Below are 121164 nucleotides of genomic sequence, written 5' to 3' on the forward strand. Positions count from 1 at the left end.
TGGGGAGGCCAAGGCAGGAGAATCACTTGAGCCCAGGAGTTGGAGACCAGTCTAGGCAACATTGCGAAACCTCATCTCTACAAAAAATACAAAAGTTAGCCAGGCATGGTGGCAGGCACCTGTAGTCCCAGCTACTCAGGAGGCTGAAGTGGGAGGGTGCTTTGAGCCCAGGAAGCAGAGGTTGCAGTGAGCCGAGATCTCGCCACTGCACTCCAACCTGGGCAAGAGAGCCAGACTTCATCTCAAAAATAAATGAATACATACTAAAATAAATAAAATGTATTTTTAAAATGCCTAGAACATTCTGTTCTTCTTTTTTTTTTTTTTTTTTGAGATGGAGTCTTGCTCCGTCGCCCAGGCTGGAGTGCAGTGGTGCAATCTCAGCTCACTGCAAGCTCTGCCTCCCAGGTTCAAGCGATACTCCTGCCTCAGCCTCCTGAGTAGCTGGGATTACAGGCGCCTGCCACCATGCCCAGCTGATTTTTGTATTTTTAGTGGAGCTAGGGTTTCACCATGTTGATCAGGCTGGTCTCAAACTCCTGACCTCGTGATCCACCCGCCTCGGACTTCCAAAGTGCTGGGATTACAGGCGTTGCGCCACCGCACCTGGCCGGGTTTTGTTTTCTCATTTCTGTCGTGTTTGTTTTGTTTTGTTTTTTTCGAGATAGAGTCTCACTCTACTGCCCAGGCTGGAGTCAGTGGTTCAATCTCAGCTCACTGCAACCTCCAACTCCCGGGTTCAAGCAATTCTCCTGCCTCAGCCTCCCGAGTAGCTGAGATTACAGTCGCTCACTACCATGCCCTGCTAATTTTTGTATTTTTAGTACAGACAGGGTTTCACGATGTTGACCAGGCTGGTCTCAAATTTCTGACCTCAGGCGATCCACCTGCCTCTGCCTCCCGAAGTGCTGTAATTACAGGCATGAGCCACTGTGCCTGGTCTGTTTTTGTTTGTTTGTTTGTCTTTTGAGACAGAGTCTAGTTGCCCAGGCTGGAGTGCAATGGCGTGATCTCGGCTCACTGCAACCTATGCTTCCCCGGTTCAAGAGATTCTTCTACCTCAGCCCCTTAAGTAGCTGGGATTACTGGTGCATGCCACAACACCCAGCTAATTTTTTTTTTGTATTTTTAGTAGAGATGGAGTTTTCACCATGTTGGCCAGGCTGGTCTCAAGCTCCTGACCTCAAGTGATCTGCCTGTCTTGGCCTCCCAAAGTCCTTGGATTACAGGCATGAGCCATCATGCCTGGCCAGCAGGCAAGACATAGGGCTTATTAAGGGGACTTACAGGGTAGTCCAGACATGGCAGGTGGAACAGGAGAATCACACCTGCTTACAAAAAGCATGCAGTTGGGCCGGGCGCGGTGGCTTATGCCTGTAATCCCAGCACTTTGGGAGGCCAAGGTGGGCGGATCACAAGGTCAGATTGAGACCATCCTGGCTAACATGGTGAAACCCCGTCGTCTCTACTAAAAATACAAAAAATTAGCCAGGTGTGGTGGGAGGTGCCTGTAGTCCCAGCTACTCGGGAGGCTGAGGCAGGAGAATGGCGTGAACCCAGGCGGCAGAGCTTGCAGTGAGCCGAGATTGCGCCACTGCACTCCAGCCTGGGCGACAGAGCAAGACTCTGTCTCAAAAAAAAAAAAAAAGCATGCAGTTTATAGAGCATTTCCACTTAGCACCCTCCCCCTAGCACCCTCCCTCTGGCAACCTTCACTGAACCCCAAACAAAGGCCACCATCCCCTAGATGGTCCAGGGGTTCAGATGTTCCTCACAGATAAGAAATGAATCTCCGGGTTGGCCACTCCTGGATTCCTTAGCTTAGAATTTTCAACACATACTCTTCTTAAGACCATGGGGTCATTTTCAAGGTATGCTGATGTTACTGTTGTCAGGTGTGTTTGCCATGCATCATAGCTAACCATTAGGAAGTTCTATAAGTGAGGCAAGGCCTTAAGAACATACTCTGAGCTAGAAGTGTCAAGTTGGAGGCCCTCGACATTAGAAGCCAGAGACTGGGTACACCCCACATAGTGAGAGAAGGTGAGGGCTGTGGGGATGTGTCAGCTATATCCATTGCTACCCAGCAAACCATTCCAAGTCTTAGTGGAGAAAAATAATTTTTTTTTTTTTTTTTTGTCAGAGGCAGGTTCTCACTCTGTCACCCAGGCTGGAGTACAATGGTGCAAACACGGCTCACTGCAGCCTCAACCTCCTGGGCTCAAGTGATCCCCCCCACCTCAGCCTCCCAAGTAGCTGCAACTACAGGCATGCATCACCATGCCCCGGTAATTTTTGTATTTTTTTTGTAGAGAAGGGGTTTTGCCATGTTGCCCAGTCTGGTCTTGAAGTCCTGACCTCAAGGTCTCCACCTGCCTTGGCCTCCCAAAATGCTGGGATAGGCATGGGCCATCACACCCAGCCTGATGTTACTACTATAACTGTTTTGGGGTACCATGAACCATGCCCATATAAGATGGCAAACTTAACAAATGTTGTCTGTGTTCTGACTACCCTACCAACAAGAGTTTCCCTGTCTCTGTCTCTCTCCTCAGGCCTCCCTATTCATTCCTTGAGACATAAAAATATTGTAATTAGGTCAATTAATAACCCTCTTAAGTATCCAAATGAAAGGAAGAGTCACATGTTTCTCATTTTAAATCAAAAGCTAGAAATGATTAAGCTTAGAGGCCAGACGTGGTGGCTCATACCTATAATCTCAGCACTTTAGGTGGCCGAGGTGGCAAATCACTTGAGGTCAGTTTGAGACCAGCCTGGCCAACATGGCGAAACCCTGTCTCTACTAAAAACAGAAAATTAGCCGGGCGCGGTGGCAGGCACCTATAATCCCAGCTACTCAGGAGGCTGAGGCAGGAGAATCGCTTCAACCTGGGAGGCGGAGGTTGCAGTGAGCCGAGATCACGCCATTGCACTCTAGCCTGGGCAACAAAGTGAGACACTGTCTCAAAAAGACAAAAAAAAAAAAAAAAAAAGAAATGATTAAGCTTAGTTGAAAGCCAAGACAGGCCAATCAATAGCTAGGCCTCTTGTGCCAAACAGCCAAGTTGTGAATGCAAAAGAAAAATTCTTGAAAGAAATTAAAAACGCTACTCCAGTGAACACACAAAGGGTAAGAAAGTTAAACAGTCTTATTGCTGATATAGAGACAGTTTTAGTAGTCGGAACAGAAGATCAAACCAGCCACAACATTCCCTTCAGCCAAAGCCCAATCCAGATCAATATCCTAGCTGTCTTCCATTCTATGAAGGCTGAGCAAAGTAAGGAAGCCACAGAAGAAAAGTTTGAAGCTAGAAGTTAGTTCATGAGGTTTAAGGAAAGAAGCCCTCTCCATAACATAAAAGTACAAGGTGAAGCAGCAAATACTGATAGAGAAGCAACAAGTTATCAAGAAAATCTAGCTAAGATCATTGATGAAGGTGGCTACACTAAACAATGGATTTTCAGTGTGGACTAAACTGCCTTATATTGGAAAATGCCATCTAGGACTTTCACAGCTATTGAGGAGAAGTCAATGCCTGGCTTCAAAGCATCAAAGGACAGCCTGACTCCTTGTTAGGGGCTAATGCAGTTGGTGACATTACGTTGAAGCCAATACTCATTTACCATTTTAAAAATCCTAAGGCTCTTAAGAATTATGCTAAATCTACTCTGCCTATGCTCTATAAATGAAACAACAAAGCCTAATGATATCACATCTGTTCACAGCATGGTTTCCTGAATATTTTAAGCACATGGGTGAGACCTACTGCTCAGAAAACAAGATTCCTTTCAAAATATTACTGCTCAGTGACAAGGCACCTGGTCACCCACGAGCTCTGGTGAGGATGTACAAGGAGATCCATGTTGCTTTTTTCATACCCACTAACACAACATCCATTTTGCAGCCCATGGAACAAGGAGTAATTTCAACTTTCAAGTCTTATTATTTCAGAAATACATTTCATAAGGCTATAGCTGCCACAGTGGTTTCTCTGATGATTTGGGCAAAGTCCATCTAAAACCTCCTGGGGTTAGGCATGGTGGCTCATGCCTACAATCCCAACTTTTTGGGAGGCTGAGGTGGGAGGACTGATTAAGCCCAGGAGTTCAAGACTAGCCTGGGCAGCATAGTGAGACCCTGCCTCTACAGAAACAAAACAAAAACTAGCCAGGTGTGGTATGCAATCTGTAGTCCCAGATACTTGGGAGGATAAGGCAGGAACATCACTCAAGCACAGGAGGTTGAGGCTGCGGTGAGCCATGACTGCACCAGTGCATTCCGGTCTAGGAAAGAGAGCGAGACCCTGTCTTCAAAACAAAATACAAAAACCAGAAAAAGCCAACCCCCATCTGGGAAGGATTCTCCATTTCATTTCATTTCATTTCATTTCATCATTCCATTTCATTTCATTTCTTCCTTTCTTCTTTTCTTTTCTCTTCTTTTCTTTTTGAGATGGAGTCTTGCTCTGTAGCGCAGGCTAGAGTGTAGTGGTGTGATCTTGGCTCACGGCAACCTCTGCCTCCTGGGTTCAAGCAATTCTCCTGCTTCAGCCTCCCAAGTAGCTGGGATTACAAGCATGCACCACCACACCTGGCTACTTTTTGTATTTTTAGTAGAGATGGGTTTTTGCCATGTTGGTCAAGCTGGTCTCAAACTCCTGACCTCACGTGATCCACCTACCTCAGCCTCCCAAAGTGCTGGGATTACAGGTTTGAGCCACTGTGCCTGGCTGGGATTCACCATTTTAAATGCCATAAAGAACATTTGTGGTTCATGGGAGGAGGTCGAAATATCAACATTAACAAGACTTAAGTTGATTCTAACCCTCACGGATGACTTTGAGAGGTTTAAGACTTCAGTAGAGGAAGTAACTACAGATGCAGTGGAAACGGCAAGAGAACTAGAAGTAGAAACTGAAGATGTGGCTGAATTGCTGCAACTTCATGACCTTGAACAAATAAGGAATTGCTTCTTATGGATGAGCAAGGAAAGTGGTTTCCTCAAATGGAATCTATTCCTGGTGAAGAGGTTGTGAATATTGTTGAAATGACAACAAATGATTCAGACTATGACCTAAACTTAGCGGATAAAGCAGCACCAGGGCTTGAGAGAACTGACTCTTGTTTTGAAAGAATTTCTATTATGGGTAAAATGTCATCAAACAGCATTTCATGTTACAGAGAAATCTTTTGTAAAAGGAAGAGTCAACAGATGCAGCAAACTTCACTGTTGTCTTATTTTAAGAAATTGCTACAGCCACCCTAACCTTCAGCAACCACTACCCTGATTAGTCAGCAGCCATCAACATGGAAGCAAGACCCTCTATCAACAAAAAGCTGTAACTCGCTAAAGGTTCAGATTGCCATTAGCATTTTTTAGCAATAAAATATTTTTAAATTAAGGTACATACATGTTTTTTAGACAATAGTCTTGCACACTTAAGAGACTACAGTGTAAACATTACTTTCATATGCACTGAGAAATAAAAATTTTGATTTTTTGACTGTGTGACTCACTGTACTTCAATATTCACTTTATTGTGGTGATCTGGAATTGAACCTGCAAGATCTTCCAGGTATGATGCCCGTATATGTTTCTAACAATTTGGAAAACAAATTTTTAGTAAGTGCAGTTTGTTTAATAGTAGTGGAACCAGCAAAAATAAGAAGAAAGGAATTAGATCAGTGGTTCTCAACTGAGGCTAATTCTGTTCCCCAGGGGAGATTTAGCAGTGTCTAAAGATTTTTTTGGCTGCCAGAACTTGGTGGGGGAGCAGGGTATACTGGTATCTATCTAGTAGATAAAGGCCAGAGATGCTGCTAAACATCCCACCACGGCAGGACAGCCCCGCAATGTCCATAGTGCCATTGTTGAAAAATCCTGGATCACATGAACAATAGACACCAAAGAACCAGAATTATAAGGAGAAAGGGAACATTCTTTAAGACAACAGACCCCACCTCTTCAATTATGTAAGAACAACATATCATTTTTGACAAGACATACTTAAGTCTTTACGGCTGAAGTACCCATATGTCCACATTTTACAGTAACATAGCAAAAACAGGTGAAGCAAATATGTAAAATATTTGGGAAAGGGAGACTGAGAAAAGGCTACTGGCTTTAGGAATTAGGAAGTCATTGGTTTGGAAAGAACAGTTTCAAAGAAAAATGGGAAAATAAGCTAGGTAGCAAAAAGGATTCAGTTAGTTGGACATTAAGGAAGTAAGGAAATACTACCCTAAAAGGAAGGATGGAAAAAAAGAGTAATTCACAGAGGAGCAGAGTCAAATAAAGATTCAAGAGCCTATATACATTTATAAGTGGAGAGAAGAAAATAGTGGGGAGGAAGAAATTAAGGATAAAATGGGGGAATTATAATGATAATTGACTAAGCAAGAGCCCAGAGAAGCCAAAAAAAAAAAGAAAGAATAAGAAAAATAAAAGAAAGATTCGCACTGTGTACATAATTTAAAATCCAGGATAGATTAATACACATAAGCTTTTAAGATCAAACTGACAATTAAAAATAACAGAGAATGAGAGAAGTAGAAAGTTTCCTTCTCTAATGATTTAGAATGGAAGAGACCTTTTGTGAGGGCTAGAGAAATAGCCAAATGATATGGTCAGACATGGTGAGTCCTGCCAACCTCATAGGAGGGGTCTCAGACACTAACAGAAAGTAAGGAGAAAAACAGTAGTGTTACTCTTATGACAGACCCAGCTGATTAAAGATTTCATCAGTGTCAAAGATTTTGCTATGGCTTATGCCCTCCAGTGGTCATCTTTAAGTTTAAAAGGAAACAAAACTACTATGTGCCAAGTGAGGCAATTTACTCATCATCTCATTTATTCTTCACAAAAAGGTGAGATTATCCCTTTCTTTAAAGAAAAGAAAACTGAAGAGAGGTTACATAAGGCTATGGAGCTAGTGACTAAATGGAACAGAATTTAAAGCCAGGAGTTCACTGGAAGGCCTGTGCTCTTTCCATTCCTTGAAAATTTGGCCTCCCTTGTCAATGGTTGGCTTTTAGTACTCCTGCAGTCACTTGCACACTGCACACTTGACGAGTAGGTCAAAACTTAATTCCTTGCATGACAGGCAGGTACAGCACTTAAACTCTTCTGACAATAAGTGCTGACAAAGAAAAACTGAGCAAAAGTGGAATTCGAGAGAACTCTAAATTACACATTATTTGTTGAGCCCACAACCCAGAAAAAAGGTGAGCATGCAATGACCCCTTATAGGATGGGTCTATGAAACTATTGCCAGACTCTGTTATTCATGATCTTGAAAGACTGCCCAGGGCCTGATAAGGGGGTCTGTGGCAGAATTGGGTGCAAGTTGGGAAAAAGGGAAGGAAGAAGCAGGGAATACTCCTCACCTCTTTGTGTTTCTCCAACAGGCTCTCCAGCTGCTCAGGTGCCCTCTGCCCTGGCCCCTTGTTTCTTTCAGCCTCATACTGACGCTGATTGCTATCTTGGTGCAGACTCAGTTGGAGGGCAACTCTTACCAGGGAGGTCATCAGTTTCATAGCTTTGAGTAAGGAAAAAGAGATAAAGAAATCATTATTGAGGTCAGAGGAGAGAGGATGAGTAGAAGGAAAAAATAGAAGGAAAGAAGGGCAATAAAAATGAGAAGCCAGAGGTGGGTGACCCTAAAATCCTAAGACTGCCTGTCCTGGAGTGGACTGTTTCCCTCTAACCCTTGTGGTCTTCTTTTAACCATCAGCATACCCCTAGTGGTGAGCTCTGACAAAAATACTAAGCCTTGAAATTGTTGCTGTGATCTACCCCTTCTCAAAACTCCACCAGTGAGAAACTGGATTGAAGTTTAGGATAAAAGAGGCATGGCCTTGAAGTGAAGAGCCAAGACGCAGGTAGGAAAGAAGACCCTGAATCAGAGAACAGAGGAAAGTCCTATAAATCCCCAGGAGAATGTCCAGAATGAAAATGAATGCTCACCAGCCAGGGTGCTAGTGTGACAGAAGGCGCGGACTTGTGAGTCTGAGAGGCCAGTGAGCAGGGAGATGAGGTTGTCCACAGGGAAGTCATCATGGAGGAGGCTGTACTGGCACCGACAGACCAATGTCCCCACAAACTCACAGAAGCTGCCCTGGAACTTCTTCCAGGATAGACCTGGAGCTGTCAGAGGATAGTCCCCCGAGTCCTACAAAAGGATGTATGAAAAGGATGGGAAAGTTATGACCAGGTCCATGAAGTCATAGGGGCTTGGATGTCAAAACCCAACAGTCTAGTAAAAATATCTCTGTTATGCTTCATTTCCTGGCTGTCTCCCCAGTTTGAGAGGCATATTCAGATCTCTTTTACCCCCAAGAGACTGAACTCCACCTTCTAAAAGCTACCCTATTTCACAGAATCAAAAAGAAGGGGATAATAGGCATTGTGTTTTGAAATAAGAGGGGTAAGAGGATCCTGGTCATCTTCTTCCACCTCATTAAACGCTCTGTTAGGTGCTGGATGATCTCTGAGTTGGACATCTTCTTGAACATCTCAGGGCTCACAGTGCCTAAAGAATGAAGGATATGAGGTGCTTACAAGGAAAATAACAGGATGCTGTGATCATTTACAGATATACCTGAATATGAGCAAGGAAACACTGTGCAAAGAGCTTAGGTGGGGAATCAGAAGACCCCCTGGTCAACGGTCTGCCAACATCCAACTGTGTATCTGCTATAAGGCAATCTCTCTAAAAACCCAAAGGAAGGGAGCCATAGGTTATGGTGTAGACACGGCCAAATCCAGAAACCACACCTCACACAACCAGGCTGAAAATTACACAGAAGTGGCATCAAGAAACCCCAATCACAAAGATACAACTCTCTTAAGGGGATGGACCCCAAGTTCCTGAGGAATATGTACTTTGCCAAGAAGCACAACAAGAAGGGCCTAAAGAAGATGCAGGCTGGCCGGGCGCAGTCGGTCAAGCCTGTAATCCCAGCACTTTGGGAGGCCGAGGCAGGCGAATCACAAGGTCAGGAATTCTAGACCAGCCTGGCCAACATGATGAAACCCAGTTCTCTACTAAAAATGGAAAAAATGAGCTGGGCGTAGTGGCGGGTGCCTGTAATCCCAGCTACTTGGGAGGCTGAGGCAGGAGAATTGCTTCAACCCGGGAGGCAGAGGTTGCAGTGAGCTGAGATCGCACTACTGCACTCCAGCCTGGGCAACAAGTGAGACTCTGTCTCAAAACAAAAAAAGCAAAACAAACAAAAAAAGAAGATGCAGGGCAACAATGCCAGGGTCATGGGTGTACATGCCAAGGCTATCAAGCCCCTCGTAAAGCCCAAGGACGTTAAGCCCACTTGCCTACACTGCCCACCCCAAGCTTGAGAAGCATGCTTGTGCCCACAATGCCAAAGGGCTCAGACTGTACCAGCCAAAGGCCAATGATCAAATGAAGGCCCAGGCTGCAGCTCCAGCTTCAGTTCCAGCTCAGGCTCCCAAAAGTGCCCAGGCCTGTACAAAGGCTTCAGAGTAGAGATCTCTGTTTGCCAACGTGAGGACAGAAGGACTGGTGTCCTCCTGCACTATTTGTACAAATAAACCTGAGGCAGGATTTGTTTTAAAAAAAAAAGGAATCAAGCAGTGAAAAACTGTGCCCAAAAATAAACAACAACAAAACAACAACAACAACAACAAAACAGGCCAGGCGCGATGGCTAACGCCTGTAATCCCAACACTTTGGGAGGCCGAGGCAGGTGAATCACCTGAGGTCAGGAGTACAAGACCAGCCTGGCGAAACCCCATCTCTACTAAAAATACAAAAATTAGCCACGTAGGCCGGGCACAGTGGCTCAAGCCTGTAATCCCAGCACTTTGGGAGGGTGAGATTGGCGGATCACGAGGTCAGGAGTTCAAGACCAGCCTGGCCAATATGGTGAAACCCTGTCTCTACTAAAAATACAAAACTTAGCTAGGCATGGTGGTGCGCACCTGTAGTCCCAGCTACTCAGGAGGCTGAGGCAGAAGAATCACTTGAACCTGGGATGCGGAGGTTGCGGTGAGCCGAGATTGTGCCACTGGACTCCAGCCTGGGCGACAGAGCCAGACTCCGTCTCAAAGAAAAAAAAAAAAAAATTAGCCACATATGGTGGCACATGCTTGTAATCCCAGCCACTTGGGAGGTTGAGGCATGAGAATCACTTAAACCCAGGATGTAGAGGTTGCAGTGAGCCCAGATCGTGCCACTGCACTCCAGCCTGGACAATCGAGTGAGATTCTGTCTCAAAAACAAAACAAAAACAAAACAAAACAAAACAAAAGAGAGTAATAAAACTAAGCCAGACGCTGATTTCTTATATAATACAACCTGACTGAGACCATCTGTCCCAATAAATTAAGCCATGGCAGTAAGAGTTCTGGGGGTACCACAGCTACAGAGGAGAAATATGGGCAAAGTAGCTGGGAAATAAGCAGTAAGAAAATAACAGATTATTGCATCTAGAAAGACTAAAGGGTGTCCTCAAATTTGTGCCATAACATAAGCATGATTACTTCTTTTTCCCCAAAGTTTCTTGTCTCTAAACCAACATGGTTCCCTACTAGATCACTTCCCATATTTATCAACAAAAAATTTAGTTAAAGAAGTGAAACTTTTCTCTCCTTTTTTTTTTTTTTGAAGACAGTCTGGCTCTGTCGCCCAGGTTGGAGTGCAGTGGCGCTATCCAGGCTCACTATAACCTCCACCTCCTGGGTTCAAGCAATTCTACAGGCATGAGCCACATACCCAGATAATTTTTTGTATTTTAGTAGGGGTTTCACCATGTTGCCCAGGCTGGTCTTCAACTCCTGACCTCAAGTGATCCACCCGCCTCAGCTTCCCAAAGTGCTGGGATTACAGGTGTGAGTCACAGTGCCCGGCCTAAATAAGTAAAATTTTTCTAATGCTTTACTATCTTCCTTTATTTAGGAAATATCTAATCCTACTTATCTAAATGGAGAAAGAATTCATAACATAGGAACAAAAGGCTGGGAATTAGAAAGGGGGAGCAGTTTCCTCACCTTTACATCCACAAGATCAGATGAAAAAGTTAACAAGCTCCAGAAATCCTGCATCCTGGTCTTGCTTGTAGCTATCCAGCCACTCATCTACCAAAGACTAGTAAAAAAAAAAAATACAGATGACTTCTACTTCTGGCAATATAACAGAACAGAAATCCTATATGATCTTCCCAGTTGAACCATCTAAACTTCTGTAAAACATTTAAAACATCTTTCACAATGTACTGGTGAACTAGAATGAAAGGTAAAATTTCATATAGTCCAAAAATGAGGTGTAGTAGCAACCCTGGGAGGTAAGCAAACTGACTTTTGCCCTAAAGGTTTCATTAATCCCTGGGGACCCTGACTTTGTATCCAGATGGCTGCATGGAGTGCAGAGCACAGGAGGTAGAGTCTAAGCTTCTTCCAAGACGAGTAGTCCAAGAGGAGGCACCTAAATAAAGCTGGGTCCTGCAAAGAGTCACATCCTCAAGGAAGTGAGATTGAACACTAAACCTATAGGGCAGATGGCGACAGCAAGAAAACTAGCTTGTTATGACCTGAGGGTGCAGTGGAGGGAAAAAAAATAACTCCTCCTTGAGAATTCATAACCATAGTGAGCCCTCAGATCTGGATTTGCAGTCAAGATTCATACCACATACATAATCAGAATAATCTTTTTTATCTTTTCCTTTTGTTTTTTTTTTTTTGAGACAGTCTCACTCTGTAGCCCAAGCTAGAGAGCAATGGAGAGATCTCAGCTCACTACAACCTCCACCTCCCAGGTTCAAGCATTCTCCTGCTTCAGCCTCCCGAGTAGGTGGGATTACAGGTATGTGCCACCATGCCTGGCTAATGGCTAATTTTTGTATTTTTAGTAGACACAGGGTTTCACCATATTGGCCAGGCTGGTCTCGAACTCCTGACCTCAAGTGAGGCCCACCTTAGCCTCCCAAAGTGCTTGGATTATAGGCATGAGCCACCACACCCAGCCCAGAATAATCATTCAGATAATTAAAAGTGATTCAGGCTGGGAGCAGTAACCCAAGTAAAGTGAAACTCATGTTGCCCAGGCTGGTCTACCAAAAACAGAATAATTAGTCAGGCATGGTGGCACATGCCTATAGTCCCAGCTATGCGAGAGGCTGAGGTGGGAGGGTCACCACCTCGCCACTGAGGGAGGTCAAATCAGCAGGGAGCCGTGATAGCACCACTGCACTCCAGCCTAGAAAGAATGAGAACCTGTCTCAAAAAAAAAAAAAAAGAAAAGAAAAGAAAAGTGATTCTGGAGTGCCCCCAGGCAACTGTCAAAGCAACAGCAGGTTCCTCTCTTAAAAACCCACCTTTGGGGCCAGGCGCGGTGGCTCACACCTGTAATCCCAGCACTTTGGGAGGCCGAGGCAGGCGGATCATGAGGTCAGGAGATCGAGACCATCCTGGCTAACATGGTGAAACCCCGTCTCTACTAAAAATACAAAAATTTAGCCAACATGGTTGCAGGTGCCTGTAGTCCCAGCTATTCGGGAGGCTGAGGCAGGAGAATGGCCTGAACCTGGGAGGCGGAGCTTGCAGTGAGCAGAGATCACGCCACTGCACTCCAGCCTGGGTGACAGAGCGAGACTCCGTCTCAAAAAAAAAAAAAAAAAAAAAAAAACAACCCACCTTTGACCTAGGCCCCAAAGAATTCCAGCACATAAGAACTCCAGGTAAAATGAGTGGCTCACAATAAACCTAGTAAAACATATAAAGAAACAAGGCACTGACAAAATTATTTCACAAACACTTTAGATAATCATCTATCATAGATTATAAAATGACTATGTTTAATAAAATTTTAAAAATAAAAGAGGGAGAGAATGGGCTCAAAAAAAGAAATAAAAGGCCAGGCATGGTGGCTCGTACCTGTAATCCCAGCACTTTGGAAGGCCGAGGAGGGTGGATCATGAGGTCAAGAGATCAAGACCATCCTGGCCAAAATGGTGAAACCCCGTCTCTGCTAAAAATACAAAAATTAGTTGGGTGTGGTGGCGTGCACCTGTAATCCAAGCTACTCAGGAGGCTGAGATGGGAGAACTGCTTGAACCCGGGAGGCAGAGGTTGCAGTGAGCCGAGATCACACCACTGCACTCCAGCCTGGGTGACACAGTGAAACTCTGTCTGAAAAAAACAAACAAAAAAAAAACAAATAAAAACCCAGACTATATTGTTTAGGGATACTTAGTTGACAAAATAATAGACACAAATAGGACATAATTACCATAAAAATCAGGACCTTGGGGGGATTGGGGGGAAGGTTTAAGTGGAAAGAATGGAGCGGTGACAATGTGTGTCAACCTGGGAGGTGGTGACCCTGGAGTTCGCTTTGTAATTCCTCAAAATGAGCATTTATGTGCTATTCACTTTTCACAGGGCAGAATCTCTAAACTAACATGTTTAAGCAGCCATATGAAAAAAAAAAATTATTCTCAAAATGTCTCAAAAAAACAAAAATATGTTATATATATACGTATAAAAGAAATATATACACATACGTATATATCTATATATATACGTGTGTATATATCTGTATATATACATACACGTGTACATATATATATATATATATATATATATTTTTTTTTTTTTTTTTCCTCGTCGGGCGCGGTGGTTCACGCCTGGTATCTCAGCGCTTTGGGAGACCGAGGCGGGAGGATTGCTTGAGCCCTGAGAGTCTGAGACCAGCGTGAGCAACACAGTGAGACCCTTGTCTCTATTTTTTTTTTTTTGAGTCGGAGTCTAGCTCTGTCGCCCAGGCTCGAGTGCAATGGCTCGATCTCAGCTCACTGCAAACTCCGCCTCCAGGGTTCAAACGATTCTCCTGCCTCAGCCTCCCGAGTGGCTGGGATTACAGGCGCCCGCCACACGCCCGGCTGATTTTTGTATTTTTAGTAGAGATGAGGCTTCAACATGTTGATCAGGTTGGTCTCGAACTCCTGACCTCAGGTAACCTGCCTGCTTGGGCCTCCCAAAGTGCTGGGATTACAGGCGTGAGCCACGGCGCCCGGCCTGAATAAATCTTTTAAAACATAAAGGTTTGGGTGAGTCCCTGGCCGGCCGGCACAAATGCCGGGGTGGGACCGCGAACCGGGTGGGACCGCAAACCGGGTGGGACACACTCGTTCCGGCCCGGGGGGACTCGGGCCAGCAGCCGGCCGCTGCGCGTGCGCACTTGGCGCGGGGTGGGGGGGGAAGGAGGGGCCCGCGCTCCTACCTGTAGGTGGCCAACGCCGGGCGCTGGGCCGCCGCTCCTGCCTTGCACGTTAGAGAGCCGGTACATGCAGGTGGGAAGCTCCACATGGAGAGGCGCGCCGCGCCCGTGATAAGGCTTTACCTGGTACATCGGCATGGCGGAACCAAAGCAAGAGAGGGTGGCGCGTGCCAAACACCAAAGCTCAGAAACCGTCCGAGGCTACGACTGGGGGCGGACATCTCCCTTGTGACCCTGCGGCGGTCCTTCGGAAAAAACGCAGTCCGGTGTGCTCTGATTGGCCCATGCTCTTTGACGTCACGGACTCGACCTTTGACGGAGCTAATAGGCGAAAAGGAGAGACGGGAAGTATTTTTTCCGCCCCGCCCAGAAAGGGTGGAGCACAACGTCAAAAGCAGACAATGGGAGCCCAGGAGGCGGGGCGCCTGTGGGAGTCGTGGAGGGAACTTTCCCAGGCCCCGAGGCGGATCGGGTGTTGAGTCCATGGAGCGAGCTGAGAGCTAGAGGTGAGCTGGGCTCGCGGTCTCCCTTCTCGCGCGTCCTCCTTGAGAACCACGGCATTCCAACCTCCCTGGAAATGGGGGGAACATGGCCGAGGGGCGTGGCGAGGCGTGGAGGCCCCAGAGCGGCGTCCTCAGCGCCCCAGCCATCCAGTGCTCCTTGGTTGCGCCTTGAGGCCGAGGCAGGCTCCTTCGGTGTCCTTGGCTGCGGGCAAAGGATTCGGCCCTGTAAGGAGCTGGGTTCGGCCTGTCCCAGACAGGCCCTGCCCACATCCCATCACAGGGCCGTGAACTTGAAGCCCTAGCGTGAAATCCCCATAGACTGAATGCATTTCCTTTTTACCTGTTCTCTCTCCCCTTTTATTTTTATTTTTATATTATTTAATTTTTAATTTTTTATTTTTGTAGAGACGGGGATTTCGCTAATGTTGCTGAGGCTGATCTCGAACTCCTGAGCTCAAGCAATCCGCCCGCCTCGGCCCCCCAAGGTGCTGGAATTACAGGCCTGATGCACGCTGCCTGGCCTTTTTAAAAAATTGAGGTTATTTTGGGGAAGGTAGAGCGTCCAGACACATCCTAATTTGCATAGCTGCGCAGTTTTACAAAATGCAATGCATTTCTACCTGTTAGGATATGTGATTTCTGGCTGGTAAGCTACACCGAATCTTGGCTAGCACAGTTGCATTCCATGTCAGATATGTAAACACAAATTCGCTCTCTGCATTTAAATATATTAGATAGATTTAAGTAACTACATTTAAATGTATTCACATTTAAATACATTTTCGGTCTGTATCTAAATGCGCTCCCTCCTGAAAATAAATATCTGAAGTGGGCCGGGCGCGGTGGCTCACACCTATAATCCCAGCACTCTGGGAGGCCAAGGCGGGTGGATCATGAGGTCAGGAGTTCATGCCTAGCCTGGCCAACATGGTGAAATCCAGTTTCTACTAAAAATACAAAAATTAACTGGGCATGGTGGCGGGCGCCTGTAATCCCAGCTACTTGGGAGGCTGAGGCAGGAGAATCGCTGGAACCCAGGAGGCGGAGGTTGCAGTGAGCTGAGATCGAGCCACTGCAGTCTGGCCTGGGTGACACAGCAAGACTCTGTCTCAAAAAAAAAAAAAAAAAAAAATCAGAAGTGGACTGTAGCCTATAGTGTGTTGCCTAATAAATTTATTTTTAGAGATACTTCTTTCAATTTTCTGTGAGGTCATCTGCAGTTTCACATGGTAGACAGACTTAGGTGAGATTCTTAGCAAGGTGGAATGAAGAGTAAAGAGGTTTGTTTATTTCACAAGGGTTGATTGAAGGCCTACGATGTGTTAAATGCTGTAGGAAATACCCAGTGATTTCTCTTTCATGGAGGTTTCCTGCCTTCTCTTAAGAAGTTATCAATTAAACGGTTTACTGGAAATTGCTAAGTTAATGAACACACGGGATACATTCTTTGGATGAGTAGACATTGGTTGGGCAGAGGAGGAAGAGGAGAGCGGTTTAGAGAGAGACCTGCTTATACACTGTAGTGTCTAAAAGAGCTTGTGATGTTCAGGAAACAATTGTTCACTGCGCTACAATATAGGGGACGGCCGGTTGCAGTGGCTCACACCTGTAATCCTAGCGCTTTGGGAGGCCAAGGAGGGCAGATCACCTGAGGTCAGGAGTTCAAGACAAGCCTGCCCAACATGGTGAAACCCCATCTCTACTAAAAACACAAAAATTAGCTGGGTGTGATGGTGGGTGCCTGTAATCCCAGCTACTTGGGAGGCTGAGACAGGAGAATCACTTGAACCTGGGAGGCGGAGGCTGCAGTGAGCTGAGATCATGCCATTGCACTCTAGCCTGGGCGACGGGGTGAGCACTCTCAAATAATAATAATAATAATAAATAATAATAATGGTGATGATGTAGGGGACTTGATGAAAGGAAAGAATTAGAGAGATTCTGAAAAGAAGGTAGTTTTGGGCCCAGTGATGACTAGATTTTAAATTTCATGTAGTAGGAAGTGGGGCACTAGTAAATTTTTAAGCAGAAAAATTATTTGACCAGATCTGTGATTTCAAAAATAGCTCTGGTGATAGAGTGGAGGATGGCTTGGAGCAGGGAATAAGGGCAGATAAAACTGTTATAAAACTCTTAAAGTTAGTACAGCAAGAACTTTGAGGGTCTTTGCTAAGACAGCAGCTGGCAGCTTCAGTTTGGAGTAGGGTATCAAAGGCAACTGTGTATAAGGAATAGTTATGTAACTGGTACCCAATTTCTGAGATGATTTTCACTTAAACATTGTGTATTTTCCAGCATACTGTTGGTATTTCTAATTATGTGGGAAATTATGTTGCTTTCACTTTTTTTTTTTTTTTTTGCTCCTTACCCAGGCTGGAGTGCAATGCTGCAATCTTAGCTCACTGCAACCTCTGCCTTCTGGGTTTAAGTGATTCTCCTGCCTCAGCCTCCCGAGTAGCTGGGTTTATAGGTGCCCACCGTGATGCCTGCCTAATTTTTTGTATTTTTAGTAGAGACAGGGTTTCACCATGTTGGCCAGGATGGTCTCCAACTCCTGACCAAGTGATCCGCCTGCCTCTGCCTCCCAAAGTGCTGGGATTACAGGCATGAGCCACCCCACCAGGCCATGCTTTCAGTTTTCAAGAAAGACACCATTGTTGCCAAAGATTTTGGTAATTTGAGAGATAGAATGTATGTTTTCTCCATGTGGATCCTAGTATAATTAGATAGTAAGGATCTGTTGAATTTGAAGTATCTATCCAGAAGTATTTTGGGTACATGTTTAAGGATTGTAAAACAGTGTTTCTATTTCTGGATATAATAAATGTATTTGTTAATATAATAAATGAATAGATTAGACCCATAAACTATTTACAGTGTTGAGTCATTTCCCACAGTTAAAATCAGGATGAAAATATATAGCCGAATACTTGCTTTGTTTCTTGTAACATTTCTTTAGTACAGAACCTGCTAAGGCCATCAAACCTATCGATCAGAAGTCAGTCCATCAGATTTGCTCTGGGCCGGTGGTACTGAGTCTAAGCACTGTGGTGAAGGAGTTAGTAGAAAACAGTTTGGATGCTGGTGCCACCAATATTGGTAAGTTTGGGAGAGTTTTAAGCCACAAGAAACGATCAGTGTATGTTGTTGTAGTCAAGAAACATTTGTTATTGAAATAAGACTATCAAGTGTTGATGTAGTAATAAATTATTATTTTTAAGTTAAAGTTAGCACCTATTATGTGCCTAGTACTTAGCTAGGTAGTAATAATAATAACAGCTTTTATTGTGTTCTTATGGAGTGCCAGGCAGGTGTTATGCTAAGAATCGCACAGAAATATCTCATTTAATTTGCAGAATAGTTGGCCGTGGTGTTTCACGCCTGTAATCCTAGCCCTTTGAGAGGCCAAGGTGGGGGGATTGCTTGAAGCCAGAGTTCAAGACCAACCTGGCCAATTGGTGAGACCTCGTCTCTATTAAAAAAATAAAGTAGGCCGGGTGTGGTGGCTCACACCTGTAATCCCAGCACTTTGGGAGACCAAGGTGGGTGGATACCTGAGGTCAGCAGTTTGAGACCAGCCTGTCCAAAATGGTGAAACTCTGTCTCTACTAAAAATATAAAAATTAGCCGGACCTGGTGGCAGAAGCCTGTAATCCCAGCTACTTGGGAGGCTGAGGCATGAGAATTGCTTGAACCCGGGAGGCAGAGGTTGCAGTGAGCCGAGATCGTGCCACTGCACACCAGCCTGGGACAGAGCAAGACTCCATCTCAATAAAATAAAATAAAATAGGCGTGGAGTAGTGGCTCACATCTATAATCCCAGCACTTTGGGAGGCAGAGCAGGGCTGATCATTTGAGGTCAGGAGTTCAAGACCAGCCTAACCAACATGGTAAAACCCTGTCTCTACTAAAAATACAAAAATTAGCCAGATGTGATGGTGCATGGCTGTAATCTCAGCTCCTCGGGAGGCTGAGGGAGGAGAATTGCTTGAACCTCGGAGGTGGAGGTTGCAGTGAGCCAAGATCAGATCATGCCACTCCATTCCAGCCTGGGTGACAAGAGCAAAACTCCATCTCAAAAAAAAAACAAGAAAAAAAAGAGAAAATAACACAATAAAATAAACCTAAAAAATTATTAATCAGCTGAGTAACTTTATGAGATAGAACTTGTTATCTTCATTTTACAGATGAGGAAATTAAGGAACAGGAAATTTCCTTTTTTTGAGATTATAAAGCTAATAAAATAGGATCCAGGAAGTCTGATTCCAGAACCAGTTGTCTTTTTTTTTTGTTTTTTTTTGAGATGGAGTTTCGTTCTTGTTGCCCAGGCTATAGTGCAATGGCACGATCTCGGCTCACTGCAACCTCCGCCTCCCGGGTTCAAGCAATTCTGCCTCAGGCTTACGAGCAGCTGGGATTACAGGCATGCACCACCACACCTGGCTAATTTTGTATTTTTAGTAGAGACAGGGTTTCTCCACGTTGGTCAGGCTAGTCTGGAACTCCTGACCTCAGGTGATCTGCTCACTTTGGCCTCCCAAAGTGCTGGGATTACAGGCATGAACAACCGCGCCTGCCCCCCTTTCTCCTTACTGGGTATGTTAAAATTATTTCTTTCAAAAGAAAAGGCTGGTCAAAGTGCAACGGTGTTAACCACTAATTGATCACAACCAGTTACAGATTTTTTTGTTCCTTCTCCACTCCAACTGCTTCATTTGACTAGCCTATGGACAAAAAAAAAAAAAAAAAAGAGGAAAGAAAAAGCTAAACTATTTAATCTGGGCTAGTAAATGGCCAGAAAGGGCTTTATAAAGATGAAATATACAAAATGATACTTGTACATTTAACTAAAGGTATAGTTATGACTCTTCAATTTGCATATGTTATAAATAATATCAATATAAAAGCTTATAGCATGGGTCCATTTTTTTTTTTTTTCTTTTTGAGACGGAGTCTCACTGTCTCCCAGGCTGGAGTGCAGTGGCGCGATCTCGGCTCACTGCAAGCTCCGCCCCCCGGGTTCATGCCATTCTAGCATGGGTCCATTTTTAATAAATACATAAATATTTAAACTTTCTAGATCTAAAGCTTAAGGACTATGGAGTGGATCTCATTGAAGTTTCAGACAATGGATGTGGGGTAGAAGAAGAAAACTTTGAAGGCTTAAGTAAGTTGACTTTTTCTAATCCTATTATAAAATAATTGGGCCACATGTCTCAGAATTTTGAGTAACACTGTCTTGGGAAACGCAAAAACAGTTTTTTTAGCCAGTTACTAGATATCATGTATATCCGTTGTTTTAGCACTTGAGGTATCTTAGTCCTTACTTTACAGTCTCTTTCAGCTCTGAAACATCACACATGTAAGATTCAAGAGTTTGCCGACCTAACTGAGGTTGAAACTTTTGGCTTTCATGGGGAAGCTCTGAGCTCACTGTGTGCACTGAGGTGATACAATGTTTTTATTCATTCACTTGACCCCTTAGAAAAACCTCTCAGAAAGTTAATTGGAATCGTTATTATTTACAATTTTCTATCTCGGTATCTCAGCTTCTAGCTTCTGAATTCTGTTTTGTCTCACTGCCGATCTAAGTCCTAGTACTTAATTATATTTAAATATATATATACATATAGATGTGTGTGTATATATATACACATATATATGTGTGTGTGTGTATATATATATATATATATATATATATATTTTTTTTTTTTTTTTTTTTAGACAGAGTCTCACTCTGTCACCCAGGCTGGAGTGCAGTGGCACAGTCTCAGCTCACTGCAATCTCTGCCTCCCAGGTTCAAGTGATTCTCATGCCTCAGCCTCCTGAAGAGCTGGGACTATAGCGTGCATCACCACTCCTGGCTAATTTTTGTATTTTTAGTAGAGATGGAGTTTTGCCGTGTTGCCCAGGCTGGTCTGGAACTCCAGGCCTCAAGTGATCTGCGCTCCTCGGCCTCCCAAAGTGCTGGAATTACAGGCATGAGCCACCGCACCCTGCCCTACATATACATTTTAATTATAATATCTCTTGGATCCTTTAAAAATTTAAAAACATTTTTTTAATTCTTTAAAAAATTCTTTAAAACAATTTTATTTGAAGAGTAATAACAAAACAAATCTCTATTTGTGAATAAATAAACCTTGAGATCATTTATGGTTTGGCAATTCAACCTGAAAAATGAAATCAAAGCTTTTATCAAAACAAAGCATGTTTAGTGCTTTCTGTCTCGCTGTCTTTTAGATGCCAAACCTTAGATTTTATGATGACTCCTCAACCGTTTAGATCTTGGTTATCTCAGAGGGATCATCAGCTTTTTAAGAAAGTTTTGAGAGAAAAGCAAGTGAAGAAAAGCGTAGTCAATGCTCAACATCACGGGTCTCTCACTGAACACACCACGCCTGGTATTCTCTCACAGCGATGTCACCATTTCTACCTGCCACGCATCGGCGAAGGTTGGGACTCGACTGCTGTTTGATCACGATGGGAAAATCATCCAGAAAACCCCCTACCCCCACCCCAGAGGGACCACAGTCAGCGTGAAGCAGTTATTTTCTACACTACCTGTGCGCCATAAGGAATTTCAAAGGAATATTAAGAAGGTACAGTAAATTAATCCTGGTTTTCAAGAGTATTGGTTAATGCACATGAGCAAAAGATTTACTAAAGATGTTTATTCTTCAGTTGATTCTCTTGCCATAATCTATTGAGAAATGCTTTATTTGCATTTCTCGTTAAAGACTTAACATTAAAGACTTAACTTTAGGGTGATTTACTTTTTTCTTTTCATCACATAGTGTTTATTAGGACTGGGCAACATAGTGAGACTCTGTTTCTATGAAAAATTAAAAAAAAAAAATTGACTGGGCATGGTGGCATCCACCTGTAGTTCCAGCTACTTGGGAAGCTGAAGTGGGAGATTCACTTGAGCCCAGGAACTTGAGGCTGCAGTGAGCTATGATTACGCCACTGTATTTCAGACTGGGAGACAGAGTAAGACCCTGTCTGGAAAAATATATATACATATATATTTTTTATTTTTATTTTTAATTTTTATCTTTTTTTGAGATGGAGTCTCACTTTGGCGCCCTGGCTGGAGTGCAGTGGCACGATCTCGATTCACTGCAACCTCCACCTCCCGAGTTTAAGCGATTCACCTGCCTCAGCCTTCTGAATAGCTGGGATTACAGGCGCGCACCACCACACCTGGCTCATTTTTGTACTTTTAGTAGAGACGGGGTTTCATCATGTTGTCCAGGCTGGCCAGGCTGGTCTCGAATTCCTGACCTCAGGTGATCCACCCACCTCGGCCTCTCAAAGTGCTGGGATTATAGGCGTGAGCCACCATTCCTGCCTTATGTACTTATATTTTAATGAGACTATTTCTCTCAGTTTTCTGATGAATGAGTTACTGGAACCCTTATGAATCTGAATGCAAAAGAAACAGCTAAATGTTATGTAATTGTTGTGTTTAAAAACCAGATTATAAAACTATCTGTATTATATGATTACGGTTTTATAAAAACAAAACAACGGCCTAAATGTGTATAGTATAAAGGCTGGAAGAGTCAGCACTTTCATGTTCTCAGCGGTTATCCTTGGATGTGAGATCTCATGCACTTTTTGCTCTCTTCTTTGTGCCTTTCCATTTTGTATGTGTATTTTTTACAATCTAAAAAGTTACTTAAACATATGCAGCTAAAAACTTTTTTTACTCGTAAAGCATTTGGTGCTAATTTTAACTGTTCTTTTTTTAGACAGAGTCTTCTCACTCTGTCGCCCGGGCTGGAGTGCAGTGGTGTGATCTTGGCTCACTGCAACCTCTACCTCCTGGGTTCAAGTGATTCTCCTGCCTCAGTCTCCCAAGTAGCTGGGATTATAGGTATGTCTCACAATGACCAGCTAATTTTTGTATTTTTAGTAGAGATAGGGTTTCACCATGTTGGCCAGGCTGGTCTTGCACCCCTGACCTCAAGTGATCTGCCTGCCTCAGCCTCCCAAAGTGCTAGGATTACAGGCATGAGCCACCACGTGTGGCCTTTTTTTAAAAGCTTTTTTGTAAGTCAGCTAGCAAGAACACAGGAAGAAATACTCAAATCTCCCTTACCCAGCTGGGGGCTATGTCAGGTTTTATAAGCATAGGGTAATGAGTTGTGATTTGATTGGATCTTGCAATAAAGTAATGCTGGGAGGTGTGATCTGACTGGATCCTGCCATGGGGTGACAGCAAAACTCAATCTGATTGGATCCTGGCTCCTGCCATGGAGTGTCCAGTTCTTAAATCAGTCTCAGCTCTTCAGGCCGAGCTTTTAGTTTCCACTCCGTGGTTGCATGCTTGGTTAACCTGGGCATGCACAGGGTACATGCCCTTCAACCTGTGGGTCCATGGCAATTGAAAAACAACTGACAACCTCATTACATAAAAGTTGAACTGAGCCGGGTGCAGTGACTCACGCCTGTAATCCCAGCACTTTGGGAGGCCAAGGCAGGTGGAGGTCAGGACTTCAAGACCAGCCTGGCCAAAATGGTAAAACCCCATCTCTACTAAAAATATAAATATTAGCCAGGTGTGGTGGTGCACCCTTATAATCCCAGCTATCTGGAGGCTGAGGCAGCAGAATCACTTGAACCTAGGAGGTGGAGGTTGCAGTGAGCTGAGTTCATACCATTGCACTCCAGCCTGGGTGACAAGAGTGAAACTCCATCAAAAAAAAAAAAAAAAAGTTGAACCAGATTTGGTCTGATGCAGTTACAGATCTACAAACCTCACCGCCACCCTCCTGCCAACACCTTCCACTCCTCATTCTTGAGGGATTAGGGATGGAGGTCATGCTTCTGCTTCGACTTCATGCTGAGCAGGGCACTGAGTCCCCTAAAGTGAAAGGAATGAAACTCTTGGGCTTCTGAGTTCAAATGAGTTCTGGGGTCACCCGTAGTAGCTTGAAAGGCTGGTATTGTTGTAATACAAGCTGAAGGTGGAAGTGTTGGAGCCTGGAGGACAAACAGCTCACCATCCATTTAAATAAATAGGACCAAAAAGTAACAGAACAGTGGCCACGAGGGGCCCCAACAGAGGAAGAAACCAGGTGAGGTGCGGTATAGTGGACTCGACTGCCTTCTAAATCTCAGTTGTTGGCCGGGTGCAGTGGCTCACGCCTGTAATTCCAGCAAAAGAAAAGCCGAGGCAGGGTGATCACGAGGTCAGGTGTTCAAGACCAGCCTGGCAAACATGGTGAAGCCCTGTCTCTACTAAAAATACAAAAATTAGCTAGGCATGGTGGCATGTGCTGTAGTCCCAGCTACTCGGGAGGCTGAGGCAGGAGAATCGCTTGAACCTGGGAGGCGGAGGTTGCAGTGAGCCGAGATTGTGCCACTGCACTCCAGCCTAGGTAACAGAGCAGGACTCCATCTCAGTCAATCAATCAATCAATCAATCTCAGCGGTTGAACTACCCTTGACATGGTTCAGCTCTGTATCCACACCGAAATCTCATGTCAAATTGTAATTCCCAGTGTTGTGGGAGGGACCTGGTGGGAGGTGATTGGTTCATGGGGGCCGACTTCCCCCTTGCTGTTCTCGTGATATTGAGTGAGCGCTTGTAGGATCTGGTTGTTTAAAAGCGTGCAGCCCTCCCACTTCAATCTCTCTGTCTCTCCTGCTCCAACATGGCCAGACGTGCCTGCTTCCCCTTCGCCTTCTGCCGTGATTGTCAGTTTCCTGAGGCCTCCCCAGCCATGCTTCCTGTACAGCCTGCAGAACTGTGAGTCAATTAAACCTCTTTTCTTCATAAATTACCCAGTTTCTCATAGTTTTTATAGCAGTGTGAAAACAGATTAATGGCCCTTCTGGTTGAAGGAATGCAGCCATTCTGCTTGTTTGACTATGTCCTTTCTATTCATCTGTATTTCCTGGGAGGTGTTTATCCAAGTGCAATAGGAGGTATTGGTGACCGCACAGTCCCCTCAGTCTTCTGCTAGTAAATAGTTGAAGGTTGATCATTGATCTCCTGCGTTTTCAGTCTGGCATGGAAAAGCCCCCGTGCAACTGGTAAAGATATCAATAAGCACCAGGAGGTATCTAAATCCACCAGGAGCCATAGGCATCACGTTGACGTCCATTTACCAGTCTTCCCTGGCAAGATTCTTCTGAATTGTGCTGCCTTGACCAAAAGAGGTATGGGAGGGGCTGGGCACAGTGGCTTGTGCCTGTAATCCCAACATTTTGGGAAACCAATTCAGGTGGATCATTAGAGGTCAGGGGTTCAAGACCATCCTGGCCAACATGGTGACATCCCATCTCTACTAAAAATACAATAAGTTAGCTGGGTTTGGTGTTGGGTGCCTGTAATCCCAGCTACTCGAGAGGCTGAGGCAGGATAATCGCGTGAACCTGGGAGGAGGAGGTGGCAGTGAGCTGAGATCGTGCCATTGCACTCCAGCGTGGGCAACAAGAGTGAAACGTCATCTCAAAAAATAAAAAAAAAGTCCGGGCGTGATGGCTCACACCTGTAATCCCAGCACTTTGGGAGGCCAAGACGGGTGGATCACGAGGTCAGGAGTTCAAGACCAGCCTGGCCTAGATGGTGAAACCCTGTCTCTACTAAAAATACAAATGTTAGCTGGGCATGGTGGCATGCACCTGTAATCTCAGCTACTCAGAAGTCTGATGCAGGAGAATTGCTAAAACCCAGGAGGGAGAGGTTACATTGAGCTGAGATTGCACCACTGCACTCTAGCCTGGGCGACAGAGCAAGACTCCGTCTCGAAAGAAAGAGAAAGGAAATTCCCCAGGGAAGTACCTCGGCTTATTTCATAAACAGGTACTGAAGGAAGCAGAGGCATGTGGAGGACTTCCCCACCTCATGCAGCTATTTGGGCCATGGCATCTGAAATTTATTATTTCAGAGTCACCCCTTTGATGACCTTACCAGTGAACTGCAGTCATCTGTTTAGGCCTCTCCATGGCCCACGTCAATGCCGGTATTTCTGTCTGTTGCACATTTGATTTCCTTGTTGTTGGCATTTAGAAGGCCCCCCGTTTCCCAGATCACACCACGGGCGTGGACCACAGCGATTGCATCTTGTGAGTCTGTAGAAATGGTCAAGGCCTTGTCCTCTCTTAGGTCCAGAGGTCAGGTTAATGCAGATTTTCCCGGCCATCTGTGCTGAAGTCCCTGTGGGGAGGCTCCTGGCTGGTTTCCTGTAGGTAGACAGCTACACGTCCTGCCCTTCATTGGCTTCTTTTCATAAAGCTCCTGCCATCTACAAAACATGTCTCCCTTCTTGAATCACATCTCTGTTATCGAAACTCTAGAAGTCGACCGGGCATGGTGGCTATGCCTATAATCCCAGCATTTGGGGATTGCAAGGCGGGTGGATCACCTGAGGTCAGGAGTTCAAGACCAGCCTGGCCAACATGGCGAAACCCCGTCTCTAATACAAATACAAAAATTAGCCAAGCATGGTGGCCACTGTACTCCAGCCTGGGCGACAGAGCAAGACTCTGTCTCAAAAAAAAAAAAAAGAAAAAAAAAGAGAAAGAAAGTGTCATGCTTTTCTGCATTCTGTGAGTTGTTTTAGTGAGTTATCGAACTTGAGGGCATGGTGGGAACCTCCAAATTTGCAGCCAGTTGGTGAGAAGTACAACTGGTGTCTGAGGACACCCAAGCCTGCAGGTGTGTCTAAAGCAAGGGCAGCCTGGTGGGGGCTGGTGGCCTTAACCTGTGGCATTTGAGGTAACATCAGGGAGTTGACATCAGAATTGCATCACATAGGCTGGGCGCGGTGGCTCATGCCTGTAATCCTAGCACTTTGGGAGGCCAAGGTGGGCAGATCACAAGGTCAGGAGAGCGAGACCATCCTGGCTAACACAGTGAAACCCCGTCTCTACTAAAAATACAAAAAATTAGCCAGGCATGGTGGTGGGTGCCTGTAGTCCCAGCTACTCAGGAGGCTGAGGCAGGAGAATGGCGTGAACCCAGGAGGCGGAGCTTGCATTGAGCCAAGATCACGCCACCGCACTCCAGCCTGGGTGACAGAGCGAGACTCCATCCCCCCCCACAAAAAAAAGACAAAAAAACAGAATTGTGTCACACAGGCCAGATGCAGTGGCTCATGCTTATAATCCCAGCAATTTGAAAGGCAAGGTAACAGGATCGCTTGAGCTTGAGTCTGAGGCCGCAGTGAGCTATGACCACACCACTGCACCCCAGTCTGGGTGACAGCGCAAGACCCCAACTCCAAAAAGAAAAAAGAAAAATCACAAAGAATTGCATGGCAGAGTGCCTGTCTTTCACAGCTTTAACTGCTGAAGGAACTTTTTTTTTTTTTTGAGAGGGGGTGAGGAGACACAATCTCTGCTAGTGATTCTCTTGCCTCAGCCTCCCAAATAGCTGGGATTATAGGCGTGCACCACCACGCCTGCCTAATTTTTGTATTTTTAGTAGAGACAGGGTTTCACCATGTTGGCCAGGCTGGTCTCAAACTCCTGCTGGGATCATGGGCGTGAGCCACCACGCCCGGCAACCTTTAGAGTTTTTTTACCACCTGGTTTTCCTCTCTCAATATCTTTCTCTCATTTCCTGCCTTAAAACTCTAGCTTGGCATCTGGGCGCAGTAGCTCATGCCTGTAATCCCAGCACTTTGGGAGGCCGAGGTGGGTGGATCACTTGAAGTCAGGAGTTCGAGACCAGCCTGGCCAACATGGTGAAACCTTGTCTCTACTATTTTTACAAAAGTTAGTCGGACGTACAGACGGGTGCCTGTAGTCCCAGCTGCTTGGGAGGCTGAGGCAGGAGAATTTGTTTGAACCCAGAACTGAAAGTTGCAGGGAGCCAAGGTTGTGCCACTGCACTCCAGGATGGGAGACAGAGCAAGACTCTGTCTCCAAAACAAACAAACAAACAAAAAAACCCTGTAGCTTGAGCCTTCTCTTCTATTGTTTTTCTTTAAAAAATAAAAATTAAAAATAGATGTAGATGCTATGTTGCTGAGGCTGGCCTCAAACTCCTGGCCTCAGGTGAACCTCCCGCCATGACCTCCAAAACTGCAGGGATTGTAGGTGTGAGCACTGCACCCAGCCTTATGTTCTTTTCTACATAAAAAACAGCACAGAATTATCTTCCAGAGCTAATAAATATGTTCAAATAACCACAACCCCATTAAGGAAAAATATCACTGGGCAGCAAATAATCAATCCAGAGCAATATAATCACAATTGCTGTGAAGGTGAGAAAAGTTCATTTTTATTATGTTTCCCCAAGAGATGCACTCTATTGTTCTCTTGAAAACACACAGCTCATGTCCTCCTTTAGAACACACATCCTCTTTAAAGTAACATACAAACATGCCAAAACAAGGTAAAAAATTACATCTGAATTCTCACATTTCAAACATATATGAAATATCAAATAAAAATTTATTTTTACAAGAATTTAGGGGAACTACTACATAGCTATAAATGTAATATATATGTTAGCTAAGTATCATAGATAAAAACCATGCTCCCTTCAGCAGCATGTGTAATAATAGATACAAAGATTGAAAGGTAAAAGATTTAGGATGAAAAGAATCCTCTCTTAAAAAGGAAAACAAAATTATATGTATGTGTATACAACAGTTATAACACCCATCACACAGCTTTATAGAAACAGCATCTATTCAAAAATACCAGTATTTCCAAAATATTTAAAATAATATTGAAAGTAATAATAATATTTAAATAAATAAATATATTTAATAAATATTTCAATAAATAAAATATTTAAATAATTCTATACCCATGTTTTTCAAAATAAACCAATAAAATAGATAGTATATATTAGACATGTTAGTATATATATCTGAGACATGTTAAAAATCACAACTGAATTCTCACAATTCAGTCACAAACCTAAACAGCAAATAAAAATTTCTATCACCGGAATTATGTTTTTTTCTGGTGGGGAGCTACCAATAGCTATAAATAGAAGAGATTATTATGGAAGTATCATAGATAAAAAGAGTGCTCGCTTCAGGAGCACATATAATAATACAGAAACAAATTTAAAGATAATAAAATATTTAGGATAAAAAGAATCATCTCTTAAAAATGAAAAGAAAATTATGTATATATAACAACTATAACTCTCATCAAAAAACTACAGGAACAGCATGTTTTCAAAAGTACAACAATTTCCAAACTATTTGAAATAAATCTATGAATAATTCAATGGCCAACATTTTCCAAACCAACCAATAAAATGCAGAGTGTGCATGAAGCTATCTGTTACAATCTGTGGCACTGATATTTCACAAAAGAATTCTGTGCCAATCTGAGCCCCTGCATTGTGCCTTCAAATGCTCCTGGACTGTGGCAATCAAGTCCGTAAGAAACAGGACCTCCAGGTTCCGTCCCAGGGAGGTTGGAATTCAGCAATATAAAAAGGGTGGTGGTGCCGCAGGAAAGGGTGGAACTGGAAACACTCCCGGTTTCTTAGTTTTCTCCAAGGACTCCTAGAAGGACCCCACCCCCCTCCCCCCACCCCTGCTCCTAGGAGGACAACGTGATCACTGTATTGAGCTCCATCAAGAATGGTCCACGTTCTTCTAGATGATGTGCACAAATGGTTCCTCTCCTCCTTCCTGGTGTCTGCCATTAGCATTGGAATAAAGTTCCTGCTGAAAATCCACATCTCCCCTGGATCCGGTGTTCTGGAAGTGAGAGAGACAATGTCACACTTCAAGGAGGCAGCTCTCTAGACAGGAAGGTTATTCACGTCCCATGTCAAGTCTAGAGTTCAGAGCAATTGAGAAATGCAATTTTATCTGCTGCCTTTCATTCTATACCCTGCTTCTGAACCATCGTGTTCAACTGTGAAACTCACACTTTGGTGACCACGACTCCAAAACTCACTTAATACACCCAAGGTCAGCCCCAGTGATCTGCTTCATAGCAAAGACTTTGGGTGGGTCTGCCCAGGGAGTAGGACACCCTCAGAGAATGTGGCTTTGGACTTCATCACAGCTGGGGCCTTTTGTGTCACTTAAGATCTAAACTTGTAACCATGCTAGATGTGTTTCTAATGTGACAACATCACGAACCACGAGTCCAGAAGCCTAATCCTTAATCCTACCTCCTCATGATGAAGTCTCATGCTCTGTGCTCAACATGGTTAGCTGCACAAGATGTAAACCAAAGCTTCACTGAACCCTCGACCCAAATCGGTAACTCAAGTGCGTCAATCATAATGAACCTCCCCAAACTCAGTATTTATGATTATTTTTGAGGCAGGGTCTCACTCTGTCACCCAGACTGGAGTGCAGTGGCAGGATCAGGGCTCTGTGCAGCCCCGACCTTCCAGGCTCCAGCGATCCTCCCGCCTCAGCCTCCTGAGTAGTTGGGAGTAGAGATGTGTCCCACATCGCCTGGCTAATTTTTGTATTTTTGTGGAGAGGGGATCTTGCCACGTTGCCCAGGCTTGAAGCCGGATCAAGCAATTGGGTTCCTCGGATTTCCAAAATAGACCCCAATATTCTGCCTTTACCCCAGAGGATGTAGATGTACCTTCTCTCAGGCCGATGACCTCAGGCCTCCACGGTCCCTGGAGCTCTAGGAAAGGTGAGCGCGATCTCGTGCCCACACCCAGTGCTCTGGGTCATAAGCCTGGATCTGGAAAAACAAACGCCCTTTGAGAAGACGGGGACTCGCCAGGTTACCCCTCTCTCCCCTCGTCCAGCCTCCAGCCCACCTGATTCCTCCCCACCTCCTCCACCTCCCCAGGCCCCACTCACCTCCTCCAACTCCTCCGGGGAAACCCAAGCCCTGCCGCTCATGGAACAGAAGAACTGGAACCGAAGTTTCTGGAACAGGGCTATCTGAGAGCGGTTCTTCCTGGCCCTCGGGTTCATGGAACGGCATAACTGGAACCGACGCTTACGGAGCAAGGGTATGCGAGAGCGGGTCTTCCCATACAGGAAGTAGAAGATGTTTTGTTTGGAGTCCTCGTCATCCTCCTCCATGTCATTGGCCAGGTAGCTGAGGACAGAAATCAGGTTGCTGCTCAGGGGCACCACCAGGAGAGACCTCCGGCTGAGGTCAGCTTCCCAGAGAGGAAGGTAAGGGACCGTCCCTAGCTCAGGACTGGCACCCACCCTGCGGAGAGCCATGCCTTCCTCAGGAGGGCTCTGCTGGACAGAGACCTGATCAAGGGCATCTCCCACTCCTTCAGGATGGAGACAAAAACCCAACTGGTGGCCGAGAGTGGTGGCTTACGCCTGGAATCCCAGCATATTGGGAGGCCAAAGCAGGAGGATCACTTGAGGCCAGGAGTTTGAGATGGGCCTGGGCAACATAGCAAGACCCTCGTCTCTATTAAAAATATAAGAAATATGCCAGACGCGGTGGCTCATGCCTGTAATCCCAGCACTTTAGAAGGCTGAAGCAGGTGGATCGCTTGAGACCAGGAGTTGGAGACCAGCCTGGTCAACATGGAGAAACCCCATCTCTACTAGAAATACAAAAATCAGCCTGGTGCAGTGGCACACCCGTTAGGCCTAGCTACTCAGGAGGCTGAAGCATAAGAACTGTGTGAACCCAGGAGGCAGAGGTTGCAGTGAGTCGAGATTGGGCCACTCCATTCCAGCCTGAGAGGCAGAGCAAGACTCTGTCTCAATAAACAGACAAACAAACAAACTGTCCAGGTGTGGTGGCACAGCCCTGTAGTCGGAGCTAATAAAGAAGCTGAGGTGGGAGGATCGCTTGAGCCCAGGATATGGAGGCTGCGGTGAGCTATGATCTCACCACTGCACTCCAGCTTGGGGGACAGGGCAAGTCTGTCTCAAAAAAATAAAAGAAATTGAATACATTGATATTTTGCCAGGACCCTGCCTTCTACAGGCATCTAGTCTAATGGGACTGGGAGTAATCAAGGCAGATGACCTAATCCCAGTGTCCAGGATGTAACTAGAGAGCTACGGGCATGCAGAAGTTGGAAGATGAGGGAAGGCATCACAGAGGCTGTGGGGTGAACTGACTTCAAGGAATGGGTCCTTCCCTTCAGAGCCACATGTGTGCGGGACACCCAGACAGAAAACACAAACACAAAGTCGAGTGGAGAGCATTTCGAAGGAGCAGTGAAGCCGAGCCAGGAAATACCAAGATGGCGAGCCAGTGTGCTTGTAGAGATTGTAGAGAGGGTAGAATTGACACTGTGGACCCTGGCCTCGATAGAGAAAGGCATCAGCTAAGGAAGTTGTTCAGGTGGGCAGTGAGGTTGTCGTGCTTTGGAAAGATGTTCAGGCTGCACTAGGAAGCCCCCTGGCTTGGGGAGAGACTCCAGGAGACCCCAGCGGGGAGCATTTGACAGTGGATTTGAGTGATGCGAGGGGGACCTGAACTGTGGCCTCTGTCATGGGAACCCAGAGGAGGTCGATGGCGTTTGTGGTTGATGTGGGAAGGAGAGAGAGAGAAGAACCAGAAACGTCTGCTTGCTGGAGGAAGCGGCATGTCCGCTCCTCCACTCCTTTTCTTTTCCCCTTAGGAGCGGTTTATGGTTCCTTTTGTTTTATTCTTTTATTTGTACACTGGCATTGGAGTTTGTTTTTTTGGCTTTTTTTTTTTTTGAGAAAAAGTCTCACTGTGTCACCCAGGCTGGAGTGCAGTGACTCGACCTTAGCTTACTGCAACCTCCACCTCCTGGGTTCAAAGGGTTCTCTTGCCTCAGCCTCCCGAGTAGCTGGGAATACAGATGCACACCACCACGCCCAGCTAATTTTTCTATTTTTAGTAGAGACGGGGTTTGGCCATGTTGGCCAGGCTGGTCTCGAACTGCTGACCTCAGGTGATCCGCCTGCCTCGGCCTCCCGAAGTGCTGGGATTACAGGCGTATGCCACTGTGCCCAGCCTGAGTTTCTGTTTAGAAACAACAGTCTATGATAGTATAATCCTCTCTTTTTTGTACACAGAGTAAAGAGGACAAATAGGTGAAAGAATAAATGAAAGGCTGGAATCCCACTTCCCCCGCTGTCCCAGGGCATTGGATATTGATGGATAGGAGTCAGCAAACCACTCACAGAGCCAGGAAGAAATGAATGCGTTGGTATTGCCAGGAGGGGAGGCCGGCCCGGCTGAAATACGCTATGACCATAGCCAGGAGATACTGATGGAGAGAAAGGAACACAGGGAGAGGTCACATCTTGGAAGAGGAAGATTGTGGAGAGGGGGAATGAGGGTGTGGGGAGGGGCTGCCCATCAGAGAAGGGACCTCAGTGTTGGGGTGACTGTACTCATTTGGAAATTGCGGGATGGAGGGGTATTCGAAGGTTGGATGCAAATCCGAGAAGCCAGAGGAAGGGTTTTGGGTGATGCTCCCAGGATGGTGGGCTCCGTTGGGATCTTTGGAGGGGGTGTGTCTAGGTCGGCTGGTGTCAGGAGGGTCTTTTGTGTGCCAGGCAGAGAACTGTCCCGAAGAGCTGAGAGTAGAGGGGCCAGGAGCTTCAGGGCTGCGGCCAGACTGTGGCCCAGAGCTCAGATCCCAAAGGACCCATAGGAGAGGCAGGGGCCACTCATTCACTCTGCAAGAGACCAGCAGAATCCTGAGGGAGATGCTGACAAATCATAAAAAGACCAAGAATAGCCGGGAGTGGCGGCTCAAGCCTGTGATCCCAGTACTTTTTGAGAGGTGGAGACAGGAGGATCATGTGAGCCCAACAGTTGGAGAACAACCTGGGCAACATAGTGAGACCCTGTTTCTACAAACATTTCAAAAATTAGGTGAGCATGGTGGCATGTGCCTAGTCCCAGCTCCTCAGGAGGCTGAGGAAAGAAGATTGCTTGAGCCCAGGAATTAGAGGCTGCAATGAGCTATGATCATGCCACTGCACTCCATCCTGGGGAGCAGAGCTAGACTCTGTCTCACAAAAAAAAAAATTTGTGGGTGCCAAGACTCAAGACTGTGGGAGCTGGTCGGGCACAGTGGCTGACGTCTATAATCTCAGCACTTTGGGAGGCCAAGGCGGGTGGATCGCCTGAGGTCAGGTGTTCAGGACCAACCTGGCTAACATGGCAAAACCCCGTTTCTACTAAAAACACAAAAATTAGCCAGGCGTGGTGGTTCATGTCTGTAATCCCAGCTGCTTGGAGGCTGAGGCAGGAGAATCGCTTGAACCCGGGAGGCATCGGCTGCAGTGAGTCAAGATCGAGACACTGCCCTCCAGCCTGGGCAACAGAGCAAGACTATGTCTCACAAAAAAAAAAAAAAGAAAGAAAGACTGTAGGAGCATCTGGTGGGAGGTGGTGGAGGGAGAACTGTGGGTTTGGAAGCTGTGCCCTCCCCCCAGCCATGCATTGGAACAGGAACAGTTACATGGAGAACAACCTTACCTTGTCCGACACCCTCAGATCTTTGTCCCAGGCCAGGAATCTTTTAATGACAGGATCCTCTGTGATTAGAGAGCAGATGTCAGTGTGAGAAGCAGGACAGGGTTTCCGTGGGAGCAGCAGGGCAGCGAGGAGAAGTGTGCCTCCCGGGGGCAAGTCTCAGGATTGTGGCCGCGGGTGAGGTGGATGGGAGAGGGGAGAATGACTTTCACTGGGCAAGGGAGAGAGGCTCCTGCTCTGAGACTCCCCTGAGAAGAGGCCGAAGGAGGCCCTGGGTGTGAGAATCTACAGGATGTAGAGCTGGGAATCAGCCAGGACCCCCTCCAGCAGACACGGAGGGACCACTGCAGAGTCATAAAGGAATTCCCATCATTTCCTCATGAGACAGTCACATCAGGGTGTGACCATGGCCTTGGTATCCCCCACTATGGATGGAGACACTTAGGTTTAGAAAAGTCAGTAAGAGACATTAAGTTTCAGAGGGCACAGCTGAAACCACTTTCTTTGTTTATTGATTTTGTTTTTCTTTATTTGATTTTTATTTTTATTTATTTATTAATTTATTTTGAGACAGAGTCTTGCTCTGTGGGCCAGGCTGGAATGCAGTGGCCTGATCTTGGCTCACTGCAACCTCTGCCTCCCGGGTTTAAGCGATTCTCCTGTCTCAGCCTCCCGAGTAGCTGGGATTACATGCATGAGCTACTGTGCCCAGCCTTGGTTTTTCTTTTGAGACAGGGTTTTGCTCTGTCACCCAGGCTGGAGTGCAGTGGTGTAATCATAGCTCACTGCAGCGGTGTAATCATAGCTCACTGCAGCCTCAAAGTCCTGAGTTCAAGCAATCGTCTTGCCTCAGCCTCCCAACATGCTGGGATATCAGGTGGGAGCCACTGCACCTGGCCCAAAACCAAGCTTTCTTATCCCAAGCGCTGACCTTTATCAAATTGACCTAATCCTTTATCATCTCCTAAGTGTCCCTCATGAGTGATCACTTCACATTCCTCCCACATGGAGAGCTCACCCACTGGGGCATATTTTTCCCATTGGAAAAGTGTGGTTATTGGAAGTTTCCTGTTTTTGGAAAGAACAGGATTGGAGGTGCTCTCTGGGGTGTCTTCCTACCAAGCAGCCTGTTGAAGGCCTCGTGGTGCTCAGGGAGCACGAGCGACACTCGCCGTCGCTTCAGCTTCATCTTGAGGCCACACAGCATCTCCGCCACCCAGATCTCCTCAGGCTCAGGGGCGAGCACCTTCCGTAGCTCCTCCTCCGACTCCTCAGATTCGTCCCACCACTCCATCTTCCTTTTCCAGCAAAAGGACCTATGCGGGGGGCTGGGATCTACCCCAAGGGCTGAGTAAAGAAACCAGGCCACGGTGTAATGCTTCTGCAGTTGATCACACTAGAGCCCGACCCAAAACCCCAAACCACTCTCCATCCTCCCCAGCCTCGCAGACTGCTGGCTTCTCCAAGCCATCTTTCCTTCTGTCTGTCTCCTCTGCTGAGCTCCATGTGCCGCTCCTTCTCCTCCCCATTCTCCCGTTTCTCTGTCCTCAGAACACTTCCTCATATCCTTCCCTGGTCCCTGGCTGAGTCCCTTTTTTTTTTTTTTTTTTTTTGTTGTTGTTGTTGTTGTTGAGAAACAGTCTTCCTTTGTGGCCTAGGCTGGAGTGTAGTGGTGCGATCTTGGCTCACTGCAACCTCTGCCTCCTGGGTTCCAGTGATTCTCCTGCCTAAGCCTCCCAAGTAGCTGGGATTACAGGTGCCCACCAGAACACCCAGCTCATTTTTGTGCTTCTAGAAGAGACAGGGTTTCACCATGTTGGCCAGGCTGGTCTCCAACTCCTGGCCTCAAGTGATCTGCCTGCCTGGCCTCCCAAAGTGCTGGGATTACAGGTGTGAGCCACTGCACCCTGCCTCAGTACCTCCATTCTTCCCACACACCCTCCTCACGTGCTCCTTCCTGACTTCTGGGCCCTTCCTTCCTTCTTTTTTTTTTTTTTTTTTGAGACAGCGTCTCACTCTCTCACCCAGAATGGAATGCAGTGGCGCTATCTTGGCTCAAAGCAACCTCTTCCATCTGGGTTCAAGCGATTATCCTGTCTCAGCCTCCCAAGTAGCTGGGATAACAGGCATGCCTGGCTAATTTTTGTATTGTTAGTATAAATGAGGTTTCGCTATATTGGTCTGGTTGGTCTCGAACAACTGACCTCAAGTGATCCACCCATCTCAGCCTCCCAAAGTAATGGGATTACGGGCATGAGCTACGACACCCCGCCTTCGTTTTTCTTTTGACACAGGGTTTTGCTCTGTCACCCAGGCTGGAGTGCAGTGGTGCAGTCATAGCTCACTGCAGCCTCAAAGTCCTGAGTTCAAGCAATCCTCTTGCCTCAGCCTCCCAACGTGCTAGGATCTCAGGCGTGAGCCACTGCACCTGGCCCGAAACCAAGCTTTCTCATCCCAAGCGCCAACCTTTATCAAGTCTAGCCTAGTCCTCTATCGTCTCCTAAGTGTCCCTCATGAGTGATCACTTCTGAGTCCTCCTGCGTGGAGAGCTCACCCACTGGGGGCGTATCTTTCCCATTGGAAAAGTGTGGTTATTGGAAGTTTCCTCTTTTTAGAAAGAACAGCATTGGAGGTGCTCTCTGGGGTGTCCTCCTACCAAGCTGACTGTTGAAGTCCTTGTGGTGCTCAGGGAGGATGGGTGACACTCGCTGTTGCTTCAGCTTCATCTTGAGCCCACACAGCGTCTCCACTACCCAGGTCTCCTCAGGCTCAGGGGCGAGCTCCTTCTCCGGCTCCTCCTCAGATTCATCTGACCACTCCTTCTTCCTTTTCCAGCCAAGGGACCTACATGGGGGGCTGGGATCTACCCCAGGGGCTGAGTAAAGAAACCAGGCCACCGTGTAATGCTTCTGCATCTGATCACCTTAGACCCCGACCCAAAACCCCAAACCACTCTCCATCCTCCCCAGACTCGCAGACTGCTGGCTTCTCTAAGCCATCTTTCTGAGTTTCTCCTCTGCTCAACCCCATGTGCCGCTCCTTCCCCTCCCCATTCTTCTCTCTCTCTGTCCTCCGAACACTGCTTCATGTCCTTCCCTGGTCCCTGGCTCTCTGAGTCCCTCCTTTTTTGTTTTGTTTTGTTTTGACACAGAATCTTGCTTTGTCACCCAGGCTGGAGTGTAGTGGTGCAATCTCAGCTCACCGCAACATCCATCTCCTGGATTCCATTTATTCTTCTGCCTCAGCCTCTCAGGTAGCTGGGATTACAGGTGCCTGCCATAATGCCCAGCTCAATTTTGTACTTTTAGTAGAGACAGGGTTTCACCATGTTGGCCAGGCTGGTCTCAAACTCCTGGCCTCAAGTGATCCGCCTGCCTTGGCCTCCCAAAGTTCTGGGATTACAGGTGTGAGCCACCGCACCCAGCCTGAATTTCTCCATTCTTCCCACACAGCCTCCTCAGGTTCTCCTTCCTGACCGCTGACCCTTCTTTTCTTTTCTTTTCTTTTTTTTTTTTTTCTGGAGTGCAGTAGTGTGATCTCAGCTCACTGCAACCTCTTCCTCCCAGTCTCAAGTGATTCTCCTGTCTCAGCCTCCTGAGTAGCTGGGATTACAGGTGTGCACCACTACCACTTGGCTAATTTTTATACTTTTAGTAGAGATGAGGTTTCACCATATTGGCCAGGCTGGCCTTCAACTCCTGACCTCAGGTGATCCACCCGCCTCGGCCTCCCAAAGTGCTGGGGTTACAGGCGTGAGCCACCACACCCGGCCCCCTTCCTTCATCTTAGTCAATCCTATCCCACCTCTTCTTCCACCAGTCCCCTCACCTGATGGTCCCAACGCTTCAACATCCACCACCTCCTGGAGGGGGTACCCCGAGGTGCTCTGCTGGGGACTCTGCTCATTCTGGGGGTGTGGTTGACGGCTGGTCATGATCTTTGCCGTAATCTGTCCCCTCTTACGGAACCTAGTCTCCGTTCTGTCCATGGCCTTCTTCTGGACACTGGTAGGATCCAGAAGAGTATGTTATCAATTCTCAAGCCTAGGAGAAGTCAGGAGTGGAGAACAGCTCTGAGAAGATACTGTTGTCCAACTGATCTCCAGGCACCACGGAGTCCGGTCCCTCCAATCAGGAAGGTCGGAATCTCTGATGTCATGGCTCATGCCAACCTGGCAACCAGTTTGAAAAAAAACACATGTAACTGCCAGGCTGATCTCTTGTCCTGGAGATCCTGGGTGAATGGTATCTCCTGCCACTGTCCCAACCTCAGACCATTGTCCAAAAGCATCTTCAGGGACTCCACATCCCTCTGTTCCCTGTCCCAGCAGAGGCTGTGTCCTCTCCACTCAAAGCCTGAAGCATGTTGGGGTCTCTTCGTCTCTGTACATGCCCATTTCAGAGTCCAGTCTGGTGGGAGAGGGAACAGAGTGGGAAAGAAAACTAGGGTAAGCAGAAACGATGAAACCTTATAAGAGTGAGATTATCATGTACAAGAGTGAGATTATCATGTACAAGAGATCCCAGGAATACTGACTTGATGAAAAAGTCACATGAGAGCACTCAGTTTGGCAGAGCTTTTCTGCCGAATGTTTACTCACATTCACTGTCCGAGATTCTATACTGGGGGTACACACGTCCTCTGCCCTAAGGCAATTTTGAGTCCAAGAGACATTTTGAGGCCTGAAAATCATAGGAAACTGTCCCTGAGCTCACACATATTTCCAATGGTGTCCCCAATTTCAGGGAATCCATGGATTACCTAAGCCAGCCCCTCCAGTTCGGCTAAGAAACTCTAGTCTATATATCAAGTTTTGTATCATATGTATTGCTCTGAACTCAGAAATTTCCCTTCCATTTATGGATTCTATGAATAAAATATCACATGTACAAAAAGACTAAGTCAAAAAATTTCAGCTGTGCACAGTGGCTCATGCTTGTAATCCCAGCACTTTGGGTGGCCAAGGGAGGAAGATTGCCTGAGGCCAGCAGTTCAAGACCAGTATAGGCAACATAGCAAGAGCCCATCTCTAAAAAAAAAAACCAAACCAAATTAGCCAGGTGTGGTGGCTGGCACCTGTGTTCCAACTACTTGGGAGATTCATGTGACAGGAAGATCACTTGAGCCCAGGAGTTAGAAGCTGCAGTGAGCCATGATCTTGCCCCTGCACTCCAGTCTGGGCAACACAGCAAGATATTGTGTCAAAAAAAATTTTTTTGATAAAAAATAAAAGAGTTACATGACATTCAGAGACCATCCAAAAAATCTGTGGGTTCCCGGCTGGGCTCAGTGGCTCATGCCTGTAATCCCAGCACTTTGGGAGGCCAAAGTGGGTGGATCACTTGAGGTCAGGAGTTTGAGACCAGCCTGGACAACATGGTGAAACCCCATCTCTACTAAAAATACAAAAAATTAGCCAGGCATGGTGGTGGATGCCTGTAATCGCGGCTACTCAGGAGAGGGCGCTGAAGAATCACTTGAACTCATGGTGCGCAGGTTGCGGGGAGCCAAGATCGCACCATTGTGCTCCAGCCTGGGCAACAAGAGCAAAACTCCATCTCAAAAAAAATAAAGAACCCGCGAGTGAGTTCCCACACGTTTTCCTAATGGGCTGCTGCTTTCCTAGGAGTCTCTCGCTCATAGAAAAGGCACACACTGAAAGAGGAAGCAGATCCCATTGCTGTGGAAGTCCCATTGTTAGGAAGCTCTGCTTTTCTGGAGTTCAAATTCGCATTCATGATGCTTTAAACCGTCAGAGCTGGGTGGGTCCTCCTACAACAAAATAGTTCGCTCTCTCTCTCCTAGTTAACAGGCTTTCAAATATTAGAAGATCGATGTTCTGACCCCATTAGAATTTCTCTTTTGTGGAATGAAAAGCTCTGATTTAACCCATCTTCAAGCCTGGTTTGATGGAGGAATAGGGGCTGAGTCACCTGCATTTCCCCTCCCTGCACAAAGTCCTAGGCCCAGATCTGGGGTCTGTCTCTGCTGAGGGTGGGGTGAACCAGGAAGCACCTCCCTCTACATCTCCTTGATGAATGGGTATAATGGTTGCCATGGAACTGGGGCTTGTTTGATGACCTGGGGCTGGGTGGGCCTCTGAGAGCCTTTATAGCTGATTGCCTTTTGGGAGAAGGCAGGTGGGAGCCCCACCCTGTCTCATGAGTCACCCCAAAGGTGCATGGGCAGGCAGGTGCTGGGGAATCAGCTACTCCCCAGAGCTTGGCGTGGCCATCCCTGTGGCCCCTCTGGGAGTCTGGAGCCCATTCCCTCACACTGGTACTCACTGCAGCTGGGGACATCTGCACTAGGAAGACAGGACACGGCATGGAAGCTGGCCTCTGCCCAGAAGCCATGACATTCTGGTCACCAGCCTGATGCTATAAAACGAGTGTCACGGCCGGGCATGGTGGCTCACACCTGTAATCCCAGCACTTTAGGAGGCCAAGGCGGGTGGATCATGAGGTCTGGAGTTCGAGACCAGCCTGGCCAACATGGCGAAATCCCGTCTCTACTAAAAATAAGAACATTAGCCAGGTGTGGTGGCACATACCTGTAGTCCCAGCTCCTGTGGAGGCTGAGGCAGGAGAATCACTTAAACCCAGGAGGCGGAAATTGCAGTGAGCCGAGACGACGGCATTGGACCCCAGGCTGGGCAACAGAGCACGACTCCGTCTCCAAAACAACAAAAAAAAAAAGAGTGTCACCTGGGGCTACTTGGCCAGACACAGCAAGGAGACATCCCTATTATCTGTCAAAAATAATTGTTGGGGCTGAGCACAGTGGCTCATGCCTGTAATCTCAGCACTTTGGGAGGTTGGGGCAGGAGGACTTGAGGCCTAGAGTTTGAGACCAGCCTGGGCAACATAGCGAGCACCTCATCTCCAGAAAAAATTTAAAAATTGGCTGGGCGCAGTGGCTCATGCCTGTAATCCCAGCACTTTGGGAGGCCGAGGGGGATGGATCATTTGAGGTCAGGAGTTTGAGACCAGCCTGGCCAACATGGTGAAACCCCATCTCTACTAAAAATACAAAAATTAGCTGGGCATGGTGGTGGGCACCTGTAATCCTAGCTACTTGGGAGGCTGAGGCAGGAGAATCGCTTGAACCCAGGAGGCAGAGGTTTTAGTGAGCTAGGATCATGCCATTGTACTCCAGCCTGGACAGCAAAGCTAGACTCCATCTCAAAAAAAAAAAAGAAAAAGTAAAAAATTTAAAAATTAGATGGGCATGGTGACATGTGCCTGTAATCCCAGGTACTAAGGAAGCTGAGGTAGGAGGATGACTTGAGCCTGGGAGTTCGAGGCTGCAGTGAGCTCTGATCGCACCACTGCACTCCAGCCTGAGTGACACAGCAAGACCCTGCTTCAAAAAAAAAAAAAAAAAAAAAAAACTTACTGGACACAATTATTGTGCCAGACCCCTAGGTTAACAGTGAGGATTCAGTGGGAGAACTAAACAGATAAACAGATCCAGTCCCCGCCCTCAGAGAGTTACAGTTTAATGGGAAAAAGACATTCACCAAAGAAGGACACAGCCCACTAGTGAGTTACACTCGAGAGGGATCATTTACAGAACAAAGCAGACTATAAAAATACAGTGATTGGCTGGGCGCAGTGGCTCACGCCTGTAATCCCAGCACTTTGGGAGGCAGAGGCGGGCGGATGACTTGAGGTCAGGAGTTCTCAACCAGCCTGGCCAAAATGGTGAAACCCCATCTCTACTAAAAACACAAAAATTAGCCAGGTGTGGTGGTGGGCACCTGTAATCCTAGCTAGTTGGGAGGCTGAGGCAGGAGAATGAATCACTTGAACCCAGGAGGTGGAGGTTGCAGTGAGCTGAGATCGCACCATTGCACTCTAGCCTGAGCAACAAGAGCAAAACTCCATCTCAAAATAAATACATACATACATACATGCATACATACATACAGGGATTAAAATAGTCTAGTACTGACACCTGAACAGATAGATTGATCCAAGAAATGAAACAGACATTCCAGAAGTTGACCTGAATACACACACACACACACACACACACACACACACACACAGAGGAAGGCGTGAAAGACTCCATGACCCTCAAGGTATAAGATACATTTTTTTTTTTTTTTGAGACAGGGTCTCACTCTGTCACCCAGACTGGATGCAGTGGTGCACTATCCCAGCTCAGCTCTACCCTCCATCCCCCCAACCTCCCCCAACCACCCTGAGCTCAAGCAATTCTCATGCCTCAACCCTCACCCTCATGAGTAACTGGGACTACAGGCGTGCACCACCATGCCCAGCTAATTTTTGTATTTTTAGTAGAGATTTGGCGGGGTGGGGGGTGGGGTGCGGGTTTCACTGTGTGGCCCAAGCTGGTCTCAAACTCCCGACCTCAAGTGATCCTCCCGCTTCAGCCTCCCCAGGTGCTGGGATTACAGGCATGAGCCACCGCACCCAGCTGGGACAGGACAATTTTGCCAGCTGGAGAAGGGGTGGCCCCCAAATGTCCCCTTCACCACCCTCCTGCCTCTTCCTTCAGAACACTTTTTCCCTGAAGCCCTCCTGGGTAGCCCCCTACCCACACGCCTCAGCATTGGGAGGTGGGGAGTGTGGGGGTCCCCCTTGCTCCTCAGCCCCATTTGGAGTAATGTCCTGTGCAGCTGAGCTCATAACTCCTCCTCCACCTGTCCCTCCACCCGGTGTCACTGGCAATTGCTCACTTCCTGGGCCTGCACCCACTCAGCTCCCCTATCCCTGGGCACCAGCCTCAGCCAGCTCCCATGTGGACTAATGACCCTTTTCCCTCCCCTCAGCTGCCTCTCTTTTTTGTTTTTTTTTTTTTGTTTTTGAGACAGAGTCTGGCTCTGTCACCCAGGCTGGAGTGCAGTGGCGCGATCTTGACTCATTGCAACCTCCACCTCCTGGGTTCAAGTGATTCTCGTGCCTCACCCTCCTGAATAGCTGGGATTACAGGCACCCGCCACCATGCCTGGCTGATTTTTGTATTTTGGTAGAGACGGGGTTTCACCATGTTGGCCAGGCTGGTCTCAAACTCCCGACCTCAGGTGATCCGCCCGCCTCAGCCTCCCAAAATGCTGGGATTACAGGCATGAGTCACCGCACCCAGCCCATCTTAAGCTTTTTTTTTTTTTTTGACGAGGTCTCTCTCTGTCGCTCAGGCTGGAGTACAGTGGTGCCATCTCAGCTCACCGCAACCTCCACCTCCCAGGTTCAAGTGATTCTCCCCGCCTCAGCCTCCTGAATAGGTAGGACTACAGGCGTGCACCACCACACCCAGCTAATTTTTATATTTTTAGTAGAGACAGAGTTTCACCATGTTGGCCAGGCTGGTCTCAAACTCCTGACCTCAGGCAATCCATGCACCTCGGCCTCCCAAAGTGCTGGGATTCCAGGCATGAGCCACCGCCCCTGGCCCATCTTCACTATTTTTAAGTGGACAGCACAGTAGTATTAACTATATGCACATCGTTGAGCAATAGATCTCTGGAACTTTTTCACCTTGCAATACTGAAACCCTACACTCAACAAACAACTCGCTTTCCCTGCCCCGCTCCAGCCCCTGAAAACTTCTACTCTCCTTTCTGCTTCTGTGAATTGTACTATTCCAGATACCTCCCATAGGTGGAAGCAACCACTATGTGTCTTTCTTTGTAACTGGCTCATTTCACTTAGCATTATGTCTTCAAGTTTCATCCATGTTTTAGCATGTGTAAGAATTTCCTTCCTTGCTTTTTTTGTTTGTTTGTTTGTTGAGACTGAGTTTTACTCTTGTCACCCAGGCTAGAGTGCAATGGTGCGAACTTGGCTCACTGCAACCTCTGCCTCCCGGGTTCTCTTGCCTCCCGGGTTCTCAAGCAATTCTCTTGCCTCAGCCTCCAGAGTAGCTGGGATTACAGGCGCCTGCCACCACGCCCGGCTAATTTTTGTATTTTTAGTAGATATGGGGTTTTGCCATGTTGGCCAGGCTGGTCTCGAACTCCTGACTGCAGGTGATCCACCCACCTCGGCCTCCCAAAGTGCTGGGATTACAGGTCTGAGCCACCACGCCTGGCCTTGTTTTTGTTTTTGGAGACAGAGTTTGGCTCTGTCGCCCACGCTGGAGTGCAGTGGTGCGATCATACCTCACTGCAGCCTCCCCTCCTAGGCTCAAGCCATCTTCCTGCCTCGGCTTTCTGAGTAGCTCGAACTACTGACACACACTACCATGCCTGGCTAATATTTTTATTTTTTGTAGCGAAGGGGGGGGTCTCATTATGTTGCCCTGGCTGGGCTTGAACTCCTGGCCTCAAGTGATCCTCCCATCTCAAGCCTCCCAAAGTGCTGGGATTATAGGCATGAGCCGCTGTGCCCAGCCTCAAACACTTTCTCTTTCAACGACATTGACCTATAGTGAATATCAAAAGCATGCACTGAAACTCAAGAGCTGCCTCCTCTCCTGTGCCAGGATGCACTGTAACTTTTGTGAGCCCTAGGCATGTTTGACTTATATGGGTTAAGATATTCAAATACGGCTAGGCACGGTGGCTCAAGCCCGTAATCCTAACACTCTGGGAGACTGAAGTGGGCAGCTCACCTGAGGTCAGGAGTTTGAGGCCAGCCTGGCCAACCTGGTGAAACTCCATCTCTACTAAAAATATAGAAATTACCCAGGCGTGGTGGCAGGTCCCTGAGGCTCTGGCTACTCAGGAGGCTGAGGCACGAGAATGCCTTGAGTCAGGGAGGCAGAGGTTGCAGTGAGCTGAGATTGTGCTACTGCACTCCAGCGTGGGTGATAGAGCGAGACTCCACCTCAAAAAAAAAAAAAAAAAAAGATATTCAAATGTGTATTTTACAACTGCTTTGGCATAAAGACTGACTGATACCAGTCAGGCCAGATTCATTATTACATATTCATTACTATTATACTCCTGTTTGACTAGGCATGGTGGCTCACATCTGTGGTCCCAGCCCTTTGGGAGGCCAAGGAAGGAGGATAACTTGAGGCCAGGAGTTCTAGACCAGCCTGGGCAACATAATGAGACCCCCCCCATTTCCACTAAAAATAAAAAAAATTAGCCAGTCGTGGTGGTATGCATCTGTAGTCCCAGCTACATGGGAGGCTGAGGTGGTAGGATTGCTTGAACCCAGGAGATTGAGGCTGCAGTGAGCTATGATTGCACCACCACACTTCAGCCAACAGAGCAAGACCCTGTTTCAAATGCATACATACATACATACATACATACATACATACATACATACATACACACACAAACTAACCAATCAACCCCACTTGGGGTGCACAGTCATGAATTTGAAATTAGACTGGCCTGGGCAACAGAGTAAGACCCTGTTTCGAAAAAAAAAATATATATATATATGTATTTTTTTTTCTTCTGATTCTAAAAAACATAAAAATACCCAGGCACGATGGCTCATGCCTGTATTCCCAGCACTTTGGGAGGCCAAGGTGGGCAGATTACCTGAGGTCAGGAGTTCAAGACCAGCCTGGCCAACATGGTGAAACCCTATATCTACCGAAAATACAAAAATTAGCTGGGCTTGGTGGCGCGTGTCTGCAATCCCAGCTACTTGGGAGGCTGAGACAGAAGAATTGCTTGAAACCGGGAGGTGGAGGTTGCAGTGAGCCGAGATCGGGCCACCGCACTCCAGCCTGGCAACAGAGCGAGACTCCATCTCAAAAAAATAAATAAACAATAAAATAAATAAAAACATTTTTGTGGGTCTCTAAAAATACACAGCCAGAGGCTAGGGTATGGTGACTGTAATCCCAGTGCTTTGGGAGGCTGAGGCAGGAGGATTGCCTGATCCCATGAGTTCGAGACCATCCTAGGCAACATGGCAAGAACCCAGCTCTACTTAAAAAAAATATTAATTTTTTTTTTTTGGACATTGCCCAGGCTGGAGTGCAGTGGCACAATCTTGGCTCACCACTACCTTCGCCTCCCAGGTTCAAGCAATTCTCCTGCCTCAGCCTCCCAAGTAGCTGGGACTACAGGCATGCACCACCACACCTGGGTAATTTCTGTATTTTTAGTAGAGACAGGGTTTCACCATGTTGTCCAAGCTGGTCTTGAATTCCTGACCTCAGGTGATCTGCCCGCCTTGGCCTCCCAAAGTGCTGGGAATACAGGTGTGAGCCACCGTGCCTGGCTGTTTTTATGCCCGCCAGAGATTGGTGTGTCTGGACTAAATGGTGGAGCCAGGACTAGGCTCCCCTCCTGGCCCCACCCTCTGACTCACCCCCTCCCCAGAGAGCAGTTTCTGGGAATGTGCTAAAAACTTGGCTGGCTTCCCTAGCTGAATCCTGTGTTAAGGATGTTCTGCCCTAGGAGTCCCCGAGCTCACAGGCTGTGCTCCCATGGGGAGGGATGATGGGGATGAGAAGGGGAGGGTTTCATGTGCCCTTAGGGGCTGGAGCTACAGCAGAAAGGCAGGTGTTGAGAACAGTCCAGCAACCCCCAGGCAGGGAGCCTTCTTTTTTTTTTTTTTTTTTTTTTTTTTGACTTTTAAGACAGAGTTTCACTCTGTCGCCCAGGCTGGAGTGCAGTGGCCCAATCTCAGCTCACGGCAACCTCCACCTCCTGTGTTCAAGCGATTCTCCTGCCTCAGCCTCCTGAGTAGCTGGGGTTACAGGCATGCGCCACCACCTCACCCAACTAACTTTTGTATTTTTTTTAGTAGAGATGGGGATTTCACCATGTTGGCTAGGCTGGTCTCGATCTCCTGACCACCACTAAGCGATCCACCTGCCTCGGCCTCCCAAAGTGCTGGGATTACAGGAGTGAGCCACTGTGCCCGGGCCCCAGTTTCCTTCTGAAATGGAGTGTGCTGTAGCATTCTTGGCATGTCACGGGAATCTCAGGCAAATAGAGGTGATTATCTACCCAACAGGGTGTCATGAGAATCAAATGAGAAAACTGTGGGTGCCAGGAGTCCAGGAGACATCTAGTGGGTGCTAAAGGCTGTCATCTGGGGTGTGACACGGAGAAATTCCATTTTTGAATTAATTTATTTTTAAATTTTTATTTATTTATTTTTGAGACAGGGTCTCCCTCTATCACCCAGGCTGGAGCACAGTAGCGCAATCTCAACTTACTGCAACCTCTGTGTCCTGGGTTCAAGCAATTCTCGTGCCTCAGCCTCCTGAGTAGTTAATCACGCCCAGTTAATTTTTTTGTATTTTTGGTAGAGACAGGGTTTCACCATGTTGGCCAGGCTGGTCTTGAACTCCTGACCTCAAGTGATCCAGCCGCCTCGGCCTCCCAAAGTTCTGGGATTATAGGCGTGAGCTGCTGTGCCTGGCATTGTTTATTTTTGTTTGTTCTTTCTTTTTTTTGAGACAGGATCTCGCTCTATCACCCAGGCTGGAGTGCAGTGGTGCAATCACAGCTCCCCGCAACCTCCATCTCCTGGGCTCAGGTGATCCTCCGAACTAGCTGGGACTACAGGCTCATGTCACCACTCATGGCTCCCTTTTTTTTTTTTTTTTTTTTTTTTTTTTGTAATTTTTTGTGGAGATGGGGTTTCACAGTGCTTCCCAGGCTAGTCTCGAACTTCCGGGCTCAGGTGATCTGCCCACCTCAGCTTCCCAAAGTGCTGGGATTACAGGCATGAGCCACCAAGCTGGGCCTATATATTTATGTTTTTTAAGAGACAAGGTCTCGGCCGGGCACGGTGGCTCACGCCTGTAATCCCAACACTTTGGGAGGCCGAGGCGGGCGGATCACGAGGTCAGGAGATCGAGACCATCCTGGCTAACACGGTGAAACCCCGTCTCTACTAAAAATACAAAAAATTAACCGGGCGTGGTAGCGGGCGCCTGTAGTCCCAGCTACTCGGGAGGCTGAGGCAGGAGAATGGCGTGAACCCGGGAGGCGGAGCTTGCAGTGAGCCGAGATCACGCCACTGCACTCCAGCCTGGGCAACAGAGCGAGACTCCGTCTCAAAAAAAAAAAAAAAAAAAAAAAAGAGACAAGGTCTCACTTTGTCGCTGAGGCTGGAGTGGAGTGGCATGATCATAGCTCCCTGCAGCCTCAACCTCCTGGGCTCAAGCCATCCTCCTGCCTCAGCCTCCCAAGTAGCTGGGACTGCAGGTGAGCACCACGATGCCCGGCTAATTTTTTAATTTTTTTGTAGAGACGGGTTCTTGCTATGATGCCCCGGCTGGTCTCAAACTGACATGGAGAAATTTAAGATACTGCGGTGAATCTAGCCACTGTTTGGGCTCCCAAGCACAAGAACCCCCTTTGTCTCTGTCCAGGGGCCTCCTTCTCCCGGCTCCCAGCAGAGATGCCAACAATCTGTCGCTGGCTCTCCCAGCCTTGTCTTGAAGAGGGATTCAGAGTGTAACAGTTGCAGCGGCAGCACAGGGCGTCCCATGTTGGTGTGAGATGAGGGGTCTGGGGCCAGGGCCAGCGATGAGGGTGTCTGCACCAAGCCACTTGTACAACATGATGTGGGGCCTTCATGCCTGATTCTCGGGAGAGTCTGTGACATACTAGATATCCATCTAATGAACGCTTTTTTGTTTAGTTGGAGCTGGTTCTTGCTGCTTTGAACCAGAAACCGGGAAAGCATGGCACAACAAAGCTAAGGGGCTTGTGGGTGGCATTATTGAGGGTCTACTGCTCTGGAGAAGGGAGGATTTCATTTGTTTACATCTGTTTTGTGCAGCTATACTCTAGAAGGGCTGGTGACCATGTCACTGTGGGATCTAGAACTCTTGGCGGAGGTGGTTGAAGGCTCTGGGGGAGGGAGGGATGTGCTGGCTGGACTGTTCTAGGGAAACCAGCCATGGTTTAGGCCCCAAGGGCCTCTCTTGGAAGGCTGAGGTGGGAGGATCTCTTGAGGCCAGGAGTTCGAGACCAGCCTGGGCAACAACATAGCAAGACCTCATCTCTACAAAAAAAATTTGAAAAGTAGCCGTACATGTTGGCTTGTGCCTATAGTCAAAGCTACTTGAGAGGCTGAGGCAGGAGGATTGCCTGAGGCCAGGAGGTCGAGACCAGCCTGGGCAACATAGTAAGACCTCATCTCTATAAAAAAATTTTTACATTAGCTGTACATGTTGGCTTGTGCCTACAGTCAGAGGTATTTGAGAGGTTGAGGCAGGAGGATTGCTTGAGGCCAGGAGTTCAAGACTAGCCTAGGCAACATAGTGAGACACCATCTGTACAAAAAAATACAAAGTTAGTGGGGTGCATGGTGGTGTATGCCATGGTCCCAGCTACTCCAGAAGCTGAGGTGGAAGGATCACTTGCACCCAGAAGGTCAAGGCTACAGTTAGCCATGATCCTACCACTGCACTCCAGCAGGGTCCACAGAGCAAGACCATGTCTCTCTCTAAAAAAAAAAAAAGAGAGAAAAAGAAAAAAAAGAGGCCGGGCGTGGTGACTCAAGCCTGTAATCCCAGCACTTTGGGAGGCCGAGGCAGGTGGATCACCTGAAGTTAGGAGTTCAAGACTAGCCTGACCAACATGGTGAAATCCCATCTCTAAAAAAATACAAAAATTTGCTGAGCATGATGGCAGGTGCCTGTAATCCCAGCTACTTGGGAGGCTGAGACGGGAGAATTGGTTGAACCTGGGAGGCAGAGGTTGCAGTGAGTCGAGATGGCACCATTGTACTCCAGCCTGGGTAACAAGAGCAAGACTCCGTCTCAAAAAAAGAAAAAGGATTACAAAACTGATAACGAGTAGGCTACTAGGACCGGGGGAGCTGACATTCTTCTGAATGTTGGTGGCCCTGTACTCGGAAACAGCCACCACCTCGGGAAACGTGGCAAATCCAATGGACTTTCTGCATGCCCCTGTCTTCTGGCCTGGAGATTCCTTTTCTAGGAATTTATTCTCAGCTGCATTTGCTCCCATGCAAAATGTGTGAGCCATGCAGTTGTCAGGTAAAAGCAAATGTTGGCAACAATTGGCCTGTCCACTAACAGGGAACCCAGACCTGTTGAAGAGAGATGGTATGTCTGCCCAGTGACAGAGAGAATAGGCATGCTTGCTTGCTTGCTCTTTTTTTTTTTTTTTTTTTTGAGACAGGGTCCTGCTCTGTTGCCCAGGCTGGACTGCAGTGGCGTGATCTTGGCTCACTGCAACCTCTGCCGCCCCCCAGATTCAAGCAATTCTCCTGCCTCAGCCTCCTGAGTAGCTGGGACTACAGGCGTGTGCCACCACGGCCAGCTAATTTTTGTATTTTTAGTAGAGATGGGGCTTCAGCATGTTGACCAGTTTGCTCTCAAACTCCTGACTTCAGGTGATCTGCCCGCCTCAAGTCTCTCAAAATTCTTTTTTTTTCTTTCTTTTAAAAGACACATTTTCAGCCAGGCACAGTGGCTCACACCTGTAATCCCAGCATTTTAGGAGGCTGAGGTGGGTGGATTATGTGAGGTCAGGAGTTTGAGACCAGCCTGGCTGATATGGTGAAACCCTGTCTCTACCAAAAATACAAAAACTAGCCGGGTGTGGTGGTGGGTGCCTCTAATCCCAGCTACTCAGGAGGCTGAGGCAGGAGAATCACTTGAACCGGGGAGGCAGAGGTTGCAGTGAGCTAAGATCGCACCACTGCACTCCAGCCTGGATGACAGAGTGAGACTCCATCTCAAACAATATATAAATAAATAAATATAAAAATAGAAGACACATTCTCCCTCAGTTGCCCAGGCTGGAGTGCAATGGTGCAATCATAGCCCACTGCAGCCCCAAACTCCTGGGCTCAAGCAATCCTCTTGCCTTGGCCTTCCCAAATGTTGGGATTACAGGCCTGAGCACCTGGCCGGATGTTTTCCTATGTATAAATATGTATGACTCTCCAAGTTAAAATAAATGAAACTGTAAGTGTAAACTGTAAGCTACTATTTGTGTATAAAAGAAAAAAATATATATATATATATATGCTGATGCATTATAAGCAGAGACTGCTGCCAGAACAACTCACAAGGAACTAAGAACACTAGATGCCTGTGGGAGGGAATCTGTGTGGCTGGGTGAGACTTGTAAGACTTACTTTTCTTTTTTTTTTTGAGACAGAGTTTCACTCTTGTCGCCCAGGCTGGAGTACAATGGCGCGATCTCGGCTCGCTACAACCTCCACCTCCCAGGTTCAAGCGATTCTCCTGCCTCAGCCTCCCTAGTAGCTGGGATCACAGGTGCCCACTACCATGTCCAGCTAATTTTTTGTATTTTTAGTAGAGACAGGGTTTCACTATGTTGGCCAGGCTGGTCTCGAACTCCTGACCTCAGGTGATCCACCCGCCTCAGCTTCCCAAAGTGCTGGGATTATGGGCATGAGCTACCACGCCCAGCTAGAGACTTACTTTTCATTGCAATAATTACAAACTCTCAGTATCTTTTGAATTTGATCAAATGTGCATGTACCATACAAATAACAAAATAGGAAAACAATATAACAGAAACTAGAATCTGTGCTAGACAGCCCCCCACACACAATATCTCCTGTGTACTTTGTTTTTTGAGACAGAGTCTCAATCCTTTACCCAGGCTGGAGTACAGTGGCTGGATCTCAGCTCACTGCAACCTCCCACTCCCAGGTTCAAGCGATTATCCTGCCTCAGCCTCCCGAGTAGCTGGGATTACAAGCACCCACCACCATGCCCGGCTAATTTTTGTATTTTTAGTTGAGATGGGGTTTCGCCGTGTTGGCCAGGTGACCTCAGGTGATCCGCCCACCTCGGCCTCCCAAAGTGCTGGGATTATAAGCGTGAGCCAGCACATCACAATATCTCCTGTGTACTTTGGGCAGGTGTTTCTGCTCTCATGACCTCTTTGCAGTCGATGAAACTGAACCAGCTCACAAGCTCAGGAAGCTGCCCAGGGTCACCCAGCAAGGGAGTGAGTGGTGAAGCTGGGTCCCGACCCAACTCTGCAGTCATGCTTGCGACAATGCCCTCAGGGGAGCCAGCTCCCCAGGGCCAGTCACTGCTGTGCAGGGCCCCAAGACTGAGCCATGAAGATGGATAATTCTAGAAACTCCGCTCTGGACAGAATCTGTGAGAAGGTTCTCGCCCCAGTGGAAAGACCTGCCATCAGGGAGTACTTGGGAGGCCAACCCTGGCAAACCTGGCCCCGCCCCGGTGCTACCTGTGTGACCTCCTGACCCTCCAACAGGAAATCTTCCCACTGTGAACCTCATCGAGGTCCACTGTGGAGGGACACAGGAGGAGTAAATGAGGTGACAATTGAGAAAGCCGCTCCTCCCAAGCAGGTGCACAAAAAATCAAAACAAAAACAGGTCTCTCAGACCCAAAACCTCCGAGCTTTGAATTAAAATAAAACACATTTACTCCACATATTTTTTAACAAAAAGAAAACGTCACATCAGGAAACTCTGATTTTGTGGTAGCTGACATAGTGTTTTCTTGTATGTGAATAGAATCCTGACATGTAGTGCACATTGATGTATAGCTTTAACTGACCCTGGGTTTTGCAGACCAGGGTTTGTTTGATACACTCCATTCTAGGCCAAATCAGGACAAAAAGAAAAGATCCGAATCTAGGTACTTTATAATCTGCTTTTTAACCTCTAACTGCAGAGCACGCTGATCAGACCTCATATCTTGGAGGTTTAGGAGACAAGTTAGAACTGTAGCATGTACCTGTTAATTTTGTTTAATTTATGGTGTCTCAATCTGTCTGTGCGTCTGCACGTGTGCAGGCATTGAAAGAAAGGAGAGAGTAGTCCAGGCGAGCACAGCAGGCAGTTCCAGGGCCAGACGGGCCCATCCCCAAGTAGATAGCAGTCTACGGATCTCTCTTTGGCACAGAAGGCACCTCACCTCATACCACTCTCCTGGACACCTGATGAACTGAGCCCTCCCAGGGGAAGACACTCCCCAGGCCTGGGCAGGGCTTACATGCGCACTCTCTCTCTTCTTTCCCTTTTTCTTCCCACCGCAAGCACTGATGACCCTGTTGAACTCATGGGAAACTTCCTTTCTCTGCAGGAGAGAGAACGTGGCATTCTAGGCTCCCCACTCCCATCCCTGTAGAAATGGCCCAAACTCACACCAAAACGTGGATGCTCTTCAACTTCCAAACCTACCATTTGCCCTTCTTTCATTTCGCCTCTTAGTTCTTTTTATGCACAGTTTTAGGGCAGTCTAAGTACAAACTGAAAGTCTAACTTGTCTCTGATTCTTACCTTGTCTATGTGTATATGCGTGAGAATAGAGGCGGGTGAGAGTGTGCGTGTGTGCAATTTTATACGTCTGTACCTGTGCACACGTAGAGTGCATTACTGCCACCTTTTTCAATAAGCTGTTTTATCAGTTACGGCTTCTACAAGTTTGCTAATTTAGACTTCTTTATTGCCATATCTTTAACAATAGATGATTTCGGCATATATATATATATATATATATATATATTTTTTTTTTTTTTTTTTGCTTATTTATAGGTGCTGTATTTTATTATCTGATTGTTAGGAAGGGATGAAAGGGGCAAATATTCTTTAGAGGGATAGACTGCCAGCAGTATTGGGTATAATTTACAAGATGTAGTTGTCATACTGTATATTACTGATTGAAAACTTTTTGACCGTATTGTGTATCATTGAAACCTTTGTCTTAGGTCAGCGTCTTTGGATGACATTTTAATGGTGCATTCATTATTTCTTAAGTTTAATTAATATTACTTTTTTTTTATTTGGGGGTGGGAGGGAGTTATAATTTTAAAGGTATGCTCTGGCTGTTCCACCTCCATGTGCTTGTTAATTAACTTGTAGGACTTTGACTGTAAGATGTGAAACCACGTTTCTTGCATGATGTTTTAGCGATTATTTCATTTACAGTCTTTTAACCTGCAGCTGCAGCACTTAGTTCACGTTTTCACAAATTTCGAGAGTCACTACACTAAAGACAATGCCTTTTCATGAATAAGAAGTTTTCAGAAGGCTCTAGGGGGCTGGAAGGCAGGCTGTTCGTTTGTCTTTTGTTGGGGGTATCATTTCTGAACTTGAAATCCAGTTCAGGGAGAAGAGAATTCAAAATTAGAGGAGCTTAAGGGGACACGGGTCAACATCTAGCTCGATTCAGGTGCATTTAGAAGAGTGAATTCCCATCGGTGACCCTTAGGACAGTGAGTGGCAGAGCCCTGACGACTGTGGTGTCCTCTCCACAAAACCCTCAAGGGACTTTTGTCATCATGTGTGATGAATCTTTAAATATCGTCTAATTTTCATAAGAATGAAAAGAAGTTAACAGGAAATAGTAGGCTAGGGTTTAGTTTTAAAGGCATGACTGTTATTTACAAAGGTGTTAAATCTGATGAAATTGACAAATACAGATTTGTCCATTCTAGTGGCCAAACAGTAACAGTCTAAAATGCAGTCATTTTGACCCTCCCAAGCAATTTAGTCATATGTGTTGTTTTCTCTTTTCTGTTTTTACTTCTTAGATTTTTAACTAGGTTACTGTTGGTTCCCATTCTGTCTTTTTTGCCAGACTTACATCTGGTGCCAGATACAATCAGTTGGTTAAATTTTGCTTGCAGTTCTGTGTATTTTTTTTCCTCTATTATTTATTTTTTTAAAAAAAAATAGAGATCCTAACCTTAGATCTTTGATGTGAAGCTAGCACTGTCTGTAATACTTCTAAGAGCTGCCACTAAAATAATACAGCAATCCGTGGCCAGGGGAGCACCCCCTCCTGGTTGGGCCCCTCAGTTGGAGTCTAAGGGTTAATCTCTCATCTTGCTAAGCAGTATTCAAGTGCCTTGAACAGTGTCCCCTCGGCATGGCTCCCCTTCAGCAGGCTGGCATTCCAAGCAGTGGCCCCCGCAGGCAGCCGACCCCCTTCCTCTTCACGCTCTATGAGTTTAAAAAGCTGATTTGTACCTCTCCCCTGGGGGAAACGGTTCCATATAAAACACTAACACTTAATTACAAGCTCCATTATGCCATTTTAAATGGCTTCTTTTTGTTAATTGGAGGCATTGTTCATAACTTAAGGCTTTTGCCATTAACTTAGCTGGCTAAGCAGAGGCTCGGCGTAAAATCAGTGTTTGCATTTAGCCTCTTGACCCGGAGTTCCGGCCCAAGCTCCCTTGTGATAGCCAAGATGGCAGGTGTGTGAGTTCTGTCCTAGACCTGTGCCCAACTCACTTCCACCCCAGAGGAGTCTTCTGTCCTCCTCCCCAACCCCCGAGCTCCCTGGTAACCTCCTCTTGAACTTCGGTATCAGTGAAGACATCTGTGGTTTCTGCTCACCAGATCTCTCTTTAGAAAGGGTTATCAGAGCCATGGAGCTTAGCTCAACTGGATTCTTCTAGATGATCTTAGGAGGCATCTTGGCATGAGGCAGCTTCTAAGCGTCTCCTGGGACAGGATCGGGGTGACAGCCCAGGGATGCATGCGTGGGAGAACTCTCTGAGAAATGCCAGGATCGTGGCTCACAGGGGCCCACCATCAAAACCTGCTACTTTGTGCAAGTAATTGAGGCAAAAGATACCAGTCGACAGCCTCCCTGGGGTAGATCCCTTGTACCTCCAAAGTACAAATACCTCCCTGCTCAGTTTCCTTCCTGTCGCCATCTTTGTTTTCTTCCCATTGAAAAACCATCCTGTCTGATGTGGATGTTCAGGTCTGCTGGTTGGCGGTCCGGGCCCAGAGTGCAGCAGAGCTCTGGGTTAAATATTCCTTTCTGGCCACCGCCCAAGCCCAGGTGGCCAGCTCTCATACCCCATCTCCCTCCTTGGCCAGGGCCAGCATCAGGCGTGCAGCTCATGACCAGTTTACACAGGCTGCAAAGAGATCGCTGTGGGCCTCGGCTGACTACTTTAAGATTATGCCACAGCCAGGCCCTAAAAAGAGAGGGGAACAGGAGTCCCCAGGTGAGCTCTCTCATGGGCAGGTGCCTTCCCAACTAAGGTTGGACTGGATGACTTTGTTCCTCCTGCATGCATGTCCTTTGATGCAAGGGTGATCAATGAACTCTGTTGACATTCTATGCAATGTTTTTCATTCCTCTGATTTTAGCAAAGCAAATCTTACTGAAAAATAACAGAGCCAGGGGAACAGACGCATGTCCTTCTGGGAGTCACACAAAAGCAGAGAGATTTTGAACTGAGGGGTGACAGCCTTTGCCTTAAATGCAGTATGACAGGCGCTTCTTGGCAGACCAGTAAAAACAAAAGCCCGTAGACCTTACTCATCCCAAGGCCGACAAGCCAGCTGTACAGGGCGAGATGTAGCAACACGGGGCATGAGCGGTGGGCGTGCTGGGCTATTTGCTGTGGTACTTTAGGCCGGAGGTTTGGCTCCTGTGCTGCCAGTGGGGGGCCCTGTCCCTCCCCAGATGTCCTCCCTCTTCTTCACACTCCTCATTGTCCCTTCTACCTCACTAACCTGTGTTCTCCATCTGATGTCACCCAGAACCACACCCCACAGAACTGTGAGGCACGTGGGCTGGAGAGAGCAGAAAAGCTGCCAGCGCAGCAGACACGAACATCCCTCTGCCTGGTGGGCCAGCTTTGTGTGTCTCTCCTTTTGTGAGCGCAACACGGACAAACAGCTGTGCTCTGCAAGGCGCACGGATGTTTCCCTTCCACCTGTTCCCAAAGCTCCAGCAGCTGTTTGTTTTGCGGGCAGGGCATGGTCTCGGGCCTCTGAGGGTCTTGTCTTTGGTCTGCCTTCCTTTCTGTCCAGTCCTGCTCAGCTGTTAAGATCCATCATGGCCATTATCCTTGTCCCGGACTGCCCCAAAATGGCCACATGAGGACACTTCCTAAGATTCCCAGCTGGCTTTGGGGAACGCTGTAGCTCTTGGGTGTCTCTTGTCTCTGGCATGGTTTTAGCATCACTGCGAACACTCCTTTGCAAATATCAAACATCTCAAAGACAGAAAAGGATAGATGGCTTCCTCCAGCCTACACGCCCCATCCACAGTTGCATCACCCTCTTATCCCAAAAGAATATGCCAGTTCCCATCCACACCGAAGAAAATCAGCTCCTGGGGCTGCTGGTTGGAGGTGGGTCTGTCCACTGTGGGGGCCAAAGTGTTCCCCTGCTGGAGACAGTTTGCAAGTAAGAACCTAAGGATGGGGACAGCATCCTGTGCTTGGGCATTGACCAGCCAAAGCTTACATTTAGAAATCCCTCAGTGCTTCTGTGGTTTCACCTGGGCATCGATGACATTAGGGAAGCCTTTGTGACCGCAAGGGCAGGGCTTGTGCCCTGAGTGGCAAGGTGGTGACCTGAGGCCAGTGTGATGTGGTTGGATCTCAGCGTGTACTGAATGCCAGTCTGGCCGGCACACTCGAACGCTAAGAGAATGGTCCAATTTGATGATCTTATTTCTATTTCGATCAGGTTTTGACTTTTTGTAGATGAAAACTACCAGGGAAAAGGGGAAGCAGGTACCCAATAAAGTTTAGAAAGATCCAGTCTGTGAAACCCTTAGAGATGGGCTGAAAGTTAAGTCCACAACCTTTGGGCTTAATCAGGATGGAAGAGGAGGGGGTGTGGGGGGCAGAGCGTAAAACAAGCTCCAGCCCTACTCCCGGCCCCCCAGCCCAGTCTTCCCAATCCCAGAGGCCCCAGCGGCCTGTGCTTCTCACCACCCTGGTCGGGGAATGGAAGGAAATGCAATTTCTGCCTGTCTGCCTGACTTCCAAAAACTGCCTCCTCCTGCCCAGGCCTCTCCCACCACCACCTTCCCTCCAAAGATAACCGTGTCCATGCCATCCGTGGCATCATCTCGAGTTTTCATTTTTGGATGAAGTGACATTTAGCTTTAACAAGACATTTCCAAAGCGCCTAGTCTCCTCCAAAATGCTAACTTTAAAAGTTGGGCATTGTAGGCGAAAAATCCCGAAAAAAAAAAAAAGACAAAAAAAAAAAAAAAGCCGGCGAGAGAAAGACATTTGGCTATGCATAAATGTGCACTTCCCCCATGCCCCCGTTCTTAAACTCTTAAGATGCCTTTGAGTTGCTTTTCATGAATCCTTTTAGTTTACCCAATAATGTTAAGAAAGCATTAGTCTGCATTACTGTAATTTCTGTAGTGTTTACGCTTTAATTTCTACCACAAAATATGCTATATGCTATGTATCAAGCTTTCTGTAATCAGAAAGAAAAGGTGCCTTATATCCCAATGTCACGGCTACATCCCTATGGAAATTAATCAGAAGCACAGTGTGTACGGAAGCATTGGGACTTCTGCTGGTGAAACAAGAGACCATTCAGCAAGACACATTGAAGTGGCACGGAGCTGCTTTTGTTTTATAATTCTTTTTTCCCCCCTTTTCCTTCTTCTTTTTTATTATTATTTTTTTTTTGTAGTTTGCTTTAAACAGAAAGCACTTAAATAGATGACTATGTGTAAAAGCTCTGTGCAATTGAAATCATTTTTCTTCATTTTAAAAAAATAACATATTGCACACCAAATGAACTCAAAGTAAGCTTTAGGCCAGGACGATTCAGGTTATGAATGAGTTTGTTCACTGTAGTTCCATTTGTTCGTGAACCGAAGGGAAAACAGGCCTCCCCAACTCCCTCCAGTCTCCCAGCCTGCCTCTTGGTGACCACTGTGCTGGGCATGCAGGGCCCGCGGGCTCTGGCTGGAGCCGCTGGCCTGACGAGGCAGGATAGGGAGTGTCCGTGATTCAGAAGCTGAGACCCTTCCCCAGTGTCTGACGCCACAGCCATCCCTTCCAGCACTTAATCTTGTCTTGTTGAAATGGACTGACTGCTACTGACCTGCTGGCGTGCGTGAGGGTGATTATAAAAGGATGTTTCCTTGAGAAAAAAATATATATATTTCAATCCTCTTCTATTTATTATTAGGTTAATCATTTAAGTACTTATCAGGAGTGTATTGTTATTTTGTGTTTTGTTTTCATAAATGCTTTTTGCTGTCACTCTAGTGGTTACTATCCTCTGCCTTCCTCTCCTCCCCTACTCCCCCAGAGAACCAAGGCATCTGGGGGATTGACTGGGGGGCAGAGGGGGTTTCCCCAGCAAAATCAAACACCTGTCTCCAGAGTAGCCACTCAAAAACTGGTGGTCTCTATGTGTCTAACTTTTTAAATGAGAGTGTTTATGAACAAAAAAATTTACCAACGTGTGAGGGAGTTGCTGAGTTGAAGAATGCTCACTTGAGGAGCTTCAGAGGAATCTTAGCAAAGCCAAGTTCAGTTCCCCAAAGCCTCCTAGAGCCTCTGGTAAGACTTCTAGGTTCATGAAGTTTCGGCGAGCCGTGGTCAGAGAGGGCGCGTTGGCCTGGCCAAGACTTTACCTCCAAGCGAGAGAGTGATTTCTTGCAAGGCCCGCACGGGTTGATATGTTTTGGTTGGTTTTTTGTTGTTGTTGTTGTTTTTGCATACAAAGTTGTTCAAAACCATCTTTCAAAGTAACAGTGTTTTGTAGTACCAGGCTGTGGCTTGAGGGCTCACCTAGGAGATCATAGGCAGAGGGCCCCTTTCCCCTATAGGTGGTTCAATGTGGAGGAAGGTTGGGTGTGGAGATTGCTTGCTGTGGCCCCAAGCTCAGCCAGCAAGACACCCAGTTGTTGCCAATCGGGTGTGAAGGTGAGGTGCCCTGCCTCAATCCCATGGGCCCAGCAGAAGGAAACTTACCCCAGGCCAAGGCAAGGGCCCTGCTCACCCCAAGGTAGGCTGGGAAGAGCATCTCTTTCCATATCATCACCTCCCCTTCTCCAAGATTGCCGGGGGCCCTGATTTTGTTCTCTCTTTGAAAGAAACCCTCCACCAAAACAATGGTCCCCATCTCCCCAGAAGCCTTTTTTTTTTTTTCATTTTTCTCTAATTAGTCTATGCATTTCTCTCTCTCAAACCATCTTCTGCCTCTTCCCTTGAGAAAACGGGCATCTCACGTACCCCCATCTGAGACCTCTTGGAAAAAAAAATCCCGTGTATTCTGGAGATGTGAGAATTCACCCAAAATTCTTAAAACATTGGAGAATAGCTTGTTATAAAATAAAAGTGGGGGTAAAAAGAAGGTGGTTTTCCCCACATCCCTTTGCATTGAATAAGAGACCTAGTTCTTTGCATTTGTGCAATAACTCTTTGCTGCTTGCCTTGAGAGCGGGTAGCACCACGCTCCTGTCCAGACTACTAACAGCACAAGACGCACTCACAGGGTGGCGGAATCTTCCGGAAAACTCTTTATAAGCTCAGCTCCCCCCACCCCACCCCCACTCCAGCGTTTTGTCACGTCTTACATTTTAGCAGTATTTTATATTTTCTGTAATGCACCAAGTCTTAGATCTTTCTAGAGCTTGTTTGTTCATCCTCACAATCACAGATTTTTTTCTCCAATCCTCACAGAGACCCAATTGACCAAAAAAGAAAAAAGGAAAAAAAAAAAAGCGTCTTTTTTTTTTTTTTTTGTACAAATCGCTTTGAGATGCCTCTGGTGTGTTGCTGTGTGACATCTCTCTGGTAACATTTTCTTGCTATTTGTTTTTCTACATTAAGAGTCAAAGTTGACCTAAATGGCATGGGGGTGGGGGAGGCACCCGTCGGCCCCTTGGTGTTGTCCCTCTGTCTTTGGTTAGCCATACGATGTTTGTTCTCAGCACTGTACAACGGTCCCTATATAATACGGAGAAGCAATATCACTGTATGAGACTCACACCATGTATTATTATTCACTAGCACCCTAGGTGTGATAATTGAAGTAAATATCTTTTATACAAACACAAGAATGTGAGGGTTGTTTTTATTTAAAGTGCTCTGGCCTGAGGACGAGCAGCAAACACTGTCATTCGGGGTCCAAAGGGCACCTCAAGAATTGCCGTTCCCGAGGTCGTCCTCTTTGCACCTGTCCGCAGGTCCTCGGGCGTGTGGCTTCCGGGCACACAGAAAACCATGTGGTTCTAGGATACATGGGGATCTCGGGCACTGCTCTGTCAATCTGCATCTGGTTCACAGGAAGGGCTTCACCAGGGCCTGCGTTCCTACTTGCTGTTGTCACCAGCACTGTTTGCCTACCCTTGAACCAAGCCCTTGCCCTCCCTGGCGTCCGCTTCCTTGTCTGTAAAATGGAGACACCATCGCCTGTCATATAGGCTTGCTGTGGGGAACCAGGAATGGTGGCCAGTGCTGGTGCGGCACTGGGCTGGTGGTGGCAGCCCCAATCGATGGCACTTGGGCGACCAGGACTACGGCCAGTCTCCTCTGCCGTGTGGCCTGCAGCTGGTCAGTGGCGTGGCCTCAACCTTCTGTGTGGGGGTCTCACTGTGCCCCTGACTCCTGATGTAACAGAAAGACAAGTGAAAGGCACCAGTTAATGCTTGCGAGTGGGACAGTGGCTTGCGGGTCTCTGGAATGACGGGTTACTGAGAAGAGTCTCTTTCCAGATGGCGCTCGGGCTGGATGTGGGGGGAGAGCTCTGCAGAGGTGGCTGTTAGGCTTCTCCGCGCAGTTGTGACTCAGAGGCTGTTGCTCATCTTGGGTTGGAAAAGAGCTGTCTGCCAGGCCGACGTGTGTCTGGTGGAAGTGGGGGATGACTTGGTCGCGTATTAATTTGGAGATTTCAGATTGTGAAATGTCCACATGTGATACAGAATCGTAAGCCCCTCTCCCAATTCAACTGGATTCAATCCTCCCTCCAGTGGGAGAACCCAGAGTATGGGATGGAGACACCCCCCCAGTGCCAGGTGCCCTCGGCAGCCCCGTGTCTGATGCAGTCACTTAGGGCTGGGGGTGTCTCTAGAGTTGCCCAAAATGCTGGTCCCCTCAGATAGGAGAGGCCTGCATAAAACCCTAAGAGCTGGCCCGGCGCAGTGGCTCACGCCTGTAATCCCAGCACTTTGGGAGGCTGAGGCGGGTGGATCACTTGAGGTCAGGAGTTCAAGACCAGCCTGGCCAACATGGTGAAACCCCATCTCTACTGAAAATACAAAAATTAACCAGGCATGGTGGCGGGTGCCTGTAATCCCAGCTACTTGGGAGGCTGAGGCAGGAGAATTGCTTGAACCTGGGAGGCGGAGGTTACGGTGAGCCGAGATTGCGCCACTGCACTCCGGCCTGGGCGATAGAGCGAAACTCAGTCTCAATAAAACAAACAAACAAACAAACAAATAATCCTAAGAACTCTGCCAGTTTGGTATTTGACAGACTGAAGTCTAACGTGGTTAATTTTTCTGTTTGCTAGTTTAGGTATGCCCCTATGTATTTCATGATCTGCTAACTAAATTAAAATAAGAAATGTTAAAAAAAAAAAAAAAGAAAGAGAAAGGAAGGAAGGAAAGGAAGGAAGAAAGAACAGTTGGGCACAGTGGCTCATTCCTGTAACTCCTATAGGCCCAGCACTTTGGAAGGAGGTCAAGGCAGGAGGATTGCTTGAGCACAGGAGTTTGAGACCAGCCTGGGCAACATAGTGAGACCCCATCTATACAAAAAATAAAAAATTAGTTGGGCATGGTGGCATGTGCCTGTAGTCCTAGCTACTCTGGAGGCTGAGGTGGGAGGATCACTTCTGCCCAGGAGTTCAATGCTGCAGTGAGCTATGATGGCACCACTACACTCCAGCCTGGGCAACACAGCAAGACCCTAAATCTTGAAAAAAAAAAAAAAGGAACACTTAGCTCAAAGTCTTTTTCCTCAGAAAGTTGAGACAGGCTCTCAGTCTGTCGCCACCTCTTCCTCCCAGGCTTAAGCAACCCTCCCATCTCAGCCTCCCAAGTAGCTGGGACCACAGGTGTGCACCACCACGCCTGGCTAATTTTTTGTAGAGAAGGGGCTTCACCATGTTGCCCAGGCTGGTCTTGAACTCCTGAGCTCAGAAGATCCACCCACCTGGTTCTCCCAAAGTACTCGGATTATAGGAGTGAGCCACTGTGCCCGGCCTCCCCATGTGCTTCTAAAGTGAGATTTAATTAAGCAAAACTGCAGTTGCACCTGGTTTTGCAGGGCCAGCTTCAGAGGCAGAAAAAGTGAGATTTCATGTTCTGACTGCAACTGGGCGATGCCTCCATTCCAGGCAAATGGTTCAGCCTTGACCTTTCTCCTGTCCCTGCAGTTAAGTGGGTCTGAACAGAACCTTGTTCCTTGCTTTTGTTTTTGTTTGAGACAGAGTCTGTCTCTCTTGCCTAGACTGGAGTTTAGTGGCGCGATCTCGGCTCACTGCAACCTCTGTCTCCTGAGTTCAAGCAATTCTCCTGCCTCAGCCTCCCGAGTAACTGGGCTTAGAGGTGTGTGCCACAACGCCCAGCTTATTTTTAGTATTTTCAGTAGAGACGGGGTTTTACCATGTTGGCCAGGCTGGTCTCAAACTCCTGACCTCAAGTGATCTGCCCACCTTGGCCTCCCAAAGTGCTGGGATTACAGGCGTGAGCCACCGCGCCCGGCCCCTTATTTGTTATTTGTTTGGTTTCGTTTTGTTTTTAAGATGGAGTCTGGCTCTGTCACCCAGGCTGGAGTGCAATGGTATAATCTTGGCTCGCTGCAACCTCCACCGCCTGGGTTCAGGCGATTCTCCTGCCTCAGCCTCCCAAGTAGCTGGGATTATAGGTGCCCGCCACCACACCTGGCTTTTTTTTTTTTTTTTGTATTTTTAGTAGAGATGGGGTTTCACCATGTTGGCCAGGCTGATCTCGAACTCCTGACTTCAAGTGATCTGCCTGCCTCAGCCTCCCAAAGTGCTGGGATTACAGGCGTGAGCCACCATACCCAGCCGCATTCCTTATTTGATGCTCTGAAGAAACACAATTGCAGGTAGACAGGGTGGCGCGACGTGATGATGAGATATATTAGAGCACTTGAATTGTCTGCAATGGTCCTGTGTGCTTCTGTTACAAAGCCCCTCTGAGTGGCTGCCTGGGGGCATGCTGCTCCTCTCCACGGTCCTAACATGCCAGCTTTGGGGGCACACAGCTTGCTGGTGTCTACTTCAGCTCATCACTGATTCCTGTGAGGTGGCAGAGGCCTGGGCCTGCATGTACGGACCCAACCAGGGAACTGGGAGGGCTCCACAGAGCTACCGTGATGTTGTCCGGGCTCCCGGCCAGTGGGCCGTTGCTTAACAACCGACTCATACAGTGTGGAGTGACCGGCCTCCACAGACAGGGGAGACACAGCCTGGGCCCAGCCTTAGGCAGGCATTGCTGAAGTTCCTGTCTTTTCCAAGAAATTCAGACTCTTAGAATACCAACAGGAAGGGCCCTGGTCGAGCATGGTGGGTCACGCCTGTAATCCCAGCACTTTGGGAGGCTGAGGTGGACAGATCACCTGAGGTCAGGAGTTTGAGACCAGCCTGGCCAACATGATGAAACCCCATCTCTACTAAAAATACAAAAATTAGCCAGGCATGATGGTGCATGTCTGTAATCCCAGCTACTCAGGAGGCTGAGGCAGGAGAATCACTTGAACCCAGGAGGCGGAGGTTGCAGCGAGCCAAGATTGTGCCACTGCACTCCAGCCTGGGCAACAGAGTGAGACTCTGGCTCAAAAAAATAAAAAATAGATAATACCAATACGAAGAGCCCTTTTTTTTTTTTCAAGCAGAATCAAGTATGGATAAGTAATAGCAGAGCTTCCCATTTGAGGCAGTGGTGTGGCCTCCAGGGAGCGGGATTTGAGGACAACCCTCCCATTGTTCAGGGAGGCGTCAGTGTCTCTGTGGTCAGGAGACACTGGCTGTATCAGGATCCCAGCAGCGTCTCTTAGTGGCTGATGACCGTGAGCAAGTCTTAAGTCGATGCTCAGGAAATCTTTGAAAGAATAAATGAGTTTAACTTCCTAGTGCTTCTGTTTCTGTCTCTGTAAAGGGGATATAAAAAGCCAAACTCAGTCGGGCACGATGGCTCACACCTGTAATCCCAAGGCTTTGGGAAGCCAAGGCAGGAGGATCACTTGAGGCCGGGAGTTCAAGACCCACCCTGGGACACATAGCAAGACCCCATCTCTACGAAAATGTTTAAAATTCGCCGGATGTGCTGGCACATGCCTGTAGTCCCAGCTACTTGGGAGGCTGAAGGATCGCTTGAGCCCAGGAGCTCAAGGCTGCAGTGAGCTATAATTGCACCACTGCACTCCGGCCTGGGTGACAGAGTGAGACCCTGTCTCCAATTGAAAAAATAAGAGGTAGGTGGCTCATGCCTGTAATCCCAGCACTTTGGGAGCCGAGGCGGGGGGATCACGAGTTCAAGAGATTGAGACCATCCTGGCTAACATGGTGAAACCCTGTCTCTACTAAAAAGACAAAAAAATTAGCCAGGCATGGTGGCAGGCACCTGTAGCCACTCAGGAGGCTGAGGCAGGAGAATCGCTTGAACCCAGGAGGCAGAGGTTGTAGTGAGCCATGATACCTCCACTGCACTCCAGCCTGGGTGACAAAGCAAGACTCCATCATGGATGGATGGATGCATAACTCACAGGGTTACTGAGAGGACCCAGTGAGAAGACCTGGAAACCACTCACCCAGCACCCAGTGGCAGGGCAGAGCCTGGAAGGATCCAAGTGAGGCCTATGCAGTTACTGGCAGTGGAAGCAGCAGAGGACTGGCTGGCCCTGCCAGGGTCTTGCTGCCCATGGCCAGGCCCCATCTCCTGGGATCTTTAGTCTCCTCTAACACACATGGCCTCTGGGTTTGGCTGTGATGGGGTGGGACTGAGCTGTGGTAGATGCTTACATCAGACGGATTGCAAAGAGGGCCAGCTGTGCCCCAGCCTGGGAGACCCTGCAGCTGTGGGAATCCTGGTGCAACTTTCCAACTGAGGAAACAGATGCTTGCTGTGGGGTAGTATCCACTCACCTGTGAGCTAATACATACCAAAGGCTGACCGTGGGCCGCTGCCTTACACGCTGGGGTTATTACAGGGCAAACCAGGAGCTCACCTTCTTGTGGGAGGGACAGACAGTAGACGTAATAAATAAGTGAATGAGATAGTTGCTTTGAAGGTGATCAATGTTATAAGGAGGATGGGAAGAGCAAGTGAAAAGGGTTAAACTTTTTTTTTTTTTTTTTTGGAGATGAAGTCTTACTCTGTTGCTCAGGCTGGAGTGCAGTGGCGTGATCTCAGCTCACTGCAACCTCCACTTCCCAGGTTCAGGCGATTCTCCTGCCTTAGCCTCCCAAGTAGCTGGGATTACAGGTGCATGCCACCATGTCCAGCTAATTTTTGTATTTTTAGTAGAGACAGGGGTTTCACCACATTGGCCAGGCTGGTCTCAAACTCCTGATCTCAAGTGATCCACCCGCCTTGGCATCCCAAAGTACTGGGATTACAGGTACGAGCCACCACACCTAGCCTTTTTTTTTTTTTTTTTTGAGATGGAGTCTCACTGTTGCCCAGGCTAGAGTGCAGTGACACAATTTCAGCTCACTGCAACCTCCTCCTCCCAGGTTCAAGCAATTCTCCTGCCTCAGCCTCCCAAGTAGCTGGGACTACAGGTGCACACTGCCATGCCCAGCTAATTTTTGTTATTTTTAGTAGAGACAGGAGTTTCATCATGTTGTCCATTCTGGTCTCAAACTCCTGACCTCAGGTGATCTGCCCGCTTCAGCCTCCCATAGTGCTGGGATTACAGATGTGAGCCACTGCGCCCAGCCGAAAGGGGTTAAAGTTGTAAATCGGGTGGTCAGGGTAGGCCTCCCTAAGAAGTTCACTTCTCTGTTTAATTTATTATCTTTTTCTCTTTTTTTTTTGAGACAGGGTCTCACTCTGTCACCCAGGCTGGAGTGCAGTCGTGCGATCTCAGCTCACTGCAACCTCCGCCTCCGGGGTTCAAGCGATTCTCCTGCCTCAGCCTTCCGAGTAGCTGGAATTACAGGTGTGCATCACCATGCCTGGCTAATTTTTGTATTTTTAGTAGAGACGGGGTTCACCATATTGGCCGGGCTGGTCTTGAACTCCTGGCTTCAAGCGATCTGCCTGCCTCGGCCTCCCAAAGTGCTGGGATTACAGGCATGAGCCACCATTCCCAGACAGAAGTTAACTTCTTTTTTTTTTTTTTTTTTTTTTTTTTGAGACAGAGTCTTGCTCTGTCACCCAGGCTAGAGTGCAGTGGCGTGATGTCAGCTCACTGCAACCTCCGCCTCCCAGGTTCAAGTGATTCTCCTGCCTCAGCCTCCCAAGTAGCTGGGATTACAGGCGCCCACCACCGCGCCCGGCTAATTTTTGTATTTTTAGTAGAGACGGGGTTTCACCGTCTTGGCCAGGCTGGTCTCGAACTCCTGACCTCAGGTGATCCACCCGCCTCGGCCTCCCAAAGTGCTGGGATTACAGGCGTGAGCCATCGCGCCCAGCCCAGAAGTTAACTTCTAAACAGTACTGGCAGAGCTGAGGGAACGAGCCCTGCAGATGTGAGAAGGAAGGACGTTCTAGGCAGTGGGAACTGCCAGTTCAAAGGTCTCGTGGTGCAAATGTCTCTGGAAACCAGCATGGCCGCAGCACCGTGACCAGGAGGAAGAGTGGGAGGTGATGAGGTCAGAGAGACCAAGGAGAGGCGGAGCATGGGGGCCTTGTCGGCCATTGCTGAGGCTTTGGTTTTTACTCTGAGTCAACTGGGAGGCATTCGAGGGTTTGAACAGAGGGTCCTGGCTCTGGTGGGGAAACAGGAAGTAGGATTTATTGGTAGGAGTGAGTAAGGAGGGGTCAGCACAGGGGAAGCCCTCAGAAGCTCACCCAGGAGGCCACAACTGGGGCTGCGTTTAACCCCCCCAGCCATGCCAGATGAGCTGCTTCCCAGCCACCATGTGGGATCAATTTCTTCCACACTGAACTTGGTCAAGGCCCGCTGCTTTGTGCTGTGGATCTTCTGGCAGCCAGGGAACTTAGACTTGGCCCTGCATATGGCCTCAATCACACGCTCATGGTTCTGCTCTTAGTACGGATAGACACAATGACCTGGCCAACATAAACCCTGGCTGTCACACCCTGGGGCTTTCCAAGGGCACCCCGAATACTTGCCTGGTGCCTAGACCACAGACAGCACGAGGTCAGAGACACAAATGTCCAGTGGAAAGAATTGTCTCCAACGTTCCTTAGGGCAACCCATGTAAGAAACAGACTGTGTGGCCGGGCGTGGTGGCTCACGCCTATAATCCCAGCACTTTGGGAGGCCAAGGTGGGTGGATCACCTGAGGTCAGGAGTTCAAGACCAGCCTGGCCAACATGAAGAAACCCTGTCTCTACTAAAAATACAAAAATTAGCCGGGCATGGTAGCGGGCGCCTGTAATCCCAGCTACTTGGGAGGCTGAGGCAGGAGAATTGCTTGAACCCTGGAGGCAGAGGTTGCAGTGAGCCAAGATTACACCACTATACTCCAGCCTGGGCAACAAGAGCAAAAATCTGTCTCAAAAGAGAAAAAAAGAGAAAGAAAGAAACAGACTGTGTACTTTACTGAGGAGGCTGCTGTTTGCAACCACTGCACCCTACAAGGTCACTATTTTTTTTAAGAGACAGGATCTCACTCTGTTGCCCAGGCTAGACGGCAGTGGCATAATCGCTCACTGCAGCCTTGACCTCCTGGGCTCAAGCAATCCTCCTGCCTCAGCCTCCCAAGTAGCAGGGACAGGCGTGCACCACCACACATGGCTAATATTTTAATTTTTTGTAGCGACAGTCTGGCTATGTTGCCCAGGCTGGTCTCAAACTCCTGGACTCAAGCAATCTTCCTGCCTCAGCCTCCCAAAGTCCTGGGATTACAGGCATGAGACAGTTGCACCCGACCAACTTTTTAAAAGGCTCTCTCTGGCTGCTGCTTGGTGCCCAGATCATAGGTTGCAGAGGGAGGCCAATGAGGAGACTGATGCCATCATCGCAATGAGAGGTGGTCATGACTCGGACTAGGTGGCAGCAGTGGTAAAAAGGGACTGGATTCTGGAGATATTTTGAAAGTAGAGCCAAAAATGAGACTTAAGGCAGGGGCAGTGGCTCACGCATGTAATCCCAGCACTTTGGGAGGCCGAGGTGGGTGGGTCACTTCAAGCCAGGAGTTTAAGACCAGCCTGACCAACATGGTGAAACCGTGTCTCTACTAAAAATACAAAAATTAGCCAGGCGTGGTGGTTCATGCTTGTAGTCCCAGCTGCTCGGGAGGCTGAGGCAGGAGAATCTCTTGAACCCAAGAGGTGGAGGTTGCAGTGAGTTGAGATCACGCCACTGCACTCTAGCCTGGGTGACAGAGTGAGACTCCGTTTCAAAAAAAAAAAAAAAGAGAGAGAGAGAGACTTAAGACAGATTCAGCATCAGGAGTGATGGAGAGGAGTGAGGCTACCTCCCGGGGTTTGGTCTGAGCCACCGAAGGGTCGCAGAGAGCTGGGTCAGGCCGGGAAGGGGGTCTCTGCCTATCCCTGCAGATGTCACCTCCCAAGGCTGGACTACAGGGGTCCACACTTGGGCTTGGGGAGTACAGACTTGGGGAGGAAGGGATCAGGCTGAAATTCAGACCTGTGAAGGTTGAAATGCCAGTAGAAGATCAAGTAGAAGATAAATCCAAGGAGAGGCGTGGACTGGAGTCCCACACTGGGGAGGCATCGGCTTGTCAATGGCATCCCGCATGGCCAGAGCGGATGAGGGGGCAGAGTGAGGCATCTGCGGACGGTCCCTGTGCAGCAGCGGCAAGAAGCTTAGCAGGGAGAGCAAGGACCAGTCAAGGAAACAGGGCAGAGCAGCCAGCCGGGGAAGGAGGCCCAGGAGGGTCGGTGACCTGGAAACTAGCTGCTAACACAGCAGCTCAGATAAGAGCCAAAAAACAAGGACGTGGCAATGTGTGGAGGTCATTAGGGACCTTGGCAAGGACAGTCAGCGTGAGGGGTGGCAGAGTCTGATGGGAAGGGCTTGAGGAATTGGAGGAGCGGAATTAGACGCTTGAGAAGAGACAGCTTCTTCAAGGAGTTTTGCCGGAGTGGGGTCAAGGGAAGGGGCGTGTGTGCATGTGTACATGCCTGCTAGGAGAACATGCTTGCATGCATGTAGAAGGCAAGAGCCGGTGCTGCAGGAGAGGGTGGCATTGCTGGAGACCCCATTGCATAGGGGTGGGGGCCAGCACCTGCAGGCATGGGGAGCCGGCCGGGGGGGCTCAATGGTCACCTGAGGCTACCTGCAGGATCTATAGGTGCAGAGGCAGGGAGGGGTGGATGAGGCAGCAGCTTGGCCCCCTCAGTGTCCTCCTAGCAGAGATACCATGTGCACCGAGCGTCTCCACCATTCCTACCTGGCCTGCAAGTGATTTAATAAGACAGGGGCAGCTGGACGTGTGGCTCATGCCTGTAATCCCAGCACTTGGGGAGGCTGAGGCGGGTGGATCACCTGAGGTCAGGAGTTCGAGACCAGCCTGGCCAACGTGACGAAACTCTGTCTCTACTAAAAATACAAAAATTAGCCAGGCATGGTGGTGCATGCCTGTAATCCCAGCTGCTTGAGAGACTGAGGCAGGAGAATCACTTGAACCTGGGAGACAGAGATTGCAGAGAGCCGAGATCATACCATTGCACTCTAGCCTGGGTGACGAGTGAAACTCCGTCTCAAAAGAAATAAAAAATAAAAAAACAGGGGCCCCTCGCGCCTTCAGGAAAACCGTAGGTACAACACCGCTGGCCTCGCTATGATAAGTCTCTGCATTTAATCCTTCTGCAGTCAGAAATCATGCCTAGACTTTTTTTGGGCGTGGTGCAGAGAGGGACAGGGTCTTGCTCTGTCACCCAGCCTGGAGTGCAGTGGTGCAATCGTAGCTCTCTGCAGCCTGAAACTCCTGGACTCAAGCGATCCTCCCGCCTTCGCCTCCTGAGTAGCTGGGACCACAGGTGCACATCACGATGCCCGGCTAAGTTTTGTATTTTTCTGTAGAGATGACGTTTTGCCATGTTGCCCGTGCTGGTCTCAAACACCTGAGCTCCAGCGATGCTACCACCTCTGCCTCCCAAAGTGCTGGATTCCAGCCGTGAGCCACCGCACCGGGCCCTCCTGAAGTCTTGACCTTAAAGATGCTTTGATCCCCTCCTCCCCTCTGTGAGGTGCCCCCTCTAGGATGTCTTTGTGGGTTCTCCCAGAGGATGAGGTCCCAGTCTTTCCTGAGGGGAAGGGGACCGTCTTGGGCCCTTACCCCACAGACTCCTTTTCTGAGCCCCTTTCCCTGTCTTATGCTCACTTATCCACCCGTCGCCTGTCATCCCTCTCTCCCCTAAACAAAATCTGTCCCTCTCTCCTGGGTTTCTGGGTTGCAGATGGTCCATTCCACACACTCTATGCTTCTCAAGCTCCCCTCTCGGGCACACGTTACTGCTCTTCCACCACTTCTGCCCGTCGGGCTGTGCCTTGCAGCCCTGCATGCCCCCACCACCTTGACGACAACACCTTCGCCTTGCTCAGCCTCTCTGTAGCTTCTGACCCCCTGACCCTCCGTATTCATTGACCCTCCTGCCTCATCTTGGTGCCTTCACATGCATCCTCCTGGTGTCTTCCCTGCCTCCTGCCGCCTCTTCTCAGGGTCTTTGCGGGACCCCCTTTATGGATCACCCCCTGAAGCTCTGGCCACCTCACAGCAGCACTGTCTCAGGACCTGTCCACCACCGCTGATTTTCTGTATGAGCTGTTCTTGCATTGCTATAGAGAAATACCTGAGGCTGTGTAATTTATCAAGAAAAGGGGTTTCTTTGGCTCATGGTTCTGCAGGCTGTACCAGAAGCGTGGCGCTGGTGTCGGTTTGGCTTCTGGGGAGGCGTTGGAGGCTTTACTCATGGTGGAAGGCGAAGTGGGAGCAGGTGTGAGACATGGCGAGGCCAGGAGGGAGAGAGAGAGAATGGGGGTGGGGGAGGTGCCACGCTCCTTAAACAACCAGATCCCTATCTCAGAGACAGCACCACGCCACAAGGGACCTGCCCTGTCCCCCAAACACCTCCCACCAGGCCCCACTTCCAACACTGGGGATTAATTACTTTTTTTTTTTTTTTTGAGACAGGGTCTCACTCTGTCACCCAAGCAAGAGTGCAGTGGTGTGATCACAGCTCACTGCAACCTCTGCCTCCTGGGCTCAGGTGATCCTCCCATCTCAGCCTCCCTAGTAGCTGGGACTACAGCTACACCACCACACCCAGCTAATTTTTTGTGTGGGTTTGTTTGTTTGTTTGTTTGTTTGTTTGTGTAGAGACAGGGTTTTTCCATGTTACCCAGGCTGGTCTCGAATTCCTGGGCTCCAGTGATCCTCCCTCCTCAGCCTCCCAAAGTGCTGGAATTATAGGCAAGAGCCACTGCACCTGGCTTGATTACATTTCAACATGAGATGTGGACAGGGATGAATATCCAAACTATATAATTCCACCCCTGCCCCCTCACGCAAATCTCATGTCCTTCTCACATTGCAAAATACAATCATGCCTTTCCAACAGTACCCCCAAAGTCTTTTTTTTTTTTTTTTTTTTTTAGATGGAGTTTCACTCTTGTTGCCCAGGCTGGAGTACAATGGTGCCATCTCAGCTCACTGTAACCTCCGCCTCCCAGGTTCAAGCCATTCTCCTGCCTCAGCCTCCCAAATAGCTGGGATTACAGGCACCCGCCACCATGCCCGGCTAATTTTTTTTTTTTTTTTTGTATTTTTAGTAGAGACGAGTTTTCGCCATGTTGGCCAGGCTGGTCTCAAACTCCTGACCTCAGGTGATGTGCCCGCCTCGGCCTCCCAAAGTGCTGGGATTACAGGCGTGAGCCACCACGCCCACCCCCAAAGTCTTAACTCATTACAGCATTTTGGTCACAACCATCGAACAAGTCTCTAAGAAGTTCCAAACTTTCCCTCATCTTACTGTCTTCTTCCAAGCCCCCCAAATGCTTCCAAGCCCTGACCGTTGGGGCCCTAGATCTCCTCAACCGGCATATCCAGCCTCAGGTCCACAGGTCCAAACCCCACCACACACATGCCCTTAGCTGTTCACAAGCACCTTCATGCTTACCAGAACCGAGCCAGCCAGCTGCCCACCCCTTCCCCCACAGGGGGCCAGGCCCGGGCCTCCCCACCTGGGTTCTGTACAGCGATGGGGTCCACAGCTCTCTCTCCAGCTCCTTCTGTGGCCTCGCCCCAGAGCCCTGTACTCTAGAGGTTGAAGAACTTGCCGAAGGTCGTGAAATTCATAAAAGGCAGGGCCAGAATGCAAGCCCAGTTCTGGACTTGACATCAAGTGGCCACCAGAGATGTTACCCCAGCTTCCCCACCTGCGTGTTCCAGCCTCCAACAGAGAAGGCAGGGTGAGGCAGCCGGTGGGGGATAGGGGACCCTCCCATGGCCGGTGAGGCCCTGTCCTCTAAGTACATCTAACTGAAGCCCCTCTCTGGGGGAAGCCCGCACATCCTGGCCTTTGCTTCCTCCCAGCGTGGAGTGACAGTTTCAAAGCACAGCTCTGGTTGCTGCTGGGATCCAGCTGGGCTCTGGGACAGTGTCCAGATCCTGTCCCCTGCAGCCTCCAGTTCTCTGTCCACCCCCCTCTACCCACAGCCTTCCCTCCAGTCTCACCATCTGCCAGCCTCTGCTGCCCTGTCTTACCCAGCCTGTTCTCTCTGCCTCACGAGCAGCCATCCCCCAATTCTGTTGCCCGTGCAACTGGCCTGTGCTCCTATCACCCCAAGCCACCTCTTCAGGGATGGCCTCCCCCAACCACTCAGCCCTGCACCCTCAGATCCCCTCAGGAGCTAACCCAGTGCCCAGAGCATCTGCAGCAGCGCCAATGGCCAGGCCTCCAGGCCAGCTTAACACATGGGCCTTTTCCAGGATAGCGGGCCACCAGCTGGGAACTGGGGCAGCCTAGGATAGAGGGTTTGCAGCCAGGGTGCTCACACCTGCACAGAACGTCACCTATATACACGGCAGGACTGTGTGCCCACCCCTGCAGTAGCAGACACAGGAACAAGTGCACGGGGACCAGGCCCACGCACCCCATCATCTCCCTGGTGCCCACGGATGGTGCTGGGAGCTGCAAGTTGCTGCCACCCCAGGGACCTGACCAAGACCACACTGGGGTGGTCACAGACTCGGGGCAGATAAAACAGGCAGTGCAAGGAATCATCTCAGCAGCTTTTTATCCACCCCTCTTGCCAGGCGCACACCTCCAGGGAAAAGGGCTCACTCTGGCCGGGCAAAAGTCACCTCTGCAAAGGTTCTCCATCTCAGCCCTGTCTCTCTGTCCCCCGGACCCTCATCCCTGAGGTGGAATGTGGCTTCCCTGAGCCCTGTTGGAGCTTAACGCCCTCTTTTTATCCCAGGAGTCTGTCCCCATGGTCCCAGCACGGTTCTTGGATGTGCTCCTGTTTGTGGCCAAACTGAAGCATCCCCTCCCTTGGTCCAGGACCTTCACCTCTATTAATGTGACCCAAGGCCCCATTAGCTTTCTGGTGGTTTCCTCTCCCTACATCTCACAACCGCTGTCCACCTCCCATCCTAAGCATGAGTGGCCGGCTCTGCCATCCCATCCCACAGGCCAGGACCCAAGGACTCTGTACTCAGGCCAGGAGGGCATGGTATTTATCGTCTCTCTGGACCTCTCCCCTTTGGGGTCTCCTTAAAGTCCCTGCAGGTGGCCCAGGGCCAGCCCCAACCCTGCCCCCGACAGTCCTCCCTCCAAGGCCGGGTCCTGCCTTCAGGTCCTGCCTCTTCCCTCATCCCCTCCTCACTTCCGCAGATACCACCTTCCTGCCAGAGACCCAGGGGCTCAGTGAATGTCTGAAGGAAGAAATCCATTTAGGGGCCCAGTGCGGTGGCTCACGCCTCTAATCCCAGCACATTGGGAGGTTGAGGCAGACAGATCACTTGAGGTTGAGACCAACCTGGACAACATTGCTAAACCCCGTCTCTACTAAAAATACAAAAATTAACTGGGCATGGTGGCAGGCGCCTGTAATCCCAGCTACTCAGGAGGTTGAGGCAGGAAAATTGTTTGAACCTTGGAGGCGGAGGTTGCAGTGAGCCGAGATGGAGCCACTGCACTCCAGCCTGGGTGACTGAGTGAGACTCTGTCTCAATAAAATAAAATAAATCCATTCGGGGCCTGAACGAGGCGAGACTCTGGTGTGGGCAAGGGCTTAGACAGAGCTGGGGGTGGATGCCTTGGGTTTGGTCCCAGGTTGGGAAGCCTCCGTTCTTTGACTGTAAAATGTGAATCGTCTTTTCTGACTCATCTATGAGGACTTGGTGTGCAGTGGGAACCCAGGAGCATGTGGGGGTGAGGTTGGGCTGCCCCATCCTGGCCCAGGACACTGAGCCTAGCCAGGGCAGGTATGACAGCCGGTCAGCAGGCCGCGCAGTCAGGGATGAGTCCACAGAGGAGGCCGCACATACCATTTCCCTGGCACTGCCCACAGCCTGCGGCCTTTGTGCCTTTCTGAGGCCACAGTGCCCCCTGGCGGCTGTGCAGCCTACCCCAAAGGACAGCGTCCTGGGTCTCAGGCCTCAGTCTCCCTCTCTGCGGCCCCAACAGCTCACCCTAAACAAGGTTTATTGTCACCATGTTACATGTCACCATTTGGGACCAGAAAGGGGGATCCAGTGGCCCTGAGCCACACAGTCAACCAGAAACAGGGCCAAACCTCACCCTCAGGGCTGCCTGGCTCCTGGGTCACTGAAGTCCTGCCTGGCAATGCGTGCTTGGGTCTGGGTCCCTTCTCCAATGTCTCTCACCCTCCTGCAGGGCAGGAAAGTCACAGTTTGGATGCTTTGTTATAAAGATGACCCTGGCACCTGGAGGAGGGAGAGACAGACAGGGCTGTGGGTCGGGGGACTCCTTGGGGACCACGCTGCCCCCACCACTGCAGCTGGAGCCTCTGTTGGGGGCGGGACCAAGCACCTCTGTTGTCAGCCCAGAGGTGGGACCCCTATGCGCCCCACTGCACCCCCGCAGCTTTCTCTGCCTCTCCTACCCCCAGGCTTCCCACTGGACATTATCCCAGAACATCAGCTAGGAAGCAACTTGAGCCTCCTTGCCCCTGCCTGACAAGCAAAGTGAGGCCCAGAGAGGGAAAGGGGCTGGCCAGGGCCCCCCAAACAGCCGTGGGCAGAGCCATGTTGCACCGGTTTCTCCTAATCCCTGACCTGAGCTCCTTCTCCTACCCAGGGGATTTCATCAATCCAGAGAGTGCTTGGGGCCAGGAGTGCCTCTGACAGTCAGGGAGGGCTTCCTGGAGGAGGCCCTAGGTCTAATGGGGTCTTCTAGGCAGTGGTGAGTTTGGAGGGAATAGCCAGCACTCTCACAGCATCCAGGCAGCCCTGCTTCCAGACTGTGGGTTGGAGAGGCAGAACCAGGGGAGGGCACCAAGGGTCCCACCAGGCTCCCTCTGACGGCCATGTCTTCCTTTGGCCACAGGACGCTGTGCGGAGCTGCAAGTCCGTATCACTGAGGCTGTGGCCACAGCCACTGAGCAGAGAGAGATGATCACCCGCCTGGAGCAGGACCTGAGCATCATTCAGTCCATCCAGTGGCCCGATGCTGAGGTGAGCCCACCCCCCTGCCCCATGCCCATCTCGCTACCTGCCCAACTGACTTAGCCTCTGCAAACACTGACTTCCCAGATTAGCCTGTGTATCAGGCAGCTGGTGACAACCCAGAAGGGCTGTCACCTAAAACCACTGGGTTCTCCCTGCTTACTCCATGAATACCACCCTGCCTCCGATTTGGGGTGACAGGCCATGGGGCAGAGGCCACAGGGCTTCCTAATGGTAGCACAGAGGCCCGTCTTTCCAGGCACTGCCCTGAGAGCAGAGGCAGAGGCAAGGCCAGGACCATGCACCCATCTCCCAGCTAAAGGACCTGGAGCCCAGAGATCACAGCAGGCTGGGACATAAACAGCCCAGGGAGGGCATCTCCTCGCCCACCTCCCATTCTATAGAGTCCACAGTGGGACTCCGGGAGAGAAGTCTGGGCTGCCCCAGGTCACGTGGCAGGCTGGTTGCAGGGCCAGGGAGGCCCAGGTGTCTGATGCATGTCAAAGCTGAGTGGCTGCGAGGAGAGCTGCACTGCTGCTGAACTCTGGCCTCAGGAGTGACTCAGGGCCCAGCCGTCTCTTCTTTGGTAGCTCATGCCACGTGTCCAGGTCCGGGCCCTCCTGCAGCCAGCCTGCACCCCGGATGGCCCCACCCACTCCTTGCCACACCCACCCTGCCATTTGCCTTGGCCATGCTGAAAGGGAATATTCCGTGCCCATTGTGCGGAGGCACCTCCTCATCGCTTCCTGTCACCTGCAGGGTGCCGCTGAGCACCGCCTGGAGAAGATCCCAGAGCCCATCAAAGAGGCCACTGCCCTATTCTACGGTAAGGAGAGGCCTGACCCATGGGAGGAGGGAGGAGGAGGGAAGAAGAGACAGGTGATACCGCCTGAGAACACAGATCCCCAAAGAGTAGTCCCTTCCTCTAAGAAGGTCAGGCCCCCACGCCTGCAATGCAGCAGCAACCTTCAAAGGGGTGGGTAAGGCTAGGTGTGGTGGCGCACACCTATAGTCCCAGCTACTTTGGAGGCCGAGGTGGGAGGATCGCCTGAGCCCAGGAATTGGAGGCTGCAGTGAGCTATGATGGTGCCACTGCACTCCAGCCTGGGCCACAGACCGAGACCCTGTCTCTAAAAAACAAAAAGGTGAATGAGCCCTCAACCTGCCTTTCTGGATCTTAGACTGACACCCCCCACCTTGGGGCCCTGACCCTTCAGCCCTGCCGGTGGCCTGTGAAAGGCTGGTGAGTGGTGGTCAGCCAGGCCTCACTGCCAAAGTGCAGCCGGAGGTCCATGCAGTGAGGGGAAGGCAGCCTCCTTGGATATTGAGGACAGAACCTGAGGCTGCTGGACTGGGATACTGGGGGTGTGCCCATGCCTCCCCAGTTCCCCTCCTGCCCCTTTGCTTCCCCAGGGGATATAGGCCTAGTCTGACAGCTGCAAGGGTCTCAGATTCAAGGACAGAGTGACTGGGAGGGGAGTTCTGGGCCTGGCCCTCTGACAGCGCAGACGGGGGTGCTGGGCCCTTCCCCAGAGTGCGTATTGTCAGGTCAGCCCCTGCCATCCATTCTCACGCTCCCCGGTTCCCCTGGCTGTCCCCTCCCCTTCCCCGACCTGCCCAGCACCAGGGAGTCAGACACCATGTGGCTTCTACCCCATGGCATTTGGCAGAAATCCCCCAGGGCTGGGGGACCCACCCCAAAGGGCCGCCTGCTGGGTTCCACCTCCTGCCACCCCCCAAGCCACCCTCCTCTACCTGCTAGGACCTGCAGCACCAGCCAGCGGTGCCCTCCCAGAGGGCCAGGTGGATTCACTGCTTTCCATCATCTCCAGCCAGAGGGAGCGCTTCTGTGCCCGGAACCAGGAGCTTGAGGCAGTGAGTCACATCTTTCTCTCCCTGATGCTCCTTGGGCCCAAGGACACAGTTGGGGAACACACAGGCTTTCAGGAGAGAGATGCGGCACAGACCGTAAACCTCAGGGGGAAGAGATTTGTTCTGTGCAGTCAGGGAGGGCTTCCTGGAGGAGGTCATGCCACACTGGGCTTTGAAAGAAGACTCAGATGCTCACAGTCGAGGAGACATGGGGGCCAGTGAGCCAGAAGGGAGCATAGATCATTCCAGGCGAAACAAGTCGCCAGGCAAGTGCCCTCTTGCCAGGCTGGGGGGCGTGGCCTTCAATCTGCAGGGAGGGGCACCAAGGAAGGATTTAAGCCAGGCAGTGGCACTGCAAGAATGCAGGGTGAGCCAGGTGCGGTGGCTCACACCTGTAATCCCAACACTTTGGGAGGCTGAGGCAAGTGGATCACTTGAGGTTGGGAGTTTGAGACCAGCCTGGCCAACATGGTGAAACCCCATCTCTACTAAAAATACAAAAATTAGCCGGGCATGGTGGTGGGCACCTGTAGTCCCAGCTACTTGGGAGGCTGAGGCAGGAGGATCACTTGAGCCTGGGAGGTAGAGGTTGCAGTGAGCTGATGAGATCGTGCCACTGCACTCCAGCCTGTGCGACAGAGCAAGACTCCATCTCAAAAAAAAAAAAAAAAAACCTTCCTTTTTAAGGCTGAATAATATTTTATTGTGCATATAGACCACATTTTGTTTATCCATTCACCTATTCATTTACATTGCTTCCACCTTTTGGCTGTGGCGAATAATTCTGCTGTGAACATGGGTGTATAAATATCTCTCCAAGTCTCTGCCTTCAATTCTTTTGGGTACCTACCCAGAAGTGGAATTACTAGATCCTATGGTAATTCTACGTTTAACGTTTTTAGAGGAAGCGTCATACTGCCATATACTTTTTTGTACTGCTCAAGTTTTGGTTGTGTTTGTTTTTTGAGACGGAGTCTCGCTCTCTTGCCCAGGCTGGAGTGCAGTGGCACAATCCTGGCTCACTGCAACCTCCACCTCCCGGGTTCAAGCGATTCTTCTGCCTCAGCCTCCCGGATAGCTGAGATTACAGGCGTCTGCCATCACACCCAGCTAATTTTTGTATTTTTAGTAGAGACAGGGTTTCTCCATGTTGGCCAGGCTGGTCTCGAACTCCTGACCTCAGGTGATCTGCCCACCTCAGCCTCCTAAAGTGCTGGGATTACAGGCGTGAGCCACCGCGCTGGCCACTGCTTGAATTTTGAATAGTGTGAAAGAAACACTTATTCAAGCATTTGAATAAATTGAAAACTGAGATTCCATTTCACGTTGCCTTTAGATTGGCAAATATTAAAACCACAGCGTGTGATTCCATGAATACGAACATTCGGTATAGGCAAATCCATAGAGACAAAAAAGAGACTGCCGGTTACCAGGCAGTAGGGGAGGAGGGAATGGGGAGTGACTGCTGGCAGGTTTGGGGTTTCTTATTGGGGTGATTTTAAATGTTCTGGGATTAGGTAGTGGGGATGGTTGCATAACATTGTGAATACAAATGACCGAACTGTACACTTTGAAATGCTGATGTTTATGTTATGGGTATTATATCTCAATAATAGTTTTTAAAAGGCTAATACCAATGACAAAAAAAAGTATGAAGAAATCTGACCAGGCATCGTGGCTCATGCCTGTAATCCCAGCACATTGGGAGGCCGAAGTGGGAAGATTGCTTGAGCCCAGGAGTTTGAGACCAGCCTGGGCAACGCAGTGAGACCCCGACTCTGCAAAAATAAAAAAGTAGCTGGGCATGGTGGTGTGAGCCTATTGTCCCAGCTACCTGGGAGGCTGAGATGGGAGGATCGCTTGAGTCGGGAGGCTGAGGCTGCAGTGAGCTCTGGTCATGCCACTTTATTCTAGCCTGGGTGATAGAGCAAGACCCTGTCTCTAAAATATATAGACAGGGGCCAGGCGCAGCAGCTCACGCCTATAATCCCAACACTTTGGGAGGCAGAGATGGGTGGATCACCTGAGATCAGGAGTTCGAGACGAGCCTGAACAAAATGGTAAAACCCTGTCTTTACTAAATACAAAAAAACTAGCCAGGCATGGTGGCACATGCCTGTAATCCCAGCTACTTGGGAGGCTGAGGCAGGAGAATCGCTTGAACCCGGGAGGCAGAGGTTGCAGTGAGCCGAGATTGATTGCGTCGTTGCACTCCAGCCTGGGCAACAAGAGCGAAACTCCATATCAAAAAAATAATAAAAATAAAAATAAGAAATAAAATAAAATATATAGACAGGGTCTTGCTCTGTCATATATTAAGGTTGATGCAAATGTAATCATGGTGTTTGCCATTACTTTTAAGGGCAAAAACCACGATTACATTTGCACCAACGTAATACATATGAAGGAACCTGACCCAAGATCCCTGACTTCTGCCTGTGGTGGGGCCACAGTGGGGGAAGGGGCAGCTTTACAGAGTCAGGCAGGTCAAGGAGAAGGCTGTGGGCACAGAAGGGGCTCCAGGTAGACGGAGCAGCACCTGTGCCAGCACGGAGGCCTCTCCCCCACCCCTTTCCTTGCCCCTCCCCCCACAGGAGAACCGCCTGGCCCAGCACACCCTCCAGGCCCTGCAGAGTGAGCTGGACAGCCTGCGCGCTGACAACATCAAGCTATTTGAGAAGATCAAGTTCCTGCAGAGCTACCCTGGCCGGGTGAGGGCCCTCCCCTGGCCTCAGCTCCAGGTGGACCAGGCAGGGAGAGAGGCCGATCGGGGCTCTGGAGATGGGAGAGTCGGGGACCAAGACCTGCTGGGCAGCACTGGGCCCCAGAGGCCCCCTGAGGCCTTCCGACATCTCCCCACCCACCCACTTGCCTGCTAGCTGCCCTCCCTAAGCCAGGAGAAGCTCACACAGTGGAGCCCCTGTCCAGATTCATTCATAAAAACTGGCCAGAAGGACCAGGCACGGTGGCTCATGCCTGTCATCCCACCACTGTGGGAGGCCGAGGCAGGAGAATTGCCTGAGCTCAGAAGTTCAAGACCACCCTGGCCAACATGGTGAAACCTCGTCTCTACTAAAAATACAAAAAAAGTATCCGGGCATGGTGGTGCACACCTGTAGTCCCAGCTACTCAGGAGGCTGAGGCAGGAGAATCGCTGGAACCCAGGAGGCGGAGGTTTCAGTGAGCCAAGATCACACCACTGCACTCCAGCCTGGGCAACAAGAGCGAAACTCCGTCTCAAAAATATAAACTAAACTAAACTAAACTAAACAACTCAACTCAACTCAACTCAACTCAACTCAACTACTACTAAACTAAACTACTAAACTAAACTAAAAAAAATAAAATGAATAAAATAAAATAAAATAAAATATAAAATAAAATAAAATAAATAAAATAAAAAAAATAAAATAGTAAAGTAAAATAAAACAATAATAAATAAAATAAAATAAAATAGAAAAGAAAATACTAGCCAGAAGGGCCAGGCACAGTGGCTCATGCCTGTAATCCCAGCACCGTGAGAGGCCGAGGCGGGTGGAGTTTGAGTCCAGCCTGGCCGACATAGTGAAACCCCATCTCTACTGAAAATACAAAAATTAGCCAGGCATCGTGGCACGTGCCTGTAGTCCCAGCTACTCAGGAGGCTGAGGTGGGAGGATCACTTGAGCCCAGGAGGTACAGGCTGCAGTGAGCTGAGATCCAGCCACTACACTCCAGCCCAGGTGACAGAGCAAGACCCTGCCTCCAAAAAATAAAAATAAATAGGCTGGGCATGGTGGCTCAGGCCTGTAATCCCAGCGGTTTGGGAGGCTGAGGCGGGCGGATCATTTGAGGTCAGGAGTTCCAGACCAGCCTGGCCAACATAGTGAAACCCCATCTCTACTAAAAATATAAAAATTAGCTGGGCGTGGTGTCATGCACCTGTAATCTCAGCTACTCAGGCAGCTAAGGCAGGAGAATCGCTTGAACCTGAGAGGTGGAGGTTGCAGTGAGCCGAGGTCACACCATTGCAGTCCAGCCTGGGCGACAGAGCGAAACTCTGTCTCAAATAAATAAATAAGCAATAATAAAAAATGTAAACAGAATTTGGTCCACACTCCAAAAAGCAACCAAGAGAGTGGATCAGAAACTCACTTGCCGAGTTTTTCTGGACTAGGGAGGCCTGTGCGTGGCTTCTCTCAGCCCCCAGGCCTCCCAGGGACCACCCCGTGCCAGGAAACCCTTTCTATGAGTGAGAGAAGAGCGTGGGGTATAGTGGGGCAGGGATTCACCTCTCCCTCTTCCTTTGGGGCCCAGCAGCCCCCAGCCCTGTCCCCACCCATCAGAGCCGCTCCTTGGCCACCAGAGGGCAGTCAGACTCTGCAAACCAGCCTGGCTCTGGGTGGAAGAGCTGGGGGGCGTCTCCTCTCCCAGCTGCCTGCCTGCCCGCATGACCACCCCACACTCCCAGCAAACCCACCTTCCTGCAGCTGCGCCCGGCCCTGCCTGGGCCTCAGTTCCCCATCTGTGCCCGGAGGCACTGTGGCCCTGACCCCATGGGTAACTCCATGCCCCTGTGGCAGGAGGCACCAGCCACATTCACGTTGTCACCCCAGCACCCTCTCCTCCTGCCTCTGGGATCTAGGGCTCCCTCCCCCACTTCCCTTTTTTGCAGATGAGGAAACTGAGGCTCCCCTGGGCTCCTGCCCTTCCCGCTGGGCCCCAAGGCACTGACTGGTTCTCTTCCCCTCCCTGTCTGTGCAGGGCAGCGGCAGTGATGACACGGAGCTGCGGTACTCGTCCCAGTACAAGGAGCACCTGGACCCCTTCTCCTCCTTCAGCAAGCGGGTTCGTGAGCCCAGCCAGGGCAGGGGAGGGGAGGGGCATCAGCCCAGGGAAGCCCAGGGGTCCCCCCATCACCTGGCCCCCATCCCTGAGCACTCGGCCTTCCCTGGCTCCCCTCCACCTGCCCTCGTCTGGGTGCTCTCGGCCAGCCTTGCCACGCCAGCCCTGCACACCCTGGCCCCTCAGGCCAGGAGCCCCCGCAAGACAGCCTCCCCACCGCTTCAGTACAATGTAGGCCCAGGGCCCATTCAGGAACACCTGCCGATGGCTACCTGAGGGTGTGTGGCAGTGACCGGGTTAACCTGGAGTGCATTTGCAGGACAGGCAGACAAGGAAAAACCAGTTACAGCTCCCAGAGTCGGGCGATCCATTGTGGGGACCCCACCCCACAACTCCCCTCCCCCACGCAGACTGCAGAAGTTCTGCCCGTGGAGAACTTTCCCACGGGCAGAATGGACGGCTGCAGAGGCGGGGAGGGGCTCTCACAGATGTCAGGGGAGTCCAGAATGTCACACTGAGTAGACTGTGCACCCAGGGAAGCCCCTGGCAGCACCCTGGCAGCCCCCTGGGGGTCTGCAAGAACAGCGGGCAGGGTGTCCTGTGGCTGGCCAGGCCCTGCTCTCTGCCACAAGCCAGGGCCTGTGAGGTCCTCTGGGGTCCTTTCCTGATTGTCCCTCCCTGTGCAGGAGCGGCAGAGGAAGTACCTGAGCTTGAGTCCCTGGGACAAGGCCACCCTCAGCATGGTGAGTCCCTGCCCCTACCCACCCCCTCCCTGGACAGGCCTGAGCCTGTGTCTCCAGGCACCTCTTCACCTGCCCTGCAGCCCAGGCTGGAGGAGCCGCCTGCCCTGCCAAGAGTGGCTGTGTGATCTGGGACAGGGTCTCTCCCCTTCCCGGGCAGATCCTCTGAGAGCATGGTTCACAGCATGGTTCTGAACTGGGCTGTAGAGGGGGCATTCCTCAGAATTCCTGCAGCCTAGAGTCAGACATGGTGGCTCACACCTGTCATCCCAGCACTTTGGGAGGTGGGAGGATTGCTTGAGCCCAGGAGTTCGAGACCAGCCTGGGCAACACAGTAAGATCCTGTCTCTACAAAAAATAAAATTAGCCAGGCGCAGTGGTGTGCACCTGTAGTCCCAGCAACTCAGGAGGCTGACGGAGGAGGATCACTTGAGCCTAGGAAGTCAATGCTACAGTGAGCTGTGACCACTACATTCCAGCCTGGGCAACCTTGTCTCAAAAAAACGTTTTTAAAGAATTCCAGTGGCCGGGCACAGCAGCTCACGCCTGTAATCTCAGCACTTTGGGAGGCCAAGTTGGGCGGATCACCTGAGGTCTGGAGTTCGAGACCAGCCTGGCCAACATGGTGAAACCCTATCTCTAGTAAAAATACAAAAATTAGCTGGGCGTGGTAGCGCACGCCTGTAATCCCAGCTACTCAGGAGTCTGAGGCAGGAGAATCACTTGAACCCAGGAGGTGGAGGTTGCAGTGAGCCAAGATCACACCACTGCACTCCAGCCTGGGCGACAGAGGGAGACTCCGTCTCAAAAAAAAAAGAATTCCAGCAGCCCATGTCCCTGGCCCATAATGATGGAATAGGGGCCCCAGCTTCCTGTCCCTTCCCTCCCCTTGCCACCCTAGGGCCCTTTCTGTGAAGCCCAGGCAGCCCTGCAGGGGTGGGTGAGGCCGGCCCCATCCCCACTCACCCCCTCCTTGCTCCCAGGGGCGTCTGGTTCTCTCCAACAAGATGGCGCGCACCATCGGCTTCTTCTACCCACTGTTCCTGCACTGCCTGGTCTTCCTGGTGAGTGTGCACACGGGCGGGCCAGAGGCACATTCACCACCCCCAGCCCTGACCTCCAGGGCAGCAGGGGCCTGTTACGGTGGCCTGGCCCCTGGGCCTACCCCAAGCTGCATCCCTAGCTTGCGGCCACGCCTCTCCCCTTCGAGAGCCTTGGCCCACCCCAGGGACGAGAAGGACCCACCCCATTGGGACCTCTGGCCAGGGCACCAGCCGGGCCGCTCCGTGAAAGAGGTCTGGCTGATCACATCTGGGACTGGTCCCGGACGGGCTTCATAGGAAGAAGGGATGGAGTGGGAAGGGAGCAGGTCTAATGAACTCCACCAAGGGACAGTCACGAAGACTGCACAGAGAAGGGGCGTCTTGAACTAACCTCCCCAGCTGTGGAGGTGGCATTCTAGTTAGCGGATAAGGGCCTCCATGTCTGCCAAGTTGGGGGAGAAGAGGGGTGGAAGGCTGTGTCTCTGGAAGGATCCAGCCTTGGGGACGGACTCCTGTCCCCAGCACAGTCAAGATGGCCCCTACAGAGCTAACCTGGGCTCAAGTTCTGACCCCAGGGTCCAGCGGCTCCTGGCCCTTCCAAGGGTTGGCCCACAGTATTAGAGGAGGTGCCTCCGTGTCTGGGCCCATCTGATCATCTGCAGAAACAGTGGGTGCAGGAACATGTCTAAGGCCCACCCGCCCCGGAGTCTGGGGCTCGAGAACCTTTATGTTCCAGGCCAGGCCCAGGGGCCATGGGTGGGCTGCAGGGGTGGCCTTGAGGCGAACCGGCAGCTCACCGTGTCTCCACCTGGCCAGGTGCTCTACAAGCTGGCATGGAGCGAGAGCATGGAGAGGGACTGTGCCACCTTCTGCGCCAAGAAGTGAGGACCCCCACTTGGGCCCCCCCTCAGCCCCACAGTGAGCTCCCAGCACCCCCGCAACACCCCCGAGTTCCTGCCTCATGTCCCCCACTCCTTAGCCCTCCATCACAGCCCCCCATTCTGGCCCTCCCCCTACCCCTACTCCCGGTATCCACTACCCCCTAGCCCCACCCCATCACATGGTACACACCCCCCTTCCCCAACACACACACTCGGCCTCAGCAAAGCTTCCCGTGTCCCCCAGGTTCACTGACCACCTGCACAAGTTCCACGAGAATGACAACGGGGCTGCGGCTGGTGACTTGTGGCAGTGATACCCCGGGGCCTCCCCCGTGACAGTGACGGCTGCGCCTCCACCCCGACTGCTCAGTGCATCTAATCACTTAGACTCCCCTGAAGAATCCCCCATGGAAACTGCCCTTATCCGCTGTCCAGCAGCTGCCAGAGGCCCCAGGTCACCTCGGGTCCCCTTGAAAGAATGTCTCGGTCACATCAGGCCCGCTAGGTCCAGAGAGCGAGCCCCCAATGCCCGGCCAGGCTAAGCCGCAGAGACCCTCTCAGCCCCCACCTCAGGTTAGGGCTCTGCCCGCAGCCTGACCTCTATCCCTGGTGGCAGAGGTCCCTCAGCTGTGAGGCTGATTGGGTGACCACCGATTCCAGCTGCGGTTAATCCAGCTTGGGCCTGTCTGCACTGCGATCCTCTTGGGCTCTCCTAGGATCCCCCCATGCCCCGTAAGAGGTGGAAGACGCTTCCTTCCAGGACAGCAGGCTTTGAGTCCAGCACCCCCAGCCTGCCTTTGCCACCGGCCCCACCCTGCAGAGTATATGAGGCTTGACAGAGTCTGCCCCCTCCCCCACTGCACCCCAAGAGAGAGAGCCCCAGCCAGCGGAACAGTTTCTATTACCCCCTCCCTGCCCCCAGACCCATGTGATTTCTGCTTTCTTCTTTAGCAAGATATTCTGGTTTCTAGATAAGGAAGAGTCTCTAATGAGCCCCCGAGCCCCAGTCTCTTCAGACTCATGGATTGGTCTGAGGGGTCTGAACGTCTCCTAGCCAATCAGAACTGGCTGTGGACCACCCTAGCACGGCCACCTCTCAGGGCCACTGGCAGGCCTTCCTGAGTTAGATTTGTAGTTGCATATTTAGCTTTGCACATTTGAAATAAACCACGGTTGCAGCCACCCTGGTGCCCTGTGCTCTGGGACGCTGGAGGGACTGGAGGCTGGTGGGGATGCCTGCGGTGCCACCCCTGGGAGCTGGGGCTGGCCTCACAGCTGGGCACACAGAACATTCCTCCCCCTCTTCTCATCTCCAGGAATTCCATGAGTACGTTCAGAGCTCTGCTGAAACCCAGATCCAGTGTCCGAGTGCTTTTGAGAGGACAAGTAGCACCATCAAAAAGGGAAACCCATTCCTTTATTCAAAAACCACCCAGGGCCAGGCGCGGTGGGTCACACCTGTAATCCCAGCGCTTTGGGAGGCCGAGGCAGGTGGATCACTTGAGGTCAGGAGTTCGTGACCAGCCTGGCCAACATGGTGAAACCCCGTCTCTACCAAAAATACAAAAATTAGCTGGGCATGGTGGCGCATGCCTATAATCCCAGCCACTCAGGAGGGTGAGGCAGGAGAATCGTTTGAACCCGGGAGGCGGAGGTTGCAGTGAGCTGAGATCGTGCCAGTGCACTCCAGCCTGGGAAACAGAGTGAGACTCCATCTCAAAAAAAAAAAAAAAAACCACCTGTCGGGCTGTGGTTGGGTGTATGACGTGTCTTGGTCCACGTCAGTTCCTGGCGAATCTCTGCATCCCTTTCTGTGCTCCCCTTTCCCATGGGCCCCCGCCTGCCAGGGGCTGCAAAGCCCGTGCCCATCAATCCCCCTGAGCACCAGCCTCGCATGGGAACCCCCCGAGACACAGGTTCTGGGCCACCTCACCTCCAGCCCAGCCTCAGATAGAGGAGCGCATTCTCTGGGTCTGGAGTGGGTGCATTAACCCATTGTCCAGCTGTCACAAGACTGGCTGCAAACCCAGGTCCCCCACTGCAGCCCACCAGGCCAGGATCCCCTGTGCTACCTCTGTCTCCATTTTAGTTCTGAACAGTCTAAAGCGTGTGTATCCAGGGGCCTTTCTTTGGGGTCCCAGTCCCAGCACCCCTCATCTCCCCCATGAGGACTTCTTCCAAGCCCCTCAAGCCTCCTGCCCTCAGGGACCCAGGATGGACCTTTCCTCCCTGACCCTCATTCCTATCCCCAGCGAGGTGACAGCTGCTCTTGGCCAACCACGCCCCCTCCACCCCCACAGCCACTTCCACATCTCCATCAGTTCCTCCTTGTGGGTCCGAGGCGCTCTGCTGCCGGCCCCTCCTCACTTCTTCCTCCCTGGGGATGGATCCAAGCTATTGTCCTGCCCATGGCTTCCCATCTCAGGACCCTCTCTGGCCGCTATCATCCCAGCAGTAGAGTTCAGCCCACTACTCTGAACCAGGTTAGTCCACCGCGGGGTCAGGCTCTCTCCTCTCCCGGGAGGGTGGAGACCACAACCAGGCCATGTATGGAGCTTCCCTTTCTCCCACTCTCGGGCACCCCCTCCTCCCCCTTCCCGGCCTCATTCATAGGTGTCCTGGTTCCCAACCAGGCGTGCAGGCCTGTGTGCAGCTCCGAACGAGGGCTGGCCCACTGCCGAAGCTTTCATTAAAGTGTCTGCTGGCCTGGTCCTGCGGAGGGAACAGAGCCGAGATGTGGGGCAGGGAAGGGGTCTGCCTGTCTTCCGTGCCCCCGTGGAGGGCAGCACTGGGGTTTTGGGCAGCAGGTGAAGGCTCTGTCCCCTCCACCTTCAACTCTGGAAGCCCCACCTTTCCATCCCTAAGAAGGGTTTGATAAAAACCCTTGTCTGTAAATTAGAGATGGGAAATGGCTCTGGGAAAAGTCAGAGGTCAGTTTGGGCCCGGGAGGGCAACAGATGGAGGCAGCTCCGGCTGGCAAGGAGACCAGGACAGAACTGCCAGAGGTGGGGGCAGGGGACAAGGAGGGAGATGAGGGGAGAAGACACCAAGGGGTCCCCCCCTGCTATCTCCAGGAGCAAGACTACTCTCTTCTCTGAGCGGCCCTTTCCACACCTCTGCCCCCACCGAAGCCCTCCCTCCCCTCTCAGACCCCTTAGCCCTCCCTCCCCTCTCAGACCCCTTCCAGGCCTGCTGAGCCCCCTGCACCTCTTTCAGGAAGCCTCCCAGAGCCCCCGCGCCGTGCCCTCAGCACCAGGGGTCAGGCTACAAGTTTCCTCAGCCCCACTGGTCTCTGCCCTAACGCAGGCGAGTTCTGGAGCCAGACAGGGGTGAGCAAGGTGCCAGGGTTGTGGCCCCTCATCGCCCCTCTATGATCTCTGACACCTCTCCGGGTGGCATCAGGCCCCCATCACAGCGAAGGCTGGGTGGTGGGGGCACTGCGCTCAGGGGGGCCGTCCCGCCCTGTGGCCCGGGGGCGATTTCCCGCACCGGAGGGCTGCAGGGAGGGGGCGTGGTGGCGCCCTCGGGATTTATGAGAACCAGGCGTCGACTTCCTCCGTTGCGACATCCAGGCCTCCTCCAGGCTCCCATTGTCCCTGCTGCGGAGAGTCTGGCCACAGCGGCGGCTCTCGCGAAGCACCCGTCAGCGAGGGGCGCTTCGAGGGCGTCCGCGTCCCATACACCCGCCACGCAGGACATTCCCCCGGCCCCACGCTCCGCGCTCCCGGGGCCACCACCACCGCGGGCTCGAGGGGTGGCCTCCGCGAGGAGGAGTGGGAGTCCCGCGCCTGGCCTGGGGCCGGCTCGGCGACATGGGGACCCCCGCCCAGATGGGGCGACTCGGAGCCGGCTCCTAACCCCTCTCTCCGGGCCCCAGGACCGGGCAGTCTCGGCACCGCAGCTGCGGGGAGCCAGCAAGCACCGGCCACCGGCGCCGCTCGGGCTCCGTGGATGGCCGGGGGCGGGGCCGGGGCCGGGAGGCGCGCGCCTCGCGGGCGGGGGGCGCGCCGCGCGGGGCTGGGCTCGGAGCGCGCGGAGCTCGGCTGCCAGAGAGCCGCGCGGGGGACGCGCCGGGACCGCGAGGAGCGCACGAGTCTTCGAGGCGGTGAACGAGGGAGGGAGCCCAGTCCGCCGCGGGCCATGAGCCACCGGGCCCGGGGAGCCCGGCCGCGGTCCGGGCAGCGCTCAGCCGGCGCCCCAGCCCGCTCGGCCGCAGCTGCGCGCCTGTAGGTATGGCCTCCTTATACCCAGCTCCTCGCTCCCTGGTCCTTCCCCCGGGACCCCTGTCTGTACCCGGGGACGTGCGCTGTGTGCGCACCGCTGCCCGAAGGAGAGCGGCCGCACGCGCCTCGGTCCGCGCGTGTCGTCTTTGTGTGCGCGGGTGGGAGGGAGGAGGGCGCGCGAGGGAGGGGAGGCGCCCCCGGCTGGGATCTGCTCCCCGATCCCCATCCCGGGCGGGGCGGGGAGCCGCTGGAGGGGCCGAGCCGCCTCTGGAGCAGCTGCGCCCCCGCCCCCTGCTAGGGCCCCGGCCGGGTAGTGGGGCGAGAGCAGCCGGGCCCTTAGAGGAGGGGTCTCTGGTTGGGGGAGGGGGTGCCCAGGTCTCTTCCCTACGCTGGGAGCGCTGGGAGGGGGCGTCAACCTAGAATGAGGGTGAGGGCCACGGGATGGGATCGGGGAGGACCTCCTCCAGGCCACAGGCACGCCCTCCCTTTGGCCCAGGCCCCCCTTTCTCGACCCGCCCAGCCGGGGAGCTCCCCGGAGCCCCCGATTGCCGGGAGGATCGTGGAGGGTGCCCAAGAGGCCGGCGCCTTTAAGAAGGGGCGGGTTCGTGCCCTCCATTCAGGCCCTTGGGCCTCGGCCATTGATGAACCTGCGGGCAGCGCGGGCCGGAACCGCGCCAGCCCAGCGGGCTGAGGCCGGGCAGAGGCAGGGACGCATCCTGGCCCCCTGCAGCCCCGAAGTGGGGGCCTTCAGGGAGGGAAGTCTGCAGTGACTGGAGCCTCTCAGGAGCCACGCAAGGAATAAGCCAGGATCTACGTGCACTTAGAGCTAGTGCAAGGGAGAGCCTCAGGCTAGGCTGTCAGACCTGGGTGGAACCCTACCAATGCCCCCGAGCCAACATCACCTACCCTGTAAAATGGGATGGTGCTGCCTGCCTCCTGGCTAAGGGACCGGCAACTCCCGGCAGGAATTGCGTCCCAGAGTCAGGTCCCTGGAGCTCCTCTGGGAGGACTGGGGACAGGGGGTGTGGTTTCCCCAAGAGGTTTTGACTTCCTCTTGAGCTGAAGCCCCCCCTACTGTGTCCCACCTTGAACTCTCCCAACCTCTTCCCTCCTGGCCTCCCCGCTCCACGCAGGAAGAGGTTGGGAGAGTGACCTAGAACTTTTCAGCTCCAGGAGCTTTGGGAGAGGTCTGGTGGTGGCGGTGGTGGCACTTCTTTTAGGCTAGTGTGGATCAGGGCATTTTTGGGGTCTCAGAGACAGTTTCCCACCAGCTACTTCCTTAGAGGTCTGTCCCACCAACATACAAGAACAGCCCCACCCCGTGGCAGGCCGGCTTCTGATGCTGCTTGGTTGAATGCTTCTAGGTAATCAAGGGTTAATGCACACGCTTTTCTTTTTACCCTTGTGAAAAATCTGTCTAAAGTTTCTAAATCCCTCTTCCCTACTTAGCGTGAATCTCCTAGGGAGGACTTCTATACAAGTACCCAGGGGTGGGCTTCCCTTGGGGGTCTTGGAAGTGGGATCTCCACCCAAGTGATCCTGGGCCTCCCAGGGCTGAGCTTTTGGTTTCAAACTTACTTGTGCCAAGCTAAGGGCATCAGGGTCGCCGTTCGTGTCATCTTTACAACAATCCTGAGGGTTTAGTGCTATTATTATCCCCACACACTTAGGGAGGGGAAGTGACTGGCCCAAAGTCCCGCAGTCAACAAGCCAGGCCTCCCAACCACTCCTCTCTGACAAGAGGCTGGCACTTCTTGCCCTGCCTACCCAGCCTGGGTTGCAAGGAATTGGGGGTTTAGGGGCTTCAGGCCTCCTGGCTGCTGTCTTCCTGGGGCTACGCTCGTTCTTACTGTCCAAGTGAGGCCAGGGGACTGGTCAGAGCCCTGGGGCCTGGGGAGGTTTCTCTTCCCTGCTCACCTGGCTGGGTGCCGTTTTATGGCTATGCTCTGTCTAGGGGGATAGCAGGTGTGACCCCTCAACACGAGGTCACAGCCCACACCTGTTTGGGCAGAGCAAGGCAGGGCATCGCTGTGTGGGCGTGCAACATCTTTTGGTTCCTCTGGGTAAAGCAGGGTTTCGGCCCCATTCTCCACATACTTCCGGGCCATCTGAGGGTAGCGCCCACCTGGGGGGTGGGGAGGACAGCCAGCCAGGAGCTCACGGTTCGGTGGAAGAGACAGGCCACAGCCATGTGGTGTGGTGGAGGGGCAGGGGGCAAGGGTGGAAGTGGGAAGAGGATCAAGGGGCGTTCCCGAGGCCTCTGTGGGCTTGGGGGCCTGCCTGCTATTGGGGCAGAACAGGAGAAGTAGGCAGTGCCCGGCTGGGTGCTGAGGCTCTGTGCAGAGGACAGGCAGGAGTTGGAGGAAGAGGATGTATTTGAACTTGGATGTGGTGAGTTTGAGGTACCTGGAGATCAGCCAGGCTGGGAGTTGAGCTCAGAGAAAGGCCCAGGGAAGCTTTATTAGCACCTGTAGTCTCCAGAGTTCGGGGATGCTCAGATCTTAGGGGTGCCACCAGAGGTCTCAGGAGGCAGTGGTATGAGTGTCCTGGAAAAGCCAGAAGGCAGCTGGGTGGGATGAGTTGGTGAGGGGCACTAAGGGGGTATCCTGCAGGTTTAGGGGGCTGGGCCAGGGCCCATGTGAGAGTTATGACACTGGGGGAGTGGAAGGGGCTGAGTGTCTCAGGCCAAGGCTGGAGATGGGAGGGGGGAACCTCTGCTTTGCAACCCCAGAAAGGCAGGGTGGGGTGGGAGTAACCAGGGCCAGTGCAGCTGGAACCAGCCCAGCCTGCCCTCCACCTGCAGAGCCCATCCAGGAACTGTCCAGCACTGGGTGCTCCTGAAGGAGGCTGAGTCTGCCTCTTGAGCCCACAGGCCCTGGCTTAGCTTGTTGTCCTGGCCCCCACTCCCTGCTTATCTGACCCGCACTTCCTGCAGAGCCCAGCTGTGGATTCCCCCGCCTCCCCACCCAGCCACTCAGAGTGCCCCATCCTCTAAAGGTGGTCATTTCCTTTCCTGAAACAGGGATTCAGTCTTCCCACTCTGCCCTTGGAAGCGGAGTTCCCCAGAAACAGGTCTCATTAAGGGACCAGCCTGGAACTTGGCTCCATACCCCCCCTTTTTTTTTTTTTTTTTTTTTTTGAGACAGAGTCTTGCTCTGTCGACCAGGCTGGAGTGCAGTTGCGTGCAATCTCAGCTCCCTGCAACCTCCACCTCCGGGGTTCAAGGAATTCTCATGCCTCAGCCTTCTGAGTAGCTGGGGTTATAGGTGTGCACCACCACGCCTGGCTAATTTTTGTATTTTTAGTAGAGACGGGGTTTCATCATGTTGGCCAGGATGGTCTCAATCTCTTGACCTCCTGATCCACGCGCCTCGGCCTCCCAAAGTGCTGAGATTACAGGCATGCTCCACTGCACATGGCAGTCTTGAGTTTTGGAAATGACTGGGCTCCTGGGAGGAGAACAGACTTTAGAGGAAGTAAGATCAGGATCCCGGGGACCATAAAGCAGCTGCTGGAGTGCTGCATGCAGGAAAAATAGTTATGTGAATCCCAGGACGGCAGCCTGGACCTGGAGGAAGGAGCTGAGTCCTCGGTATATTTCAAAGGTCCAGCCAGCAGGATTCCATGTGACTTCTTCCTTTCTATCGGGCTTTGGGGAACATCAGAAGAGGTCACTGAGGAAGTGAGGTCACCAGAGGCTCATGGGGACCCCACTTGAAAGCATCCATCATCCCAGCCTCTTCTGCCAGCCCCAGGAATGACCCTGAGGTCCCTGAGACTACTATTTGGGAAGAGAATGAATGCAGGACTGCCCCTTCTGCAGACACCACCTCCTGCCTCCCCAGTTGTCTTTCTCTTATTTTTTGCAGTCTCCCTCTGTCGCCCAGGCGGGAGTGCAGTGGCGCAATCTCGGCTCACTGCAACTTCTGCCTCCTGGGTTCAAGTGATTTTCCTGCCTTAGCCTCCGGAGTGGCTAGGACTACAGGCGTGTGCCACCACTCCTGGCTAATTTTTGTATTTTTACTGCAACCTCCGCCTCTTGGGCTCAAGCAGTTCTCCTGCCTCAGCCTTTCGATGGCTAGGGTTACAGCGTGCACCACCACACCCGGCTAACCGGCTAATTTTTGTATTTTTAGTAGAAACGGGGTTTCACCATGTTGGCCAGGCTGATCTCGAACTCCCAACCTCAGGTGATCCACCCACCTCGGCCTCCCAAAGTGCTGGGATTACAGGCGTGGGACACCGCGCCCGGCCCCAGTTGTCTTTCTCTTTACACACATCCATGCTGCTTGGAATGGCTGCCTGCTGTAGTCCCACAACACACACGTGTGCATGTACACACACACCCACACAGCCCCAGAGAGTCCTAGGGGAGCTGGAAGGAGGGGACAGGTGGGCGCATTGATCACAGGCCTGAAAGTCACTGCGCGCTCTTCTCGCCCGCAGCCGCAGGTGGCTGCGATGGGACGGAAGCCATGAATGGTGCCGACCCTGGCCCCGCCGCAGCCGCCCCGGTCCCGGTCCCGGTCCCGGACTGGCGGCAGTTCTGCGAGCTGCATGCGCAGGCGGCCGCCGTGGACTTTGCGCACAAGTTCTGCCGTTTCCTGTGGGACAACCCAGCTTACGACACGCCCGACGCCGGCGCCTCCTTCTCCCGCCACTTCGCCGCCAACTTCCTGGACGTCTTCGGTGAGGAGGTGCGCCGCGTGCTGGTGGTTGGGCCGACGACTCCGGGCGCGGCCGTGAGCGCGGAGGCCATGAAGCCGGAGCTCGCGGACACCTCTGCACTCAAGGCGGCGCCCTACGGCCACTCGCGGAGCTTGGAGGACGTGTCCACGCCCGTGGCCACCAAGGCCCGCGTTCGCAAGGGCTTCTCGCTGCGCAACATGAGCCTGTGCGTGGTGGACGGCGTGCGCGACATGTGGCACCGGCGCGCCTCGCCCGAGCCCGACGCGGCAGCTGCCCCGCGCACCGCCGAGCCCTCCGCCGAGCCCCGCGACAAGTGGACGCGGCGCCTGAGGCTGTCGCGGACGCTGGCTGCCAAGGTGGAGCTGGTGGACATTCAACGCGAGGGGGCGCTGCGCTTCATGATGGCCGACGACGCGGCCGCGGGCTCCGGGGGCTCGGCTCAGTGGCAGAAGTGCCGCCTGCTCCTGCGCAGGGCTGTGGCCGAGGAAGCTTCCGCCTGGAGTTCTTCGTGCCGCCCAAGGTGAGTTACCCACTAATCCCACCTCCTGGGGGGACCAGAGGAGGCGCCTGGACAGCAGCTGAGGGTGCCAGGGACTGCCTTTGGGGACCGCGTGGTCTAATCTGGTTGACAGGGTGAAGTATTTGGTGCCAGGACCCTGGGAGGTGGGCCTGTCATGCCTCTTGAACAAGTCACCCCTTCAACCCCGGTTCTTCCTTTGCGAGGAAGGGTCCTCTGGCTACACCAAAGGGTTCTGGAGCACTAATTTTTTCTTTTCGTGTGTGTGTGTGTGTCCGTGTGTGTGTGTGTGTGCGTGTGTGTGTGTCCCTCTGTCACCCAGGCTGGAGTGCAGTGGTACGATCTCGGCTCACTGCAACCTCTGCCTCCCAGGCTCAAGGGATTCTCCTGCCTCAGCCTCCCAAGTAGCTGGGATTTACAGGCACCCACCACGATGCCCGGCTAATTTTTGTATTTTAAGGAGAGACAGGGTTTTGCCATGTTGGCCAGGCTGATCCTGAACTCCTTACCTCAAGTGATCTGCTTGCCTCAGCCTCCCAGTGGTGGGATTACAGTCGTGAGCCACCATGTCCAGCCTTTCTTTCCTTTTTGTTTTGAGACAGGGGCCGTCACTCAGGCTGGAATGCAGTGGTACAATCATGGCTCACTGCAGCCTTCACCTCCCAGGCTCAAGCAGTCCTTTCTTAGCATCCCAAGTAGCTGGGACCACACACACCGCCACTCCCAGCTAATGTTTTTTATTTTTCGTAAAGACGGGATCTGACTATGTTGCTCAAGTGGTCTGGAACTCCTGAGCTCAAGAGATCCTCCCCCACCTTGGCCTCCCAAAGTGCTGGGATTACAAGCATGAGCCACTGTGCCCAGCCCAGGGCACCGTTCTTGATGTTGTTCAAGAGCCCGGCTACCTGCCCTCCTCTCCTGCAGCCCAAGGGTGCCTGGCACCTCCCAGAGCCGAGGCCTGCAGGGATGAGGGCAGGAGTGACCAAGCACATTCGCAGAGGGCTCCCTGGGAGGTCTGTGTCTGACTCCATGGGGCTCTGCTCTTCCCCAGCTCAGCTGCCAGACTCCAGCCCAGCCCCTGCCCAGGGGGTCCTTTTCTGGCCAGGGGGATGCCAGGCTTCTTTCTGGCTGTCACCAACATTGTTGCTCACTGGCATGCACTGACCCTTCCCCTCTTAGGGGCTGGCCATCAGGTCCCTGGCAGTAGTGTCACGTCTTCTCCAAGGTGGCCCCCCTGCTTTGGAAAGTGGGAATAGCTGTAACAATAGTGCCCACCCTCTGAGAGCCCACAGTGTGTCCAGACCCCAGCCTGGTGGGCATCTGCACAGACACACTGTCATCCTCTGGGTACCCCACCCCGGCGAGGTGAGCACATGGTCCCCAGATTACAGAAGAGAGCGCAGACAGATGCTCAGAGAGGAAAGTGTGGCCTGCCCGACGTCACCCAGCTGGCGGGTGCCAGAGCTGGTCTAACATGGCAGGGCATGGTGGCGCGCACCTGTAGTCCAAGCTATTTGGGAGGCTGAGGCAGGAGAATCGCTTGAACCCAAGAAGCAGAGGTTGCAGTGAGCCAAGACTGCACCACTGCCCTCTAAGCTAGGCGACAGAGTGAGACCCTATCTCAAAAAACCAAACCAAAACAAAACAAAAAACTGGGGGCCGAGCGCGGTGGCTCATGCCTGTAATCCCAGCACTTTGGGAGGCCGAGGCAGGCGGATCACCTGAGGTCAGGGGTTCGTGACCAGCCTGACCAACATGGAGAAACCCTGTCTCTAATAAAAATACAGGATTACATGCCTGTAATCCCAGCTACTTGGGAGGCTGAGGCAGGAGAATCACTTCAACCCAGGAGGCAGAGATTGTGGTAAGCCGAGATCACACCATTGCACTCCAGCCTGGGCAGCAAGAGCGAAACTCCGTCTCAAAAAAAAAAAAATTCTGATCTAATGATACCTGCCACCCTGGTGGTCCCAAGAACAAAAGGAACATGGAAGTGGAGGTCCTTGGGCACTGAGAGGTTTAGGCAGGGGGAGGTTTTGCTGGTGCAGCAGCCGACAGCACCACCGGGGACCCCACACCCACCTCCCGCATCAGGGCCCACTCTGTCCCTGGGTGCTCTCTGAGTCACCCGCCGCTTCTTGGCTCTCTCTCCATCTCTCAGTCTGCTGGGGTGCAGGGGTGTGGGCTCCCCAAGGCTTATTGCCCACGAGCCACATGGGCCCTGGAAAAGTGACTTCCCGGGGACACAGCTACTCTCTGAAGAGCTTTTTCCCCAGGTCCCAGCACCCCTACACTTCCCTAGGGCTTTTTTCCTGCCCAGGCCCCTGCCTTTAATTCCCTGGGAGAAATCCTAGACCCCTAAGCCCGACTCCACTCCTTGTCAGAAAGGGAAACCGAGGCCCAGTGACGGGTGGGGTGGGGCTTACCTGGGGTCACCCAGAGGGCAGGGACAGAAGCCCAGGGCTCCAGTGCCTTGGGCCTGAGTGACAGTCACAGCTGCCCTTCTGCAAATAGCAGTGTCTGCTGCCCTCGGAGAAGGGGAAGGAGCAGCTGGTGCCCGACCCCGCCCCACTCCACCGCTTAGTCCCAGCAGAGCCCACTAATTTTGCTGCTGGCAGAGGGCAGCGTTCCTGCAGGGTCACTGGGCCCTTCCCCTCCTTTGTGTCATGCAAAGGTGGGGGCATTTGTGGGTATTCAGGAGTCATTCCCATGGGAGGGCAGCTCCTACCACGCTAAGAACTTGGTTGAGTTTCCCAAATGTGTCTGGTCCCAGGAGACAGGCTCCCAGGGTGAGTGAGCCCCCTGGGATGCCCTGAATGATACCCCCACTGCCTCTGCACCCACCCACGGTCCAGATCTCTTGCCTCCAAGAGGCCTAGATGCACCCTTGGAGCAGTCAGGAGCTCGGGGCCTGCAGGCTCAGAAGCCATTGCCTGGCACCTTAGATTTCCCTCTCACACAACCTTTGAGGTGCCAGCCCTGGTGAGTCAGGTCTCTGGCTTCCTGCCTCCTCACCCCTGCAGGAAGAGCCTCCTGAACTCCAGGTCCCCTCATTGCCCTATGCCAGGCCAAGCCCTGGGGACCCAAGGAACAATGAGGCCGGCCCCCCGCCATTAGGGAAACCACTGGGAAACCTGGTATTTTCAAGATGCTTGCAAATCTTACTGGGGTGAGCCCCGGAGGAAAAGCTTGGGCTACCTAAGTGTTCACCAGGTGGCCAGCACCCTGGAACAGCACTTTTGGAGGTTCAAGCTCTGTGGGCAAAGGCCTGGAGTTGTAAAACAAGTTGACCATTCAGGCATGTGGGCACAGTGAGTTGTGGCTGGAGCAGGTGGGAGGAAGCTGGACCAGGACTGATGGACCTCAGATTCCAAACTGGGGAACCACAGCATCTCTGGCCAGCAGGATACCTGCTGAAGCTTCCAGTCCAGGCCTCCACTGCAGGCCTCTGTCTGCTCTGTCCCCAGCCCCGCTGGCCGGCACGATGGCCACACACCGGGGTTAGCCAGGCCCCGTTCATGCTCCAAGCCTAGCCCTGCACCCGCTGGACAGGGGCCAGTTCTTCCTGGAATTCCCATCTGCCTGCCCATCAAATGTGTGGCCTTTCCATTTCCTCCTAAGAAAGTTCCTGTCCTGGAGACAGCCCTGCTGGGAATCTCACTCAGGCCAGCCCCAAGAGGGCCTCAGGCTCACGGCAGGGAGCTTTGAGGCAGAGCGAGTGGGGCCAGGCACAGAGTGGTGGTCCCACAGAGCCCTGTCAGCTCACCTTGGATCAACCCTGCCCGCAGTGTTGTTGGGAACACTGGTCCCTTTTACTCACTCCAGGAAACAGTGAGCCCCGTTCTGAGTCGGGGGCTCCAGGCCCTGCTCTGGAAGGTCGGGTCTGTAGTAGGAGACCAGCATTTTTTCTTTAAGCAACCAGGTTTTAAGACCCATCATTTTTTATTTTTTTATTTTATTTTATTTTATATTTTGAGACAGGGTGTCACTCTGTCGCCCAGGCTGGAGTGCAGTGGTGCAATCTCAGCTCACTGCAACTTCCGCCTCCCGGGTTCAAGTGATTCTCATGCCTCAGCCTCCCAAGTAGCTGGGATTACAGGCACGCACCACCACGCCTGGCTAATTTTTGTATTTCTAGTAGAGGTGGGGTTTCATCATGTTGCCCAGGCTGGTCTGGAATTCCTGACCTCAGGTCATCCTCCTTGGCCTCCCAAAGTGCTGAAATTACAGGTGTGAGCCACCACACCCAGCCAAGACCAGCATTTTTTAAAACGTGAACTAGAATAGAATAGAAAATATCACACTCTGTCACACACAGGAAGGGTAACTATTGTCTGGTGAGATGTTTGTTTCAGAGATATTTTTACCTGCGTATGTGTGTATTGGGCCCCAGTGTTAAATGTATTTCTCACAATGGGTCAAGGTCAAAAATAAGAAAACCACAGATCTCGTGGGTGCATTGGGCAGAGGGCAGCCCAGGTGGGGTTCTCTCCTCAGGGCTTGGAGGTGGGAGGCTCAGATGTCAATTCTGGTTCTGTCCTGGACTTGCAAGGTGACTATAGGAGGAGGTCCTTTTTTTTTTTTTTTCTTTTCTTTTTTTCAGGCATCGTCTCATTCTATCACCCAGGTGGGGGTATAGTGGTGCCATCATAGCTCACTGCAGCCTCGACCTCCCCTGATCAAGCGATCCTTCCACCTTAGCTTCCCAAATAGCTGGAATTACAGGCACGCATGCCACCACACTCGGCTAAGTTTTTTGGTCTCTTTTTGTTTCGTTTTTTTTTCTGTGAAACGGAGTTTCATTCTTGTCGCCCAGGCTGGAGTGCAATGGCGCAATCTCAGCTCACCGCAACCTCCGCCTCCTGGGTTCAAGCGATTCTCCTGCCTCAGCCTCCCAGATAGCTGGGACTACAGGCATGCACCACCACGCCTGGCTAATTTTGTATATTTTTTAGTAGAGATGGGGTTTCTCCATGTTGGTCAGGCTGGTCTCAAACTCCTGACTTCAGATGATCCGCCCGCCTCGGCCTCCCAAAGTGCTGGGATTACAGGCGTGAGCCACCACACCCAGCCCATTTTTTGGTCTCGAGTAAAGGTAAGGTCTTGCTATGTTGTCCAGGCTGTCCTTGAACTACTGGACTCAGGCCATCCTCCTGCCTCGGCCTCCCAAAGTGCTAGGATTATAGGCATGAGCCACCATGCCTAGCCAGGAAAAATTTCTTTCTTGTTTCAAAGAAATGCCTTCCTCAGCTTCCCCCTCTGTGAAATGGGGATTGGGATACCTCTGTACCAGGGCGGCTGTGGCAGTCTATATGAGGGCCACTCTAACGCCTGGCAGCGGGGAGGGGATGGAAAGGGTGTCGGGAAGTGCTGGGGCCACTCACTGTCCTTTTTCTGGCCCCCAGGCCTCCAGGCCCAAGGTCAGCATCCCACTGTCAGCCATCATTGGGGTCCGCATCACCATGCCCCTGGAAATGCCAGAGAAGGATAACACATTCGTCCTCAAGGTGAGGTCTCACCCCTAACCTCAGAGATCCTCCGGCTGCCCCAGGCCATCTTCCCTTTAGGTGCTACAGCTCCGTAGGGGAGCGAGGGGAAGGAGCCTAAGGCAGGACAGTAGTGGGAGGGAGCCCTGGTGTGGGGGGTTCCCAGACCCTATGACAGATGCCTAGCACATAGCTAAGACTTGAGTCTGGGCTCCACAGCCAGGTGCCTCGGGCGTCGCCCAACATCTGGGCCCCTTGCTCCCATTTACCCCTGGGCCTGGGCGAAGCTCATCAGTTTCACTTCCTGCCCTCCCTTCCCCCACTGGAGCTAGCACACACCCACCTCACTGGTGGCCAGCCAGCAGCAGTTATGCAAATGTTCCCGTCCCAGGGCACTGGAGTGTGGGAACTGGGCGGTCTCCCACAGAGCGCACAAAGGCATCAAGGGTGGGCGGGGAGGCACCCCGGTGGGTCTAGGGGCAGCCCAGCCTTTCCGAGGCCCCACACCGCTGCCAGGGTGGCCTGCAGGGGTTTCTGAGGACACGGCTCCAGGCTGCCAGAGCTGTGGTCCCTGGGCCTCCGCAAAGGATCAGAGGGTGTTGGTGAAGCAATGTCCCCGGGGAGGCCTGGTCCCACCCACTCATCCTGCATGAAGCCCCCACCCTCTTCTCCCAGCTTCTGGTTGTGTTTGTGTTTCTGCCCGTTCTCATTTGTTTAGTCACAGACTCACTTATTCATTTAGCGAGTGTTTACCAACCCCGGACCCTGAGTCATCCCAGGCTGGGGGCTGGGGACACAGCCCCTGCCCACCTGGTACCCTCTAAACTGCTGATCATGCATGACAGCCTTGAGGCAGAGGGGCTCACCTGCCTCAGTTTCCCCATCTGTTCAGAGCGGGATTAAAGGCAGTCTCCGAGAACCCTCCCAACTCTGTCATCCTGGGAGCCCAACAACTACATTTTTTTGGGTTTTTTTTTTCTTTGTTTGGAGATGGGTCCCACCCTGTCACCCAGGTTGGAGTGCAATGGCGCGATCTCGGCTCACTACAACCTCCTCCTCCCGGGCTCAGGTGATCCTTCCATCTCAGCCTCTTGAGTAGCTGGGACCAAAGGCACACGCCACCATGCTTGGCTAATTTCTGTATTTTTGGTAGAGACAGCGTTTCACCATGTTGCCCAGGCTGGTCTCGAACTCCTGAGCTCAGGAGATCTGCCCTCCTCAGCCTCTCAAAGTGCTGGGATTACAGGCGTGAGCCACCACGCCCAGCCCAACAACTGCATTTTGACAGAGGCACACCACCGGAAGCCAACAGCACGGGACCTGGGTGTCCCAGAGACCTGGGTTCAGGCCCTGGCCCTGCCACTGGCTGCTGTGTGACTTTGAGCAAGTTCCTTGGCCTCCCTGAACCTTGGTCTTCTCATCTATAAAATGGGGGAAATGGCTCCTCTCCCTCACAGGGCCGTTGGGAGGAGTTGAGCAGAATGCAGGGTTATGCTCTGGGCCTGGCCCCAGCAGGGATGTCTCCTGCCCTCTTCCCCTTCAGAGGCTTCGTATCTCAAGCGCATGGCCATGCCGGTAGAACTCCAGGCACTAAGACATGCAAGCCCCCCTACTCAGTGTGCTTGGCCAGCCTGTCTCTCCACTCAACTTGAACCCCACCCCTGGGGTGCCAGGGCATGGGTTGGGGATGCTGGGCCACCCATCCCTCCCCCTGCCAGCATGGCCTCCTCAGAGGCTGCATCTCTAAGGCAGAGATGCTGAGATCAGTGGGGTGGGACATATCCCCAGTGGGGAGGCCCAGAAGGGAGGGAATACAGAGTGTGAGCTGGGTCCCTGGCCTGAGTTCCAGGTGGTGCCCGACGGTGACCCCACTTTCTTTCCTGCTGCTCATGCCCTTGAGCCCTGCTGTGGGAGAAGGGGATCAGCCATTTGACCACTCTGACCCTATGTCCTGTGGTCTGGAGCCCATCTGCTGACTGTGTTCTGCACTCCCGGCCACCTTCCTCCCCAGGTAGAGAATGGAGCCGAATACATCTTGGAGACCATCGACTCTCTGCAGAAGCACTCATGGGTAGCTGACATCCAGGGCTGCGTGGACCCCGGGTGAGTGTCCAAGTGGCCCGAGGATGGGTAGACAGGCTGGGTATATCCTTGGTCCAGCCTTCACCAGGAGCAGCTTCCTAGCAGGGCGGGAGCTCAGCTTGAGAAATAAGCAATTCAATGCGATTCAGGTTGGTGCCAGCCAGGATCACCCTCCTTAAAATACCCCCTACCTCCAATCGCCAGCAGACTCTGTGAGGCCTGCTCTATGGGGCCAGGGCCTGGGGACCTGGAAGGAAGTTGGACCAGGTCTTGTCTTCACCCCAGAGAGCCTCAGAGCACTGGGAGTTGGGCAGAGATGGCAGTGAGTCCCCAAAGGGCTGGGGACCTGGTGCAGTGGCTCACATCTGTGACCCCAACACTTTGGGAGGCCCAGCTGGGAGGACCGCTTGAGCCAGGAGTTCAAGACCAGCCTGGGCAACATAGCCAGACCCTCTCTCTCTCTCTCTCTTTTTTTTTTGAGACAGGGTTTTGCTCTGTTGCCCAGGCTGGAGTGCAGTGGTGTGATCTTGGCTCACTGCAATCTCCGCCTCCCAGGTTCAAGCAATTTTCCTGCCTCAGCCTCCTAAGTAGCTGTGATTACAGGCGCCCACTACCATGCCCAGCTAATTTTTATATTTTTAGTAGAGACGGGGTTTCATCATGTTGGCCAGGCTGGTCTTGAACTCCAGACCTCAAGTGATCCGCCCAACTCAGCCTCCCGAAGTGCTGGGATTACCGGCATGAGCCACTGTGCCCAGCCAACCCTGTCTCTTAAAATAAAAAAAAATAGAAAGAGCTGGAGAGAGGCTCCTAACCCAGGCCTGGGCTCAGGTCAGGGAAGAGTTGCTGTTAGGCATGCTCACCTAACCCGAGGCTTAAATAAAGAGTGGACCAATGCCAGGCAGAGGAAGATGGGAGAGGGCAGAGAGAAAAGCCCAGCAAAAAGAGTGGAAATGGAACTGGGCACGGTGGCATGCATCTGTTATCCCAGCTACTCAGGAGGCTGAGGCTGGAGGATCACTTGAGCCCAGGAGTTGGAGGCTGCAGTGATCTAGGATTGTGCCACTGCACTCCAGCCTGGGCAACAGAGCAAGACCCTAACTCTTAAAAAATAATAATAAAAATTTGGCCGGGGCCAGGCAGAGTGGCTCATGCCCGTAGTCCCAGCACTTTGGGAGGCCGAGGTAGGCGGATCACCTGAGGTCAGGAGCTTGAGACCAGCCTGGCCAACATGGTGAAAACCCATCTCTACTAAAAATACAAAAATTAGCCAGGCATCGTGGCGGGCATCTGTAATCCCAGCTACCCGAGAGGCTGAGGCAGGAGAATCGCTTGAACCCAGGAGGCAGAGGTTGCAGTGAGCTGAGACTGTGCCATTGCACTCCAGTCTGAGCGACAGAGCAAGACTCTGTCTCAAAATAATAATAATAATTTTAAAAGGTGTGCAAGTGTACAAGCACCTGGGACTCGCAGGGAACATCAAGGCCTTTGGGGTAGCCAGTGAGGAGGAGATTTTGATGAGAGCTCAGGAAACGGGTAGGTCAGGGACAATGGGAGCCATGGCAGGTAATAGGCAGAGGGCAGTTACGGTCAGCTGTGAACAGGAAGAGCAGCAAGAAGGTTGGCTCCACCATCCAGGAGAGATGCCAGGCCAGGAGTAGGAGGGATAGGCAGCCCGACAGGCTGAGCAATTGGCAGCAGCTCTGCTGGCTAATGGGGTGAGCCAAGCCCCGGGGGGAAGGGCCGCTGCTTTCTAATTAACAGCTTCATTTAAAGAAACACAATTAAGGTCCTGGGCGCCTCCCAGTTCCTGATCCACAAAGTGATTGTAATCCCTCCTCCACTGCCCTCCGGACCATCTGCTCTGCAAACTCTTTCCCCAGCCGCTGTGAAGGTGAACCTCACTTAGTGGAATTTTTGAGCTGGCAGGGTCCCAGACACCTCATGTCACAAATCGGGAGAGAAACCTTCCCACCCTCTGAGGGTCTCCACGGGATCCCAGGAGGAGCCCAGCCCCTCAGGGATAGTGGGCAGGGATCATGGGCCCTCAGTGGGGACTGTCCACTCAGTGGTATCCGGGCCAAGAGAGAGCCTTCCCCTTGGCTTTCTGAAGTTTCAGTGGAAAATCAATTTGCAAATGGCAGATAAATGAGAGAAAAGGCATACAAATTTATTTATTTTTATTTTATTTTATTATTTTATGTTTTAGAGGTAAGGTCTTGCTCTGTCGCCCAGGCTGGAGTACAGTGGTGCAATCAAGCTCACTGCAGCCTCGACCTCCTGGGCTCAACTGATCTGCCTGCCTCAGCCTCCCAAGTAACTGGGACTGTAGGCACATGCCACGATGACTGGCTTAATTATTTTTTTTTTTTGAGATGGAGTCTCGCTCCATCATCCAGGCCGGAATGTAATGGCACAATCTCAGCTTACTGCAACCTCCACCTCCCAGGTTCAAGCAATTCTCCTGCCTCAGCCTCCCAAGTAGCTGAGATGATAGGCACCTGCCAACAAGCCCAGCTAATTTTTGTATTTTTAGCAGAGACGGGGTTTCCCCATGGTGGTCAGGCTCATCTCGAACTCTTGACCTCAGGTGATCTGACAACTTCATCATCCCAAAGTGCTGGGATTACAGGCGTGAGCCACTGCAACTGGCCTTTTTTTTTTTTTAGAGACGGGATCGGGATCGTGCTATGTTGCCCAGGCTGGTCTTGAATTCCTGGGTTCAAGAGACCCGCCTGCCTCAGCCTCCCAAAGCACTGGGATTACAGGCATGAGCCACAGTGCTTAGCTGCACAAGGCAGATTAATAGGAGAAAAAGCGTGTAAATTTATTTAACGTGTATACATAGGAGCCTTCAGAATGAAGACTCAAAGATACAGGGGAGGGCCAGGCGTGGTGGTGCACGCCTGTAATCCCAGCACTTTGGGAGGCTGAGGCAGGCACATCACCTGAGGTCAGGAGTTCGAGACCAGCCTGGCCAACATGGGGAAACCCCATCTCTACTAAAAATACAAAAATTAGCTGGAGGTGGTGGCGGGCCCGCTGTGATCCCAGCTACTCGGGAGGCTGAGACAGGAGAATTGCTTGAACCTGGGAGGCGGAGGTTGCAGTGAGCTGAGATTGCACCACTGAACTCCACGGGGTGACAGAGTGAGACTCAGTCTCAAAAAAAAAAAAAAAAAAGCCCAGGCATGGTGGCTCATGCCTGTAATCCCAGTACTTTGGGAGGCCGAGGCAGGCAGATCACGAGGTCAGGAGTTTGAGACCAGCTTGGCCAACATGGTCAAACCTCATCTCTACTAAAAATACAAAAATTAGCTGGGCCTGGTGGTGGCATGCGCCTGTAATCCCAGCTACTTGGGAGGCTGAGGCAGGAGAATCACTTGAACCTGGGAGGCAGAGGTTGCAGTGAGCCGAGATCACGCCACTGCACTCCAGCCTGGGCAACAGAGGGAGACTCTGTCTCAAACAAAAGATACAGGGAAATGGTCCATTTTTATGCTTAGGTTCAGCAAAGTATGGACAGCAGTGTAGAAAGAGGATTGGACACAAAGGGTAGGATCTAAAGGGAATAGACTGAGCAGGGGACCCAGCCAGGCCTGTCTGTCCAGATTCTTCTTGGCCTCTCTGAGTAGCATTCCTTCCTTCTGGGTGTGGGACAGAACCCTATCTTGAATGGGGCTCTTATGACCTACAGTCAAACCAGGCAGATTGGGTAATTTCTTTCTTTCTTTTTTTCTTTCTTTCTTGCTTTCCTTTCCTTCTTCCCTTTCTTTCTTTCCTTTTGTTTTTACTTTTTTTTTCTGCTCCGTTGCCCAAGCAGGAGGGCAGTGGGGCATGATCACAGCTCACTGCAGCCTCCAACTCCTGGACTCCATTGACCCTCCTGCCTCACCACCACGCCCAGCTAATTTTCTTTTATTAAGACAAGATTCTCAGGGCCGGGCGCGGTGGCTCATGCCTGTAATCCCAACACTTTGGGAGGCCAAGGTGGGCGGATCACCTGAGGTTGGGAGTTTGAGATCGGCCTGGCCAACATGGAGAAACCCCATCTCTACTAAAAATACAAAATCAGCCGGGCGTGGTGGTACATGCCTGTAATATCAGCTACTCGGGAGGCTGAGGCAGGAGAATTGCTTGAACCCCCAGGAGGCAGAGGTTGCAGTGAGCCAGGATTGCGCCATTGCACTCCAGCCTGGGCAACAAGAGCAAAACTCTGTCTAAAAAAAAAAAAAAAAAAAAGACATGTTCTCCCGGCCAGGTGCAGTGGCTCACGCCTGTAATCCCCACACTCTGGGAGGCCAAGGCGGGCAGATCACCAGTTTGAGACCAGCATGGCCAACATGGTGAAACCCCATCTCTGCAAAAAATACAAAAAAAAAAAAAAAAATTAGCTGGTCATGGTGGCGCATGCTTGTGATGCCAGCTACTCAGGAGGCTGAGGCAGGGGAATCACTTGAACCCGGGAGGCAGAAGTTGCAGTGAGCTGAGATCGTGCCACTGCACTCCAGCCTGGGTGACAGAGCAAGACTCCCATCTCAAAAAAAACAAACAAACAAAAAAGATGGGGGTCTCGCTATGTTGCCCAAGCTGATCTCAAACTCCTGACCTCAAGTGATCCTCCCACCTCAGCCTCCCAGAATGCTAGGATTACAAACATGAGCCACTGTGCCTGGCTGGATAATTTCTTTATGACAAGTTTTTACATAGAATATTTTTAGGTTGGCCGGGCGCAGTGGCTCACGCCTGTAATCCCAGCATTTTTGGAGGACGAGGCAGGCAGATCACGAGGTCAGTTTGAGACCAGCCTGGCCAACACAGTGAAACCTCATCTCTACTAAAAATACAAAAAAATTAGCCGGGCATGGTGGCAGATGCCTGTAATCCCAGCTACTCAGGAGGCTGAGGCAGGAGAATCGCTTGAACCCAGGAGGCAGAGGCAAAGTGAGCCGAGATCGCGCCACTGCACTCCAGCCCTGGCAACAGAGTGAGACTCCGTCTCAAAAAAAAAAAAAGAATATTTTTAGGTTTTATGACTACGTTTTGGAAAAAGGGGTTCTGGTTTCTGTGACCCACCTTGGGAAAGAGGGACTTTTGTTTCTCTGGTGCCTCTGGGGAGAAGAGGACTGAGAGACAAGTAGGCAGGAGAAGGTCAGAGAAAAACTTTTTTGTTCGAGGCTGCTGCTGAGGACTTTGTTTTGCGGTATTGTTTTCTGAGCCCCAACAGTGGCCTGGTCAATCACACGGTGGCCACAGAGCCAGTGTAGGGTGGGACAGAGGGACATGGAGGCAGAGGGAGGTGACCAGAGCCAGGAGGCCTAGATGCTGGGCCATGGGACTGCCAGCCACTGCCTGGCCACATAAGTAGCCTGTGTTCCGAGTCCAAGTCCCACGGCAGGACATGGTTTCCATTTCTTGTCTCCACAGTGACAGTGAGGAAGACACCGAGCTCTCCTGTACCCGAGGAGGCTGTCTGGCCAGCCGCGTGGCCTCCTGCAGCTGTGAGCTCCTGACTGATGGTAGGGAGGGGGACAGGGTTGAAGGAGGGGCACACTCAGGGTGGACAGATAAAGATACGTGCATCTTACCTGCCACTTCCCCAGCAGTCGACCTGCCCCGCCCCCCAGAGACGACAGCCGTGGGTGCAGTGGTGACAGCCCCCCACAGCCGAGGTCGAGATGCCGTCAGAGAATCCCTGATCCACGTCCCGCTAGAGACCTTTCTGCAGACCGTGGAATCCCCGGGCGGCAGCGGCAGTGACAGCAATAACACAGGTGCCAGTGGGGACAGGCTGCTCTTCCCATCCCACCTCTCCTGGATCCCCACCCCCAGCCATGGCCACCCATGGGCTCCCTAAACCTCGCTAAGCCTCAGAAGCTGTGACATCTCATCCTCCTGGGTCCTTCACACGTCTCCGAAGTACTTCTGGCTTTTGTAGACTTGTCTAGGAACCTGGCCCCTCCCACTGGACCCAGTTTCAATAGAAAATGTTCACAGGGGCCGGGTGCGGTGGCTCACGCCTGTAATCCCAACACTTTGGGAGGCCAAGGCGGGCGGATCACCTGAGGTCAGGAGTTCGAGACCAGCCTGGCTAACATGGCAAAACCCCATCACTACTAAAAATATAAAAATTAGCTGGGTGTGGTGGTGCACACATGTAGTCCCAGCTACTCGGGAGGCTGAGGCAGGAGAATCACTTGAACCCGGGAGGCGGAGGTTGCAGTGAGCCGAGATCACGCCACTGCACTCCAGCCTGGGTGACAGAGTGAGACTATGTCTCAAAAAAAAAGAAAGAAAAGAAAATGCTCACAGGGGCTGGGTGCAGTGTCTCACACCTGTAATCCCAGCCAGTGTTTTTTGAGGCTGAGGATCACTTGAAGCCAGGAGTTTGAGACTAGCCTGGACAACATAGCAAGACGCTATCTGTACAAAATTTTTGAGACAAGAGTCTCACTTTGTTGCCCACGCTGGAGTGCAGTGGCGGATCACAACTCACTGCAACCTCCACCCCCAAGTTCAAGCAATTCTCATGTCTCAGCCTCCTGAGTAGCTGAGATTACAGGTGCCCGCCACCTCGCCCGGCTCATTTTTGTATTTTTAGTAGAGATGGGGTTTTGCCATGTTGGCCAGGCTGATCTTGAACTCCTGACCTAAGTGCTGGAATTATAGGTGTGAGCCACCACGCCTGGCCACAAACATTTTTGTGCCTGTAGTCCCAGCTACTTGGGAGGCCGAGGTGGGAGGATCACTTGAGCCCAGGAGGTCAAGCCTACAGTGAACTGTGATCACACCATTGTACTCCAGCCTGGGCAACAGAGAGAGACCCTGTGGAAAAAAAAAGAAAAAGAAAAGAAAAGAAGAAAGGAGGGAGGGAGGGAGGGAGGGAAGGAAGGAGCTCACAGAAAAGGGTCCATAGGGTTGGAATCAGGGATTGGGAACAGGCGACTGGATTTGTTCCTAAGTTTGCTGATGACTTACAGAGCAACTCCAGGATAGTCCTTCACAGCTCTGTGCCTCAGTTTACCTCATAGACTTCACCAGTGGGTTGGGTCAGCTCCCTGCCCAACTCTAAAATTATTCCAGCTGGGCACAGTGGCTCATACCTGTAATCTCAGCACTTCAAGCGGCCAAGGCAGGAGGATCGTTTGAGCCCAGGACTTCCAGACTAGTCTGGGCAACAAGACTCTGTCTCTACAAAAAATAAACAAAAATTAGCCAGGCATTGTGGCACAGGCTTATAGTCCTAGCTACCCAGGAGGCTGAGGTGGGAGGATTGCTTGAGCCCAGGAGGCCAAGGCTGCAGTGAGCTATGATTGTGCCACTAGACTTCAGCCTGGGTGACAGAGCGAGACCCTATCTCAAAAAATAAGTTAAATAAATAAATAAAATTATTTGGCTGGGCGCAGTGGCTCACACCTGTAATCCCAGCACTTTGGGAGGCCAAGACGGGCGGATTGCCTGAGCTCAGGAGTTAAGACTGGCCTGAGCAACATGGTGAAACCCTGTCTCTACTAAAAATACAAAAATTAGCCTGGTATAGTGGTGCATGACTGTAATCCCAGATACTCGGGAGGCTGAGGCAGGAGAATCACTAGAACCTGCAAGACGGAGGTTGCAGTGAGTCGAGATCACGCCACTGCATTCCAGCCTGGGCAACAGAGCAAGACTCTGTCTCAAACAAAAAAATATTCAGGCCAGGTGCAGTGGCTCACACCTGTAATCCCAGCACTTTGGGAGGCCAAGGCAGGAGGATCACTTGAGCCTAGGAGTTCGAGACCAGCCTGGGGAACACAGCAAGACTCCATCTCTAAAAAATAAAAAATAAGGCTGGGCGCAATGGCTTACGCCTATCATCGCAGCACTTTGGGAGGCCGAGGTGGGTGGATCATCTGAGGTCAGGAGTTTGAGACCAGCCTGACCAACACGGTGAAACCCCATCTCTACTAAAAATACAAAAATTAGTTGGGTGTGGTGGCGGGCGCCTGTAATCCCAGCTACTCGGGAGGCTGAGGCAGGAGAATCGCTTGAACCCGGAAGGCAGAGGTTACAGTCAGCCACCGGGATTGCAGCATCGCACTCCAGCCTGGGCGACAAGAGCGAAACTTCGTCTCAAAAAAAAAAAAAAAAAAACTAAAACCCAACAAACTTTTTAAAAATTATTCCAACAGCATTTTGCATGTAAAAAAACCAACAAGATGTCACCTCTCTTCTCACATTTATTTATTTGTCCCCCTTTCTCCTTCCCCCCATGTTCCTCACACTGTCATCCCCACCTCAGGGGAACAGGGTGCAGAGACGGATCCCGAGGCTGAACCCGAGCTGGAGCTATCCGACTACCCATGGTTCCACGGGACACTGTCCCGGGTCAAGGCTGCTCAACTGGTTCTGGCAGGGGGTCCCCGGAACCACGGCCTCTTCGTGATCCGCCAAAGTGAGACTCGGCCTGGGGAGTACGTGCTGACCTTCAACTTCCAGGGCAAGGCCAAGGCAAGTGTGTGGGGGGCGCCATGGGGGTGCAGTGGCCAGCCCTGAGGGAGAGGGGTCATGGTGACCCCGGTCCTGAGGCTGTGCCCTGGAAGCAGCTGCAGGCGAACAGGTGTGGCATGACTTCCCACGGGCCCCACTCACCCCAGCCGTGCTCCGTGAGCCACCTGCGTCCCTCCTACACATCACTGAGGGACTGCAGTCAGCCCTATTTCAGCCTCTCCATTCTCCAGAAGGGGAGGCCACCTACTGGCGGCTGAGCCCTCAGGAGGCTGGGCCCTTCTAATAACCCAAATTTGCAAATCCTTTCAGCTCCTGCGCGCGGGGGATCTCATAGCACTGGAGCTTCGGAGGGTCTCCACCCAGAGATTGCCCAGTGGGGGGTGGGAGCCAACCAAGGCCCTCAGAGCCCCACCTTCTGCCCCACCGACCTCAGACAGCCCCTCTTCCCTGCCCAGGTTAGGTCACCAACCCCTGAGGAACACACACGGGCAAACCCTAGAGACCCAGCAGGGGAGGAGGAGCTGGGCTGGGTGGGAGAGCTGTGCAGGGTCTGGGGGGTGGGGTTCAGCATTGGAGGGGACAGCCTGATCAGAGACCTGCAGGGGAGGGAGAATTGTGGAGGGGAAGACAGTCAGGGAGGCGATCCCGACAGCACCCAGCTGGATCAGAGGCATGATGGTACACCCAGGCGGTGTGCTTTCAAGGAAGAGGATTCCTTGCTATATTGACCTAAAATGCTTTGTTTTTGTTTTTGTTTTTGTTTTTGAGACAGTCTCGCTCTATCCTCCAGGCTGGATTGCAACATCGCAATCTCAGCTCATTGCAACCTCCGCCTCCCGGGTTCAAGCGATTCTTGTGCCTCAGCCTCCCAAGTAGCTGGGATTACAGACACGTACCACCGCACCTGGCTAATTTTTGTATTTTTAGTAGAGACGGGGTTTCACCATGTTGGCCAGGCTGGTCTCAAACTCCTGACCTCAGGTGATCCACCCACCTCAGCCTCCCAAAGTGCTGGGATTACAGGTGCGAGCCCCCACGCCCGGCCTATTGACCTGAAATTCGAAGGAAAATTTGACAGCAAAGGCAAATGATTATGGGGGGGTGCAATGTGGCCAGAGGGGGCAGGAACCTCAGTGCCCGCCCCCGCATCCCAGGTTTCCGATAAGGAAACACTCAGCCTGGGCTCCTGCCAGGACGGATTTCCTGGCGGCCCCTACTAGAGGAGGGAGAACCTTAGGACTCCTGCTCCAGGCCTGCAGCTGGGGGACAGTGTCTCTCTGCAGGCACCCCGGCTGCCCTAACCCCTAGTGGCTCAGTGCAGAACCTCTGGTGGCTTCTCTCCTCCGCCAGGTTGGCCCCACCGTGCAGGAGGTAGCACCTCCACCAGGGACATTTCCTTGGCAAGCAGCCACTCTTACAGTTCCTCCAACAACCAGGTGCTTAAGGCCATCCCTGGTGACGTGCAATTTACTTCTCAGCCAGTGCTGCTCCTGGCAGCCTCCCAGAGGGCCTGGATCTGACTCATGCCCAAGCCAGAGGCTAGGATGGGGGAACAAAGGGTGGGTGGCAAGCTCCTCTCCTTCCTGGAACAAGACCCAGCCTTGAACCTGCCTCTCACCTCTCTACCCGGCTGCTCTTCTCCCAGAGTGGAGATGACTGCCCCAGGACTGATAATTGAATGGTGGGACAAAGCAGGAACCCCAGCCTCCAGCTTACATACCTCCTGGGAGGGAAGATCACTACCTTCCCAGAGGCAACTCTTTCCACCTTCACAGAATAAATGTCTGGAAGGTCTGGCAGAAGATTGGGATGCGTCCAACTTGCTTCTTCTCACCCCAGGGACCCAGCTGTGCCCTGTGCAGGCTCTGCCCAGCTATGAGGCTGTGGTGGGACCCCTCTGTGCTGTTTCTTTCGGGCTGAGTCCCTGCATTGTCCTAGCAACTTATTCTGCTAAGTGGCAGAGCTCACTTGTGGGACCGCCACCCCGCTCCAGGGATTGTCTGTATTTTTTTGTTTGTTTTTTAAAGGGTTGGGGGGTAGCTCACCATGTTGGCCAGGCTGGTCTTGAACTCCTGACCTCCCGTGATCCATTCCCCTCAGTCTCCCAAAGTGCTGGGATTACAGGCGTGAGCCACCGCACCTAGCAGATTGCCTGTCTTTTATGCAGGTGGCCAGACCAGCTCCCCCTCCTGGGCTTGGGGCTATGCGTGTACCCTCAAACCACTCCTCTTAGCTCCCCTCTTGCCCCACACACCCCAGAGATAGCCACTTTTTTCTGCAGTGGGATACATGTTGAGCAAAATAGGGCTTAAGTCAGAGACCTGCAGCTCTCCACTAGACACCACAGGCCTATGGTTTCTTACCCTGAGGCACCTGCCTCACACAGGCCCTAGAGACCTAGAGAGAAGCCAGCCCTGTTCCAGCTGTTCCCACAGCGTGCCGTCACTCCTCCCTAGCCAGCCCTGGGGAGCTTTCCATGCCTCCGGGTTTTGGCTCTGCAGGGACAGAGGGCCAACCTCTAGCCTCCTGGGCTGGGGGAACCACCCAAACAGGAGTTTTCTTCCCTGCTCTGTGCTCTGTGACCATGGGCCAGTCACTCCCCCTCCCTGGGCCTTGGTTTTCCTATCTCTAACATGGGGGCAGTAATCCCTATCTTCTGGCGTTAGGGAGGGGATTAGAGATTATAGGTGTGTAGGGCATGGGCCCATAGTGGGGGTGCTCCCAGCATGGGGACAATGCCTGATGCCTTCCATCTCAGCCTGGGTCCATTGCCCCCATTCCCCATCTCCAGATGGGGCTCACGTGTGAGGGGCCCCCTGGCCCTGACACAGCCCCATACAGCCCCTGTGAGCCTTGGTCCTTCCATCAACCCCCAAAGGCGCTTACCCAGGTGCCCAGCCCCGGACCTGTCCCTGACCACACCCACCTGTACCCACAGCACCTGCGCCTGTCCCTGAATGGCCACGGCCAGTGTCACGTACAGCATCTGTGGTTCCAGTCTGTGCTTGACATGCTCCGCCACTTCCACACACACCCCATCCCACTGAAGTCAGGGGGCTCGGCCAACATCACCCTTCACAGCTATGTGCGGGCCCAGGGCCCCCCACCAGGTAAGATGCCGCCACCTGGCTGGTGTGATTACTCAAGAAGACTTCCCGTTGATTACTCAAGAAGGTGGTCCCTGGGGTGGGATGAGCCCCAGGTCTCCTGTCCCATAGCCTCAGCCGTGTCCCTCCCACCGTAGCCTAGCCACAGCAATTTCAAGCAGTCACGTCATAAGGAATGGAGGCAGAAGTGGCAGCCTAGAGGCAGCCAGGTCCCTAATGATTCCTGGCAAGGGGAAGGGGGCGCCCAACAGCAGTGCAGGTGGGTGTGTGGGGGTGGGGACAGGGGTGTGGATTGGGGCAAGTGGGATGAAAGGAGCTGGGCATATGGATTCCTAAGCCCTGCACTGGGGAGGCTCAGAGCAAAGCTGCTGGGACCGAGCACTAAGGGCATGGGTGCATGTGCATGCGTGTGCTTGTGTGTGTGCATGAGTGTATGTGTGCATGTGCCCGTGTGCGTGCATGAGTGTATGTGTGCATGTGCCCGTGTGCGTACGCTTACGTGTGCGTGTGCGTGCATATGCATGAGTGTGTGCATGCGTGCATGGGCACGCGTGTGCTTGTGTGCCTGTGTGCGAGCGTGTGCATTATGTGTGCGTGTGTGTGCACTCCTGTGCATGTGGCTATATGGGCGTGCACACGCGTGGTTAGGTACATGTATGTGTGTGTGCTTCTGTTTATGCATGTGGGCAGGTGTGCTTGCATATGTGTCCGAGGACATGGGCTGCAACTCGGAAACCTGAGCGTGGGCCCTGGCCCCTTGAGGGATCCTGGCCTCCCTGCAGGATGTGGCCAGCCCAGGTCCCCACTCACGCCCTGCCGTCGCCTTGTTGCAGAGCCGGGCCCCACGCCCCCTGCCGCGCCCGCGTCCCCGGCCTGCTGGAGCGACTCGCCCGGCCAGCACTACTTCTCCAGCCTCGCCGCGGCCGCCTGCCCGCCTGCCTCGCCCTCCGACGCCGCCGGCGCCTCCTCGTCCTCTGCCGCGTCGGGGCCCGCCCCCCCGCGCCCCGTCGAGGGCCAGCTCAGCGCGCGGAGCCGCAGCAACAGCGCCGAGCGCCTGCTGGAGGCCGTGGCCGCCACCGCCGCCGAGGAGCCCCCGGAGGCCGCGCCCGGCCGCGCGTGCGCCGTGGAGAACCAGTACTCCTTCTACTAGCCCGCGGCGCCGCCCGGGTGGGACACGCCAGGCTCTTCAGTGAAGACACGATGTTATTAAAAGCCTGCTTTAGGGACTGCACCCGGCTCTCCTGTCGTCCTTTCTCCCACGGGGAAGGCGGGGACTGCGGGGCAGCCACTCTCAGAGACCCCCGTCCATCAGGGACCCCCGTCCAGCCCAGTGTGGCCTGACACCTGCCAGGCCCCCTTGCAGCTCTGTCTCTGGTGGGACAGCTGAGGGACTCCCCATGGGGCGTCGGGCAGCACCTGAAAGAGGGCCCAACAGCAAGGGTTAGGGCTTAGGATCGGGAGGGGGCTTTACTGGAGCTGTGAGGGGGAGAGATGCGAGGTGGTAACAATGAGGGGTGCTGAAAAGAGAGGAGGCGGCATTCAGGACACAGTGAGGGATGGGGAGCACGCCCAAGTCATACGGAGAGCTTGGATGCCAGGAGGAGGAAGTCGAGGCCCAGACTGGGAGGGTAAAGGCGTTTTTAGACAGATCTATGAAGCCTGGCGGTGTGGACAGGGCGGCAGGGCAGGAAGAGACCTGGCAGTGTGGACAGGGGGGCAGGGCGGCAGGGCAGGAAGAAGCCTGGCGGTGTGGACAGGGCGGCAGGGCAGGAAGAGACCTGGCGGTGTGGACAGGGGGGCAGGGCGGCAGGGCAGGAAGAAGCCTGGCGGTGTGGACAGGGCGGCAGGGCAGGAAGAAGCCTGGCGGTGTGGACAGGGCGGCAGGGCAGGAAGAAGCCTGGCGGTGTGGACAGGGCGGCAGGGCAGGATGGCTCCATATTAGCCCTTAGGAGATTGGGCAATGGAAGAGGCTGGATTTCCCAGCTCGGTGGTAGACTTAAACTTGGAAGAAGCTTAAAGAGCCCTCCCACCCACCGCGCTCCACCCCATTCACACCCAGCCCCCACCCCATCTCATTCCCACCCCATACCTACCCACAAGTGGAATGCCAGCTGTGACTCCCATGACCCCAGGCTCTGGAGACACTGCTTGCTGGCAGTCCCAGCACCCCAGTCCCCAGGCAGTGTTAGACGTGAATTGAACAAAATCACATTATTTACTTTTTGCTTTAATAAGGAGGTGATTATTAGAAGATGAACCATGACTACCAAGATAGCAGGTATAGATTCTTTTTAACAAAATTAATTTAGATTATATTCACTATCTTAAGATACTTATGCACATAAATCATATCTCTCTCTATGTATTTTTGCATGAAACATAGAGTATATGAAATAAAATGAATGCAATGAATAGAAATTTAATCATATATTTACCTGAATTATTAGATTATTCATAAATAGCTTATTAGAGGCAGTAAAAGTCGACAGAGAATGATTGCAATATGCAGATGTGATGTAAGTCTGTGATATTTTAGAAGAAATTTTCCTGTAAATCACACATGAAAGATGCAGCCACTCATGCTGGACAACTGCCTGGTGTTCCCAAGAAACATAGGGACAACCAAAGGGCACCTCAGTAAGTTTATACTGGACCATAGAAAATAAACTCATCAACAAACACCAGATTTTTGTTCTGGAGAAAAAGATGAAAGCTTTTGAACAGTACTAGTCATCACCCAGGAAACTGTGGTGGAGTAAAAAAATTTTAAGAAGATATCAACATTGCAGTAAATCAACCTAACCTGGAAATGTGTTTGGTGACAAACTGAATTTTCCTAGGTGTCGGCAAACTAACTCTTTTAAGGCCCCACTAGGGGCCTTAAGTGATCTACTCCCCAATTCTTCCATAGATGCACAAAAATACTAACTGATCTATTCATTGTGTGTCTTTAGAAATGCAGACATTTAATGGGTTACGAAGCTTAACTGCTAGACACATTCATTAGATGTGAACAGTTAATATGTAGTCATTTCTGTTGGCTTCTAAATTATCCTCATCACTCTTTTGAGACATAGCAGCTCATCCTAGGCCAATGATATCAACCATGGCTGTACTGTGAACTGTAATCCAGTATCTTTCTCTCAACACCTCCTCTCTTCTCAGCTAAGGGTGTTGTATGTTGAAGATGCTCTGCTTTTCCCTCTGACTTTCATCACTTAAAACTTTGTTGATTTCACCTGAGGCAAATTGACAAATATTTTTAATCATCTTTCACCTTTCTCACTTCCAACCCTTCTCCAATTGCCTGACTGAAATTTCTATTCCTTTTCCTGTTTTTTTCCTACATATTTCAGAAATGGCCCTGATTTGAGCAGAAAATATTAAGAATAATGCTAATAAAAACACATTCATGTTTTCAAATGTAATTAAATTTTTAAAAAGTTTAATGCTCAAACATTTCTAGAAATATCCTGAATTACATTTCAGAAGTTTTATAAACTATCTCAGCTATTTCTTTTCCTCTTCAAGTGAATATTTTATCATCATACATATTCAAAATAAATAAAATACTATGTTATTCAATTATTATGTTACCATACTACTGCTGTTTTAGTTCATTCAGCTATAACAAAATATGACAGACTGGGTGGCTTATAAAGAACAGAAATTTGTTTTACACAGTTCTGGAGGCTGGGAAGGTCAAGGTCAAGGCACTGGCAGATTTGGTGTCTGGTGAGGGTCCACTTTCTGGATCATATATAGTGCCTTCTCCTTGTGTCCTCACATGGTCAAAGGGGTGAGGGGTCTCTCTTGAGCAGGTTTTATAAGAGCACTAATCTCATTCCTGAGGGCTCTGACCCCATGACTAATTATCTCCCAAAGTAACCACCTTTTAATACCATCCCCTTGAGGGTTAGGATTTTAACATATGAATTTGGTGAGGACACAAACATTCAGACCATAGCAATTGCCTTTTTCTCATAACATATAAACTCTCAAACTATATTATATGGTAATTAGACTTTAGAAATTAGTTTTAAAAATCTAACTACAATGTTCAAACAACAAATTCACTAGGAAACTTTTAGAAAATAACTGATTTCTAAGTTGGAGACATACTATGTAACTGTATTAAGTCACAAAGCTCAAATTCAGTTTTTCTATTTGACTTCAGTGTCAAGATTCTTCACATTTTTGCTAGGCTACTTACTCTCCATGTTCAAGTTATCTCTAATGACTATATCAAAATAGAACACAGATGAAAGCAAAAATAGAAATTGAACCACAAACATGAAACAGGTAACAAACAGAAAATGTCTCTGAGAAATGCCTTATAATTCTAAAATAAATTTGGAACTAGATTTTTGCAGAATACTGCTTAAGAAATTAAATTGTAAAACATAAGGGAATCATTTGAATAAGCCATTAATAAGATTAATGGAAAATAATTTATTCTCATTTTATCTCTAGATGCCATGTCCAGCCAAATAAATGAGACTGAACTTCATGGTTGTTGTTTTTACTTCATCCCGGCAAAAGAAATTAAATATAAAAAGCAGATGACCAAATAAAGTCCAAATGAATGAAGTATTGCTCCTAGTATAACTCACAGTTAATATAAGTTGACTATCCTGTCTGTAGACAACACTTTTCATCAACATTTTTCACCATACAGCTAGACCTCAACTAACAGTCAAGTGTCAAAAAAATGAATCACTTTAGAAACCATCTTAATAATGAGACAATTGACTTCTGGTACCCAATTTAGAACATCTACAAAAGGAGTGGTGAGCAGATTTCCACTGTGATGCAAAATCTTATTCGTTGGGCATTGATAGCTGAGTGCTGTGTTAAGGATTCTGAAGTGGTAAATCCCAAAGAATGCTGTCAACACACTTAGTAAATAGTTAACACAGGACTTCTCTAGTATTAAAATTCATAATAGTGGCCAGGCACGGTGGCTCACACCTGTAATCCCAGCACTTTGGGAGGCCAAGGTGGGCAGATCATGAGGTCAGGAGATCGAGACCATCCTGACTAACATGGTGAAACCCTGTCTCTACTAGTCTCTACTAAAAATACAAAAAATTAGCCAGGCGTGGTGGCGGGCGCCTGTAATCCCAGTTACTCAGGAGGCTGAGGCAGAAGAATGGCATGAACCTGGGAGGCAGAGCTTGCAGTGAGCTGAAATCGCCCCACTGCACTCCAGCCTGGGTGACAGAGCGAGACTCTGTCTCAAAAAAAAAAAAAAATCATAATAGCAAATAAATGGCATTCACATTATACCATCTCCTTTTTTGCTCATGGCAAGTAGTGTAATCCCTGCCAGAACATGGGAGGAGACAATGTAACACATGTGCCATTCATTTACTCAGAGGTATACAGTGTCTTTCCTTATGTGTTACCAAGTTTAGGCTGTCTGCACCCCTCTGTGCACTGTTTTTTGGAGACTGTTCCAATGTCACTAGGTAAGATGCTACCCCCTGTGATATAGCAAGACGTATTTTGTGCCTAGAGTTACAAGGAAAATCTTTTTTCTTCCATAGAAACAAGACTAGGCATGACAAGTATATGTAGTTTTATTTGTTCAACAAATATTGAGATAATACACTATGGTTAGTACTGATGTATATACTAACCACAGTGTATTATCTCAAAATTAGATATGTATACAAAGTTGACCCTTGAACAATGCGAAGGTTAGGGAGGCTGACCTACAGTACAGTCAAAAATCTGTGTATAATTTTTGACTCCCCCAAAACTTAACTGCTAATAGCCTACTGTTCCTTGGAAGCCTTGCTAATAACATAAACAGTCAATTAACACATATTTTGCATGTTATATGTATTATATACTACACTATTACATTAAAGTAAGCTAGAGGAAAAAATATTAAAATCACAAGACAATATATACTCACTATTTATAAAGTGGAAGTAGAGCATCATAAAGGTGTTTATTCTCATCACCCTCACACCGAGTAGGCTGAGGAGGTGGGAGGAAGAGGAGGAATTTGTCTTGCTGTCTCAGGGATGGCAGAGGCAGAAAAAAATCTGCACAGAAGCAGACCCCCTTTGTTCAAGCCCTTGTTGTTAAAGGGTCACCTGTACGTCTAATTTTACCATAGTCTTTTTGATGATTTCAGGTTTAATATTGAAACTTTGGCTAAAATTCACCCATGGGAAAAATAGAAAGTACCATGGATTTTTATATAAAAGGAGTCCTGGCTGTACTATTTACAAAGCATGCTAACATATCACTTTTCTTCTCTGAGTCTTCATGTTTTCTGAATATCAAAGGTTTCAAACTTCAGAGAGCTGTAGGGGACAAATCAAATAAGACATTAAAAACGCGTTCTGGAGAGTAAAAATGCTAGCAAATACAGGTGTCTCAACTTACTTGTTACCTTCCATTTCTGTCCCCTACTCACATTGCTTTCTTTTCTGTAATTGTGTTTAAAGCTGTCCAAAGAGACTCTCCAAATGCTGGGCTCTCTGTCTGGAAGTTTCAAATGAGGCTTTTGGATGTGCATCTTTTTCTCTGAGGGTAGGATTGGGGCAAGAAAGAAGGTGATTTAAGTGTACTGGTTGCCTGGGTGACAATTAACTGGGTATTGCTTTTAGGGAGTCATACAGAAAAATAGAAAAGACCAGTAAAAAATGCCATCCTAGTTTGAATGCTGGATGTAGTGAAGGGGGTTTTG

At 50.9% G+C, this 121164-nt stretch overlaps 4 protein-coding genes and 1 pseudogene across 5 annotated transcripts; 3 read left to right on the forward strand and 2 right to left on the reverse strand.

The window, feature by feature from the left end:
- Positions 1 to 6825: 6825 nt before the first annotated feature.
- Positions 6826 to 14512, reverse strand: LOC117978539 (putative STAG3-like protein 4). 2 transcript variants are annotated; one of them, XM_063605840.1, is made up of 6 exons: positions 14256 to 14389; positions 12908 to 13162; positions 11027 to 11123; positions 7967 to 8171; positions 7387 to 7538; positions 6826 to 7153 (listed from the first exon to the last, which is right to left on the reverse strand). In XM_063605840.1, the coding sequence occupies exons 3-6, from the start codon at positions 11111 to 11113 to the stop codon at positions 7085 to 7087; spliced, it is 513 nt and encodes a 170-aa protein (XP_063461910.1). In that variant the 5' UTR covers positions 11114 to 11123; positions 12908 to 13162; positions 14256 to 14389; the 3' UTR covers positions 6826 to 7084. The 2 variants fall into 2 exon arrangements, with proteins under 2 accessions (XP_063461910.1, XP_063461911.1); XM_063605841.1 differs by lacking the exon at positions 12908 to 13162 and having other exon boundaries at positions 6826 to 7538; positions 14256 to 14512.
- LOC117978540 (putative postmeiotic segregation increased 2-like protein 1) lies at positions 14340 to 30641 on the forward strand (annotated as a pseudogene).
- On the forward strand, positions 24593 to 87049 carry LOC129392959 (protein CASP-like). Its single transcript, XM_063606245.1, has 11 exons — positions 24593 to 24657; positions 24775 to 24929; positions 76389 to 76516; positions 77267 to 77333; positions 78270 to 78382; positions 80974 to 81090; positions 83123 to 83206; positions 83890 to 83946; positions 84927 to 85007; positions 85803 to 85867; positions 86112 to 87049. Exons 1-11 carry the CDS (start codon positions 24593 to 24595, stop codon positions 86179 to 86181), a joined length of 1002 nt encoding a protein of 333 aa, XP_063462315.1. The 3' UTR covers positions 86182 to 87049.
- On the reverse strand, positions 28841 to 42101 carry LOC117981007 (speedy protein E18-like). The gene is made up of 8 exons (XM_034964273.3): positions 37941 to 42101; positions 36769 to 36987; positions 35232 to 35459; positions 34116 to 34174; positions 32807 to 32892; positions 30527 to 30770; positions 30300 to 30404; positions 28841 to 29446 (listed from the first exon to the last, which is right to left on the reverse strand). Exons 1-7 carry the CDS (start codon positions 38098 to 38100, stop codon positions 30345 to 30347), a joined length of 1056 nt encoding a protein of 351 aa, XP_034820164.2. The 5' UTR covers positions 38101 to 42101; the 3' UTR covers positions 28841 to 29446; positions 30300 to 30344.
- Positions 87050 to 89976: 2927 nt separating the features above from the next.
- On the forward strand, positions 89977 to 115689 carry LOC100987922 (SH2B adapter protein 2). The gene is given in 10 exon segments (XM_063605826.1): positions 89977 to 90097; positions 94537 to 95265; positions 95268 to 95299; positions 100702 to 100803; positions 102794 to 102885; positions 108292 to 108383; positions 108468 to 108638; positions 111143 to 111351; positions 114290 to 114461; positions 115292 to 115689. Coding segments are annotated over 9 exon segments (1887 nt in total). The 5' UTR covers positions 89977 to 90097; positions 94537 to 94565; the 3' UTR covers positions 115609 to 115689.
- The last annotated feature ends 5475 nt before the right edge of the window (positions 115690 to 121164 follow it).

This window comes from Pan paniscus, chromosome 6 (genome assembly GCF_029289425.2).
Source record: "Pan paniscus chromosome 6, NHGRI_mPanPan1-v2.0_pri, whole genome shotgun sequence".
In the NCBI taxonomy this organism is placed as follows: domain Eukaryota; kingdom Metazoa; phylum Chordata; class Mammalia; order Primates; family Hominidae; genus Pan; species Pan paniscus.

What these genes read in the sequence shown, in the direction of transcription:
- LOC117978539 (XM_063605841.1), bottom strand. Translation starts at nt 11,113, where the DNA reads ATGAGTGGCTGGATAGCTACAAGCAAGACCAGGATGCAGGATTTCTGG. An exon ending in CTGATCTTGTGGATGTAAAG is followed by an intron (nt 8,172 to 11,026) that starts GTGAGGAAACTG and finishes ATCCTTTTGTAG; the next exon opens with GACTCGGGGGACTATCCTCT. An exon ending in TCACACTAGCACCCTGGCTG is followed by an intron (nt 7,539 to 7,966) that starts GTGAGCATTCAT and finishes CCTTACTCAAAG; the next exon opens with CTATGAAACTGATGACCTCC.
- LOC129392959 (XM_063606245.1), top strand. Translation starts at nt 24,593, where the DNA reads ATGGCCCTTCTGGTTGAAGGAATGCAGCCATTCTGCTTGTTTGACTAT. An exon ending in GGCCACTGCCCTATTCTACG is followed by an intron (nt 77,334 to 78,269) that starts GTAAGGAGAGGC and finishes TCTACCTGCTAG; the next exon opens with GACCTGCAGCACCAGCCAGC. An exon ending in GGAACCAGGAGCTTGAGGCA is followed by an intron (nt 78,383 to 80,973) that starts GTGAGTCACATC and finishes CTCCCCCCACAG; the next exon opens with GAGAACCGCCTGGCCCAGCA.
- LOC117981007 (XM_034964273.3), bottom strand. Translation starts at nt 38,100, where the DNA reads ATGGACAGAACGGAGACTAGGTTCCGTAAGAGGGGACAGATTACGGCA. An exon ending in GGCCTTCAACAGGCTGCTTG is followed by an intron (nt 34,175 to 35,231) that starts GTAGGAAGACAC and finishes CTCTAATCACAG; the next exon opens with AGGATCCTGTCATTAAAAGA. An exon ending in ATCTGAGGGTGTCGGACAAG is followed by an intron (nt 32,893 to 34,115) that starts GTAAGGTTGTTC and finishes TCTCTCCATCAG; the next exon opens with TATCTCCTGGCTATGGTCAT.